This window comes from Ostrea edulis, chromosome 5 (assembly GCF_947568905.1).
Source record: "Ostrea edulis chromosome 5, xbOstEdul1.1, whole genome shotgun sequence".
NCBI lineage: Eukaryota > Metazoa > Mollusca > Bivalvia > Ostreida > Ostreidae > Ostrea > Ostrea edulis.
The window spans coordinates 82755491-82876762 of record NC_079168.1 but is presented as its reverse complement, the minus strand read 5'-3'; the positions used below and the strand labels follow the sequence as shown (position 1 = coordinate 82876762).

General features: G+C 35.3%; 4 protein-coding genes across 11 annotated transcripts; 1 reads left to right on the top strand and 3 right to left on the bottom strand.

The window, feature by feature from the left end:
- Positions 1-8624: 8624 nt before the first annotated feature.
- Positions 8625-10983, bottom strand: LOC125649605 (putative surface protein bspA-like). Its single transcript, XM_048877250.2, has 3 exons — positions 10933-10983; positions 9433-9888; positions 8625-8684 (listed from the first exon to the last, which is right to left on the bottom strand). Exons 1-3 carry the CDS (start codon positions 10981-10983, stop codon positions 8625-8627), a joined length of 567 nt encoding a protein of 188 aa, XP_048733207.2.
- Positions 10984-15807: 4824 nt separating this feature from the next.
- On the bottom strand, positions 15808-51003 carry LOC125649725 (neuronal acetylcholine receptor subunit alpha-10-like). 4 transcript variants are annotated; one of them, XM_048877439.2, is made up of 7 exons: positions 50523-51003; positions 41605-41691; positions 29710-29870; positions 25367-25411; positions 22524-22633; positions 17672-18207; positions 15808-16876 (listed from the first exon to the last, which is right to left on the bottom strand). In XM_048877439.2, the coding sequence occupies exons 2-7, from the start codon at positions 41666-41668 to the stop codon at positions 16290-16292; spliced, it is 1503 nt and encodes a 500-aa protein (XP_048733396.1). In that variant the 5' UTR covers positions 41669-41691; positions 50523-51003; the 3' UTR covers positions 15808-16289. The 4 variants fall into 4 exon arrangements, with proteins under 4 accessions (XP_048733396.1, XP_048733395.1, XP_048733397.1 ...); XM_048877438.2 differs by having other exon boundaries at positions 50645-50829; XM_048877440.2 differs by lacking the exon at positions 50523-51003 and adding an exon at positions 47915-48050.
- Positions 48211-90769, top strand: LOC125649727 (neuronal acetylcholine receptor subunit alpha-10-like). 5 transcript variants are annotated; one of them, XM_056166500.1, is made up of 9 exons: positions 48341-48466; positions 55074-55205; positions 70548-70624; positions 81605-81725; positions 82129-82283; positions 83860-83904; positions 84943-85052; positions 88487-89022; positions 90058-90769. In XM_056166500.1, the coding sequence occupies exons 4-9, from the start codon at positions 81662-81664 to the stop codon at positions 90624-90626; spliced, it is 1479 nt and encodes a 492-aa protein (XP_056022475.1). In that variant the 5' UTR covers positions 48341-48466; positions 55074-55205; positions 70548-70624; positions 81605-81661; the 3' UTR covers positions 90627-90769. The 5 variants fall into 5 exon arrangements, with proteins under 5 accessions (XP_056022472.1, XP_056022474.1, XP_056022475.1 ...); XM_056166497.1 differs by lacking the exon at positions 70548-70624 and having other exon boundaries at positions 48211-48466; XM_056166499.1 differs by lacking the exons at positions 55074-55205; positions 70548-70624 and having other exon boundaries at positions 48252-48466.
- On the bottom strand, positions 90756-102009 carry LOC125649728 (galactose mutarotase-like). The gene is made up of 8 exons (XM_048877443.2): positions 101861-102009; positions 96059-96189; positions 95668-95822; positions 95193-95402; positions 94990-95071; positions 92184-92331; positions 91743-91917; positions 90756-90904 (listed from the first exon to the last, which is right to left on the bottom strand). The coding sequence occupies exons 1-8, from the start codon at positions 101926-101928 to the stop codon at positions 90824-90826; spliced, it is 1050 nt and encodes a 349-aa protein (XP_048733400.2). The 5' UTR covers positions 101929-102009; the 3' UTR covers positions 90756-90823.
- Positions 102010-121272: the final 19263 nt, after the last annotated feature.

Sequence of the window (121272 nt, the reverse complement as noted above, 5' to 3'; positions counted from 1 at the left end):
GCCTTGCTTCGCGGACGGGCCTTCGGCCCGTCCGAGCTTCGCTCGGTATAATTAATCCTATCATTAATCATGTAAAAATATTTTGCCTGTTTCTGCCGCCAAATTTCACTCATGTACTGAATAATTGGCAAACAGATCTTGTTTATTAAATTGAATCTGGTTGAATGGTCAAGGCATGAACATTACAAAATATGTGTATATGTAGCTGCGCTCGCTCAAACGGTAGCACTGTCAACATATTATCATTAAAAGATCAGCTTGCACCACAAATCTTGCTCATAAGTAGAGCCTCTCGGTTTTTTGTTTTCAAAAAATGACGTGTTACGTGATCATAAGCTGACGTCAAGAGAAATGATCATGTGGGAAATGTATGGTAGCTCGGTTTCAATCAATATACGAGTAGTATTGTCCGTAACAAATGTAATTACTCTTCTGAATGTGAGGTGTAATTCCACACAGAAATTCTAGATCATATTGTTATGGAAGCCATTAACCTAACTGCGTGTTAAAGGACTTCACAATATGGAATATTGATGAGAGAAGTGAACAATGCATATAAAGCATCGTGAAAACACTCACTGCCCGGGGTTGAATACGCAAATTGTGGAACCAAAAGTCTCGTAGCAGCGTGCGACCAGCGCACTAGACCGCTCGACCATATACATATGCATAAATACATATACATATGCATACATACATATACATATGCATACACACATATACATATGCATACATACATATGGATCCGGGTTAGAATAGGTCCTCAGTACCCAGGCGTCTAGCTAGCCCTGTTTGGAAGTGCAAGCTCCTACAGGCGATGGATATGGGGGCCGCCTTAGGCCCCCAGCGGGTCCAGGACAGAGCCCTGGTGGGGTGGGGGGTTCAGGAGGGCGAAGCCCCCATTGAGGGAAAATAATTTTAGCAAATCAGGGACCCTTAAAATGCATTTATAGCTTACACACGTTATTTGAAGAAGCTATGGCTAGTCTATACTTTCAACACCTGAATATAGACTGAACTCTATGATTATGGATGTTGCCTACCACAGGCTCTATAAACCAGCACGGACCATGGATGATATTCCTTCCAAATCATGCCGCCAGTTCCTTAAGCTCAAATTTACAAACAAAGGAATAGATGCCGTCAACATAAGCAACATTCTTCGTCATAAAAGGGTTCAGTCGTGTATTCCAACTTATTTCAAGTTCAAGTCTACACCCTGTATTTCCTACAGCTGTACTTCTACTATTGCATCCAAACTTTCTAATTATAAACAAACTTTACAGTGCTTAGATATAGACCATCTTATACGTAATCCACCAACATGTTCTTGTTCTTCATCTTCATTCAACTATAGTCCAGCTGGACATGTCATTACTGGTGATGTTGATATAGTTGAAAATGAGGACCTGAAATCACTTATTCTTAAAGGTCCTAAATACAGAAAACCTTGGTCCTTTAATAGGCGACAGAACTTCATCTCTGTTATGAGTTCTGTCGAAGATTACTTAGTATGCCAGACGATGGGCTAAATATGAAAAAGAAGAACTTGATACATTGCCAGAATGGGTTAAAAGCATAAGAGGGATATTAAAATCCCGCATTAGACACATGAAAACAAAAGTACGTACCATCTATCCTTCTGTGTTTAGTAAACCAGAAGTGATAAAAGAATTAGATAGGTTACATGAGGAATATGTTTTGGTTCCAGCTGACAAAGCTAGTAACAACATTGTCTTTGTTTGTAAGGCTCATTATTACAACTGTATTTTAAACGAACTTGGCATTAATTCCACTTTTGGTAATCATACTTATACTCCAACTGCCCTTTCAAAAGATGAAATTCTTCAAAACCATGCTTCAGTTTTAGACACATTTAATATCCCAGTCAATGGGTCGAATGAATATGAGTTACCGTACCTATACTGGATTACTAAACTACATAAAAACCCTTACAAACAAAGATACATTGCTGGATCCAGTAAGTGCTCTACCAAGCCCCTATCTTTGCTCCTCACGAAAATGTTAACAGCTGTGAAGGAGAAACTTCAAACTTACTGTGCGACTACATATGCCAGAAGTGGTGTTAATCAAATGTGGATTCTAAAAAATTCTAAAGAACTTTTAGTAAACTTGAAATCGCAGAATTTTCCCCAAATCAATAACATTAAAACCTATGACTTTTCAACACTATACACGACCATTCCTCACGATAAATTAAAGACTAGACTTTTTGACATCATAGACAGTTGCTTCTTCAACAAAAACGGAAATATTCATATCTAGTGATCAGTCATTTAAAAACTTACATTGTTAAACACCACTCTGATTCCACGCACAAGTAATCTGAAGATGAAATAAAAAATATTTTAGAGTTCCTCATTGACAATATCTTCGTGGTCTTTGGTGATCAGGTCTTCCAACAGTCTGTTGGAATTCCCATGGGCACGAATTGTGCTCCTTTGTTAGCTGACCTGTTTTTATATTCATATGAAGCAGAATTTATTCAAAAACTTCTACGTGAGAAGAAAAAATCTCTCGCTGTGGCCTTCAATTCAACTTTTAGATATATCGATGACGTTTTGTCTATTAACAATGAAAGCTTTCAGTCATATGTCGATTTGATATATCCCTGTGAGCTCGAAATGAAGGACACCACAGAGTCCTCCACTTCTGCTTCATACATAGATATTTTATTGAAAGTAGACATTAACGGCAAATTGACAACTCAACTGTATGACAAACGGGATGATTTCAGCTTCTCCGTCGTCAACTTCCCATATTTATGTAGCAATATTCCATTATCACCTGCATATGGTGTTTATATATCTCAACTGATTCGATATGCAAGAGCTTGTTCTGCGTATAGTCAGTTTTTAAATCGAGGTAAGCTACTGACAAACAAGTTGATGGTACAGGGATTTCAACAGTTTCGATTGAAGTCAGCATTTCGCAAATTCTATGATCGTTATAAAGATCTACTTCGTCAATACAATCTATCATTGGGTCAAATGCTGTCTGACATGTTTCATACCGAATGTTAAGCCGTTCTTGGCACACTGATTTTGACTGCGGATAACTCCGTTTACCTGATCAGGACATAGGGCTCACGGCGGGTGTGACCGGTCAACAGGGGATGCTTCTTCCTCCTAGGCACCTGATCCCACCTCTGGTGTGTCCAGGGGTCCGTGTTTGCCCCCAACTATCTATTTTGTATTGCTTATGGGAGTTATGAGATTGATCACTGTGCGTATCTTCACCTTGCATTTAATAATTGACCACATTTTTTGTCTTTTAAGCATGATTTTAAGAATCCCTGAAGAGACATGATTTTCAAAAATGCATCCTGTGCCCAAACCAGTTGCCCAAACCTTTACACTTTTTCATGGCACCACAGGGGATGACAATATAAAGGAATCAGTAATTTTGTTTTTGTTCCCCGCAATGTCGATTTATTTGTGCAACCTCAACATGGCACGTCATGCGATGGCGTAATGTAAATGAAATTGCAGAATGTATCACAGACACTGACAAACGTGGGGATCCGGGTCAGAATAGCTCCTCAGTACCCCTTGCTTGTTGTAAGAGTTAACTAAATGGGGCGGTCCTTCGGACGAGGCCCTGTGTCACAGTAGGTGTGGCGCGATAAAGATCCCTCCCTGCTCAAAGGCCGAAAGCGCCGAACATAGGCCTAAATTTTGCCGCCCTTCACCGGCAATGGTGACGTCTCCCTATGAGTGAAATATTCTCGAGAGGGACGTTAAACGATATTTAATCAATCAATCAGACGCTGGCGATGACATCTGTAAGCTTATCTTGAATTTACATTTAGCCATCGTGTACGTTTTAATTTTATTATATGCTGATGACAGTTATTTTTAATTTTATTATATGCTGATGACACAGTTATTTTCAATTTTATTATATGCTGATGACTGATGACACAGTTATTTTTAATTTTATTATATGCTGATGACACAGTTATTTTGGCTGTATCTGCTGAAGATTTACAGCACGCGTTGAATGAATTTTTTGTGTACTGTACGCAGTGGAAATTGATTGTTAATGTGGAAAAAAAACTAAAATTTTGATTTTCTCAAAGGGCCCTATGTTGAAGAAATGTTTTTATTATAATGGAAATATTATTGAGAATGTGAGAGAATTCAAATATCTAGGCATTGTATTTTCCAGGTCAGGTTCTTTTTGCAAAGCTAAAAAACATCTATGCGAACAAGCCCAGAAAGCTATGTATGGATTTATAAGAAAAATCAGACAATTTAATTTACCAGTTAAGTGCCTACTTGACCTGTTTGACAAAGTCGTTTTACCTGTTTTAATATACGGGTGTGAGATTTGGGGATATGAAAACTTGCAAATTATAGAAGTTCTCCATCTAAAATTTTTGAAACATGTTTTTCGTTTAAAAAGTTCCACTCCGTCATTGATGGTATATGGCGAAACGGGACGTTTTTCTGTTTATATTAATTGTATACTAGAATGAATTCTTATGGGGCCAAATTAACATTTAGTCTTAAAAACAAGATAGTAAATATTCTTTACAAATATTCATATACACAGTATTATAATGGCACATTTAAAAATCCATGTATCCATAGAATTTTGAACATATGTGGACTCTCTAATATATGGTATGAACAAGGTACTGTGAATGAAAAATAGATAACAAACGTTGTAAAACAAAGTCTTATGGATCAATTTGTCCAGACTTGGTCAAGTGATGTTTTCAGCCCTTCCAAGGGTACAATGTACAGAATTTTTAAAACAAGTTTTGGTCTGGAAACTTATCTTGAAAATCTACCTAAGAAACTCAGTAACATCTTTTTGAAATTTCGTACCACGAACCATCGCCTCCCAGTAGAGACTTGCCGATGGTTTAGTATACCATATAACGAAAGATTATGTGTTTTATGTAATGAAACAAAAATTACAGATGAATATCATTTTGTATTAGAGTGCAGTGTTTTATCCAGTATAAGAAAAGAATACCTACACAGAAAATGTACGAGACCAAATATAATGAAATCATGTCAACGAATAATGTTAAAAACCTTAAAAACCTCTGCATGTTTATCTTAAAGATATACGAATTAGTCTGTTCTCCTAAAATATAATTTCAAATTGTTGTACATATTTATGTATATATTTCACTTTGTTTATTTGCATACCTATATACATTTCTCTGACGTTACTTGTATTGGTACATGAAATTTCTGTATTGTACCTCATGTACCATTTCCATCGTGGTTTGAGCGAATAAATGATGACTGAAAGAAAGATGGTTGATGTAATGGTTATCTTCTAGCATCCGGGTAATATTCACATTATCAAATAGATGGGCGGTCCTTCTGTCACGAGTGCGCGGAGCGTTTAGTAAAGAATATTTACTATCTTGTTTTCATGACTAATGAATGAATGAATAAAATAATTACTTTGTTGCAGTTTCACACACTCTCTTTTCTCTTGTTTTTCTCTCACTAACGCAATTTCTCTCTCTATTTTTTGGGGGGTCACCGATTAATGTGCAAACCCGGGCTTACGGGGCAGCTACGCGCCTAGACTACCCTTTGGTTGTCGTAAGAGGCGTCTAAATAGGCTGGTCCTTCGAAGGAGACGGTCCCGTGTCACAGCAGATGTGACACGATAGAGACCCCTCCCTGCTCAAAGACCCGTAAGTGCCGAGCATATGCGTAAATTTGCAGCCCTTCACCGGTAATGGTGACGTCTGCATATGAGTGAAAAATTATCAAGAGGGACGTTAAACAATATTCAATCAATCAATCAATCAGTACGTAATGACGTAAGGGTCACAACATCACCAAACCTGGATTCACACACATAAGAATGCCTCAATACCAATATGATTTTCACCTAATTTTGTTGTTTTGGAGAAGAGTGTTTAAAAAGGCCCTATAACTCACCATTCAAAAGTCGACAGGAAAGTTAAAGTTTTGGTTCAAGTTTGAAATTTGAGAGAAACTCCAGGATGAAGGTCACAATGTCAAAAATTATGGCACGGAATATAGGATTTTACCATAAAAATCTAAATAACACTTATGAAATGGTTCAGGAGGTTATCTTTTCTTTTAAAGTAGATCAAACTTCAAGGTCAATATCACATGGTAAAACTAAAAAATGCTTGCACATCAATGTGACTATTCATGGCCCTGTTGTTCTTGAGAAGATGTTTAAAGATGTTTTGTATATATTTAAAGGATATAAGCCAAAATCTGTCGATTCTGTGATAGAAAGAACTGGTCGAGGCCCGTAGGGCTGAGATCAGTTCTTTCTCTCACAGAATGGACAGTTTGAGGCTGATATCCTACTTAAAACATTACATCTTTTGTTCTTAGAATGGAAGACTCAGGTAAACCCATTGAATATGATAATTGTGAATAAAGCTATTTTTGAATAGTCTGACAATATAACCAGTCTTGCGAGAAGTCTGTTTCTTTTGTTCACTTATTGGACAGTGTCGGGTAAGTAGTCTTGTACTGCAGGTTTTATATTCTCTCAATCTTTTGTACTGAGACATATCAACATGTCTTCCTCTGATGGGGAGAGCATTTTCATTGCACAATCAAAATTTAAAGATTTTATTGAAAGTACTACAAATAGTATCTTAATGAGTGTTATATTCTGGATATGGAGGGTGAGAAAGATATGGAGCCTAATTTTGATCTGAAAAGCATTGTTTTCGAATATTTGGATGAGGAAATAATTATCGCCAGCCAAAAGAACTCAATACGCCCATCTCGTGAAATGAAATGAAATTATTCATGAAAGTGAAAACAATAATGCAGAATTAGGACATGCTAATAAAGAAAACATAAAAAGGCAGACGGTACACGTTTCTTCATACAATTGTCTCGAATCTCAACTTGTCATTACGCAAATGATAGATCCACAGTTTACAGTCTTTTCTTTTCAAATGACTTGGTTGCGACAGGAATTTCGAGAGAAAAACAAAAACTTTTTTCCACATCTCCCCTTCGCATTAGTGCGATTAACTGCTTGACAAGAAGGCATCAACTTATTTATTCGTAAAATCTACCACATGCACATCTTTGATTATCTTGGGCAATCTCTACCCAGAGTTATCGTTCCTTAAACTTGCGTCTGTCAACGTCTCAAGAGTTTTACAAGATTTTTGTAAAATGGCACGTATGCTCAAATAAAGTATGGTCTTGACTTCAGTTACAAAAATATACGTAAACAAATAAATACTGACCAGATGTCAAGTCTTTTTGTGACACAAGAAGCATTGATTTGGGTTGAAACGTGGACATTGGGTCGTTCTATTGCACCAGACCTATACAAAGGCACATGAAGAATATATAGTAATGGAAAAAAATCTACAAATAGTTGCTTGTCCTACATTTTCCCGATATTTTATGAAATAGTTCTTAGTTCGAAAACATAATGCACTATGTGAATAACAAACAGAAAAACTGCTATATTGTAAACAGTGGCCTGATTTCTTGGACGTTGTAAGGTAGTGTACAACCTACTTCGTGGTCGAGTGGTTAGAGCATCGCGCTCAAAATCACACGGCCTCTCACCTCTGGTCGACGCGGGCTCGAATCCCGCTCGCGCCGGTAAGTGATAAAGTTTCCCAGTTTACTTTCGGAAGGTCGGTGGTCTCTCCCCAGGTACATTGTATCTGTGTTCTCTCTTCTATGAATAAAAACTGGGCGCCACAAGATAACTGAAAAATTGTTGAGTGTGGCAGAAAACATCAGTCAATCAATCAATCCCAGAACAATCCTGGACCATTCGATATCTGACACAAAGGACAATTTTTGACTTATTATATACTTTCAAGATTTGTAACATATTCAAACAAAATACAAACTTTTGCGTTTATCCACGTGTTTGTACATATCAGTAACTGTAAATAAATGATTACAGTAACTTCTATAATCATGGGGGAAATTAAGAATATCAAATATATCAGATGAATATCATATTTAAAAATTATCGATGTGTCAGATCGTTAGTCTCGGGAAGGAGGGGGGGGTGTACTACGTTTAATGAGGTAGAGATATATAAGTAATATAATTTTAAATCTTCATAAATTGATAAATATGGACCTAAAACTATTATAAGTATAACTAACACTGAACACCTACACAATTTTATGCTGGTCATGTTGTAAACTAATCGCAACTTCTCAGCTTTCCCGAGAAGGACGTTAAACAATATATAATCAATCAATCTCGGCTTTCCGGAAAGGCCCGAGACCTACGCGTCTGTGATGTTGCCTCTTTCTTTTGGGCGCTTCGTTCTGGAAATTTCCATAGGGCTGATTCAAGACTAAAATCACGGATTGAAGAAATGAACAGGTATCTTCTTTTTATTCAACACTTATCAAAACTTATTTCTTCTGTAAGATCAAACTCAAGCATCGATAAACAGCAGTGATGGAATAGAAAGCCTTACCTTGAAGACCATGCGGTACTCTTTTCCAAATATGTTGACCAATGATATTGATGACTTCATTGTGAGTACTTTTGCTGGTAAAAGTGGCATTTTTGAGGATCTCTAGGTGCTGTGCCAGCTGGTCACGACTTGCCAAAAGATTAAGAAGGGCAAGAAAGTTGCCTTTACTGGATGCAGTGACCGTCGAATCGGCTCTGTGTCCACCCAAAGGAATAGTTTGTTTCCTACATAAGACAATCGCTTTCGTTATCATTCACAATAGTCTCATGTTTTGTCGTACATTTCCTGGGGTGTTTTTTTTGGACTAATTTTGTACGGTAGAATACTGTTCGGTTTTGCCAGACTTGTTTTAAAAGTCTGGTACTCTGTAATAATCGGAATTCTCGTGTTTTATCAGGATGCATCCTTGTCTGCTGTCCTTTTAACGCTGGTGAATGGTTTGGATACAAAATTGTTATAGGTTTTACTCGGACCACCTTGTAGTTTACGACTGTATAGTAGCCAACCATGATGCTTGAAAGTAAAGCTTTTCAATAAACACAGATCTGAACGGTATCATGTGATGATACTGTTTTAAGTGAAAGGTGAGGATAACGAACAGTGACCAATCTCATAACTCCTATAAGCAAAACAAAATAGAGAGTTGGGCAAACACGGACCCCTGGACATACCAGAGGTGGGATCAGGTACCTAGGAGGAGTAAGCATCCCATGTTGACCGGTCACACCCGCCGTGAGCCCTATATCTTGATCAGGTAAACGGAGTTATCCGTAGTCAAAATCAGTGGGCCAAGAACGGCCTAACAATCGGTATGAAAAGCGTCAGACAGCATTTGACCCAATGATAGTTTGTATTGGCAATTTTCTGCTAATTGCATCTTTTCTGATGATAATGATGATGATAAAGGGGAAAAAGATATTTTGCCTAAACAATTTCACTAAAATTCGAATCCCGAAAGTGGCTGTTTGTTACTAGTCGATTCCTCTGGCAAGTTTTGTCTTTCTCGTGCTCATCAGGGTCGTTACGTGGCACATCTGGGTCGTTACCTGGCACATCTGGGTCGTTACCTGACACATCTGGGTCGTTACCTGACACATCTGGGTCGTTACCTGGAACATTTGGGTCGTTACCTGGCACATCTGGGTCGTTACCTGACACATCTGGGTCGTTACCTGGCACATCTGGGTCGTTACCTGACACATCTGGGTCGTTACCTGACACATCTGGGTCGTTACCTGGCACATTTGGGTCGTTACCTGGCACATCTGGGTCGTTACCTGACACATCTGGGTCGTTACCTGGCACATCTGGGTCGTTACCTGACACATCTGGGTCGTTACCTGGCACATCTGGGTCGTTACCTGACACATCTGGGTCGTTACTTGGCACATCTTTGTTGAGATTGTTTGGGTCATTGGAATGATAATCCTTAACATGAGAATCATCCGAAATGTTCTAGCTTTTTCAAGAGTGGACTTTCTGAGGCGTACTCTTGAGAAGAATCGCCTTTCTCGTAACAAGATACGAAATGGTTTGATCTCCAGTTGATTAAAGTATTGGAAGATGAGTCTACATTATAAATAGAGGAGGACTTTGAAGTGAATGTGGAGAACGAGGACGTATTGTCTGATTGTGTATATATCCTTGTTTATTGTCACAGTTTGTAATGGTGGAAATAGTGTGACAACTGATCGATTCAAAGCATCTGCAGATGCATAGATATCAATGACGAAGAATATCCGTCTTTCATCGATCGTAATGTCGCATTTTGCAGTGATTTTGTAATGTCATCTGACTCCTTATTAGCTTCTTCAGAGACGGACTTTTCAAGAACATACTGCAAATCTGTCCAGTTGGACGATATGTAGGTATATAGCCATATTATGTAAACCTTTTAGTTTGTCCTGAGGAAGGGACAGGTCGTCCCGAAAATTTGACAATCTAATTGTGCGTGCCGTTTGTCATTTTAGTGTTTTGTATATACATGTATATGTATATATGTACAATTATATATAATCCAGAAATCAAAATAGAAAAATCTACACAAGTAATAGTATAATAAAAATATCACAAAGCCGGTTGAGTATACAAGACTAATTTCTTTAATACTCCAGGAGTAAGAAGAATTAAAGAAACTACATGTAGTCGAGTATAAAACTAAAACGGTTGTGTATGTGTCTTACATGTGCTGTGTATGTGTCTTACATGTGCTGCTTGTTTCTACGTTACATATCAAACAGCTACATGTATGTATTTTAATTATAAATATATGTCGGTCAAAAGCCCTGCAGAGCTTATGTTTTGCCATGTGCAATACTTGCTGATTAGAAACAAAGCTCCCCCTCTCTCTGTTTATCTGCCTATCAATTGACAAAGCAATCGACAATATTACCTTAAATTTCAGTCCAATTTTTACTTTATTAATTGACAGGATTTCGGTAAACAAAATCAATAAATATGGCGGATTGGGACCTCCTTGTCTACATCCTCTATTTGAGCTGAAATTACCTGACAAGTGGCCATCTATGTTGATACGAGAATTTATGTTATTCTAAAACGCAAGTACAAGTACCCACTTCTAAAAGGATTTCCTAATTTTAAAGAAATTAAATAATTTTTAATAAGGCTCCATGACACTGAGCCAATAAGTAATGAAAGACCGGGACTATTTTATCCTCTGTATGATTCCAGATATCATGAATTAGTTCAGTATTTTCGCCAATATAACGACCCACCATATCTAACATGTCTGGGGTTTTTCTTCTTCTGGAAATGGGTTTATCTTACTTTCTCTTTCACTGGTAGCCAGTTTTTCAACAGATGTTTAAGTTTATTTTCTTCAGGTTTGCGTGTTTGACAGTTTGCCTTGAATATATCCAAGCTCAAAGACATCAAGTAAAATTTTCCCTAAATATATTTACAAAAAAATCTTAAAACAATTCAACAGTAAATCCATCTGATTCGGGAGGTTTATAGATCATTACATTCAGTTGATACTTCAAAACCTTAACAACGGAGGGGACCTCCTGTCGCGACAGGCGTTAATACTTAAAGAACCGCCCATGGTCCCCCTCCCAGCTCGGTCAGTATTGTACTTCTCACATACATATATAACTTCCTTAAAGCTATTTTACTATTACAGGTAAATGTACATTTGACTGAGCACATAATTAATTCCTAGAACACAGCTATTGCAATAACCCTGAAATCATCATGGCTGCCCTGAATGCTGAATCAAGTTCGTCCCGGCTCGGAGTTGAACTCATATCTAGACCACTCGACTATTAGCAAAGTTAAAAATAAAATTCCGATGGCGATGAAATTCTCGTCACACTGTCAAACCCTATATGGTTATTGAGAACGGACGTGAGACACAACTAGTTTTTGCGTTAATTTGGGAATATTTTCATTTCCATGGTAGTCATTTCCTCATAAATGTGAGCGATATGCGTATGCATATAGTGAGGCTATTTTAACAGCCGCGAATACTCCTACAGAAATTAAAGTAAAATGTAAATCCAAAAAATGAATTTCAATTTTGGAAACAAATGACGGTATAAAAAGCATCACTTCACGCCAGCATAACGCGCTTCATGAAATATGCTAGCGTAAAGCTTCGCATAGCAGTATGCATTTTTTTTATTTCTTAGAATCAAAGAAGATATACATTGAAGTGATATACATTACCCGTTGCTCTCTCCTATTCATTTTGATGAATGATATATCGCTCTATTTAAACAATTTAAATTTTCTTCAATGTCCAGTGTTTTCCATTATCATTCCAAAGGGAGTGGCACGTCACGAGAGTTATGTTTCCTTGCACGATGGAATGTTTGCTTGTAGGGAGACATCAAGAGATATGTTTACAGTATTTTGAGGAAAGGGGAAAGGATTATTCTTTGTACTGGGTGTAAACAATTTAATAAAAGCGATTTCATACGCCGTTTACAAAAGTCGTTCAATCGTTAAAATTGACTTATTGATGATTAATGTTGATGTTCAGTGAACATGACGAGGCACTTATAACCGTTTCTGTGTTTAAAAAATTAAATTAAAAAAATCAAACTCAGCTACGAAAGCCTAGTGAGGTTAAAATGAAAGTGTTAAAAAATAAATTAGAGAGTCGTTATAACGAGATAAAAAGTCGTTATTACGACTTTCGTAATTACAACCTTCAAAACATTTTATCTTGTATCAACGACTTTTTATCTCGTTGATACTTTTTACCTCGTGAATTCGACTTTTCATCTCGTAACAACTTTTTATGTTGTAATAACGACATTTCTTATCTCGTGCTAACGACTATTTATCTTATAATAATTTAATTTTACTTGTAACACGCAATTTGATTGGCTGAACACACTGAAAAAAACTGTTTATATTGTATAATGTAACTTGGTATTACATTTTGACAACCCAAAACGGCACTACTTTTTAAAATTTCACAATGTAGCACCGTAAAGCTGTAGGCCTTCTATGAAATAGAAAATCAACACAACAAACCGTGCAGAATAAAATACATTTGTTTGACTTTTTTCCGATGTTAGACAAGGCGTACAATTTTTTTTTTTTTTTTACTTATAAGTGCACAAAACATTAACGGTAAAATCTCTTCGGATACTAATTCTGACACAACGATATCATTTGTAAAATAATGCTCTTATAAGTACTTGCAACTTTGCTGTTACATTATAAAATATATTTTCACTTGAGGGATTGCTTGATCCGCCTATCAAAGTATTTTTAAAATGCGTCATGTATTACAAAATGTAGATATACTAGATGACGTCACGTCAAATCGATGACTTGTGGATCGTATTCTGTGAATTGTTTACATTTTACTGTGTCGGATTTAATAGGCGACAATCTGGATATGTAATGGTAAGTTATAATTTAGTTTAAAACTTTTATAAAGTCAATGTCTGTTAAGAAACCGCAATTCATGTAGCTGTAGCATTTTGTCATGTCGGGTTTAGATTTATAAAAAAGAAATAATAAACATCTCTCTGGTACTTTCTGTTGGAGTGTCTCAAAAGTCGATCTTGAGCTGCGCAGTAAACATTAGACATACATATATAGCCTACACATATCCTCTGTATCATGATTCGTTGAAAACACCACCTTGCGTTTTCAAATTTGATTGATAAAGTACATGCTATGGGATTACGTTAACTGGTCTTGGGAGAAGCTATCATAATCGGGGATCAGTTAAAGGGAAAGGCAATCCAAAAAAAAATTTCATGATAAATGATAGGATTAATTATATGATAAAGATCTGTCATACTATTCTGTTGATACACGGTCTAGATAAGCCTCAGTACTAATTTTAAAACGTTAAAAATTGAAATTCCCGCCATCTATAGAGGCTGCCATGAAGCGAAACTCTTTTGTATTCAAAACCACAAAATCAATCATTTTGACGTCACGCCGTCTATTGCGGTTTTGGTGAGATTCTAAGATCATCAAAGATGTGCATGTGGTAGATTTTAAGAATACATGTACATTGTAAATAGGTGGATGCCTTAATTCTTGTAAAGCAGTTAATTACACTAATGCGAAGGAGAAATGTGAAAAAAGTTTTTTTTCGCCCGAAATTCCTGACCCAACAAAGTTATTTGAAAAGAAAATACTGTGTAGACTGTGGATCCATCATTTGCGTAATGACAAGTTGAGGTTTGAGACATGTACGTGTATGAAGAAACGAGTACTGTCTGCCTGGTCTGCGACTCGACTGAGTGTCTTTTCTTAAATTCCTCTTGCGAAAGAACGGGGTCAAATCTATACGACTCCAAACTTAACTGTCATGTTTACAGTGCTGCTGATGAAATAAACCGGAACCGACGGTGTGACGTAATAAATTAAACTTCAATGGCCGCTCTCTTAGCGGTGGGTAATTTGAAATATAAGATAGATTAATTGTTTAGCAAGGATTTTTGTTGTTAAAGACTCATTTACGATATCAGTAAGTAATACTTTATTCATAACGGCAACAATGTGGTTAGGGTTGCCTTTCCCTTTAAGAAATGGCAGACGTAATCAGAGTTGTGATTTAAACCCGGGACAGGGGGCATGTTGAAAATGGATTAAAAGCACGTAAGTGTTGATTTCCTTGTGACAATTTTGTGATTACTATTAAATGTTTGAAAACAACTTGTCTATTGCGTAAATCCAAGCACATCTGAGTCGAAAGGTCGGACGAAGCACAAACCGTCACCGACTCCGGTATTTACACGTTTTCCAGAATCAAAACATGAATGCTTGCGAAGAGAAGTCGATGAAGGCTCTAAAGAGAATAAGTGAATCCTTGCTCGGTGCGAGTGATTTCTATTTCTCAGTGATTGTTTACTTTTTTGTATAAATGAAGACTTGTACAGTGTAGTTTTGTCTTTTTACATTAAATTATAAGGAATGAAGCTAATTTTGACCTATGTTATACTATATAATGCAACAGTTTACGCTTCTTATAATCCGCTTCAAGTTACATTATATCGTATAACGTAGGTCAAAATTAGCTTCATTCCTTAAATAACGACTTTTTAAAGTCGTAATAACGATTTTTCATCTCGTTAATAGAACTTTTTAACTCGTAATAAGGACTTTTTATCTCGTAATAACGACTTTCCATCTGGTAATAACTTTTTATTTTCTTTTAATATTTTCAATTTGACCTCACTAGCCTTTCGTATTCTACAAATCCACCCAAAATAAAATATTGCCCCTACAAAAACATACGTTATAAATAGCAATGAGATTTTGAATTTGTACAGTAAACTTTACATATTCATCTATTGATAAATTCAAAACTTTCTTGATTTGTACATGAAAACCGAGGAGCCATGTGATTACTGTCTCATACTCTCAAACTGTAGATGAGTTTTACAGAATACATGTACACTAACAGTCTAACACTATATATATATATATATATATATATATATATATATATATATATATATATATATACATGTATATAATGTAAATGGACAAAGTACAATTGTAGCGTGGGACGTTAAAAAATAAAAACCAATCACTCATTTAAATCATCTAATATGCATCCAAGTAATAGACCAGACTAATTCTTCAAGATTCCGGGATTAGTCCCGTGTCCTTACAGTCCTATCCCCCTCGGTCATTGGCCTCGGGTAATAGAACACCGAGCTGTTTCCAGAACCTCTGAGAAAATACTTTAGTTTACTGGTCTGATACAAATTAAATAGATGTATACTAAATATTACAATCATCTCCACCAATATCAGTATGTCATGACAGAAATTCAAGTTCTTTCCGACTTTATTTCAATCATAATACTGTATAAAAATTTTATATTTAAAAGATTAACAATGGGGATTGTAATGTGTAAACTTCCATGTTTATTGTACATCAATATATCGTAATACACAGCTGTACAGTTATATATCATGCACCAGCTGCAAATAATGCAATCACTTCCATATTTTGGACACGGAAAGCAAAACACACTCACAATCTGTGTTTGTTTACTACAGGTTAAACCCACAACGTTTTGGCTGAATCATTGTGTACAGAAACAATAGCGTCATATTGATAAGGTACTAGTACATGTGATATAGATATCTCTTGGTGAAAATGATGAGTGGAATATATTTACTGTGTCCGTCAGGGAATGGCACCCGTTCGTCTTGAAAAAAAAAACACCCTAAATTTTTAAGACATTTTAGCTTAAGTCACATTTCAAGAACCATATCGAACACTTTTAGAGGTAGCTGTCTTCACTCGCTGAGCGCTGGTACAGACTAACTATACACATCAGATGGGCGTTGACTAGCCGTGGTACAGACTAACTATACACATTAGATGGGCGTTGACTGGCCATGGTTGTTATATGGTCGAACAGTAGGAATCACCACCAGCAGGATTATCGTTGATAGTAAAGTCCCAGAAATAAACAACCAAAACAAGCACCTGTCAATCACCTCCGCCGCCTCCATCCATCGCTTACACAATAGGTCAGATCTGTCTTTCTCCTCCTCCTTATCTACCAACATTTGCAAACGAGCGAGAATTTCCCTTGTGACCCACGAGTCACTGCCGAGATCGACTTCTCTCACGTGTTCAGTGGAGGGGCCGCGCATCTCGCACCTTTGCTTCGTGCTGTTGTTTTCGTAGTCAATTAAAGCACATCCTGAGTCATTCGAGAATGTCGTGTGCATCTGATAGTACTTTTCTTTTAAGCGTTCTCTACCATCGTTTGCTCCACATTCTGTGTGTGTTACGTATGCCAGCTTCATGCCGTTGACCTTAGCACAGAATATAATGAATTTTCGAAACCATTTAGGAAGGTCCACTTCTTTGAATCCCCGAACGTTTATGTTTGACGTCACTACAGCCATTATGACGGAGAAAGATGTCAAGGACATTACTGTGGTGAGATATATCCCTGATGAAGAAAACAAATATTTAAGTAATTTTCTATTTAAAAAAAGACGATATCAACAAACCTTTGAACTATCATGCTAAAGTGCATTTGATGTACTGAAGTCCATTCATTTAGCGATCAATCAATACAAACAGCTTTGTGGCTGTTGTCTTGTATAATAACACAATTTCTAAATATTTTTTTGAAAAATAAAAATTGACTTTGATCAATGATTACCAAGGGTAATTGGAAGTCTTGAGAAGCTGTATACAATCAGATATTGATGTATTAAGTTCATTTATACTAATTTGCTGAACAGGGAATGCATGCAGAAAGTAAGGAAATAGCCTGACAATTCTGTAGCAATCAAACAATTGCCCCGCAATTTCAAAAAATGAAGATGGATTGGCACGCCTCTCGTGTCTGTTGGTCCTTAGTTTGCAATAACAGCGGATAAAGCTGTATTCAATAAATAAGACAACCTAACTGGAATGTGAGATCTAAGATATCTGGGCTGCCACAGAATCGAAGGTACTGCGTAATTACTGTCTTGATAATATTGTCGTTGGAGTACGAATTACATTCCAAATTACTCTTCAGAGAATGGCCTCAAATGAACCTATGTCGACAGTTTCTACACTGAATATCCCTCTGTTATATATCTCAAAGCTTTAATCTGATATATGATAAAGAACAGGACCAAGTTGCAGGAAGTTTAGTTAACTATAACAGGCAGAGTCATTAGATTGAACATTTAACTGTTGTGAAACTGGTCTCTGATCATTAAATGATACCATTCTTTGAATTCATTCGTACCTATCAATGGGACAAAGTTAGAGGTAGCTGGCATGTTCTCTGCAATCAGTAGCATGAAGACAGAAAACGCCAGAAGAACGGTCAGTCCCAGAGACACCTTCTCCCCGCTTTCAGGGCGGATCCAAAACCCCAACATTGTCAAAACGGACAGCATCACACATGGAATGATGACATTATACGCGTAATATAGCGTGCGACGCTTGAGGTGAATCCAAAACGTCACATCCGGGAACATTTCCGAGCAGCATGGGTAACGGATGTTATGGCGAATAGACTTCACACCTAACAGTTCCCATTCACCATTACGAACAAAGTTTGTCAGATCTACTCCTTTTGTTGTGTTAAAAACATCAACTTGTGATCCATCGTAGGCCCAGCTTCCGAATTTCATTTTGCAGAGCTGGTCATCGAATGGATAATAGGTAATATCAACTTCACAGGTACTACGGAACTTCACGATAGGGGGCCAGAAGACTTGGCCATCATAGGAAACCATCGCCAGCGCCTCCATATAACCCTCCGTGTAATCTTCGGCGCTGAAATATTGCAAAGGATCGTTTTAAATGATATCCAATGGATTTGTAATAGTAACTTAACATACGTTATGCATAGTAAATAACACTGACTTCAAAGTAATGAAATAATAGTTATTATCTATATCATCTGATTCACGAATTTCTCCCCGCTGATGAACATGCATTAGGAATGGTCCATTAAATCATTAATTACAAAAGGAAAAAATCCTTTCAGATCCCAGGACCCCAGGGGATATAGAAGCTAACTAACCCCTTCTACACCTAATTTAGAGCAAAACTATTCTTCTGGTACTGAACTAACATAGTATCCATTTGTCTAAAACATCATGTGTTGTATCTATATGTGCGGCTTATAAAAACTTTGAAAATCACGTGTCGTAACTGCATATGCTAAGTTGTGTTGCTCAATTTTGTCGGGGAAAAGTGTATCAAAGCTGTACGACTCACAGATATATAATTTGTGTAAGAGCTGTGTTACTCACGTGAGTCAAAGTTCGCTGTACAATAGCAATATTGCTTACGTGTTGTAGTTTTAAAATGTATCAAAGTTACGTTTTATTCACGTGCTAAAGCTGTGTGTAATCTATCAAAACTGAATCAAAGCTGATGACTCACGTGTTGTAGCTGTGTATCGTGTATTAAAGCTGATGACTCACGTATTGTAGCTGTGTATCGTGTATTATAGCTGATGACTCACGTGTTGTAGCTGTGTATCGTGTATTATAGCTGATGACTCACGTATTGTAGCTGTGTATCGTGTATTATAGCTGATGACTCACGTGTTGTAGCTGTGTATTAAAGCTGATGACTCATGTGTTGTAGCTGTGTATTAAAGCTGATGACTCATGTGTTGTAGCTGTGTATTAAAGCTGATGACTCACGTGTTGTAGCTGTGTATTAAAGCTGATGACACACGTGTTATAGCTGTGTATTAAAGCTGATGACTCACGTGTTGTAGCTGTGTATTAAAGCTGATGACTTACGTGTTATAGCTGTGTATTAAAGCTGATGACTCACGTGTTGTAGCTGTGTATTAAAGCTGATGACTCACGTGTTGTAGCTGTGTATTAAAGCTGATGACTCACGTGTTGTAGCTGTGTATTAAAGCTGATGACTCACGTGTTGTAGCTGTGTATTAAAGCTCATGACTCACGTGTTGTAGCTGTGTATTAAAGCTGATGACTCACGTGTTGTAGCTGTGTATTAAAGCTGATGACTCATGTGTTGTAGCTGTGTATTAAAGCTGATGACACACGTGTTGTAGCTGAGTATTAAAGCTGATGACTCACGTGTTGTAGCTGTGTATTAAAGGTGATGACTCACGTGTTATAGCTATGTATTAAAGCTGATGACTCACGTGTTGTAGCTGTGTATTAAAGCTGATGACTCACGTGTTGTAGCTGTGTATTAAAGCTGATGACTCACGTATTGTAGCTGTGTATCGTGTATTAAAGCTGATGACTCACGTGTTGTAGCTGTGTATTAAAGCTGATGACTCACGTATTGTAGCTGTGTATTAAAGCTGATGACTCACGTGTTGTAGCTGTGTATTAAAGGTGATGACTCACGTGTTGTAGCTGTGTATTAAAGCTGATGTCTCATGTGTTGTAGCGGTGTATTAAAGCTGATGACTCATGTGTTGTAGCGGTGTATCGTGTATTAAAGCTGATGACTCACGTGTTGTAGCTGTGTATTAAAGCTGATGACTCACGTGTTGTAGCTGTGTATTAAAGCTGATGTCTCATGTGTTGTAGCGGTGTATTAAAGCTGATGACTCATGTGTTGTAGCGGTGTATCGTGTATTAAAGCTGATGACTCATGTGTTGTAGCTGTGTATTAAAGCTGATGACTCACGTGTTGTAGCTGTGTATTAAAGCTGATGACTCACGTGTTGTAGCTGTGTATTAAAGCTGATGACTCATGTGTTGTAGCTGTGTATCGTGTATTAAAGCTGATGACTCATGTGTTGTAGCTGTGTATTAAAGCTGATGACTCATGTGTTGTAGCTGTGTATTAAAGCTGATGACTCATGTGTTGTAGCTGTGTATTAAAGCTGATGACTCACGTGTTGTAGCGGTGTATTAAAGCTGATGACTCATGTGTTGTAGCTGTGTATTAAAGCTGATGACTCATGTGTTGTAGCGGTGTATTATAGCTGATGACTCACGTGTTGTAGCTGTGTATTAAAGCTGATGACTCACGTGTTGTAGCTGTGTATTAAAGCTGATGACTCACGTGTTGTAGCTGTGTATTAAAGCTGATGATTCACGTATTGTAGCTGTGTATCGTGTATTAAAGCTGATGACTCACGTGTTGTAGCTGTGTATTAAAGCTCATGACTCACGTGTTGTAGCTGTGTATTAAAGCTGATGACTCATGTGTTGTAGCTGTGTATCGTGTATTAAAGCTGATGACTCACGTGTTATAGCTGTGTATTAAAGCTGATGACTCATGTGTTGTAGCTGTGTATTAAAGCTGATGACTCATGTGTTGTAGCTGTGTATTAAAGCTGATGACTCATGTGTTGTAGCTGTGTATTAAAGCTGATGACTCACGTGTTGTAGCTGAGTATTAAAGCTTATGACTCACGTGTTGTAGCTGTGTATTAAAGCTGATGACTCATGTGTTGTAGCTGTGTATTAAAGCTGATGACTCATATGTTGTAGCTGTGTATTAAAGCTGATGACTCACGTGTTGTAGCTGAGTATTAAAGCTGATGACTCATGTGTTGTAGCTGTGTATCGTGTATTAAAGCTGATGACTCACGTGTTGTAGCTGTGTATTAAAGCTGATGATTCACGTGTTGTAGCTGTGTATCGTGTATTAAAGCTGATGACTCACGTGTTGTAGCTGTGTATTAAAGCTGATGACTCATGTGTTGTAGCTGTGTATTAAAGCTGATGACTCATGTGTTGTAGCTGTGTATTAAAGCTCATGACTCACGTGTTGTAGCTGAGTATTAAAGCTGATGAGTCATGTGTTGTAGCTGTGTATTGTGTATTAAAGCTGATGACTCACGTGTTGTAGCTGTGTATTAAAGCTGATGATTCACGTGTTGTAGCTGTGTATCGTGTATTAAAGCTGATGACTCACGTGTTGTAGCTGTGTATTAAAGCTGATGACACACGTGTTGTAGCTGAGTATTAAAGCTGATGACACATGTGTTGTAGCTGTGTATTAAAGCTGATGATTCACGTGTTGTAGCTGTGTATTAAAGCTGATGACTCATGTGTTGTAGCTGTGTATTAAAGCTGATAACTCATGTGCTGTAGCTGTGTATTAAAGCTGATGACACATGTGTTGTAGCTGAGTATTAAAGCTGATGACTCACGTGTTATAGCTGTGTATTAAATCTGATGACACACGTGTTATAGCTGTGTATTAAAGCTGATGATTCACGTGTTGTAGCTGTGTATCGTGTATTAAAGCTGATGACTCACGTGTTGTAGCTGTGTATTAAAGCTGATGATTCACGTGTTGTAGCTGTGTATCGTGTATTAAAGCTGATGACTCACGTGTTGTAGCTGTGTATTAAAGCTGATGACTCACGTGTTGTAGCTGTGTATTAAAGCTGATGACTCATGTGTTGTAGCTGTGTATTAAAGCTGATGATTCACGTGTTGTAGCTGTGTATTAAAGCTGATGACACATGTGTTATAGCTGTGTATTAAAGCTGATGACTCATGTGTTGTAGCTGTGTATTAAAGTTGATGACTCATGTGTTGTAGCTGTGTATTAAAGCTGATGACTCACGTGTTATAGCTGTGTATTAAAGCTGATGACACACGTGTTATAGCTGTGTATTAAAGCTGATGACTCACGTGTTGTAGCTGTGTATTAAAGGTGATGACTCACGTGTTGTAGCTGTGTATTAAAGCTGATGACTCACGTGTTGTAGCTGTGTATTAAAGCTGATGACTCACGTGTTGTAGCTGTGTATTAAAGCTGATGACTCACGTGTTATAGCTGTGTATTAAAGCTGATGACACACGTGTTGTAGCTCTGTATCGATGTCTCACGTGTTGTAGCTGTGTATCGATGACTCACGTGTTGTAGCTGTGTAGCGATAAATCACGTGTTGTAGCTGTGTAGCGATAAATCACGTGTTGTAGCTGTGTATCGATGACTCACGTGTTGTAGCTGTGTAGCGATAACTTACGTGTTGTAGCTGTGTAGCGATAACTCACGTGTAGTAGCTGTGTATCGATGACTCACGTGTAGTAGCTGTGTATCGATGAATCACGTGTTGTAGCTGTGTAACGATAACTCACGTGTTGTAGCTGTAGTGTATCGTGTATTAATGCTGGTTTACTCACCTGTTGTACAGGACGATGTCTGGTAACCAGATGTTGGTACATGGAATGCGGAGAACAGTCAGGTTGTTGTAATCTTCCGGATTCCAGATCAGTTTTTCGTCCATCCAGCTCTAAATATGGGTTATTTTGACAATTTAGGACACAATTTATAAGTACAGTTCAAGAAGTGCAATAAATTACTAGTAAATATGACGTGGTTTAAATGTTAGAAAGCTGCTGTTAATGTATACTCAAAAGGCGTAGGAATAAATCAGTAAATGGCATTTGAAGAACAGAGATATAATTTGGAATTTCAAATGCTTTTTTCTCTTTGTTTATATTTTTCGTGCATAGTTGCCATTAACATAAAATAGTAGAGTTTATACAAAAACGTATATAAAGCTAGAGCGTCAGAATAGACACAATCTCCTGAGACAGAATATCGTGACAAGGCTGTCACTGTTGACACATACACAAACGCTACTCACGAATCGCAGTCTACCGTAGGGTACACATATTTCACTGAATCGTGCACATGGTGATTCAATTGGTATGAATAGGATATCGTAATGTAAAGAAGGTATATCATCTTACAGTAAGCTGAATGGAATCTTTCAGTGATTACATGTTTCCAGCCTCCAAGAAAAGTATTTCAAGATCGAATCAATTACATCCAGAAAGTTACTTTTCTATAAACATATCTTTCTTTCTTTTTATATCTCTTTTGAATTACCATCTGTAATGGCAGTAGGTTTCCATTTATTAATTATTGTTCTATCGTGGGAACCGGATGGGACCACGTGTCTTCTCTGTCTGACCGTCAGTCAGTCTTTATGTGGTATTCATTTATCTATAAAATTGTTCATCTTATGTGAATGAGTTTGTTGTTGATCATGATCGGACCATCTTCTCTTGATATTGATAATGTATAAATATTTTAATAGAATTAGCATATTTCAAATACTTATTAAGATATCTATCAAAGAATAAATCCGAATGTAAAATTTTAAGATGGACATGCTCACGTGCCGTAACAGTAAAAAAAAAAATAGTACCTTGTATAGAGCCATTAATTAATCAGACTTTTGTATTCCTTGAAATATCTTCATCGTCAATAGTGTCAATATTAGCTCTCCGAGAACCAGAGAGCTACAGTTCCACTCGTTCTAAAAGCCCTTGATTTACAGCGCAACTTTTTTCTGTGCATGATTTAGGTTTCATATCACCACATCTTCACATCAATGCCACAAAAATTTCTATATAAAGGAATTTCTATCATAGTCCTCTGCTATACCTGTGTCGAAATATACATGTACATTGTACGTTCAAGCCCAATTCGAACTGAAAACTTGCAGCTTCATCAAAGTTTGCCATGTTAGGTTGCCAGTCAATTCGAACCCCGTCGATTATTGTATAATTCATGTTTCCAATACTATAGATATCGGTCTTCATATTATTTTAAACACAAATCATTGACATAATTTATATTTTTAAAAAATGATCCCTCTAAGCATAAAAATAATTTTTGAGTGTTCAAAATTAATTTTGGTATCTTACGAACAACTTTGTCTGATATTCAACCTCATTGTTACTGATCTGTGCTTATTTCATCCAAAATATTTCATTCAAATGAGAGAAATGATTGAGGGGGAAAATAACTACGGCGTTCGTATACATGTAGAGCAAGGGGACTGAAACACAGGGATTTGGAAATCAACAGGGAACCTAACATGGCTACATAAACAGGTATTTATTGAAGCTGTGAGTTCTCAATTTAAGTGGAGCTTTGAATGTTTTAACGTATGTTTTGAAGAGCAAGGAATGTGTTAGGAACTTTTCCAATTGAAATTTCCGAGGCGGCGATGTAAAAATACGAAGATATAAGACCTGAATGTTCACGGAAAAAAATGCGCCGTACATCGAAGGCTTTTCCAACGGATGGATCTGTAGCTCTCTGGTCTGCCCCCCTCCCCCCCCCCCCCCCCCCCCAACCCTCCAAGCCTCCGAGAGTTACACAGTTCTGCAGCTATGATAATAAGCGGGACGAGACCCTAATATACAAATAAGTATTATGTTAGCTATGAATTTCTGTTTTTGCTGGACAGAGCCAAAGAACACAACGTGTATTTATTAAACACAAATACTCTCAACCATGGTCGTGTTCTGATGTTTTGATAAAAGAGGAAAATGAATCATTCTCAAGTATTTCCTAAGAAACTAAATACATATATGTATGTATTTGTACTAACAGAGGTCGCACCTGTTGACCCCGTGACCCCAGAGAGAATTCCGGACATTCTTTTTATGAACATCCAAGTTCAAACCCTTTTCAAATTAATGCTTCGAAACCATATGCACGTATCTACAGTGAATATCTTACAGTTACCAAACTTTACAGTGAATATCTTACAGTTACCACACTTTACAGTGAATATCTTACAGTTACCAAACTTTACAGTGAATATCTTACAGTTACCACACTTTTTATCATATATAATCCATTTTAGTGCAAATAATAATAATTATTTCCTAGGTTTTCAACCGATCGTCGATATCATCAGAATAAAAGCTATCACAATGCAAACTACAAATTAAATGAGTTCTGGCGTATATTTTTACACTAAGGTGTTCGGATAATCGAATTCGTTTCATCACAGGAAGATCCCCCTTCCCCCATATATTGACACTGGAATGGGCATGAACACCACCTGTTTCAACCACAGAAAATTCACCTTGATCAGCTGATCGTTAGCTAATAAACCGCAAGTCGTCACGCTTATATCTAAATCACGGAACCCTACTCTCGCTGTTGTCAATGCCTAGTTACAAGATGTACATGTATTTGTTACAAGTGCTCTTATTACCTGATCCAGCCATATGTTTGTCGTTAGGAATTGGTTTTTCTCATCCTATAATGGAAAGCAAAAATATTAATCTTACATCACACTTATATTCAAGAAATAAATATCACTCCATATTGCTTTTATGTTCTCATAATACAATGCCACCAAACCCGGCAGTTATTCCGCTTATTTTGTTATTTAACTTGTTTCTCAGATTGAATACAGTTTTTTATTGCAAGTTGAAAAGTCAGTACTTTCATTTACAAATAAAACACGTGTAAACGTCATTCCTGTTAGTTTTTATTACAAATGATATTTACATGTTTTGCCAGCAATAAACATGATGTTTCGTTGTTTGTAATCCTCGAGAAAAACTCTGACACGCAAGTGACCTTTCAACCAATCATAAAAACTTGCATCTAAAATGTTCGATTATACAAATTATTCTGTTGTTTTTCTATCTCCATCATAAAAAACTGGACATTTATTCCATATAAACAATAGTGCATTGTGGAACCTTGGGGAATAGCGAGTACAACACTATATTGAATAAAGAATACAAAATTAAGAGTATGGCGAACATGGACCCCTGGACATACCAGTGGTGCCTAGGTGGAGTAAACATCCCCTGTTAACCGGTCACACCCGCCGTGAGCCCTATATCTTGATCAGGTAAACGGAGTAATCCGTAGTCAAAATCAGTGTACAAAGAGTATGAAACTTGTGAGACGGCATTTGGTTTCTCCAACATCGGCCCAAAAATAAATTGTGAAATTCAAAATTGATACGACTGATTATTATTTTTGGTCACTCAATAAAACTCGCGTTTCTACCCACTTTCAACTATCGTGCACTATAATCACGAAGAAAGTGTGGACACCATGTCATGAATTAGAGCAATAGTAATATCGAACCCGATTCAAAGATACTCGACCAAATATCGTTTAGTAAGTTCTACATGTTCTAGTAGCTGTTTTCGATGTTTTAAATTACATACATGTATTAGTTATATAACAAGAGGCCCACAGGCCTTAACGGTCACCTGAGTACTAGTGAAAAAGTATCACTATCCTAAGGGCTATGATATGCATTTCCTGTTCTGAATATACAGATGAGGTGGGGGTATTGCGATCGGTGGTTGGCCTCCCTTGTAGTTACTTGATATGTGTGTATACGAATGATAGAACAGAAAATTTCAGACTAAATTATTTTGTTTTTGTTTTAGGAATGGTTTCTCCTTCATTAAGAGTTTACGAGTCTCAATTATAGGAAGATTATAACTTAAATCCCCTGTCCATCATTCTGACATTGATATCAAAAAGCTGCTTTACTCTGCATCTCCTTAACCTCACTGTAACAGATAACACGTTCTGATAAAGGTCTCTTCGAGGGGTGGTGGACTTCACATTTCACCCGGAATTACGCAGTTTCTTTCTCTTATCAATCATTTTCAACTATGTGTATCTAATACTTTAAAGGACAACATTACTCAAACCATAATCATGAAATAATCTTTTCAATTATGATATAAAGAATTCAAATATATTCAGGCTTCCTCAGTTTTTATTTTGAATACTTGTAGTTGTTTTGCCTACATGTATGGTACAGTAATTTCAAAAACGTCTCACGCTTCATGAAAAGTATGCCTGTGTGAAACGTTGCGATTCATACCCTCATGTATTTTCAAAACTGTAGTCTATTTCTTATATTTACATTCTACTTTCATTTCTGTAGAAATTCCCTAACGTTATGACAGACATACTATATTTATCTGCATTCACTTCAACATTGTTTACAACATTAGGAAATAGATAGCAATACAATTCATAGAAATATCAAAAGCAAAGGCATTGGAAATGTAAATATTCAGATATAGCCACTAAAACCACATGGAACATATCCAACACATTAATCGTTATATACAGCAGATTATGACAAGAAAAAAAGGCAGATGCATCACTAAATGCAGCTTAATTAGGGTGATTAAATACCACAGCTTAATCATTAGCCATTATGCCATCTCATAGACGCAGACATCCGACACCACTATCCCGGACACTCAAAGACAAAGGCAGCCGGTACAAAAGAAACCAGAGGCAATATTCTGGAAAGAAATCTCTAGAAGTGGGCTGTACTTTGCCAACAATGCTTATCTCTAGTAATCTGCCTATAAAACCATGTCGAAAGAATATCTATAATTGTGTAATGTACAAAAAATGTACAGCTTTTAACGAACCTGTTAAAGGTGAAATAGCGTGAGTAGAGAGTAATTCGTGGTCCGTTGATTCAATTCAGTATATGGCACCAATATATAGTAATTGAATCTTACTTATTAAATCCTCTATGGATATATGCTTGCCACGCAATGATGGCACACTGAGGATTCGTCCTTGTTTCTAGAGACATTTTAAAAGTATTATATGCAGCTTTTGCTATTACACGTTCAATCAAACCAAGAAAGTGGGTGATACAGACACGGGTCATGGAGAATCTTGTCAGTTCAATTGTGTAAAATTTTTGCGATATCAATGAGAGTGCATACATGAAAAAGCGTTTACATAGATCGTGTATTTAAATAGACTTTTATGGCAGAATTGGTAGTGTATTTAAATAGACTTTTATGACATGGACCAAAGGTACCAAAAAACACTGACTCACACAACGATTTTGAGCCGTAAAAATCTCATAGCACAATTTCCTGTATGACCGCCGCTTGCTTGGCTTAATATAGTATAGGCCTGCATGCTTTTACAGCCTTAAAATTATAATATTAATATCTATAGGTTTATTAGGGAATGTTATCGATCTCTAATTAAAGCTTGTTTATCGCTGTAAACTTTCTGAAACTGACAGATAAAATAACACGATAGTCGAGTCAATGAGACAAACGTCTGCTGAACTTTCTATTTATGTCATTCTTCCAAGACAAAGAAGCGGGAAACCTTTTACAAGGGTTAATTTAATCGTAACTTAATCATAACTATCACAAAACGCTTCTTCATATAACTATCAACCTTCGTATAAATATACTGGTGTAGCATAACTCGGTTAAAAGTGGACCATATTTTGACTGTGATTGGCAGCATGTTTTATGCAGCTGTAAGCGACCACACCATATATATATATATATATATATATATATATATATAATTCAATAAAAAAGCAGGAAAATATACAGTTCCAAAATATATTTAAATCACTAGCGCTTTCCGGATTTTAACATCCATCCTCAGGTGAATGCAAATTAATAATTGCAATTATTAATTTGCATTCACCTGAGGATGGATGTTAAAATCTAGAAAGCGCTAATGATTTAAATATATTTTGGAACTGTATATTTTCCTGCTTTTTTATTGAATTATTTTGACTGTGTGATATCAACTCTTTCTATTTGGTTATACACACACACACACACACACACACACACACACACACACACACACACACACACACACATATATATATATAATAAATGATGGCCCTGAATTTGACCACATAGAAAAGCAAAGTGTTGGTATGAATGTGTTATTAAACATAAATATACATATATTATACATAAATAAATTAATTAAGATTTTAGCAACTGTTACAATTCGTTCGCTTCGTAATCGGGAGGTCGGGAGTTCGAGCCTCGCTAGTGTCTTGGCCGAGTCAAACTTAAGACGTTAACAAAGGTAGTGCTCGATCCTTTGTCAAATGCTCGCCATTGAGAAGTGAGAATCACGGATCTTTCGGACATGACCTCGAAGACGGTGGTCGCGGAAGGCGGTGGCACGTAAAATAACCTTCACTGCAAAAAGCCTTGAGCTTCGAAGCACAGGTCTATTTGTGGTACTTCACCTACAGCTGGTGATGTCTCGATATGAGTTAAAAATTCTCGACGGAACTTAAAAACAAATGACCACACAACAATCATGAATCTTATTTATCTCTAACGTCACAAACACAAGTCTTCCCAACATTTTCTATTACGACGCAAAACTAATTTCAAAGGTCAATCACGATCAAATTGAGATATATTAATAATCTTCATATTCTAATGTTGCAAATGTCGGCCGATACACGAGTCTATGATTTTCTGGTGTACAAATGATTAGTTGACCTTGTTTTTGTTGTTGTTTTTTTTTTTACCACTTTCCAGGAAAAGTGGAAAATGTGATGTCATATGCCAAATTTGGAACCATTTTCAGAGCAAATGAATCCTACTTTTTGTTTTTTCACTCTTTCAACGGGGAAATACTGAGTTTAAGGAATGTAAGAATATTCAAATTTCAGGACCGCCAATAACTGTTCTTGCACTTTGTCCTTTGATAAAGGTTAGAGCTACTGAATCAGAATATAGAAAATGCGTTGATGGTACTCACCACGTCAAAGATCTGTGTCAGCGATATGCTGATGTTGACGTTTACGGGATGGGAGGCGTTGTACACTGGTCGTGTGTTCCTATCGTAGTTATACATCAACTTTTTGTACAACCTCTGTTCGTCCGTTAGCTGAGAGCGGGAGGAATTCATACAAATCACATCTACAAAGAATCAAACAGTACTCACACACGAAATCTCTGACAGGTGCTTGCATTTTACAAGACATGTAACACCATTCTCTGACATTATGAACTGACATAAGACATAGAATATGTCAAAAAACAGAAGTTGTACAGTAAACCAATGTACACAATCAATAAAATGTATGGTAAAAGGAAGTTTTGGTTGGTTGCATATTGTTTAATGTCCCACCGAGAATTTTTCACTCATAGAAGGTGAAGATAACGAACAGTGATCAATCTAATTATTCCTATAAGCAATACAAAATAGATAGTTGAACAAACACTGATCCCTGGACACACCAGAGGTGGGATCAGGTGCCTAGGAGGAGTAAGCATGCCCTGTCGACCGGTCACATCCGCCATGAGCCCTATATCTTTATCAGGTAAATGGAGTTATCCGTAGTCAAAATCAGTGGGCCAAGAACGGCCTAACAATCGGTATGAAACACGTCAGACAGCATTTGACCCAATGATAGGTTGTATTGACGAACTAGATCGTTATAACGACCATATAATTTGCGAAATGCCGACTTTAATCGAAACTCTTGAAACCCCTCTACCATCAACTTGTTTGTCAGTAGCTTGCCTCGATTTAAAAACTGACCATACGCAGAACAAGCTCTTGCGTATTGAATCAGTTGAGAGATATCAACACCATGTGCAGGTGATAATGGAATATTGCTACATAAATATTGGAAGTTAACGATGGAGAAGCTAAAATCGTCCCCTTTGTCATACAAGTGAGTTGTCAGTTTGCCATTAATATCTGCTTTCAATAAAATATCTAAGTATGAAGCAGAAGTGGACGACTCTGTTGTGTCTTTTATTTCGAGCTCACAGGGATATATCGAATCGCCATATGAATGAAAATTATTATTGTTAATAGACAAAACGTCGTCGAAATGTCGAATTGAAGGCCACAGCAAGAATTTTTTTCTTTTCACGTAGAAGTTTTTGAATAAATTTTGCTTCATATGAATATAAAAACAGGTCAGCTAACAAAGGAGCACAATTCGTGCCCATGGGAATTCCAACAGACTGTTGGAAGACCTGACCACCAAAGACCACAAAGATATTGTCAATGAGGAACTCTAGCATATTTTTTATTTCAACTTCAGAGTATTTGTGCGTGGAATCAGAGTGGTGTTTAACAAAGTAATTTTTGGATGACTGATCACTAGATATGAATATTTCCGTTTTCCATTTTTGTTGAAGAAGCAACTATCTATGCTGTCAAAAAGTCTAGTTTTTAATTTATCGTGAGGAATAGTCGTGTAAAGTGTTGAAAAGTCATACGTTTTGATGTTTTTGATTTGGGGAAAGTTTTCCGATTTCAAGTTAACTAAAAGTTTTTTTTAGAATTTAGTTTCTCCTTCACAGCTGTTAATATTTTCGTGAGGAGCAAAGATAGGGGCTTGGTAGAGCACTTACCGGATCCAGCAATGTATCTTTGTTTGTAAGGGTTTTTATGTAGTTTAGGAATCCAGTATAGGTACGGTAACTCATATTCATTCGACCCAGTGACTGGGATATTAAATGTGTCTAAAACTGAAGCATGGTTTTGAAGAATTTCATCATTTGGAAGGATAGTTGGAGTATAAGTACGATTACCAAAAGTGGAATTAATGCCAAGTTCGTTTAAAATACAGTTGTAATAATGAGCCTTACAAACAAAGACAATGTTGTTAAAAGCTTTGTCAACTGGAACCAAAACATATTTCTCATGTAACCTATTTAATTCTTTTATCACTTCTGGTTTATTAAACACAGAAGGATAGATGGTACGTACTTTTGTTTTAATATGTCTAATGCGGGATTTTGATATTCCTCTGATGCTTTTAACCCATTCTGACAATGTATCAAATTCTTCTTTTTCATATTTAGCCCATCGTCTGGCATAATCTTCGACAGAATTCATAATAGAGATGAAGTATTTTTCCTGCAAGGACTGACATCATTTCTTCTGTATTTTGGTTTTGTTAACATTCCTCAGAGTCCATTAAAAAATCCAAAAATGTCCGGTTTATGTACGAAAATGATTCCAGTAGCAACAACATATACAAAATATTCTTGCAAAGATATTCGCAAGATTTGTATTGATTTAAAAAAGATACTACACATAACAACCAAACACTACAAAGGTCACAGTGAATCATTAATAACCAAGTATTGCTATATTCCTACTTTTATTTGTAAAAAAAAAAAAACATTCGATGACTTTTATACGGTGGTATATTTAGGACATGCAAATATTTTTTTCCTTCTTATGTTGGAAAATATTATGTCGTTCGAACGAGATATTATGTTAATAAGTCGTGTGAACGACATAATATCTCGTTCGAACGACATAATATCTCATGCGAACGACATAATATTTTCCAACATAAGAAAGTAAAAAAAAAATATATGTGCTTGTCATAAATATACCACCGTACTTTAAAAAAAGACCAGTGATTCGAAAATACGCTTCGTATGTATATTTTGATTGACAATGTGATACGTGTTTGTTATTGCAAATTTTTCCTTCACCAAATAACTCAACGATACATATTAGAACAATCTCTGATTTTATATCTGGAAAAAAAAAGATAAAATTTACGATTATATCATATCTGGTCCCACCGGAAGTGTGGATGGAAAACCGAAAGAAGTTGGTTTTAAGTCTCTTAATCATTCTTGCACCGTACTGACAAAAACAACACTATATAACATAAATACAGAACAAAGATAGACATTGGACAATTCACATAATTTTAAAGTTATGCCCGTTTTTTGTGTGTTCCAATATGGAAAATTAGATTATATGTGAATCTCCAAATTTTTTTTTTTTTTTAAAATATCTTACATACAGCTTCATCCTCGCTGTAAGATTCTTTAAATTCGCTAAACTGCACGCGATATGTCACGTGTGAACACATATCCTGCCCTTGAGCATGCTTTCATCATGAATGCAGCATTGGTTGCTTTAAAAGGACCAATTACAATGTACTAAGGGGATTGTTATAGTCTCCAGACAACACGTGAAGTTTTAAACGGTAATTCATCAATAATCTGTAATCATTTGAGAAAAGGATAAGGAATTGCACAGAAGTGTTCTTCGGGGCTTTATGGATTGAGAACGCCCACACGTGACCGTGATTGAGCATTTTCACGCTTTCTAATTTTACCATGCAGTCGGATATTTTAAGGGTCTGAAACTAGTCGTCGTCAGATGAAATTATCTACAACAGGGCACAATTCCTACATGCATTTAATTATACAGACCATGACTGAAGATTGTGTACCAAATACTTACATTTAACTCTTACTTTAAACTCTTAACTTTTCAAAAATAGTTAGTTGAAAAAATAAGTCGTCATTTACAAATTAGTTAGTCAGATTCAATCGAAATTCAGAGCACGTGCATAACTACATCATACATTGTTACGTACGTTTGATTTATAGGAAATCTGATAACACAAATCAAAAGACTGTCAATACAGAATTTTATACATTTATATAATTGGCACAGCGCACCTTTTCGTGCACAGATGTATGCATAACGTGCTGCATTCGTTGTTCAGATCGTTGTACAAAACATCGATATAAAGCCTGGCTCTTAGCTTTATGTTAGCCTAAGATTTAAACCAAAACGTGAGAGGAGAAATCATACTATGGGAAAAAAATCTTTTATATGGCCAGTTATCCAGAAGTGTGTGTGTGTTGGGGGGTGGGGGGGTGGGGGGGGGGGGCACACAACACTTGTCAACAGGGGATGCTGACCGGATCCCACCATTCGTGTATGGGTCGGTATTTGCCTTGCTCTCGATTTTCGCATTCTTTATAGGATTTATGAGATTGATCACTGTTCGTTATCTTCACATTTTTCGTATCAAGAAACGGATATCACGTACGAAATCTAAAATATCCTCTGAAATTAAATGGCGTGAATGTAATTAGTCCCTTTAGGTTCATTGTGGAATTCTTATTTCTTTCCGCTGCAAAATCAAAGTAATTTAGCAAATGTGGCAATTGCAGTGGGGGAAATATTCAATTATCTTGACAGAAAGTATTCTATTTGGACTTCTGAAAATATGATCAGCCTTTGTAGCGTTCTATATTAGATTGCGTAACATGAAGACCCCTATCGCACATCTCGTCCTGCTGAGCGAACCCTCATTTTACACGCAGTTCCCGTTCAGATTTCCCATTTATGTTTCATCTTATAGACTTTCTATATTCACTTTTCCTTAACAATTCGTGCACAAAACTGTCATTTTTATATATACAGCTAGACAGATAGGAGCCTATGTGATAAAAATGTGTAGGTAAATTAAAACAATAAATGCCTGGAGAAAACATAGACATAGAACTGTTAGCGCTTTGCACGAACAGAGTTTAGATATGATTTCTATTCACGTACTCTAAATACGATTGCTATTCATGTATTACTCGTAAAATGAACAAAGTATATCGCTAAAATTATAAATTCTTTGTATACCACAAGTACCATTTTATTTATGGTATGTGAGTACAACCTGCGATTCGACTTGTCCGTCTTTCGACGTTTCATTTATATTTCTATGAAAGGAGTGAAGACGTTTTCCTGTATATTTCTATGTTATGAATAGAAGGTGTTTTCCTGTCTATGAAAGGTGAAGATAACGAACAGTGATCAATCTCATAACTCCTATAAGCAATACAAAATGGATAGTTGGGCAAACACTGATCTCTGGACACACCAGAGGTGGGATCAGGTGCCTAGGAGGAGTAAGCATGCCCTGTCGACCGGTCACATCCATCGTGAGCTATATATCTTTATCAAGTAAATGGGGTTATTCGTAGTCAGAATCAGTGTGCCAAGAACGGTCTAACAATCGGTATGAAACACGTCAGACAGCGTTTGACCCAATGATAGGTTGTATTGGCAAACTAGATCGTTATAACGATCCGAAATGCTGACTTTAAACGAGGCTGTTGAAATCCCTGTACCATCAACTTCTTTGTCAGTAGCTTGCCTCGATTTAAAACTAACAAGCTCTTGCGTATCGATTCAGTTGAGAGATATAAACACCATATGCAGGTGATAATGGAATATTGCTACATAAATATGGGAAGTTGACGATGGAGAAGCTAAAATCATCCCGTTTGTCATAAAATTGAGTTGTTAGTTTGCCGTTAATATCTACTTTCAATAATATATCTAAGTATGAAGCAGAAGTGGACGACTCTGTTGTGTCTTTTATTTCGAGTTCACAGGGATATGTCGAATCGACATATGAATGAAAGTTATTATTAATAGATGAAATGTCTTCGATATACCTAAATGTAGAATTGAAGGCCACAACAAAAGATTTTTTTTCTTTTCACGTAAAAGTTTTTGAATAAATTCTGCTTCATATGGAGATAAAAACAGGTCAGCTAATAAAGGAGCACAATTCGTGCCCATGGGAATTCCAACAAACTGCTGGAAGACATGATCACCAAAGACCACGAAGATATTGTCAATGAGGAACTCTAGCATATTTTTCATTTCAACTTCAGAGTACTTGTACGGGGGAATCAGAGTGGTGTTTCACAAAATATATATATATATTTTTTTGGATGCCTGATCTTTCCATTTTCCATTTTAGTTGAAGAAGCAACTGTCTATGATGTCAAAAAGTCTAGTCTTTAATTCATCGTGAGGAATGGTCGTGTAAAGTGTTGAAAAGTCATGCGTTTTGGTGTTGTTGATTTGAGAAAAGTCTTGCGATATCAAGTTTACTAAAAGTTCTTTAGGATTTTTTTAGAATCCAATTTGATTTACACCACTTCTGACAGTAAGTTTGAAGTTTCTCTTTCACAAGTGTTAATATTTTCGTGAGGAGCAGAGAATTAAAGATTTTTTTTCTGTATATTTCTATAAAATGAATGATTTTCCCCCTGTATATTTCTATGTAAAAGCGTCAACCATGGATTAAGATTTTTAGCATTTCACCTAAAGCATGATGTCTCTACATGGATGAAAATTTCTCAACAATAACCTATCATCCCTTCCTATAGCTCCCCCTCCCCGAGCCATGATTTGAAAAACAAGCATACACCTAATCTAAATGCTTTTGATAATAATAATAATAATTCTTTATTTAGACAGGATAGCACAATTAGTACAAATGACTAGTTTACATTGTGGTCCTGTATAAAACATATTCACAGACAGATAAATGAGAGAATAGAAAAATAGATAACGTAATATAAAATATACACATAAAATATACACACGATATCACTGGGGGAAAAATAAACAAATACATATTTATATATCACTTATTTGAGTAATAATGCTGCAAATATGCTGATTTAAAAGATGTAATAGAACCACAGATTCTGACAGACTCGGGCAACTGATTCCATAAAATTGTGGAGTATACCTTAAAAGACCGTTTATAATATTCAGTTCGAACTTTTGGTAAATATAAAATGCCACTATCGCTACTTCTTGTTGTTCTGGAACTAACTTGGCTGTCAAAACTAAAAACGTTCATATATTCTGGTGTCATGTTATTAAGAACCCTAAAAGCAAGCACTAGTTTTCTATATACAAAATAATCATGAACAGGCATCCATTTAAGAACACTAAAAATATCAGTTGTAGAAGTCTGAGTTACTTTCACCTTCAATATAATTCTGGCTGCCCTTTTCTGTAATTTAAAAAGTCTGTCAATAAAAACCCTGTTTTTGGCTGAGCACCAAACTGTACAACAATAATTAAAATGAGGAAATATAACAGTGTTATAAATTTTCAATAATGCTGCATTTGACACAAAAGTTTGCAGACGACGTAAAATGCCTATTTTCTGTGAAAGTTTCCTGCATAAAGAATCAATGTGTACAGACCAGGTTAGACATTCATCTATTTGGACACCAAGAAGTTATAAAAACTTGTCGGTCAAGTAGTTCTGCAGACAATTGTTTTTACATAGTCATCCTAGTTTCACCATTTTGTTCATCAAGGAGATGCCATTTTAATAAATTTATTTTTCCATGTAATGGGGGTGCATTTTTTCAAATTTATTGAATTATTTTCAGTAGTTCCTGAAGAAATCCACGAGACGACTTCCGAGTACTGATCTTAAATGTAAAACTTATACGGTACCAATTTTGATGCACCAGATGCGCATTTCGACAAATAATGTCTCTTCAGTGATGCTCAACCGAAATGTTTGAAATCCAAAAATAACTATGAAGTGTTGGAGCTAAATATAGCCAAAAACAGCGTGCCAAAAAAGTGGAGCCAAATTCGTCCAAGGATAAGAGCTATGCACGAGGGAGATAATCCTTAATTTTGAAATGAATTTCTAAATTTTATAACAGCAATTAAATATACATCCGTATTTTCAAGCTAGTAACGAGTTGCTTGGGATACATTGTAAAGTCAGGAATGATGTGGCATATTTATAATTGTGAAGAACTAATTGTTGGATATAATGTAATAAATTCTTGTGAATACATTTTTAAAAGGAGTTTGGAGTTAAACATTTCGAGTTACTGTCCAGAAACCATATTTGTCTGAAGTTTTCAATCTATTTTCGGTCGCTGTGACCTTGACCTTTTACCTCCAAAATGAATAGGGGCCTTCCTTTGCTGGTATCCAACAATATATCTAAGTTTCATTTGATTCAAATTAAAAAATTTCGAGTTTAAAATATCCTCCTGAACCCAAAATTTTTTGGAATTTAAAATCTATTTTCGGTCACTGTGACCTTGACCTTTGACCTATTTTCTCCAAAATCAATAGGGGTCTTCCTTACTTGGTACATAACAATATCTGTAAGTATCATTTGATTCGGATTTAAACTTTTTGAGTTATCATCCGGAAACCACATTTTTCTGAAATTTTCATTCTATTTTCGGTCACTCTGATCTTGACCTTTGACTAATTTTCTCCAAAATTGATAGGGGTCTTCCTTACCTGGTACCCAACAATATATTAAAGTGTTATTGGATTAAATTGTAAACTTTTTGAGTTATCATCCGGAAACCAAATTTTTCTGAAATTTTCATTCTATTTTCGGTCACTGTGACCTTGAACTTTGACCAATTTTCTCCAAAATTAATAGGGATCTTCTTTAACTGGTACCCAACAATATATCAAAGTTTCATTTGATTAGATTGTAAACGTTTTGAGTTATCATCCGGAAACCAAATTTTTCTGAAATTTTCATTCTATTTTCGGTCACTGTGACCTTGACCTTTGACCATTTTCCTCCAAAATTAACAGGGGTCATCCTTACCTGGTACCCAACAATATATCAAAGTTTCATTTGATTAGATTGTAAATTTTTAGAGTTATCATCCGGAAACCAATTGTTGACGCCCTCCCGCCCGCATCACCAAACCAATATCCGAGTTCAACTTCGTTGCAACTCGGCTAAAAATCACCAGACGAGTTCCGAGTACTGATTGAGTATCTCAAATCTAATAAAACCACCAGACGAGTTCCGAGTACTGATTGAGGATCTCAAATCTAATCAAACCACCAGACGAGTTCCGAGTACTGATTGAGGATCTCAAATCTAATAAAACCACCAGACGAGTTCCGAGTACTGATTGAGGATCTCAAATCTGATCAAATCACCATCATAATACGAATCCCAAATGAATACATGTAAATGTTTATTCGGTATATACATACATACAAACATACATACTTATATAAATACCAATGATAACCCATGAAAGCTCGAAAGTTTATTTCCAATTGGATACTTTGATGCACGGATGTTTGCGCTAAGAGATCTGATTGAACTGATTGAGTATCTCAAATCTAATAAAATCATCAGAAAAACCATACTCCCAAATAATGCTTAAAAGATTCAATGTATTTAAAGATATACTGTCAAGGTCTTCAAAGACAATGAAATTCAATAATTGTCTTTTATAGAGATGTTTTATTTCACTAGGGTCTATGTTGTATGAATAGGCAATTCTACATAAATTGTAATTACTCCATAGCTATCATAATTATAAGGTAAGGGCTACAATATCCTTTATTGGGAGACACCTGACTGACTCAATATAAAACTAGATGCTGTCATGAGACAGTAATACCCGAACGTAAGTGTTTGCCTTTAAATGTACTCTCTGTCCAAATGGCGGATCCAGAGGGGAATCCGGGGATTGGCACCCCCCCCCCCCTTTTTCTGTGGGACATCTTTGTAGTGTTTTTTTTTTTTTTTTGGTTTTTTTTTTTTTAAATATGATACTGCTAATATTTGTAGGCAATTATTTTTAATGTACAAGTTGAATAAAATATTAACTAGCACTGGGTGATACACGTATATTTATTTTTATCGATTCATTTTTTTCCTTCTTTTTTTGGATTCCTGGACCCCCCCCCCTTTTTTTTTATATCGCTGAATCCTATAATGTTTAACTAGTAAAGAAGCCACAGTGTGATTTGGCTACGTCATTGCATTCTCAGTTCCAAAAGGGGATGAAGAAGTTGACTCAGTAATTTGACAACTAGGCCTAACGCTATTAAAACAAAGTACGTACTTAAAGCCAAACCTCGATATACCAAATCTTCAAAACATGACTGAATTCATCGTTTAAACTTACATTTTCACTACATACCGTTTCGACTGCCAACCAGAGAGAGAGAGAGAGAGAGAGAGAGAGAGAGAGAGAGAGAGGAGGCAATAACTCGAACTTCTTTCCCATTTCAAAAGAAAGAAATTGCGTTGTCAATAAAACCGACGGGGCTCATATTACTTCGAATTGGGATGGTTTTAAAGGGCAAGTGACTGTAATCGCAAATGAAAGTTCCTAGCAGAAACAACACATAAGACATGGGCGGATCCAGAAGGGGGGGGGGGGTCCAGGGCGTCTGGACCCCCCACCCCTTTGGAGAACCAAAAAGTTTAAGAAATACTCAATTTTAACGAGACTTTGAGTCCAAATGATATGAACGGTAGATACTTACATGTATATGTACTATTAATTGCTTCATTCAAATTTATCAACACTATTATAATTATCATTCAACTCTAGGATAAATAAGACAACACACTGATAATATATTTACGATATTTTCGTCAGATGCAAGTATCGCTTTTAAAAAGAATTCTTAAAAAGTACATTTGTATATATGTAATATGAAAAAAATTGTTTAAGAAGTAGACAATTTGAAAGTGAAAAGGAAGTGCCAGGAAATGTTCAGAATGCAGGACAGAATGCAGGAGTTGCACCATTTACCCAACAGCTTCTGGGGGCCTAGGCCGCCCCCAGCCTACTGGGAGTAACCTCTCTCTCTCTCTCTCTCTCTCTTTCTCTCTCTCTCTCTCTCTCTCTCTCTCTCTCTCTCTCTCTCTCTCTCTCTCTCATTTCTTTGCGATATCAGAAATAGATAGCGGATAGACGTTGTGAAAAGTATCTAAACGATCAAGTGCTGGACCCCCCCCCCCCCTTCCACTTCAAAAATTCCTACATCCGCTTCTGCACAAGATATACTTCACAAGAGATAGAATCCTGCAGGAACTCGAAAATCCAGGTTTTCTGCAACTCGTCGTAGTTACTTCAGTGTGTAATTTTTACGACAAGTTTAATTTTTAGTGAATTACATTCTCAAACAAATGTGATAAAAGTTGATGATCAGACATCGTCATATTCCACTTTCCCCCTCTCTAAATATAACTATGATCATTTGACCCAGCTGACGTTTTTGTGAGCAAAATATTTACGAAGGTAATGTGAACAGGGTTAAATACTAGATGATATAAAGAGAAGAAATAATGGAGTTTGAATGTTGCGTCGCTTGTGGAGACCCACATCTTGAAGAGTGACCTTGACTTTTGACCTTGACCCCATTTTTAAAGGTCAACCACCTAAGACTTTGTGGAGGAGAAAGTGATCTTGACCTTTGACCTTGACCCACTTTCAAGGTCATCAATCCTAGAATATCATGTGACTACTCCTAAAGATGTAGATGGAGCTTTATGATAGAAAACGTCATTTTTTGGCCCCTATTTGCCCCCTGGGGCCAATATGAAAATTCCGAAACCTTATTGCACATCTACAGGACATTACTATTCAGCTCCTTGAATATCATGTGACTATTCCTAAAGATGTAGATAGAGTTAAAGTGACAAGCTTTGTGAAAGAAAACGTCATTTTTCAGCCCCTATTTGCCTCCTAGGGCCAATATGAAAATTCCAAAACCTTATTGCACATCTACAGGACATTACTATTCAGCTCCCTAAATATCATGTGACTATTCCTAAAGATATAGATGGAGTTTAAGTGACAAGCTTTGTAATAGAAAACGTCATTTTTCGGCCCTTATTTGCCCCCTGGGGCCAATATGAAAATTCCGAAACCTTATTGCACATCTACAGGACATTACTATTCAGCTCCTAGAATATCATGTGACTGCTCCTACAGATGTAGATGGAGTTTAAGTGACAAGCTTTATGTTAGAAAATGTCATTTTTCAGGCCCTATTTGCCCCCTGGGGCCAATATGAACATTCTGAAACCTTATTGCACATCTACAGGACTTTGCTATTCAGCTCGTAGAATATCATTTGGATTGCGCTGTAAATGTGGACACAGTTTTAGTGACAACAACCGGGACAGACGGACGGACGGACCGAGATAAAAACAATATACCCGAACTTTCTTTAGAAAGTGCGGGTATAAATACCTGTATGATTTATGGAGGTTAGTACAAAATAAAAATTTACACACTATACCTGCGTCAGCACCAAGCAGGGCGGTGTAAACTACACAACAAAGCAAAATACAACGTGACGTCATCCTCCTCAGTTCGTCTGCAGCACCTGAAACAGAGGTAGAGGTTAAAACTCCGTGGCTCCGACTGATCGCCTCCGTCACACTGCGACACCGTGAAAGGTTTCATCACCTTGGTGATTACTTGCCATGACACTGGGTGACACTAGGAATTCATGTAACAGCAAAAGCCTTTAAGATTTGTTAGAAAGCATACAGTTGTTTAACGAAAGGAAAAAAAATCACAACCTGTGTATACAGTGTTTTTATAAGGCGATCGGCAGACAAAATAGCCAATGGCTGCTAAAACCATACTATTGTTTGGATTCAGAAAATTCCTCGCTTTGGGGTTGAAACTGGTCGTCAGTTTCAGTTCTTCACAAAAAGTGCCACGTAATGAATCAAAAACTGAGATCTTGGGGATTTCAGTAGGTCGTCTTTGGTGATCGTGTTTACCTGACATTTTCCACGCCTCGCGGTGTTTATAAAACAATTCTGTGGATTTGAAAACCGTTTCTACGTCTGGTGCTTATCTTAAAACACAAACATGAACGTATTGATGTGTTTGTGTCAGCAATGCTTACAATAAAATTACGCAACGCAGAGGAGGTATTAAACAACTAGAATTATTGTAATCAAATCTGTTCACCTCGCGCATCTAAAATATACTCTCCTCGTCTTCAGTGAAATGATTTGTTGAAATAATTACAGAGATTTAAGACTAATACACATACTAGCTTATGCGCATAATTTTTCTGTGTAATTCTGAACAGAAGGCCTCAAGATAAAATATATAATTGTTTGAATATTCAAAGACTTATAGACGGAATTTCATAAATTTTATCATATAATGGAAACTATTTTGAATACCAATTCAAAATCTTTGGATGACATCCCATAAGCTTTCTATGATAATTTTAGACTTCTGATACTATGTGTGAAATATACATGTAATGAGATGATTTAAGCTTATTAACTGATTGAAGCTTTATCAGATAAATCAAACATTTAACGTTCCCTAAATTTCCATTTGAATGTAACCTAGTTAGCTTATTCAGTAATTCAACAGCATAATATCACATCAAATCGTAATAAGTTCTCCATGATACTACATACTTCATATATACATGTATCTCGAAAATTTTCTCGATGTAATCTAGTTTTCATTTAATATTACTTATAAGTTAATGAGATTTACAAAATAATTTTAGATATAATCAGTTGCATTTGACAATTTTTATCATAAAGCTAATTCTTTTATTAAATAATCAGTTTTACTAGATAATTTTGGGTGTATCCAATTGAATTATACGGTTGTGAATGTATTCTAATTCAAAATGATATTGTATGCAATGTGGTCAATTTAGTTAGATATTTCTGAAATGCAAAACGTTTTGTTCTTGTTTTGAAAGTTTTCATCGTGGGGGTCATCATTAACACTATCTGTAAAACAAATACGATGAAGAGACAGTTTGTTTCTCTAGCAGGGCGTTTTGTTTGAGTATATCTAACCTTGCAGATAATAAGGCATGCTTTCCTATGTGCAAATGAACTATATACTCCCTCACCGATGTTTGCACATTCTTGTCCGGTTTTATATTACGGATGATCTGATTATAGCTCTAGAAAAGTCATTTTGATACCAGAATTTAAAGAGGCTCACACCTTAGTTTTGTAGTATTATCATTTTTAAAAACTTTTATATTGTAGGTACATTTTTTAAAACTACATGAAAGGGGGTTTATGAAAGTAAAAGGAAAAACTGGGGTCATAGTGCACGTTAGGGTTTTTTTGGGGGGGAGGGGGGGGTATCTAATTTTTTTTTTTTTGGCACTGAAATATTCACATACACTATATAGTTTTGTATGTTGGTGTCAACACAACACAAATCAATTACTACATGAAATAAATACCTGCTCAGGTTTTTTTTAACAACAAAGATGTCAAAATAAAATTTAATGATAGTGGATTAAAAATAGATATTGACGTTTTTGCACTAAAATACGGGAAAATAGCATATAGAATGTGAGAGTTCAAAAGAACATACTAGAATATTGCTAATTTTTCAAATTGAACAAAAGTTACAAAAACTTGCTTCAAAATTTTAGATGGAACTTTAAAAAGTAGGGGATATAGATTTTAAAAAAGATTGAATTATTAGCCAAAATACTCGATTTTCAAGCAAAATTTCAGGCAAGTCAATATATGAATCTTTATATAATATATTTACAACATCTTAATTAGTTCCAAGTGTCTACTATTTGTATAATGAATTACAGATTTGAAAACATCTAGGGGTATAAATATTGACAATACATGAGTATATTAGATAAACCAAGAAACGGTAAATTCGTACAGATTTAGAGCTTTGTGATTAAACAATCCTTTTGCCACAAAATGTAGTATTTCCAAAACCTTTCAATATTTGAAATGACATACATATTTTCAACTGGATATGTTTTAGTAATAAAAGTAGAATATGTTTGGACCAATTAAATATATAAGTATTGAACACCTACCTAGACAGGTATAGCATCCTGCGCGGTGGTGCTCAAAATCTGAGGATCTAACGTCCTTAATGAAAAGGAAATGTGCGTGCGTGTATATGTGTGTGTGCATGTGCGTGCACGTGTGTGTGTGTGTGTGTGTGTGATATTTCCGTTTGAGCTTTGTTATCGACATACCATGAGAGGGATCACGCTTTCAAACGTATGTTAGTTATGTAATTATGTCAGCCGATTTTATTGTTATTTATAAAATCAACAAAGTGGACACATTAGCGGATTGGGGCGACATGTGCAACGCTCAAAGTCGATATCACATTCAGTGAACAAACATAATGAAATGCTGCTACCAATATTAGCCTTCTAATATTTCAATTTGTTCTACTAATTGGAACATTGCACAAAACTGACCCCGTGCAATATTTACATATTCATACAATAATTTTGAGTACTATTATTTGAATCAAATAATGGATTGATATTAAGGGAAACAGGTTCTGCATTTTTTTTTCTTCTGCACAGTATTGGAGCTTATCTAGTTCTGTACTAGCGAGGAGGAGGTCATCTACCTCTCTTCGGAGAAAACTCCACAGCGTGATCAGAACGGTGTTGTTTTAAAGTACATGTTCAACATGCCTTCAACATTGAGAAATACATCACTGATGGCTCATTGAGATCTGTTCACAGTCAGCAGGTAGCTATAGATATCGAACAAAACCATTTCCCCCATTATCGGAAATAACTATAATATGTACAAACTGCATCAGAACTCGTAACGTGGGACCATGAGCTGAGACATTTTGAACTCCAGGGGGCAGTTGCACAAAGGTTAGTTAAGTTTAACTGACAGTAAACTTCAAATTAACACTATATGAACATGTTCAAGTTAATGGCAAGTTAACAGTCAGTTAAAGTTAACTAACCTTCGTGTAACTGGGTCCTGTGACTTTATATATTTATGTCAAAGTAAAACGGTTTACACAAAGAAGCTATAATATATACGTAATATTATAAGGATCTCATAATCTCTGTACATTGTTTTACACACGTATATTAACTATACCCAGGCTAGAGCACCTGCCACATTACACAAAACAATTTATACTGGATGAGTTTTAACATATAACACTATATCAACACATTACAGTATCTATCGATGGAATGGATAGATATTGTTTGGGCGTAAAGATCGGGATAATGGTAGCAGGTTTATAGATTGTCAGAGATTGCCGTATCTACAATCTTCTACAATCTAGACTGGTGTGTTTAGTAGTCCGAAACACAATAAACCACATCTACATACAATGCATTATAATCACTATCATTTCTATCGTTATTTAGGTAAGCATATAATAAAATGTTAGGTCTCACCTCTGTGTACTCTGATATTGAAATAATAACATAAATATTGACTTTTAACAAACAGCAGATGTACGAAGCTGATCAGACTGATGTAGCCCTAGATCAAACAGGAGGTCAGGGGTCATTTTACAGAGACCACGGCTCATTTACAAAGGCAGCATTAAAACAAAATTTTCTAACGCTGTTTGGTTGAAAGTACAGGATCAAAGTACTGATTGTCAATGTGTGGGGCGGTCTTCATTAAGTAAAACAAAGTACTAATTATCGGTGTGTGTGGTTGAAGGGGGGGGGGGGGGGGGGGGGGGGGCTTCATAACGTTAAACAAAGTACAAATTGTCGATGTGTGGGGCGGCCTTCATTAAATAAAACAGTACTAATTATCGGTGTGTGTGGGTGGGTGGGGGTCATAAAGTAAAACAAAGTACTTATTGTCGGTGCGGGGGGGGGAGGTTTCATGACGTAAAACAAAGTACTAATGTTGTTGTTGTTGTGTGTGCGTGTGTGTGTGTGTGTGTGTGTGTGTGTGTGTGTGTGTGTGTGTGTGTGTGCGTGTGCGGGGGGGGGGGGGGTGTAATAACATAAAACAAAGTACTTATTGTCGGTGTGGGTGCTTCCTCACAGAGACTCCCACGATATATACTATCTCATGAATTACAACAAATACCATCTCATAGGTTACATATACCTTGTCATATTTATACTATCTCATAGATTACATATACCATATCATATACTATCTCATATGATTGATTGTATCTTATTTAACGTCTCTCTCGAGAATTTTTCACTCATATGGAGACGTCACTAAGACCGGTGAAGGGCTTCAAATTTAGGTCTTTGCTCGGCGCTTACAGCCATTAAGCAGTGAGGGTTCTTTAGCGTGCCACACCTACTGTGACACGGGGCATCCGTTTTTAAGGTAATCTCCGAGGACCCGTGACATTCACACCTGATGTCGAGCGTTTGGCGATGGAACTGTCACTACCTGTTTTAACGACTTGGGTCTGTCGCGGCCGGGTCTTCCGCATGCGGGGCGAACCTCTAGACCACCGGGGCGGTCCCATAAGTTACAGATACTATCTCATAGATTACATATATAATTTCATAGATTACATGTACTATCTCATAGATTACATATACTATCTCATAGATTACATATTCTATCTCATAGATTACATATACTATCTCATAGATTACATATTCTATCTCATAGATTACATATACTATCTCATAGATTGCATGTACTATCTCATAGATTACATATACTATCTCATAGATTACATATTCTATCTCATAGATTACATATACTATCTCATAGATTACATATACTATCTCATAGATTGCATATACTATCTCATAGATTGCATGTACTATCTCATAGATTACATATTCTATCTCATAGATTACATGTACTATCTCATAGATTACATATACTATCTCATAGATTACATATTCTATCTCATAGATTACATATACTATCTCATAGATTACATATACTATCTCATAGATTACATATTCTATCTCATAGATTACATATACTATCTCATAGATTACATATACTATCTCATAGATTACATATACTTAAAAGGAATCACTGTCTACTCTGTGTAACTTTGAGAAATTAACACACTGAAAGGGTTTTTATCACAGGGAAAACGGTTGGAAATAGCATTTCATGAGTTACATATACCATATCACAGGTAAATATACAATGTATGATATTTAAGTTGCCAGAGGTTACTATCTTATATGTTACATTCACCACATAACATATATCACAGTGTGTCACACCAAGTTAAGGACGACCATTTCTATATTACATATAACATATATCACAGTGTATTACACCAGGTTAAGGACGACCATTTTTATATTACATATATCATATATCACAGTGTATTACACCAGGTTAAGGACGACCATTTCTATATTACATATAACATATATCACAGTGTATTACACCAGGTTAAGGACGACCATTTCTATATTACATATAACATATATCACAGTGTATTTCACGAGGGTAAAGGCGACAATTTCTATAACTCTGCGTGTTAAAACTTTACTTCATCAATACCAAAATATCACAATGTGATATCACAATGTAATGTTTAATCTACTGGATTTGTGAAATTACAATTCCGTCAACTCAAACAAAAGATCATTCTTCCATGCTTATAAGTGCATGTGTTTGGTTAAAAATCGTCGGATAATTCCTTCCAGTATACATACACATTGAGTAAATCTATTCAAAACAAGTCCAATTCATACTGAAATGTGTATATAAAACAAGTGAAAGAGAATACAAATTTACTTCAGAAATTCGTAGTTTTCGTATAAAAATAATGATAACGATAATAAAGATACAATTATTAATAAGCATATGGATTTTGCTAAGGTATCCTACCTTTAAATCGATGTCACGTCGGAGTTAATGAATCGTGAAAACTGGGGGTATATGTACCGTCTGGTAAAATCATGACCTTTGTAAAAGTCAATGCAGCGTGTCAAAATCAGATCTACATTGGGATCGGTAAAACAGATTTGATGATTATCCATAGTGAAGTTTGATCTCATATAACAAAAGCTATTTATCTGCTGAACAGTACACATCGCGTTCCTCTGTAATTAGGGAACAAAATTTAAATCTCCTCTGCATGGAAAAATAATATCTGTAATTGCTGAGCAAAGTTTGAATAAAATATATTTTTTAAGGTATAAGCCGCTGATCTTTCTCCTGTCGGAGATGAATTCATACAAAACAAGGTGTACAAAAAGTTCAGTAAATAAACAGGTATACGCGATATGCCACAAAACTGGTCTTTAGATAAGTAAAAAGGTGCAGTATCATATTGCAGACGGATATAAAGAGAAAAGTTTCTTTGTTATACAGCATAACAGGAAACACTAAAGATGTGATAGAACACGGGCTCTTATAGTAAGGATTACGTACGGAACGGTAAGTCCCGTTAAATATGACATTAGTATTACTAATAGTACTAATACAGAGTCCGTAGTTACCCTAATCCTTATGTAAGAACGTCTGTTTTCTAATATGTTCTGCACGCTGGTATGCGAAAATTGGCTGTTTGAATTTTTTTTCCTTCAGAATACGTATGTAGCATTGAAGAACGCATTAACAATGATGAAAAAATCTGTGATGTTTAAATAAGAAATAGATTTCACTGCGTGTTAAGTTTTCATAACAATTTACTTTTGTCTTAAGTCCATATTTAAAAATTAGTCATCTTAAGTCCACACTGATTAGGCAAAAAGTTTGTATGTGGACCTTACAAACATTTATCACAAATTATACTTGGAATTTGCTTACCAAAGTCTGTCAAAATAGTTCTTATCATTACTAAGTTTACTCTGGCACAGATTTCATATTTTGACATTACACAACAAACAAATCTGCTTACATTCAAACCTTATGAAAGCTTGGCAGACATACACATACATACACACACACACACCCTTTATATGACTTCAAAGTCGTAACTATGATTACAAAGTACAAATGTATATACTTAAGTTAAATTAGACATGAAATAATGTTTTGACGTTCGATGGAATTCAGAGGATTTTTTTCAGTATCAAGCAATTTGTCCTTTCAAAATTCATATCAACTTAAAATAAATGGAAGAAGCAGAGAGGTCATTTTCATCCCATGTATATATTCCCATTCACCCCCGATATATCACCACTCCCGATTTATTTTAAATCAGATGTTATTTGTTAATGCAGTCACATCATTTAATGATAGAATCATGACAGAAAACTAAGATAAAGAACTCCCCAAATTTCATTTTGGATGAAGATATTTTTTTCTCATGTGGAACAGACCGCAAATCAATGCTCAACGATAACGAATTAGGAGTAAATCTATATGTCATTAGAGACTAAAGTAGGTCCATTTTGTAAAAGTAATATTCAACTTCAACCATGCCCATAGGAGACATTTTTAAAAAAAAAAAATAATTTGTGTAAAATTGCTCTTACGGCCCTTCCTTCCATTTATCAAAGCAACTTCTTTGGTTTAAATACCAGTGATATATATGGAAGTTGATCTGCTTTAATAGAATGGACTATTTCACACTGTATACCCACGTAATTTGAGAAATAATTGATACTCCTCTCACCAGCCAAGGACACACAAAAACCCATCATTTTGACATATGTAAACCCCCTAGGGTTAAGACGTCTACAAATTCTGTACAGATGGAAGTTATTTAACCATATTGTTTAAGTTAAAAACATCCTATCAAAAATTGGCAACATCTTGAAAATCCTAAGTAATTATTTCTTAAACTTTTTATTAAACAAGCAATGCCCGCGGCCATCTTCTTGCAAATACGTTAAACAACGTATTTTCATTTCGGAATGCTATCTGACACAATATTGGTCATCATTTTATTCTGGGTGGAATCCTGGATAAGTCCTTCCGCTGAATTTAATAAAATCAACACCAGCTGTATTGCTTCATATTTGTCACAGCGCGGAGGTGCATAGCATTCCCACGATGGATTGAGCGAGTTCTTTCTGTTATGCACATTTTCAACCTTTAGTCAATCCCTTCATCTATTTATGAGGGGCCTTTGCAATGTTTATTGACGTTCCCATGCAAAGATAATCAGAAGAAAGTTTCTTTTTAATCAAATTTCCAATCCGACTTTTGATGAATGTGTATAATGGTTTCTTTCCATATGATGTTTCAACTTCTATACATGTGTGTGTGTATGCATGTGCAGGGACTATTTACCTCATTATATTTCTTACGACACAGCTCGTGTTTTCCGGAACGAATTGCATTTATACATAATAGAAAACTAAACACTGAATATTCACGCGACACGTGAAAAAATACTTTTAAGTACTCCCTTCACTAAAACAAAACTGTTTTCGAAATCAGAACTTCCCATGAATAAATACTAAGTCATAATGATACTTCGTTTGTTAATCTTTAGCAAGCAAAAAATTAAGCATGCATTGTATATAGTTTCATATAAACTTACCGATAATTTGCTCATTCAAAAATCATTCTATAAGTATTTCCTAACGTGGCGATAGTAGATATTCATTTCTCTTCTTCAAACTTTTTTTTCTCTCTCTCAGAAACTACACCATTTGTCATTACCGTTCATTATAATGGATCGTCGAAAAATCTCATCAAAGGCAATATACGACGATCTAAGCGGCCTTCCTGGTTCCGGAAGAAGCACCAAAGCAGTCACGTGTAAAAGCCGCCGCTTATGTCGTGATTAAGCAAGATCCTTGGAAAGAATTGACCGGCTGTGATTCAAACTGGTATTGAATGGTTATAAATCGCACGTCTCGTATACTCCCTGTTAAATGGGAACCCTTACCCTCATCACTGATCTAAGATCAATAAAAGTTTCTGTAAAGACAGAAGCTTGGATTTTTGTAATTAGTTATGCCTCTTCTACAAATAAAGATGGAAAATTTCTGACGAGAGAATATTAGCCAAGGTGTGAACGAAATGATTATTTATTAATTTTTCTAACGTTTACGAATTCCCTAATTGACCCAGCACAGCGTTAAACGATGACACGTGATCTTCACCAGGATGAATGAACAGTGGTTTGAGATGCAGACAATGTATAGAATGTAAGCTATTCTGTACAAAACATCACAAATACAATGTAGACAATATAGATACTTCTTTCATATAAATTAACACAACATGTAGAGCTCACGAACCGGTTGTTTATCTACACAGTTTCTTTATTTAACACCTCTTGAAAAATTCACACCTTGCGGTTCATGTTTTGTACTTACAGCGTATTGTGTTAATTAAATGCGTACTCACATAATACTCGCCAATTCTTGTTCTACTTTTTACAGTTTGTATTAAACATTGTAATAATTAATATTTCATCAGACTCCAGTCTAATTTAAACGCCCAATTGTACTTTAAACAAACTTTCACTAAACACTTACCTATTTATAGGGATACAATTTTCTGATTTACCATTAAAGATTGAGAAAACACGGACTTAATTCCGTTGAGTTCAGATAAAGTGATTGTGTCTATTAGAGTCTGTCAAAGATTTTTGAAATATTGCGCTGTGAAAAACAACGAGAACATTGTTATCGTTTACTCTTTCAAGTCATCATGCAGTGCATTAGTAATGAAGTTTGTCAGCTTCCATAAATCATCGCGAGAGAAATCCTAACCAGTTTCTTTTTATTCAGCTACTTTTAATCATTTTTTTTTCTGCCAGATGTGGCAAATTTCACACAATAAGAAAATTCCTGAAACCGGATACAGACATTCAGAGATTAAAGATGCGTAGATATCTTTATTGAATTCACATGCGCACCGATTGTGACGTTGACAAAATCTAATTATACGATATTAGTTCCCGCCAATCACTGTCCTCCATTTTTGTTATCCCCCGCCGAGTGTATTGTTTGCTAATGACGTTTACGTCATTATATGTTTATATACAGTTGAATATCTTTGAGATGATGAACCATAAATGACAAAAATTTAATTTGTAGATATTGAATATTTTAGAAGGATTGGACCACAAAAAACATCAGCAATGTAGACCATCTCCATACAATTCAAAACAGTACGACAAAAGACTGATTCTGAGATTGTCAGAATGCAGTTTGAGATACGTGACATTACACAAAAGGGTATAGAAATCTGTCTCAAAAGAAACAACCCACTTCAGTTTTCAAAAAGCAAAAAATCCTCTATGAATAATTTGCATCTGCTGGAGCAAAATTGAAGAAATATTACAGTACATCGACAACATAAGGTTGTATCGGAATTCGTATTATCACTGGTGAACAACCATAGAAAGTCTCATCCATATTGAGGCTTCTACCAAGTTCACAAAATGTAAAGATATCAATAGAAATTTACATTTTGATCACAGCTTTGGTCCTCCTTGGAGTGAATTCATTCTGTACTTCTTTCATTGCATGCATATTTGGTGAATTTCCTGACTCCCTCCCAAATTAATCCAGTGAGTCTCGTACAATAATACCCTTCTCAAGTTTATCCAGTGAGTCTCGTACAATAATACCCCCTCTCAAGTTAATCCAGTGAGTCTCATTCAATAATACCCCTCTCAAGTTAATCCAGTGAGTCTCATTCAATAATACCCCCTCTCAAGTTAATCCAGTGAGTCTCGTACAATAATACTCCCTCTCAAGTTAATCCAGTGAGTCTCATTCAATAATACCCCTCTCAAGTTAATCCAGTGAGTCTCATTCAATAATACCCCCTCTCAAGTTAATCCAGTGAGTCTCGTACAATAATACTCCCTCTCAAGTTAATCCAGTGAGTCTCATTCAATAATACCCCTCTCAAGTTAATCCAGTGAGTCTCATTCAATAATACCCCCTCTCAAGTTAATCCAGTGAGTCTCATTCAATGATACCCCCTCTCAAGTTAATCCAGTGAGTCTCGCACAATAATACCCCTTCTCAAGTTAATCCAGTGAGTCTCATTCAATAGTACCCCTCTCAAGTTAATCCAGTGAGTTTCGAACAATAATACTCCCTCTCAAGTTAATCCAGTGAGTCTCATTCAATAATACCCCCTCTCAAGTTAATCCAGTGAGTCTCATCCAATGATACCCCTCTCAAGTTAATCCAGTGAGTCTCATCCAATGATACCCCTCTCAAGTTAATCCAGTGAGTCTCATTCAATAATACCCCCTCTCAAGTTAATTCAGTGAGTCTCATTCAATGATACCCCCTCTCAAGTTAATCTAGTGAGTCTCATACAATAATACCCCCACTTTAGTTAATCCAGTGAGACTCGTACAATAATACCCCCTCTCAATATCCTCCAGTGAGTTTAAGAACTAAATATGCCTGAAAACTTTAGATGACATGAAATGAGCACTAATCAGCATTATCAACCAAACCTGAGCAATAACCATTCAGAGAAAATTCATTTCGTCACCTCTGTGCAGATATTTGAATTACCTAACTGATGGAAGGAATGTAATTTTGTTTTATATTTATACTAATCAATGTTACTGACAATTTTAAAGGGTTTTATCCTTGATTTGATTTAAAGAAACAGTCCTGCTGTGTATTGAGGAATGAATTAAGAAAACATGACAAAACCTTGCAGGGTCTACGGGCGGTAGAGTACCTGTATGCGCTGAAAAAGACACAGCGCGTTTAATTGAAAATCTGAATCTACAGTTAGTCAACTGATGGTTTCTTTAAATCGTGACTTTAAGAAAAGCCTCTAAGGTTTGTTCGTGAAACTCGGTGTGTTTGTTCACAACTGTGCAAAATTTATAAAGTATACGCTTGATTTAAAGTTTAATATCTGATGATTATGAAAATAAACACTGTACTAGTCTGGAGACTGGAAAATACAATCGCGGAGCCATTATTTGTGAAGGTTCGTCTGGGTATGTTTTTTTCTTGTCGAGTGTAGCACTGTGTGAACGCGTAGTCCTACACGCATCTGCTGTTCAAGGTTTGTAATTTAAGGAGGCTCGCATTTGCATCTATTTTCTGCGTAATTAATGTACACGTATTATTTCAATTGATATCTCGGAAGACTAATTTTTTTATTGCCTTAATCTATTTATCTATCAACGATGCTATTGATGTTACTATTGACGCTGTTGTTGATGTTGCTGTTGGTTTTTGTAAGAAACGTTTAAAGACAGAAAATCTCTGACATGATTATAATGCATATTTGCTATAACAAACATTCTTAAGAAACGCTTCATGAAGTATGCTTGCGTTAAACATCGCTAGTTCATACCCTCATGAATGTATTTTCAAGTACGAAAGTTTTTAAAAAAATATATATTTCTACATTCTACTTTTTTATATGTTGGAATTTCCTGTAGTTAAAATAGACGTACAATATTCATCATGCAGTTGTGTATTCATACGCGCATTGTTAACAACTGCAGCGCTTTCATGAGGAAATGTCTATCATAGTTAAGATTTGATGAGATATCAAAGGCAAAAAGATTGGAAATGTAAATATTTTTAATATACGTATTAAACTAAGACATTCGAAACACCCTTATTAACAAACAAATATTGATTTTGATGGTGGTACTCAATGTTTTCAGAATCTTGCTTTGTCGACCCTGAACCAGACAGTTGCCATGAACCATTTTGGGTCTGAAGCAAAGGATGCTATCCAATAACTTCTTTTTAAAATCGTGAACGTTCCATTTTCATTTATCCATATTATGTGTGAAACCCATGTCTAAACATTGACATTCACGGCTTCATTTGGATAGTGCAACACAGTGCAAAATATTTCCTCTGTATACCACTAAATTCCATCAAGAAATTCTTCACCACAACGACGCCTATTTACTAGTTATGAGAGAAAACTATTTAGATGGTCTTAATGACTATAGAGCAATTCACAACGTGTCACCACGCTTAGCCTACCCCTCTCGTGGACATACTTGTCGGTGTTTGGTTGATTGCACCATCTAGAGAATTAACCTTTATTTTCGATTAGTGATAAGCTCAAAACGGCCGATTATGATAATAATAAGTATATAAATGTGTTTTGTATGGACATTTTATAGGTTCATTGTTGCGTATTTGTCTGGTGACAGCAACATCTGGTGTGACGGTTCATCCCCGCAACATCTTCCTTGTGAAACTGATAATTATCTAGGTTATATGGGCCATATGACGCCAAACCGACACAAACACCAGTAAGTGCTTATTTTATACTTATCTAATTTAATAATTCTTATTGGGGGAAAAAAGGCGTCTGAAGATTGTTCCTGAGAGTATGAGAGGAGACTGCAATTATTCCGGTGTTGATTCGATAGGCTGTGTTTTGTTTCTGAAATTTTTTTTATATGTATTCTTTGATTCCCCCCCCTCTCTCTCTCTCTCTCTCTCTCTCTCTCTGTGTGTGTGTGTATGTGTGTGTCACTCTCTCTCTATCCATCCATCTATCTACATTGTATCTATCTATCTATCATATAACACCTATGAATTTATAATTGTATACAACATTCCTGTAGTTTTTTAGTCTGTCGTGTGACTTTCAGTCTTTTAGTCTGTCGTGTGACTTTCAGTTTGGGGATGTACCATAACACTCTGCAAAAGCCGGCACTCATAAATTTTTTTTATCAATTAAGAAGTAAATTTCATTTTTGAAAATACATGAGGGTATGAACTGGGACGCATAACACCAGCATACTTCATGAAGCGCAAAATAAAAAAAACTATGGTGTGAACCGTCACAGGCCATACCCTTACGTATTTCAAAATTACATCTATGTCTCATATTTACATTCTTACTTCATTTCTGTCGGAATTCCGAGCCATTGAAATAGAATACTATATCATTCAAGTAGATTCGTATTCATACGCGCATTGGTTACAACTTCAGCGCGTGCCTGTCATTACAATTTGGAAATATATCAATGGCAAATACAATAGAAATATAAATGTATTGGAATGAGCAAAGCCTGTTGACTGCAATAGGAAGTTTGAGTTTTCTTTCACTTTTAAATTGCGTACTTTCTCTTTGATAATCAGAGAGAACTACAAGTTACTGGAGCTAACTGTTTTGCAGATCTATATTGCTGATTTGCCAAAATAGTACCTGACAGCGTAAAAATTTCTTTTTTTATTCAGAGGATACTGGATACTCTATCAAACTACAAAAAATATTGGAAGGGAACTCTCACACCGACAACGTTTTTACGATCTAAGTGCATGTACATCGATTTTTATCCTTAAATTTTGATTTCCTCTCTGTCTCCGCTTATCAAATTACCGCTAGTCTGGGGACACCCTATCTTCGTTTATCAAGCAAGAAAAGGGATGTTTAACTTGAAACGTAATCATTTCTGCCATAAATGATGAATCCATGTTTTGTATCTGTTTTAAAATGACATCATGTGATTTTTGATTTGTCAAAAACACTTTTCTTTTCGAAAATAGACTCGCTTCAAGCAGAAAATCTACAAATTGATACTGTTTCTGCAAATTCTCAGTGACAATAGAGTTATTTGAATTGCCAGTGGATTGTCAAATTACATGTATCCACAGCGGCAACGATTCCTATCAGATAAACAGTAAATTCTCTCTCTCTCTTTCTCTCTCTATCTCTCTCTCTTTCACACACACACACACACACACACACACACACACACACACACACACACACACACACACACACACACACACACACACACACACACACCGGAGAACCCATTATAAAACTGTTTCTAGTTCAGATAAAGTGAACTTTCTCAAGGTATCAATTCTTGTTCGGCCTCTGTCTGTTTGTCCGACGAAAAGTTTTCACATCACAACTTATTTGGCCCTTAAACGTTTTGTTCGTTTTTTTATATAATCTAGCTACGAAATATAATGCACAAAGCCATATAGGTTTCTAGGTTTCCACAAAGTATGACTGCAAATCGATTTCTTTGTATTTTTATGTATCATTTGCATACATGTAGCCGCCATTGGTCAACCAACACGTGAAAATAACAATAATTAATTATCCAGTATGATGCAAATTGAATTGAAAACTTCATTGAGATTAAGTGCCTTAAAAGAAGACAATCTCTGCCTCGAACTACTTCTAAAACATATGCCAATTGGGGCGGGTCGGGTGGGTTGGGTTTGCAATTTTCTACCATCACTAAACTGCAGCTTGTCGTTGGATAAAAAAAAAAAATTCTCACCTTGAGATATTCTCTCTGCAGCTGCAGTCAATAGCTACTCCAGATGTAAATATCGATTCAACCACGTGCCTTGGAGAAAATTATATCAAAATAATTTACTTTATTAAAGCCAAAATCTATTCTCTGAGGAAATGAGAGACTTCATCTGAAGAAAAATTAGTATTCATCATAAATCAAAGAAACTAAAAGAGTCAGTTAAACAAAAGAAGGGTGTGTGTATAGCGGTATATTTACATTGTGTGTGTATAGAGGTATATTTACATTGTGTGTGTATAGCGGTATATTTACATTGTGTGTGTATAGCGGTATATTTACATTGTGTGTATATAGCGGTATATTTACATTGTGTGTGTATAGCGGTATATTTACATTGTGTGTGTATAGCGGTATATTTACATTGTGTGTGTATAGAGGTATATTTACATTGTGTGTATATAGCGGTATATTTACATTGTGTGTGTATAGATGTGTATTTACATTGTGTGTGTATAGCGGTATATTTACATTGTGTGTGTATAGAGGTATATTTACATTGTGTGTATATAGAGGTATATTTACATTGTGTGTATAGGTGTATATGTACAGTTCCAATGCGTTTGCCTTTGATGCCTCGACAAATTGTGATGATAGTCATTTTCTCATGAATACGCTGCAGTTGTAAACAATCCTCGTATGGATACAGATAAATATAGTACTTTTATTTCAACGGCTTGGTATTCTGGCAGAAATGAAAGTAGAATGTTAATATAAGAAATAAACTTCATTTTCGAAAATACATGAGGTTATGAACTGCAATGCTTCAAGCCGGCGTACTTTTTATCAAACGCTAACTACGCGCTTCAAGAAGTATGCCAGCATAAAGCGTCGCAGTTCATACCCACATGAATGTTCAAAAATGGAAAGACTTTCACAGTTTGTATTTGTCCGTTGGTCTTATCGAGCCTGTCCTAAAAATGTTGAGATATTTTTTTCTAGTGAATTCAATTCAGTCTACAAGGAATTGATTTGTTTTAACATGGAGACCGCCCGAGTGATTACTCCTTACTGAGAACGTTCTTACGAATAGTCGGGTTATTTTGCTGAATTATACATACTCACAGTCTGAATGTGGCATATATGTTCATGAAAATAATATTTGAAAAGGATATGAACCGCTGGGTACCTGTAAAGTGCGAAACGAAATGGAAACGAAACGAAACGAAATCTACCGAAACGAAACCCACCGAAATGAAACGAAACCTACCGAAACGAAACGAAACAGATTGTATAATCGAACTCTTTTAATTATAATAATTAAAAATGGTATCTTAGGCCCCTGTTAAAGTTACCACATATAAATAAAATTCGCCTCCCCTTTGATGTAGGATTTCGGCTTGACTGATACAAAGTTTTAAAAGTTGGAAAGGGGGTCTAAAGATAACTCTATACATTTAGATGTTGCTAAGAAGGGGAATTGAAAATGGGACGGAAAACGGAAATGTGTTATGCAATAATATCAGGAGAGAGGTCAGCATTTTGTAAAATCAAAAGGCTTATGAACAAAACAAAGGAAGCAGAAATTACAAAGAGAACGGGAGGATATACTTAGAATCCACCGTTTGTTATACGACAAACAAATACACAATATCCACATGTATACATATATTAGCTGCAGAACTGTAGCTCTCTGAAAAAATATTTTGACATAACAGAGAGCTACAGAGCCACCCCTTATAAAAACCTTCGATTTACGGCGCACAAAAAGCTGCGCACGGTTGAGGCCTTATATCGTTGTATTCTTGAGTTGCTGTCTCATAAATTTAATATCAAAAAATTCTTAACATATTTCCCTACTATACTTGTGTCTAAACATACCTTCAAATATTCATTAAAGCCCCATACGACCTGAAAACTCCCAGCTTCAAATGATTTCGTTTGTTGACGTAGCCATATTAGGTAGCCGGTCAAATCGAATCCTGGTTAATTTCCATACTAGCACATTATCGTCTAGATGTGAACTAATATCCCCACAAACATTTTAGCTAAATATTTTAAATAATATATCATCCCAGTGCCTTTAAATAATAATTATTCAAATAGCTAAACTCACGGCAATGCGGCTTTCATTAGTCTGGTCCGGTCTCCATCCCTGCCACACGAGTGTTAAGGACTTTAGTAGCATTTTCATGAATCAAGAGCTTATTTTACCTTTAGAAAAACTTTATTTTTTTTAATTTGTATAAATTATTCGTATTGATAATAAATGAAGAGTGAATACATAACATATAAAGAATTTTATGAATATATACCAACAACAACAGGGTACGAATTGACCGGCTACCTAACATGGCTACGTCAACAAACGAAATCATTTGAAGCTGGGAGTTTTCAGGTCGTATGGGGCTTTAATGAATATTTGAAGGTATGTTTAGACACAAGTATAGTAGGGAAATATGTTAAGAATTTTTTGATATTAAATTTATGAGACAGCAACTCAAGAATACAACGATATAAGGCCTCAACCGTGCGCAGCTTTTTGTGCGCCGTAAATCGAAGGTTTTTATAAGGGGTGGCTCTGTAGCTCTCTGTTATGTCAAAATATTTTTTCAGAGAGCTACAGTTCTGCAGCTATACATAGATTTGCCTTTAGAGCAAAAAATACTGAAACATGTATTATGCCCAAAGGTGGATCCAACACCGGCTACCCCACTCTTGTTTAGTATGTTTCCCCAGACCTCTGACTTTATAAGACTGTAACCCTCCGTTCTGAAATTTATGGACCAAAACTAATTATACATGGTATTTAATCAACTTCGGATACGTACTTTGTGCTTAATCAACCCCGGCCCCTTCCAACTTTTTAAACTTTGTATCAGTCAAGGCGAAAGCCAACATCAAAGGGGGAGGCGAATTTTATTTATATGTGGTAACGTTCACAGGGGCCTAAGATACCGTTTTTAATTATTATAATTAAAAGAGTTTGGTTATATAATCTGTTTCGTTTCGGTATGTTTCGTTTCGGTCGGTTCCGTTTCGTTTCGGTAGATTTCGTTTCGTTTCGCACTTTACAGGTACCTATGAACCGCTCGGTGTTGTATATTTGTTACACGTCATGATCAGAAAGGGACATCGCCATATACAGCTGTGTGTTCCGTCAGTGTTATTATCGCATTTTTTAAATTTACTAATAATTCAGTAGTATTTATTCTAAAACACCTGGTTTTCTCCATTTCTTCTTTCCTTCTTTTTTACGATTGTGTATACGAGAATAAAAACAAAAACAAACAAGTCTTTAAAAAAAAAAAAAGGAAACGCAGCAGAAATTCTGAAATGAAATTTATAAAAGAATTATCTTTGAGTGTTTCTTTTTTGGGTGGTGTAATATGTACATGCATGTTATGGAAAACGTCTTATCAGTCTATCAAAATTATCCTTGAATTGTAAACATAATGAAAAAAATTGTTTTTTTATTTGTTTATCTGTTCAGATAAACGTGCATATTGATATGAAATATCTAAAACAAAACTACAATAAGGTAGATGCCAACCGGAATAAAACAAACAATATATTTTTAAGAAGTGGTTGATTTTTAGAACAGTACAATGACCTTTCTAATCTATAAACGCTTTATTGATTGATAGAATTTGTGAAATAGCTTTAGGAAATCAAAATAAATGTGTTGCCGTGCTCTTGCGATGATACTTAACTGAATGTGCATGTATATAATATGAAATTACGTTTTGTATTGTTCATAGAATGTATGAAAATCATCACTGTTCGTTATCTTCACCTGTTCACTTTTCTCGTCATCGTTTTATTATCACCATCATATTTTTGTAACTATCTTATACTAGGTTCACAAGTTTAATTGAACTTTCCCGGGCGACGAAAAACACCTGTTTTGAAATTTACAAGATTCCAAATGATAAATATTGATGCCACTTCAATTCATTTATTCACTCAAACCGGTACGAGATACATATAGATATATAAGTTAACATTTTTAGATAATGTTGTCAAGTGTAAAGGTGGGGATTATAATGCATACAGAGATTCGGGAATTTGATACATATATATTTTAGGAAGGACATCGTGTTTTAATGTTTTTGATTTTTTTGTGTTTTTTGTTCTTGTCATTAATTCTGTAAATTCCAGTGTACTTGGTACATGACAATATCTAGGAGAAAACAATTCTTTTCGTAAAGTGGAGAGAGATTTACATTCTAGGATGAAGTGGTATTCGTCGGCTAATTTACCAGTATTACAGAATGTGCTATTCCCATCAATTACTCTACTTACTTCTATGGGCAAATGGTGGTTTGATGTTTCCAAAATGTTTTCCAAAGAATGCTTAAACGGGCATGAAGTGTAGTTAAGAAAATTCCTCTATATTATATATTTCAGTAATAACACCAGTATCTAATTATTTCAAACACTTTTTAACTTCGAAGAAGACACATAAATATGTAATTTTGGTGATTAAATAATTATCATTATTGGCTTGTAAACCAATACTTCTTCGTTATATATTTCATTCACTAAAAGCGGTTATCTAACGTAGTTTTAATAGTGTTTATTTTTTGTTATTGTTGTTTTTGTTAAACAATAAAATGCTTTCTTTGTTGTTTCATCGGGTGATGAAGGTAGCTAGCATTGCAGAAAAAATGCATAACCCACGTAATCGGGTTATGCAATTTTTTTCTGCAATGATTGCTACCTTCATCACTCGATGAAACAAAAAAGAAACATTCTATTGTTTATATTTATATTTTTATGTATTTCTTAAAAAAAAACTAAAATTAAGATCTAGAATATCATATGATTGACCCATTTGTTAAGTGAAATGGAACAGCCAATGCGCCCTTTGACCTTGATGACACTCCATATTTGGTAATGATTTTGCAGACAGGTGGTGCTAGAAAACATGCATTTATTGCATGATGAAAGTAATGTAAATTTCAAAAGAAATATAAGAGAAAAGATTCAGTGAAGGTAATCATTACAATATTTAAATGTTTTTGATAGTCATTGATATTTTGAGAGAGAAATGGTTACCATCACTTTCACAGCTAATGCCCTTTTAAATATTTTTCAAAGCCAATCTTTTGCTTAATTAAATTTTTAATACATTTAGCCCTTAGACGAATTATTCATATCATTTGCCCAGATCCGTATAAATTGACTTTTAGCCTTTGTTTAATTACAGTAGTAATGTATACTATCATGAAAAATAGAATAGACAGGTGGTCTCACTCCGGAATACCAGGCAGTGTACATATATTGCTAAAAACGGAGAATGACAATTATCATGATACACCAAATATTTTTGTGAGTTCAAAGAATTACCATGACTATGAATTTCTTTGACATTGTCAACACTTCACAATTGCGTAAATTCAAACATTAGGGGCTTTGTAACGATAAATTTTTTTTATCGGTTTTATTCAAGAGTGTTTAGACCCAAATGTTTGGAAAAAGCCACAATGCATATCATTTGGCATTTAGCAGGGATATGAGATTTTGTATAAATCATTTTCTACCAATGATATTATTACAGATTAGCAATTTGGCATCAACGATTGCGCGAAATTAAATGTTTGATTGTTTTGAAATAATCATCATGATGAAATTACCCCCACCCCCTCTCTTCAAAGAGTTCATTAGGTTTGATGGCGGTACATTCTGGTTGCTATATCCATTTGTCTTTGAATGAGCGATGCGTGATCTTTGACAAATGTCTGTCGATAGCCATCAACACTTCCATCTTTATCTGTTGATTTAATTGATTCTCTCGAGGGGGAAAACTCTGCATCAATCTTCAGGCTGATATACCTGTGGGGTTTATCCAAGTCCACTGAAGATTTCCATGTGTTCTCAAGAACCTGCTTTGATAAAAAAAATACTTTAAGAAAATTAAGTAACATAAACTTGCATTTTGTAATATCTCAAATATAAAAAATAGTCGTATTAATAGTTTGTCCCGTTGTTTCTGTTGTCATCGTTTTGTTGTTGTTGTTGTTGTTTTGTTGTTGTTTTGTGTTTGCTTCAAGAATATTTCACTTTATTTGTGTTAGTACGGATTGCAGGAGTTTGGATATATACAGCCGACCAACACTGTCTGAGGTGTCACAAGGGTTCTTTGAGGTGTAATAGGGACTCTTTGAGGTTTTAAATTTTACTTGGGACTCTTTGAAATTCAATCCTTTGGGTGCCAGGGTACGCTTTTGTAGGAGGTACAGCCTAACGACAGAGAATAAATGAGGACTGTATGAGGTGTAATGAGATCTGTTTGAGGTGCCAGAGGATGTATTTGTAGGAAGTGCAGCCTACCAACACAGGAACAATGGGGGTTTGGTTCAAGTGCCGATGTACGTGTAAACGGAAGCTCTTTTAGACGCCAATGGGAAAAGAGACATTATTATAAAAATTACCAACCATCAAATTGATGGCTATAACGACGATCTTGTTTTCACTCAGAATAATAAACCTCATGAAGGAAATTCTAGTTGTGGAAACTGGCAGCATTAAAGTAGTAGCGGTAACATGCACGTGTAGAATAGCGGCAATTCATCTACCGGAAGTGACATACCGTAGCAAACTCCGTACAGTGTCAATTCTCCGGGACTACTTTTCCCTACGAATAATGGAGTTGTAGCGTAACGGAATATACTGAGCTGACCGGAGTTTGGTAATATAGCTGAAAAGTAGTAGTAGAAAAATGCACGTGTAGAATAACGGCAATTCAACTACCAGAAGTGATACAGCTGAAGGTATCTCACCGGTAATTGTCCAATGAAAATGAACTTAAGTCAATTTTGATATTTAAAGGAATTTTTTTTTTTCATGCGTGATATTTCTCATTTGCTCTTCTTCTTTTATCTTAATTTTTGTACCCCTGATTTGGAAATTTTGTGTAATTTGTAGAAATAATCAAGTGTATACAAAGGAACTATTTGCTGTTGGTAGCTGAGGCTACTTCCTGAAGTGCACTCAGGCTATTTACACACATGTGAAAACACGTGGAGTTTGGGGTAGTCTTTTTTGCGAGTAATTTTTTTCGTAGGGTGTTGTTTTCCCGGTGTCGGCAGACGAAGCAGGTAACAGAATATTTCCGACTGCGTTATTTGACTGGTTTTTAATGATTTTTCTTTCCTCCTAGTAATATATTGTGAAAACAGTTACCGGTGTGATACCCGGAAAGTAGTAGTAAGAACATGCACGTGTGGTGATAGCGACAATTCGGCTACCGGAAGTGATACAGCTGACAAGTAGTGTTAGAAACGTGCACGTGTAGAATAGCGGCAACTCATCCACCGGAAAAAGTGCTTTAGCCAGCTGCTTAATGTGACCATTTGCATGTAGGAAAATGAATAGCAAAAAAATACGACTGGATATTCTATGTTTAGGAGTTTTCTTCTGACCTGCTCGTGACTTGAAGTTGATTAAACTTTTGATTATCCACTGTAACAACTTACCGTGCTAATGTGGTTATTTGGTACACTTAACAAACAGTCATAAATAAACTTGACCCAGACATATCTTTGGGAAAAGTGATATTTAAATGCAAAAATATCTGCTAAATCTATTAAAAGTGGTGGTATTTGTCACGTATTAATGTCTATATACCGAGGGTCACACTGTACCATGGACGGGGGGACCAAACTGTTATCTTTCTGCTTCATGTCTTTAATGATTTTGGCAGACTCTAGAACTCCCTCAGAGATTGATGAAATCAGCCCAAAGTCACCGTGTGTCGTATCCTGTTAAGTACAGTGATGGTCATCTAGGTTTTCTTCCCAGGATTTTGGAAAATGTTAATTCTCTCAAGCCATACCTATCTCGTTTACACTCTTACTGAAAGCCGAGAGGCTCATCGCTATCAAAGCCACTTTGATCTAATTGATAACAGGAATTTGAAACACATGAAATGGCAATCAGATTCACATTTTGATTATGCTGACCAGAAAAATACATACAAGACGTATTCGTTCCATTTATATTTCAATTATTTTCCCTCATATTGAAAAAATATATAATTTTGAAACAGGACATTTTTCTATAAAATTAATGCAATCAAAGCTAAATCGTGCTGTGATCCCCCCCCCCCCCCCCCCCCGAAAAGATTGCAACATTATTCTATATGTATTCGCCATTGTGTCGATGACAAGTACCTTAAGAAAAAAATCCAAAGTAAGTAATGTCACAGTTTTTCCTCCGGAATGGAAAAAATGTTTATTACGGGCTTTCAAACTTCATGCATTTTTGTGAGATTGATGTAAATCATTTTTTAAAATATTACCAAAATTGATATGATATTTTAAAAATTAGCCTCTGAGCACCACTGCGCAGAATGCTACAATTTAGTATTCACTGGTTCAATACTGATCTCATTGATGCAAACATATTACACATATTACACATCTATTACTGAACCCATCGTCGGATACCCACGGCTGATGTCGTCTTCTACACAGTAGAAGACGAAATCTGCCGTGGGTATCCGACGAAGTACTGAACCCTACCCAGTTGAAAATGTTTGTGTCAATTCAAATTTTGAAAGGGTTTGATAGGAACTATATTTTGTGGCGGAAGGATTGATTAGAGTTTCTGAATCATCTAATATATCTTCTATTTTTATACTTCTATACCATCTTCGCTTACTCTCATCAGACACTTGGCTTGCGAAGATGGCTCCTATACGTGTATTTCAGTTTTACAATTCATGATACAAGTAGTTGAGACTTGGAACTAATTCAAATGTTGTAATTTATTAATGTGGTTGATATATTGTTCCAAACAGAACTCGAAATTTTGTGTAAAAATTCAGTATTTTCGCCAATAATTTAAGAATTGATATCCATTTTTAGTTCGATTTTAAATTATAAGATAAGACCTTGAAAATTATGTTAAATTTTAGAAATTGACATTACTCATAATATGTACTTTTAAATCTTTGATATCATGAATTTTTTGGCATATTAAGTTTATCACTTTTTTATCTGTTTTGTTAGATACGGAAGCCTGTTGAGGCCAGTACATAGAAAGAAATTTCTTTTATTGCGTTTAATCGCAATGATTATTAAACGCAATAAAAGAAAGTTCTTTCTATGTACTGGCCTCAACAGGCTTCCGTATTTAGAAGACATGATTATGTATCTATTGTGTGTAATGATTGATTTATGTTGCTTATGTTGTGTTGACACCAACAGACAAATCAAATTTAATTGAATAAATCTTGAGTCAATTTTAAGGGCATGACAAGCATTGTGACCCCAGTTTCATTTCCTATTTCTCCTTCAATGTATAAATAAAATGTACATTTCCTAAAGAATTGACATTACTCCAAGTCTCAGGTGCGAACCCCTTTAATTGGGGAATTTAAGTTACTGTTAATATTAGCCTTCGAGCTAGAAATAAATTTAGTGCATCAACATAAAGAATATACACTAGATAAAATCTTAGATTTTGGTGATGAATATATATCTTGTCTGCTAAAAAATACTTTCAATCCAATTTGGAGTGATGTTTTTACTTCATGGTTGAGGGTAACACTTAACATTTAATTCTCGGACGAAAATGAAATTTGTAAATGTTCCAATATGGTACAATTCAAAAGTAATAGTTGGCAAATCATATGTGTTTGTGAGAAAGTAGTATGAAAAAAGGTGTCAAGACAGTCAATGATTTTGTAGACTCTAATGGTATTTTTCTTACATTGGATAGATTTGGAAAAAAAATTATATTGATCATATTTGTTTTAAACAATGCAACAGTATTATAAATTATATTTCAACTGTGGTAAAAAAAAAATTAAAAAATGTGCCTGTCAAAAAAAAAAAGCAAGCTGAAAAATCTGTTAATAGTCCAGTCGCACTTTTTCATTATGAAGATATACTATTGCATAAGAAATGTACAAATTATATATACAAAGATATTAATTCTAAAGAGGAAATTCCGACTTCAGTTGAAAAATGGAATTCCTGTCCTTTTTTGATGGGCCACAAAGATATCATTACCAAAGAAGTTTTTGAAACATATTTTTAAAATTAATGTCAGATTCAGTAGCACAATGGATGTAATACAAAATTCTACTTAGGACTATACCAGTTAAAAGTTGCCTGGAAAAAATCAAAAAAAGTTTTGGATAACGATATCTGCTCATTTTGTGAACACAGCTCTGAAAACATTGAACATACCTTGTGTTTGTTACAAGGTAGGAACTTTATAGATTCAACTAAGTATGCATATTTATAAGAAAATACCAAATACACTGTAGAATTGGTTTCAATGTGTTTAATATTATTTTTGGCGATTGTCCATTACAAAATTCAAACAAAGTAATAAATTTCATAATTTTAAAGACCAAACAATATATATATATTTTTTGTTGCTAACAAAACAGACTACAATCTTTTGAGGGTTTATAACAATATATTAGGATGAAATATGAAATTGACCATTGTATATTTTAAAGAACTGTATTATAAAAAAAAAATTCAGTACAATCTGGGCTGTATGGAAAAATATTTTTTGATTAATGTCTTATCCATCCTAACCAACTTTGAGTTCAATCTAGTTTATTTATTAATGAAATACAAAATAGGTGTGCAGTATTTTGTGGATTCAAGGGGGTTGAGTCCAGACAAGGGAAACAAACACGCGCGCGCGCATTTTTTAAAATCGTTATCCTTCTGCTTCGAGTTGATTTTACTCATTTTGTTACCATAACAATTAAGATATCTTAGTTAAAGTACGACTTCACAATTAATGCTTCGCCCCGAAGAGATGTACAAAATACAATTGTCGGTGTTATCTGATCTAAATTTAAGGAGAGAGAGAGAGAAAAAAAGAAAGAAAGAGAGAATGCTTCCATTCATCTGCGACCTGATAGATTTGATGCTTGCGTCAAGTTTTTTCTTATGCATGTCTGTAATTGGCGAGGCTTGGGCAGCTGTTGGCAATGTTTTGATCTGTCTGTGTATATATTAGCACCGCCATAGCCACTTAATATTGATGTCATATAATAATAATAATGATAATAATAATAAAAATTACCTTTATTTAAACAGGATAGCACAATTAGTTTAAAAACTAGTTTACATTGTGGTCCTGAAAACATATATACAAACAGCAGTATTATACAGATACAATATAAAATAGTATATGAAGGTATGTTGCATACATACATGTACGCTATCTACATATTCAAAACTGGGGAAAACAACTGAAAACAAATAGATTGATAAATAAAAATAAAACTGAAAATAATCAAAAACAAATCTATATGATTTTAATTTTCCGAATGAAGAAATTTTTAAAGATAAAAGATCTTCTAAAATAATGTGTCTTTGTCCTCTGGATATATAATGAATTACTTTGACTTAAAGTAATTCCACCCTCCTGTGATGTCATCAGATTTTGCAAAATCAATTATTTATATAGATTTATGCATGATAGGAACATAAATTTTGTTGGAGTATTTTCCGATACTTATTATAAAAAATCTTGTTAGAAATAAACTATTTCAAAAGTCTAAGTTATAGATGAATAATTAATGATACATGTCAAAATATTGAATCCAAGGGCAATAACTCTGTTTCTATTGATTTCTTTATCAAGTCTATTATGCGATAGATTTCCTTTATTTTTTACAGACATTTTGTATATTTTTGTGAAGATACTGTTTCATGAAATTGTTATGAATGTTACTATATCGTCATAACCAATTTTTATGAAAATTTGATAACATTGTTCAAGGAAAATAGCAATTTTCTGACAGTGATATATGATTCTGTTTATGTACGTCTCTCATCTTAAAAAGTGTGATGACCTATGTATTTTATTTGATAATTTTTTAGTTTTAACTCTAATGAATGGAAATAAATACACTTTTCAAACTTGTATCAGATAAAACTGCGAGTATGGAGTCACCTTAATCTGGTAGATCTACTGCTAATTTCCTGAACATACTGAAAAACATCTAAATAATCGGGGGTTAGACCATGTAAAACTTTGAAGACAAGAATGATACTTCTATATACAAAATAGTCTGACAGAGGCATCCATCTAAGTTGCTGCATCATTTCTGTTGTAGGTGTATAAAAATATTTCTATTCAAAATCACTCTAGCAGCTTTCTTTTGAAGTTTGCATAATTTATAAAGACCGTCCTTGTTTTTCATATTGCCCCAAACAGTACAACAGTAGTTAAAATGAGGAAAAACAATTGTATCAAAAATTTTCAGTAATAATTCAGTTGACAAGAATGAACGTAATCTAGATAACACACCTATTTTGCTTGCAAGTTTTTTGGTTAAAATTTCAACATGTTCAGACCACGTGAGACCTCTGTCAATATAAACACCAAATAGTTTTGCACATGATATTGTCACATGTGATGAGATGCATAAGAGTTATTAATTTGTACGATGGTTTTGGTCGATTGCTGAAATGTGTTTTCCAACAACTCACCAAAACTTGAGATATTGTACGAATGAAAATGTAATATTTAACAGCTGTGCAAAATCCAAAGATAGGTGCACAAATTAAGCATATTGAACCGATGTCCCAAATCTGAGATACTGAACAGATATCGTACAAATTAGGCTTATAGTACCTCACCAGTTGACAAAACCTGGGGAATTGTTTCATCTCCAACAGCTGTTTAAGCCACGCTGATTACAGTGACAAATTAGCGATTTATCCTTCTTTTCATTTTGTGGGAAAAGGAGGGAATTAAAGGTGAAGTTTTAGATGCTTGAACCATGCAATATACATTTCTATTTATTGAATACTTCATTTGTACACTATAATGATACAGGGTCATTGAATTTATATTAGTTACTATTGGCCAAATTGAGTTTCTAAAATTCGCGAACTTGTGAGCGAATTTTTACATCCAACGAGTGCCAAAGAATTTCAAAGCGGCTACCCTTCTCTTTCCAATTGGTATAACATCTCGGCTCTATTTTCTCATTACATGTACTTGTATATGCATTAGTTGGTATAACAGACTCTATTTTCTCAATACATGTATATGCTTTAGTTGGTATAACAGGCTCTATTTTCTCAATACATGTTTCTGTTTTAGTTGGTATAACAGACTCTATTTTCTCATTGCATGTACTTGTATAGGCTTTAGTTGGTATAACATCTCGGCTTTTGTTCAGTGTAGAATGACATCTTGTTTAAAGTCAACCTTGGGATCATGGCACTGAATGATATCAATGTCTCGATCAGGTTTGGATGAGCTGCAGGGTAGTGTATTCTATTAAGCGTTTGAATGATAAATTACCTGCGGGTTTGTGAAGTGCTTCATTGTACATTATCTCAGGTTTTGTCAAGTGTTTAATTGTTCTTATCTCAGGGTTGAGCTACTTGATCGTCGAAGAAAGATGAACAACTCTGGGGTCTCCAGTCGATGAAGCGTTAGCGCTCTTCAGCGTAAGATATTGATCAAGTCTTCAGAAACATTTAAACCTGTACACGATAAAAAAAAAAAGAGATTTTTCTAGTGATTTCAATGGCGTATGAAGAATAATACTTGCTTCTGACAAACATTTTCCAAGATTCTAAAGTAGATATAATTTTGATCTTCCAAGTTACATGGGAGTTCGCGACCGCTTTATATTGGTGTACATTTTGAAATAGCCTTCGTATAGCTGACACATTTTGTTTTAATTTGTTGAATAGCGCGATAGAATTCAGCTGTCACTGAATACTGAATTTTTTAAAACCTAAATTCAATTCCGAACTTCCATTATGTGACAAAAATATTTTGTTCAAAACAAACCCTGAAAATGTCTTTTATCTTATTTAATTTAAAAAAAAAAACAATTTTCGAAATGCATTATGAAACACCGAGTACACATATTCAAGCATGGATTTTGTAGTACTTTTCATAAAGATCAATAGGGGCACGCAATAGTACCATTAACTCTCTTGACAATTCATTTAGTCTTAGAGCTGAGAATATACATGTATGTTTGATCTCTGAAATTTTAAGAGTTAAAGATATATCATTTCAAAGATATGTCTGAATAATTATTTAACATGTTCATGTTCAACCTTTGACTACCCCAACAGTTAGACCGTTAATGAGGGAACATAATCTTATTTCCATCGTTCAGTTTTTGGGTTTCAGTCCAATCGTTTGCTTTGATGTGTATCTATTACGCGTACTTTAATTGACGTTTTTATTCTCCGTTTAACATGTTTTAACACTATATTGTTACAAAGGCTATTTTTAAAATTGATATGATAATGAAGTATATAAAGAAACTACAAGATAATAGACCGGAATTTATCATTTTATGTTCACGAAAACAGACATCGCGGCGTGCCTCGACCGGTGTGTTAAATGAAGAAACCTGAGCTTCCTCTCCGGTAATTATCCAGACCCAAGCCTCATTGTGAAGAGCCGTATTTATATTACTGTCCGTTGTATTTGCATATCAAGACAAAATCTGTATTGCTAAACATTTAGACAAAGTTCTGATAAGTTTCCACTAATCTTTTGATGATTTTAATGTCCATATGATCTTCGTTTTGTGTCTATCTCAACATCAATCTTAGTTAAAGAGCCACGTGTTACTTAAAAACTAACAATTACTTAAAATAATTTCCGCGGTGCCTCGCTGGTCTACGGTCGTGCCTTCCATTCGGTTTATAAAAAGACCAGTGATATTTATACTTAATTCACTTTATTAATTAGTATCCCAAGATGGTGTTCGAAAACATCACCTGGACTAGGTATTTTTATAACTATTTTTCTTCATTGAGAATTGAATAAAGATATACTTTGGATAGGGTTAAGTTTTTGTGTATATGGACATGTTTTAAGTTCACTTTTCTATGTAATATAATTTGCGTGGTGCTTTAAACCAATAGTCTGTAATATAGAGGAAATTCGGGGCGTACATAGCTACGTGTCATAGGCGTAGCTTGGGTTCGAATATTACCGAGGCAGGGGGTCTCGGGGTCTGCGCCCCCCAGAAGCTATCGACATTTTAACAACGTAAAAGGTGTTGTTTTTTTTTTTTTTTACCGAGGCAGCTGCCTCGGTTGCCTCAATGGAAGCTACGCCACTGCGTGTGAAATCAAGGTAGACAAGATAACATGTCAAATCGTAATTCCTGCAATGAAATACAATTTTAAAAATCTCTCCCTGAATCGCTTATAGTCCAATTTTTTAAAATTGTTCACCATTGAAATAAGAAATGTTTGAGCAGTTTCTTGGCATACTCTCTGATCAAGCATTGTAGATACTATTTGAACATCTTCCGTCTTGTACCACATGGATTAGACATTTATTTGAAATGTTTTGAATTTTGAAAATTCTTGCATCATTCAAATAAAAAAGGAAACAATTTCAGGGGAAATGTTTGGTAATTTAATTTTTGTTTTAGATATGCATGAATCATGGCGATTTTTATTCGTGGGAACTAAAATTTGGCAGTTAAATGGGAGTTTTATAATGCAAAATCCTAGTATTCAACTCATTTGTGGGTGGCATAGAAGACAAAGATGCTAAATTTATAATGATGCATGTGCAGCTGGATTGTAATTGTCTACTTTATCTTCAGAATTGAACTAATGTTGTATTCTGCGTAACAATTCAATTACCGGTCGGTGATTTGAACATAATAAGAGACTTACAGGCCTCATCGGTCACCTGAGTATCAGTTAAAAGTATCACTAGTGCAAGGGGTATGGAATTTTGTTCTGTATATCTAAGCTTGATTCTAATATATAGCAGCAGTATAAAACAAGATGTGTTCTTAAAACACAAATACCCTCGAAAGTGCTTATACTGATGAAAGGCTTTACATAATAAAGCAACCTGTCATAGAGTCTAAACCATAAGATTGCAAAATTCATAATTTTAGTACATGCTTTCCGCTTTTCCTAAATATGCAGTTAGTTTTTGTGTTTTTGTACCCTAACAGCAAACATAAAGAAGTCTTTCACATGATAAATATATAGTATATGTGTGTAAAACATTTAGATATATAATATCTTCTTTAATAATGCTATTGATACTAAATTGAAACGAAATAGATATTTAGAAAGAGTGGGTTGACCTTTACCAAATGTTCTACTGTGATTGTGAACACACTAACTGTTCTACTGTGATTGTGAACACACTAAATGTTCTACTGTGATTATGAACACACTACATATTCTACTGTGATTATGAACACACTAAATGTTCTACTGTGATTATGAACACACTACATGTTCTACTGTGATTGTGAACACACTAACTGTTCTACTGTGATTATGAACACACTAACTGTTCTACTGTGATTGTGAACACACTAAATGTTCTACTGTGATTGTGAACACACTAAATGTTCTACTGTGATTGTGAACACACTAAATGTTCTACTGTGATTGTGAACACACTACATGTTCTACTGTGATTGTGAACACACTATATGTTCTACTGTGATTGTGAACACACTAAATGTTCTACTGTGATTATGAACACACTAAATGTTCTACTGTGATTATGAACACACTACATGTTCTACTGTGATTGTGAACACACTAACTGTTCTACTGTGATTGTGAACACACTAAATGTTCTACTGTGATTGTGAACACACTAACTGTGATTGTGAACACACTAATTGTGATTGTGAACACACTAACTGTTTTACTGTGATTATGAACACACTAAATGTTCTACTATGATTGTGAACACACTAACTGTTCTACTGTGATTATGAACACACTAACTGTTCTACTGTGATTGTGAACACACTAAATGTTCTACTGTGATTATGAACACACTAAATGTTCTACTGTGATTGTGAACACACTAACTGTTCTACTGTGATTGTGAACACACTAAATGTTCTACTGTGATTGTGAACACACTAACTGTGATTGTGAACACACTAAATGTGATTGTGAACACACTAACTGTTTTACTGTGATTATGAACACACTAAATGTTCTACTGTGATTGTGAACACACTAACTGTGATTGTGAACACACTAAATGTGATTGTGAACACACTAATTCTACTGTGATTATGAACACACTAACTGTTCTACTGTGATTGTGAACACACTAAATGTTCTACTGTGATTGTGAACACACTAACTGTTCTACTGTGATTGTGAACACACTAAATGTTCTACTGTGATTGTGAACACACTAAATGTTCTACTGTGATTATGAACACCCTACATGTTCTACTGTGATTGTGAACACACTAAATGTGATTGTGAACACACTAAATGTGATTGTGAACACACTAACTGTTTTACTGTGATTATGAACACACTAAATGTTCTACTGTGATTGTGAACACACTACATATTCTACTGTGATTGTGAACACACTAAATGTTCTACTGTGATTATGAACACACTAAATGTTCTACTGTGATTGTGAACACACTAAATGTTCTACTGTGATTGTGAACACACTAACTGTTCTACTGTGATTATGAACACACTAAATGTTCTACTGTGATTATGAACACACTAAATGTTCTACTGTGATTATGAACACACTAAATGTTCTACTGTGATTGTGAACACACTACATGTTCTACTGTGATTGTGAACACACTAAATGTTCTACTGTGATTATGAACACACTACATGTTCTACTGTGATTGTGAACACACTACATGTTCTACTGTGATTGTGAACACACTAACTGTTCTACTGTGATTGTGAACACACTAACTGTTCTACTGTGATTATGAACACACTAACTGTTCTACTGTGATTGTGAACACACTAAATGTTCTACTGTGATTATGAACACACTAACTGTTCTACTGTGATTGTGAACACACTAACTGTTCTACTGTGATTGTGAACACACTAAATGTTCTACTGTGATTATGAACACACTAAATGTTCTACTGTGATTGTGAACACACTACATGTTCTACTGTGATTATGAACACACTAACTGTTCTACTGTGATTGTGAACACACTAACTGTTTTACTGTGATTGTGAACACACTAACTGTTCTACTGTGATTGTGAACACACTAACTGTTCTACTGTGATTATGAACACACTAAATGTTCTACTGTGATTATGAACACACTAAATGTTCTACTGTGATTGTGAACACACTACATGTTCTACTGTGATTGTGAACACACTAAATGTTCTACTGTGATTATGAACACACTAACTGTTCTACTGTGATTGTGAACACACTAAATGTTCTACTGTGATTATGAACACACTAACTGTTCTACTGTGATTGTGAACACACTAACTGTTCTACTGTGATTGTGAACACACTAAATGTTCTACTGTGATTATGAACACACTAAATGTTCTACTGTGATTGTGAACACACTACATGTTCTACTGTGATTATGAACACACTAACTGTTCTACTGTGATTGTGAACACACTAACTGTTCTACTGTGATTGTGAACACACTACATGTTCTACTGTGATTATGAACACACTAACTGTTTTACTGTGATTGTGAACACACTAACTGTTCTACTGTGATTGTGAACACACTAACTGTTCTACTGTGATTATGAACACACTAAATGTTCTACTGTGATTATGAACACACTAAATGTTCTACTGTGATTGTGAACACACTACATGTTCTACTGTGATTATGAACACACTACATATTCTACTGTGATTGTGAACACACTAACTGTTCTACTGTGATTATGAACACACTACATGTTCTACTGTGATTATGAACACACTAAATGTTCTACTGTGATTGTGAACACACTAACTGTTTTACTGTGATTGTGAACACACTAACTGTGATTGTGAACACACTAACTGTGATTGTGAACACACTACATGTTCTACTGTGATTGTGAACACACTATATGTTCTACTGTGATTGTGAACACACTAACTGTTTTACTGTGATTGTGAACACACTAACTGTGATTGTGAACACACTACATGTTCTACTGTGATTGTGAACACACTAACTGTGATTATGAACACACTACATATTCTACTGTGATTGTGAACACACTAACTGTTTTACTGTGATTGTGAACACACTACATATTCTACTGTGGGGTGAGCCTCATCTCAGTTGATGTGGAAAATGAATATATTTTCTCTTCTATTCACCCATGTATTAAACAAAGTGGGGGATTTAATTTTTGATCTAGCAATATTCATTAGTATACAGTGAATATATAAAATTACTGCTAGATGCCATTTCTAATATATATCATATATATTTCTTAGTATACTCATATTAGGATTTGATCTTATATAGTTACAGATTATGAAATACGTTATATTATTGCCATGTGCACAGCTAGAGGGCGGTCTACGTTTTCAGAACTCGCGCATGCCCGATCCGTTTGTAATTACATCCCAATAAAACACGTTCAGACCAAATCGAACCCATAGGCATCAAAATCAACTTCATCTGCATATCTATATGATTATCAAAATGGAGATCTGTGATTTACAATTGGAAACGGTAACTCAATATCATATATAGATATGAGGCGGCAACAAATAAATAATATAATCTTTTCAAGGTTGTGTTCTGCGGCATAGAGGGATGTCCAAAACCAATTATATAGTTAAGCAGCGAGATACTGTTCTCTGTTAATACTGAACGACTTGGCAGTGCTCGGTCACAATTACATGATGTTCACATAAATAAACATAGTACTACCCTGAGTGTGAAGGTAGCATTGGTACAGAATACCATTGTATACTGTGGTGTTTTTTTTAAATTTTTTTTTTTTTTACCATTGTAAATGGAAAAAAGGAGTGAAAAAGAATTATGTGAAGGATAAATCTAGCCTGTTATTTTTTTTTTATTTTTTTTTTTGCAAAATAACCGCTTATGATGGGGTGATAGTCATATTTTACTACAACAATGTGTTAGATTAAGAAATATCGTTTTTAATGCTTGAGGGTATGAACTGCGACACTTCTAGTAAGTATACTTTTGATAAAGCGCTAAATTTACTTTTGATATATACAATCTACTTCCATTTCTTTCGGAATTCACAGCTTTACAATTGGTAAATATTTCGAAGACAAAGACATCTAAAATGTAAATATTATCGTATGTAGGGTTATTTTGATGGGTTGCTATTTATATAGTAGATATAATTTAAATATCTAATTTTACAACCGTCAATATTTTTGACATACCCTTATCTCTTAAATTGGCAAAATTTTGTACCCGCCAAAACGTGTGGTGTTCCGAGAGGGCCATCTTTCTTAAAACGCGTTATCACGCTAACACACCACATGCTGTTGCGCCATCACACATCACACTGTTGCGCTAATACACAACACGCCGTCGCGCTAACACGCCAAATTTTGCACTCGCCAAAACGCCAACATGCAGGGGTGCGTAACATCCGTCCTCTGTCAACTTTCAGGCGCTGAGTCGTGTGTTCTACCACAAAGTCCTGTAAAAGTCTTATGCTAGGATTTGCAATTAGTGGTGACGAGATCTGCATACTTTTTGCTTTCTAGAATCGGAGGCTGATTAATCAGTAGGCGAGAGAAATATCCAAATAATGAATTTAAGAAATCATATTCTAGGGTAAATTTCGATTTTTTATTTTGTAAGTGAATATTCGCCATGTCAACACAATAACCATAGACAGCTGAAGTCGACAATGTTTCTATGCATGCAGTCAAATTCATTTGCATACTATACGCTACATTATTTGTAAGTCGACTGACACGGAGGGTGTCCCATGAGGACGATTTACGTCTAAGAATATCAACTTCCGACACACTCAAAGCGTGATCCAGTTTCATAATGACTGGCATAGTTAGGAATAATCGTATTACCGAAATCGAAGAAATCAAAGTTTGCTGTGGCCACTAACAAGACTTCGCACATTAAATCCCGGAAGAAAATGGAACGTTGACACCTGCAATATTTATTGCGCTTTCCAACCACATGGTGCAGATTCCATCAGCCATGTTGTGACGTCATGAACTATTTTGTTGTACCCGCCAGATGCGGCACCTGTCGGGTCTGATTTATGGGACATAAGTCTGTAAGCATGGGGATCGTTTACAAATAATTGCCCAATAAACTACACCTGTTTTATTTTAAATACGGATATGAAGAAATCAGACCACCTAAAATCCTTTTATACTTCAGACACTTCATCGATCATCCTCTTTTGTTCACCAATTATTCTGTATTGTTTTTTGCCTGTGATTTAATTAAGAGACGGAGGATACCGCGTTTGTGTTTTATTTGTTTGTTTGGATTTAATGTCACGGTGAACCACACGGCGTTCATTCTGGTGGTTCGGAGGCTCATTAAATGGTCTGATCAGATAGTGGTTTATCATATTATGTTCTCGTTGTCGAGCAAAACGGCCATGATTTCTAATGGAAAGGTAGGTAAAGATTTTATGTATGTAGTGTTAATAATTCTTAGATTTTACTCAATCATGTATAAGTAATAAATGTAGGTGTCATTTTTACTTTACACTGAGTTGCATGTTGAGAAAAGGGAAAAGGTTTTTTTCTTCCATTATACTTCATGCCTCTGGGAAAACAGTCATGGCATTTAAATTACTGTCTTGAAAAGTTTGTTGTTTTTATTATTATTATTATTATTAATTTTGCTGCTGTCGTCTTATAAACGAAGAAATCGTTAACGATATAACATATTATCTAACAATCATCAGATAAACGAAGAAATCGTTAACGATATAACAGATTATCTAATAATCATCAGATTGTTTTGAGAGTGTAATTTTCTTCGTTAATTGCAGCAGTCGGAATTTTTGTGTCATAAAATTTACCCCAGTTTACACTGTTTTTGAATCAATTGTTCCGATTTATTTAATATCAGAATTAATCATAATCAGGATCATATTTGCGAGTGAGGCTTAACAATCGTATCTTATTGTTTACACAGTTGTTCGACAAAAATGTCAGTTTATTAAGGAAAAAACCTAAACAAATTAACAAAGCAAGAACAAAATAAAAGAAAAACTCGAGAGGTCGATCTTGAGAGTCCCTATATTTTAATGGAGTTTATTCGAAGATGGCCATGAACTTTATTAATTGTATTTAAATGTGCATGCCTCGTGATACATCAATAGCCTTACTAACTGTAATTTTTTTTGTCTTTGTCGACAGCGGTGAGACAGACGGTTCATTTAAATTGGGTACCTGTATCATTTTCTTCTGTACTAGTTCTGGACACTGTGTTTTGTATTATATAATTGGACCATAGACAAGACCAGCTATAGTATTTCTTCAGGGACGGCATGCAATGAAATAATAAACCCATCTTAGGGCGCCCCTTAATAATAATACACCCAGCTTAGGGCGACCCTTAATATCAATGTACTTGTCCTCAACTTGTTTGACGGTCTGAAATATGTACCTTAAATCCGACATCAAAGCTGTTTGAAAGATGTAGCGTCAAAACTTTCCGGAAGCTGGCATTTATTAAGGTGGTTAAACACTAAAAGCCGCACATGGTGGCGTTTTACACATGGATGATTAAAGAATTATCTTATTAACGTGGCGCACTGGGCAATGATCACTTGTGCGTTAGATTCGTTTGGGTGGATCAAATGCTTAAAACATGTCTCTTTCATAAATGAAGTTTGATTTGCTTCCATTTTTTTTTCTTGGAAGGCTGCGTAGCTCGTTTCGCGTTAATACTGATACCCGTAAAAACGACGTGTTACCTTAATAAGCACAACAGCAAAACATGACAAGGATTTGATTAGTGGCAAAAAATCTTGTATATCTCAACAGGGAACTGTTCCAATAACAACTATTACTAATCGCTGGGGACAGGCATCCTCCCAAGGCACATTGCTCTGGAGAGTTTATGCTTAGTAAGACCAAATTGCTTTCCTTCTTTAATTTGTTTATTTATCTTAACGCTAGATAATTCGTGGCCATTATTCTGTATTATTTCAGAAATCATTTTTACGTGTCTGTTTAATCACAGTTTACTGTTACATGTTATGAATGCTGAACTTTAATTGTTACATTTCACATTTCATTTTAATATCATTCTAATTAACTGATTACGAAAAAGGTTTAAGTCTGAGATCTGAAAACACATTCCTATAGTCTAATATAAAAGAATATTTTAATAAAAATATGTACTAAATTAAAAACTTTGACAATGAACAAAACCAACCCAAAATGTTGATTTGACTTGTAATCATTCTTTTAAAATAAAAAGCATAAAAATCGTTGATTTACTATATCAAAAGCTTTCATATAGCAAAACTGTGCTACTTTTATTCACTTTTGTACAAACTTTGATACTAGTGTTAACTATAGTTTTCTGTATTTTTGTTTTTATTAGGGATAAGACTTCGATCTTTACGGGATCTGATACTTTAATAGATGTAAAATAAACCGTTTAAATCATACAAACTTTTTCGTAAGTCATTTTATCACTCACTGTGTCTAAATGTGATGAAGAAAATTAACGCCACTGCATTGATGGGAATAATAATGTGTGTAGCAATGTGTCGATATACTTAGTCGCGTCCATCAAGCTAACGTTTCTCAGTTCGCTCTAATCCTAGATACAATGGTTTCTGAGATACATGTACAAAGCATGTTCTACAGGTTTTCACAAATTTCACATACAGTGTGTGAATGTACTAACTGCCTGTGAAATTATTGGGTGGGGGTAAATTGAAAATTTACAACATGACGAAACTGCAATGACGAACTGATTGATATGTACTATGAGAAACTATAAGAAAAAATCGACATAGGCAAAGCCCTCCCTGAGTGGGTGACCAGACTCTCCCGTCCCAATACCCATGGGGATATTTAAAGTTGTAAATTTCATGAATATTTTTATAAGTGTCTAGGGAATTATACTCCGACAAAATGTACCATTAAACCAAATGATCTTTTATGCAATAAAAAAGTAAATTGAAATCATACGATTCGTCTTTGGATGGATGGAGGGCAATTTATTGAACAAAGGTGGTTATAAAAAAGAATATTATTTACAGTCAATAACACATATCCTTTAACGTTTTAATTCTTTTTTTCTATTAAAGAGAATCTCTGACAAGCATATTCCCGTTGATTTTACAAGAAGTTTCTACCGTCCCACGAAACTCCCAAAGGTTCTTCTAACAAACGCAACATTAAGTCATCAAATTTCACAACCAATTACAGACTGCACTACAATTATTACTAGAATTAACGGGGAAAAAAGAGAAGAAAATCCCACATCTATCAAGTTTATTTTTATATTCTCCAGGAAATCAATTAAGATATTTCAACAAAATCCCCCGTCGCCAATTTGTATTATTCTACTGATAAATGTGTAATCTTTCAGTAATGCCTCTGATGGAGCGTCCCTCGCCGTAGTAGTAATTTACCGGAGGGATGGTAAACAATGTACAGAATTTCAAATTTATTCATATCATGTTTTTGCTTTCAGGTCGTAATCGATCAAAACTGAAGTGACGAACCATGACTTTACGCACGCGCAGCAAGGATGTCACGTGACCTATTGCTCGTTGTTCTTCATGCTATTTTACTCTCGCTACTTGAGATCAAAGGTATTATGGCCAAATAGAGGTTTTGATTTCAGTGGTTACATGGGGTATTCTCTCCCACTTTTAATAAATGTCAATATCGTAACGTCAGTATTTTGTAAGATAAAGACACCAATCTTCCATGTATACAATCTGAGCTTGACAGGCATTAAAACTTTTGTCACCAACAGACCTTTCTAATGCTTTCAAAAAGGCATCATCTTTCATTCGGATGCTTTGAAAAGCTGACTATTGAATGAACAATTACTGAAGAATAAATGTACGTTCATTTACTGACTCAATTCCTTCCGTTGTTACTGAGAGCAATTGAGATGATTCTAAGCTTTCATTAAGAACAGTAAAATTTTGTGTCTTTCAAACCAAAAGCAATTATTTCTCATGATAGGTGCTTTGGGTTTATTTTCAGTAGGGTGTGTCGGCACCAATGTCACGAAAACGGACGAGCAGAGACTGTTGGACGCTCTGATGACCGGATATAGCAAAGATACTAGACCTGTATATAATGCGTCACATCCGGTTAAAGTCTCCTTGGGGATTACCCTTACACAAATCTTTGACGTGGTAAGTTGAGATCATGTAGTGTTTTCCACATTAAAGTGTAGTCCAAAAATGATCATCGTTTTGCAGGGGCATGAACACGATTTGAACTGAAAATTTTCAAATTTTATTTTTTCCTTTTTTAATGTTTGGAATGTTTAACTAAGGTATTCCTTATAGTCAGCAAAAAATTAAATGTCAGTTGTCGAGGTACACGGGGGATACAGAGCTCACAGTTCTTTGTTATGTAAACAAGGCTCGTGCCAAGCTTTTGTTTACATATAGGCTAAATATACTAGTAAAAGTTCGTTTAAAGCAGATTTTTTAATTTACAAGTCAATTCTAGGCATAATTAAGTAGTTTCTAGCATTTAACACATCTCATTTTGTTTTAAACATGATATTTTCTATCAAGCAATCTATAATTATGTAAGCAAAACGTGGCACGAGCCTTGTTTACATAACAAAGAATTGTGAATGCCGTATCTCACTTGTAACTCAAAAACTGATATTCAAATTTTGGTTGACCATTATAAATACTTTAGTTTAAAAACATTGTAAACAATAAAAATGGAAAAATAAAATTTTCAGCTCAGTCGTGTCCATGTCCCTTTAAGGTCTGCGAATCAAAAATGTTACAATGCTTGAGTTTCATTACAACTGATTGACTGTATTTATCAAAGTCTCCTCTTTGATTAGGAACATGAAAACACCATCACTACCTAGCCGATAATCTGCCATTATATCATTTCATCAAATCCTGTAAGATTCCAATAAATGTATCGAATTCACAAACTATGTAGTAAAATGGAAGGAAACGTGTCATTTCAGCATCAAAGAGGTTTACCTCCGTCCTTTTCTATATCAAAATTATTAAGCTGAAACAAACATGAGTGTTTTAAATGCAAACTCTATATCATAATAATGATTTAAAATCTTAAAAAGGTACCGGCTCCAATTCAACTTTCACTCCACACATGACAGGATGATACTTTAAACAAATTGTCATAAATTTCAATTCATATTATGACATTTAATTGTAGCCGGTGCCTTTTAAGATTTTAAACGATTAAATGTTAAAATCGTTAGTTCAATATGTTCTTTACATTGATTTAAAAAGCTTAATCATTCCTCCTTAACTTCAAAATAATCTTCAAAAATAAACTTTACTGTAACGATATTTAGATATTTAAAAAACTTAAGTCCTCCTTAATGTTATAAAATGGAACCAGAATATTCTAAATTTAACGTTAAAAGGAAAAAAATTGCAAATTCAAAATAAAATCCCTCAAATAAAGATGCTAGATTTCTTGAAGACGATATTTTTGTCATTTGAAAAAGACGATGATATCAGATCGTTTATTTGCATACCAAAGAAATCTGGTCAAAATAGAAACAGAAGTTATGAATTTCAACTAACGCGGAACATATATCTCAAAAAGTTAGGCTGATCTTAAACAATATAATTTAAAATATTTACCTAACGATTGTATTTGTAATTAGAAGATATTTGCATGTGCGCAATAATAAACACATTTACGACCATGGCATTCTAATTAGAGTAAATCTACTTGCATAAATGACCTATTGTTGTGTTTCAGGATGAGAAGAACCAGGTATTGACAACCAATGTGTGGTTGGATCAGGTAGGACTACATTTAAAACATAATGATGATCTCAGTCTGTATGAAGTTCTATTTCATTACTACGTGTAGTAACAAATTGATTTTTTTCCCCGTGAACAAAACATTAAATCCACATTATGACTCCACTTTGACCCCCATATGGTTTATAGGGTAGATAATCTTGAATTGTCATTACAAGAAAACATTTGTATATTAATTTGCCATGTGTCCATGAACAAATGGAGATAAAGAACAGTAATATCAATCTCATACGGAGGAATATAAACATGCCGTATTGATCGGTCACACCAGCCGTGATCAGGTAAACAGAGTAATCCGAAGTCAAAATCAGTATGTGGTTTAAAAAATTACATAATAAATCCGTCTTGTTATCCCAGCTTCGCTCGTGGGGAGATGAAATGTAAATTTTCACAACACGGATACTTGCATATTTATCCTTTGTCTTGTAAAGAACATTTTCAAAGATTGTTCCTTTGCAATTCACATGTAACTTTAACCCCCTCTTGTGCCTGGCCCCCGTAGATCACGAATTGATCTTGTGTGAATCTATACTACATGAGGATGTTTGCATAATCGCTTGACATGGCACCCTTGTAATTTTTGAGACGATACGAATATTTCCATAAAACTAATTCCTTTGAAAAATCTGAACTCCTTTTTTTTTTTTTATCGCGGCCAAGCTCTGGGGGTCATGATTTAAATATCAAAATAAAACTTTCATATTAGTTTGGTTTATCGGGTACAGAATTTCTTGGAAAGATTTTAAAACAGCCCACATTTCTTAATCATCTTCCCCTTTAAAGGACATGTCTCTTTATTTTTCCAAACTACAAACATTTGTACTAGTACCCAAGGATGCTATATGGCAAATTTGGTTGAAATAGATTAAGTTCTTAAGTATATACTGAAAATGTGAAAAGTTTAAGGACAGTTAACAGATAACGCACCAATGTTCACGTTCAGCTGAGAAGGTTAATGATCAGAAATTCTTGGATATACGCGATTACAATTGTAATAGGCGAGATTTTGTTTACTCAGGAATGGAAAGACGAGAAGTTGACATGGGACACAGGAGAATACAATGGTTTAGAAATGATGAGAATCCCATGCCGAAAATTATGGCTTCCCGACATTGTTTTGTATAACAGGTAATTACAAATATTATAGCTGTTCGTCTCCCACAGGCTTGACCGATTTACTGTATTGCAAAAAAAAATGTAACATTTGGTGCTGGTGCTTGACATATGTACCAACTAAATGGATTTAGCCGGAGAGTGCAATTGTTTTCACCATTAAAAGAGATTTTTGTAATTAGATATTGTAATTTATCACTGACCTTAAGACAAAATACAAGGAAAAGAACCTTAAGCTCTTTTTAGTACAGACATTCAAATCGATTTACACGAGATTGATTTATCAGACCATAAATATGAATATGCATGAAGACGCCGCCCAAGTCAAACAGCCTTGATTTCTTCTATATGTTCTAGTTCAGTAGACTCAGCAACCTGTTAGAAATACCGGTATAGGTTATCACATGTTAGAAATACCGGTATAGGTTATCACATGTTAGAAATACCGGTATAGGTTATCACATGTTAGAAATACCGGTATAGGTTATCACATGTTAGAAATACCGGTATAGGTTATCACATGTTAGAAATACCGGTATAGGTTATCACATGTTAGAAATACCGGTATAGGTTACATGTATCACATGAGATGTTTGTCTCCACATCAAGAACAACAACAGTCTATGTAACGGCTCGACTTTCATGTCGTGGTGTCAAATTGTTGAAATATGCAAATAATTTCGGATAAAACGCACGATTTTCCCACCGAAATAAAAGGTACATATACTGTACATATATACGCGATTTTTTTTAATGTTCAATTTTAATATAGATATCATGAAATTAATGAAGAAAATATGCACAGAGAAAAATACAGTTAGTTTCAAAATACGACCCGTGTTTTCTACCCGCTTTCCGGGGGGAAAAAAACAACACTAAGTATTGACCACGTGACTAACTTATTAGCATAAGTTCGCATTATTTACAAAAAATTGTTGGATCTGTTCATATCTAATTAGCATTTCATGTTGCAGAATGAATTTAGTCCTATATGAATATACGAAAGATAAACTCGATGTTAAAATTTTCTTTCTGACCACGTGTAAAGAAGACACGCGCGGTACATATATCAAACAAATAACCCCAACCAAAGATGTCCGAAAGTTAAAGTCAAGAATTAATTCAAATTCAGACCTATTCTTTTCATCTGGGATGACAATCAAATAGTTTTCATTTCCTAAGTTAGCATGTGGCGTTATTATAAATACATTAACTTTCTTAGACTAGAACTGAAAAAAAAAAAATACTAGTACTTTGTATGCACCCTCAATACTTCAAATGTTTTTAACATCAATAGTGGGCATATCATTTTTGTTTTTCTACATGAAGGGAGATGCTGGTTTATTTCGTTTAAAGGGACTGATTCACGATTTTCCCCAAAATATTCTTTTTCACTTTTAATGATCAAAATCTACTGTCTAGTGAGTTTAAAAGAGTTCACATTTATAAAGATTAAAGTTATATATTATCACAGAAGCTCATTTTAGAGAGTTTATTACTTGTTTTGTAAACAAAGATTGTGGTATGTTATTGTTTACAAAATTTTCAAAAGAAATGAATATCAATCTAAGTTTATTATATCTTTCACATTTCAAGCATTTTGGGGGTAAAATGGGTCATCTAAATGTTAAAATGTGACTATGCAAAATTAAGATGCTTTATATTACAAAATCAATATTTCACTTGTTTTGTTTGTATACATAAAAAGACTCGAGTCTTTGTTCACATAACAGATATTTAAGGCTAAAATATTGCTTTAATTCTTGCATTCAGAAGGTCAAATATTTGACTGCCAACATTAAATGAGTTATATTTTTAATGTTTACCATCAAAAATGAAAAATATTTTTATATAAAAATCGTGAATCAGTCCCTTTAAAATGCAAATTGAAGGTAGCTATAATTTACTTTCATTTCTAAATCATTATGTCCAGTTTGTTTAGAAAAAAACAATAGTCAGGCATATTCCGTCATGGAGAAAAACAATAATTAGACACATCCCTTCATGTAGAAAAACAATAATTAGGCTTTATGTAAAAAAAACAACAACACCAAAATGATTAGGCTTCATGTAGAAAAACAATAATTAAGCATATTCCGTCATGTAGAAAAACAATGATTAGACACATCCCTTCATGTAGAAAAACAATAATTAGGCTTTATGTAAAAAACAAAAAAGAAACACCAAATAATTAGGCTTCATGCAGAAAAACAATAATTAAGCGTATTCTGTCATGTAGAAAAACAAGAAGGGTATGCCGTCCATTGATGTCTATAACAAAATGCATCATTTGTAACACGTGACAGAGGTATGGAAACTGTGCTAGAACATACATAACGGCGATTTAGAACATACAGAACCACGATTTAGAATATACAGAACGGCGATTTAGAACATACAGAACCGCGATTTAGAACATACAGAACGACGATTTAGAACATACAGAACCACGATTTAGAACATACAGAACCGCGATTTAGAACATACAGAACCGCGATTTAGAATATACAGAACGGCGATTTAGAACATACAGAACCACGATTTAGAATATACAGAACCACGATTTAGAACATACAGAACCGCGATTTGGAACATACAGAACGACGATTTAGAACATACAGAACCACGATTTAGAATATACAGAACCGCGATTTAGAACATACAGAACGACGAATTAGAACATACAGAACGACGATTTAGAACATACAGAACCACGATTTAGAACATACAGAACCACGATTTAGAACATACAGAACCGCGATTTAGAACATACAGAACCGCGATTTAGAACATACAGAACCACGATTTAGAATATACAGAACCACGATTTAGAACATACAGAACCGCGATTTAGAATATACAGAACCACGATTTAGAATATACAGAACGGCGATTTAGAACATACAGAACCGCGATTTAGAACATACAGAACGACGATTTAGAACATACAGAACGGCGATTGGGTTGTGCATCCCAGGTTCGATCCTCGTTTTCGACATTGGTTGTACGGGAGGTGTGGTGATCGCCCATTCAGACACGTGGGATTTGCCCGAGAATTCTCGCCTCCTCCCACACTACTAACCCCATCCTACAAACATCTGTGCAAAACCATATAAAGGAGCCCAGTGGAAATTAATGTTCTTTCATTTTGGCCCAATAAAGATTTTTTATGACATGTATATAGAAGCCAGTTTAACCTTCCCGGTATCTTATTCTCCGAAATCTGGGTACATCAGCTATAATATTTTGATGACTTTTAAAATAAACAAGTTTTATGATAAGTTCCTTATCACTACGCGGTCTCAAAGTCGAACACTAATAAAAATCCTCTTAAATAAAATAAAAAACAGCATTCATTCAACACACATACACCCTAAATAGTAAAATAAAAAATGGTGATTTAGTGAATTTCCAATGTATAACACATTTATATTGAATTCTATTCATAGCGCCAGTGACCACAATGAGAAATACATGGATGCTTTAGCTATGGTCAGTCATGACGGGACTGTATTTTGGCCGCCAATCGTAAAATTTCGGAGCTCTTGCCTAATGGATATGACCTACTTTCCGTTTGATGACCAAATGTGTAAACTGAAACTTGGATCCTGGGCTTACACAGGGTATCAAGTGGACATCCTCAATCGCTCCAATACGGTAGACTTGTCGAGATTCGTAGAAAACGGCGAGTGGGAGTTAGTAAAGACAGCGGCAGTTCGGAATAATGTTTTCTACACGTGTTGCGTGGAACCATTCCCTGACGTGACAATAACTTTACACATACGTCGGAGAACGATTTACTACATGTACAACGTCATCATCCCCTCCATCATGTTGTCTAGCCTGGCCCTGCTGGGGTTCTGGATTAACCCCGACTCCGGGGAGAAGGTCACGCTGGGCCTCACGGTGTTGTTAGCGCTCTCCGTCTTCATGTTGCTGATCGCGGAAAATACGCCAGCCACGTCATTCTTCATACCTTTACTGGGTACGCTGTTCCTTCACTCTCATAACTGATTACGTTAACTGTTAATTAGTACGTACTGTTCATTATAATCAGCAATTGTTAAGGAGGAATAACACACCAGAGAAACCTGATATTGACTTAATGTGAAGGATATGTACAATAATATTTCTGAAATTGAAAATTTTCAAAATTTAGTTTAAAATGTAGTTTTAGTAGAAAGTGATCTGGAAAACATAAAAAAAAAACCTGCTAGACTCGAACCCATGATTTACAGACCAGCAGTCAACACGTTAACCTACTGAACTACCCATCTAGGCTCTATAAATGCAAACATTGCTGATTGATTGAATATTGTTTAACTAATTTGTGGGACCACGAGAATTTTTCACTCATACGGAGACGTCACCATTGCCGGTGAATGGCTGCAAAACTTAGACTTATACTCGGCGATTAAGGCCTTTGAGCAGGGATCTTTATCGTGCCATACCTGCTGTGACACAGGGCCTCGGGTTTTGCGGTCTCCTCCGAAGGGTATGGATTTAGTCGCCTCTTACGACAAGCAAGGTGTACCGAGGACCTATTCTAATCCGGATCACCACGGGATCCAATATTGCTGATATTTATATTTTCATTCATGTTTCAAAAAGAAATCGACCATTATGACGATGTGTTTTACCTCCTTAACTGTGTACCCTTATTTATCCGTAATCACCGAGACTGTGTAGGTGGATATCCGCTGTCATTGCTTTCATCACAGAGAAGCAAAAATAGCTTTTAATGTTTAGTGATATTTATGAAGTCGAAGTAAAGATATAAATCAATTAAGGGTGTTTTCCATTAATTGTATTCCAGTATTCTTTCGCCTTAGTCGCTGTTAACACCGCCTACTGGCGATCTTGTAACATATATGTAAGCGTTGCCTTCTAAAGATCTAGTAACGTAAATATGTCATATTTGCTGATTTCGTTGCTGTGACGCAATGATAACGGGGGAAAACTGTAATTTGTTTGTAGTTTAACAGAACTATTTACCGTCTTTTTCCTCCTTTCTTTGTAGGAGTTTACCTCATAACGACGATGTCTTTTACATCTCTGTCCGTCATTTGCTCCGTCGTTGTGACTAATCTTCACATCAGAGGCTACGCCCACCCTGTTCCAAACTGGCTGCGCAGCGTCCTGTTCGTAGTGTCCACAGCGTTATGTGTAAAACCTCACCATTTAAAGAAAAATATGTGGCTTAATAAAGCGTCGTATTGGAACCGAATTCCACAGTCTTCCACGTTTGGAAATCACTCCGCGACAAACGGTCGGGTTGTGCACGATCTGGGAGAGGAGACAGGCATTCCCCACGACGAAGTACATCAGGAAGGTGCTGCCCCTTGCGACAGGTTATTGAAGGACGACAACTCACAAGCAAATCACGCCTTACTAGAAACCCTTAAGTGCCTCATGAACAAACACGAAGATGACGAACGTGAGAAAAATATCCACGATGAATGGAAGGAAGTGGCAATGGTTATTGATCGCTTCCTGTTTGTGGTTTTTCTGTTGGGAATGATCGGCGCATCTCTGTACATTCTTGTTGCCTTGCCATTACAAAAGTTACGGAAGATAGAGAATCCTTGAAATATGCTGCTTTCTGCCATTATTCACAAATGATCACGACCTGTCTTTTCTGTCCTATATATAGTGTACATGTACGAGACAGTGATATTTTTATAACAATGTTGTGCTAATCACAAATAAAGTCGCACAATTGTTTAATATCATTTATTTCATTTTACATTTTATCCAAGTTTCATATTCAGAAATTCTAATAACCATTAAAGAGTCAGTCCGAATTTGTAGACACTTGTGTGACGGTATGTCTGGTCTGGGCGAAGGATCGTGTTTGGAAAGTTTGGCTGATAAAAAAATAATAATGCATGCATCAGTATTGGGTATGCATCAATTAAATGTTTCATTCATTTGATGTTTGTCTTAAAATTTTATGTGAAATATTAAAAATACTACGACAACAACATTCTCTCACCAGATGGCGCGTTACGCAAAATTCAGTTACACCTCTGTCAACCCTTGGAAAATCGTTCGTTCATCAAGTGACTATTCAATCACATAATATTAATAGTCATTATCTCTTTTCTCCCATTAAATGATCTGGCAAAAGGTAATAAAGGCAAATTCATAGGTACATCTTCACTATTTAATTGATAGAAAACAAAAAGCATCCAGCTGTTTGTCTCTTATGTTAAAAATTTATCATTTAGAGCCTCTTTTACTTTCTACTCCATGTTTACATAAAATTTCCACAATGCGTGAATGTTCTATATTCCACAATACGTGAATGTTCTATATTCCACAATATGTGAATGTTCTATATTATATTCCACAATATGTGAATGTTCTATATTCCACAATATGTGAATGTTCTATATTCCACAATACGTGAATGTTCTACATTCATAAGCGTATTACAACGATAGCGATTTAAAACAATTTACAGTAAACACTAATTTAATTGCACCAAAAGCATTTCATAACATGACGAAATATTTAGTCTAAGATATAAATGATGTATAGTAGAAACTTTCACAACATTTTTATAAAAATCCGTCAACAGAGGTGTAGTGATTGTAGCGCACGGGACTTTGGGTAGAGAATGCGATCACGTACGTCATTTCATTAACAACCTAAACAAACACTATCACAACAACGCCCATACGTTTTCACCTGTAGCTTTACCTGATTGACGCTGTTAGCGAAATGTTGGGTTTCTAAACAAACAGAGGCAAACTTCTGGTATTCCACGCCACCCTTCCCGAAAACGCCTGTAACCATATTACATCCGGTGTAGCACTGCAGTCCAGGTTCAGTCGTATAAACTTCCATTTTACGTCCCGAGGGCGGGTGTTCCAAACTAGGAAAATGTTACATATCAACTACAAGTACAATTTCACTCAAGCAATGACTCGTAGTTGTTAAAAAAGCCTTAAGGGAAATAGATCTAAATCAGAGATATGTACATGTAAATTGTGATTTATAAAAACGTGTTCGTGGCACTGAACGAGATCCATAGCATATTCACTGAAGATAAAATACTCAGACAGGCTCAATGATTTTGAGTATTTTGTGTTTAGTTTGCAATAAAAATCACATCATTAATAAAGGTGATAAAATAGTTACCTAGCAACACGTGTGAGTTTCCCCGGCTGTCCCCCGACACAGAAGTTGATGTCATATCCTTTGCCGTTGTTGACGTGTTTTAGACGATCGCCTAACCGCGTAGGCGTTCGCAGGTCGTAGGCCGTTCCTGCCACAGGCGCAATGACACCTTGATAGCAACAAAGAAGAATACGTTAATTCACTATGAAAATGAATGATAAAGCAGCTAATGGAAACGGTCATTCATTTTTTCCCTCTGATATCAACTTCTTGGTGTCAAATCATCTCATTCATATACAATGTAGCATTAAAAATTTTAAAGTTTATACACAACAACAGTTTCATGTGCAAATTTTAATTCATAAAGGATTTTATGGACAAATTATTTCATCATATAAAGAGAATGGAATGGTATGGAAGCAAACATGACCTGTATCGTGCTCATACCCCGGGTCTACATGTATGTCACGTGATTATATCGATTATTTGCTACACTGGCTATGCGGGTCTGCATTCTGCAACGTCGCGGTTTTCACACACACACACACACACACACACACACACACACACACACACACACATTTGCAGCTGTAGCATATTCCAATCAAAGTTGTTGTTTTTTTAAATAAATTTATTTAATCAAAACATCGCCCCATTTTTGCATTTTTTTATTGTCTCCTCCTTGTAGGAAGCATGACTCTTCGTTTCAACAAACTTGAATCCCCATTATCTAAGGATGATTTGTGCCATGTTTGATTGAAATTGGCCCAGTGGTTCTGGAGAAAAATAATTTTCTATATATCCGCATTTAAATCTTTGATCCCCTAATGTGGCCCCACCCTACCCTCGGGGGACATGATCTGAATAAATTTGAATCTACTCTATATCAGGAAGCTTTCACTTAAATCTCCACTCTTATGGCCTGGTGGTTCTTGGGAAGAAGACTTTTAAAGATTTTTCCTATATATTCCCATGTACATGTAAGACTTTGATCCCCTAATGTGGCCCCATCCTACCCTCGGGGGACATGATCTGAATAAATTTGAATCTACTCTATATCAGGAAGCTTTCACTTAAATCTCCACTCTTATGGCCTGGTGGTTCTTGAGAAGAAAACTTTTAAAGACTCCCCCTAAATATTCCCTTGTAAAACTTTGACTCCCTATTGTGGCCCTACCCTACCCCAAGGGGTTATGCTTTTATCAAGCTTAAATCTACATCATGTCAGAAAGCTTTCACGTAAATTTCAGCTTTACTAGTCCAGTGGTTCTAGAGAAGTTTTTAAATGTCCCACTCTATTTTTGCATTTTTGTGATTATCTCCCCTTTGAAGGGGGTATGACCCTTTATTTGAACAAACTTGAATCCCCTTCACCCAAGGATGCTTTGGGAAAGTTTGGTTGAAACTGGCTCAGTGGTTCTGGAGATTTTCTTATATATCTGGATGTAAAATTTTGATCCCCTATTTTGGCCCCACCCTACCCCCGGGGCCATGATCTGAACAAATCTTAATCTATTCTATATCAGAAAGCTTTCAGGTAAATCTCCATTGGTTCTTCAGAAGATTTTCAAGATTTTCTTTATATATTTGCATGTATGAATTTGATCCCCATTGTGGCCCCAACATACCCTCGGCGGTCATGATTTTAACAAATCTGAATATTTCCACTATGTCAGGAAGCTTTCATGTACATGTGAATTTCAGTTTTTCTAGTCCAGTGGTTCTTGAGAAGGGTTTTAAATTACCCCACCCTATCATTGCATTTTTGTGATTAGCTCCCCTTCAGTGAAGGGGACATGTCCCTTCATTTGAACAAACTTGAATCCTCTTCACCCAAGGATGCTTTTTGGGAAGTTTGGTTGAAATTGGCCCAGTGGTTCTGGAGAAGATGAAAATGTGAAAAGTTTACGGACAGACGGACGGACAAAAGGTAACCAGAATAACTCACTTGAGCTTTCAGTTCAGGTGAGATAAAAATGAAAAGTATTAATAACAGCAATCAAGACTTATATTTCGATGTTTAAAAAAATCTTTTATTCAGAACTTTTATACACGTTATCAATAAGGAATTATTCCACCGAAAGAATAAAAGATAAATTCTTATTTCCCCGTGTTATTTCTAACATTTATTTCATTTTTCGTGTATTTCTCTGCGTAAAGCAATTAGCATCCCAGAACTGAATAAAATCCGTTTTAATTAGGTTCCGCCTGTATTTTGCAAAATGGGTTTTTAAAAATCCCGTCCAGAATATTGTTACATGCTACGTAAATGATTCATTGATTGGCATTTCCAACTGTAAGCGGCTCTTCAAACAGTTTTAAAAGTAACAGCAAATTTCAATCATTTATGTATTCTTTGATGTGATCTTCTGAACGGATCTTTTTACGCGAAAGAGAGAGTAAGAGAGATAGAAAGAAGCAGATGAAGAGAGAAAGCATTCACAAACAATAACATCGTAGTAATTGTGATGCGGTACAATAAAATTGAGGTTTACTTCAGAGTGACGACCAGTCACATGTGGTCGAAGATCTGATCAGAAAATGATTGATTTAGGAAAGCTACCGCTTAATCCCAACATCTACATGACTGATTTAAAGCGGCAGACAAAAACAGCACTGGCATCTGGTGAGTTTTAAATTGTCCAGGAGAGGCAGTGAATATACATGAATTATACTGAAAACAATCGCTAAACATACATTCCAAGAAACCCAGGTTTATTGAATTACCAATAAATTACCAGTAGGTGTTTTATATTCTGATGGAGATGGACTTTTTGTGATTAGATGATGGGGGAAGTAATTAATTTGTGATTTATTGGGATAGCACCTGTTGGAATGATGTTTTCATCCAGGGGAGTGTATGTGTAAGCGTCAATCCAAAGCACGTGATCCTCAATGTTAGGAAAACCCTGCAATGAAAGTAACAATCTGTTTTCGGTGTACTAGAAACGCTGTATAAAATTTAACAGAATTGTGATAATTTGAATTGATGACGATATTCTAATTTCAACTGCTTGAGTTTATAGTGACCTGTCCCGCTAGGTTTAAGTAGGCGTGGTTTGTGAGGTTGATGGGTGTGGCTTTTGTCGTCGTTGCCGTGTAGTCGATGCTAAGCTGGTTGTCATTGGTCAGTCGGTATCTAACCTCCGTGGTTAGCGTCCCTGGGTACTGCTCTTCGCCATCAGGACTGACATACGTCAGAACGAGATTGTCATCGTCCACCCTGGCTTTCCAAACCACCTAGCCAAAAAGTTCACCCCAGAATTACAAAATATACAAAAGGTTCACTCCACATTATACAAGAGGTTCACTCCAGATTGAAGAAAATGTTCGTTCCAGATCCACTCCAGATTATAGAAATGGTTCATACGAGATTGCAGGTTTTATATATATAAAAAAAACAACAACAAAAAAACAAAAACAAAAAAACACCCATACCTTTGAAGAATTTTGCAAAGAAAAAACAGGTTTAGAGCGGCAGGATATATTTGTATTTGATAGATACCTTATCAAACCCCTTCACCCCGCCATGTAGATGGTTTGGGCCGTTGTTTACCGGAAGCTGATACTCTTTCCCGTCCAGCGTAAATTTCCCTCCACCTATTCTGTTAGCCACTCTTCCACATATCGCCCCAAAGTATGGGTGACGTTTTTCATACCCTATGTCATATATCAAAATATCATGCAATAATAAAATGCATTTATAATTATTAATTTATAATTAATAATCATTAATTAATATGTATTAAAAAAAATCTGAATTATAGGGTTTATTGTGAATTCAGTTAATATATATTGAATTTGTAGTGACTTTATTATTACAAGCTTTTGTTGTTGTTTCGAGGTTTTCTTGGGGGATGGGGTAATTTGGGTGGGGTTTTTTCCCCATGATCTACCTTTGATGTCATCAAATCCTAGGTTAATATCCGCAACTTTTCCGTTTTTATCAGGAACACAGATGTCCGTTATGATTCCTCCATAGTTTATTATTCGCACAGTAATATTATTTTTGTTCTTAAAAGTAAACCTGCAATATAAGTACAGATTATGATACATCTATAAGCTGCAATATAAGTACAGTTCACACAGATTATGTTACATCTATAAGCTGTAATATAAATACAGTTCACACAGATTATGCTACATCTATAAGCTGCAATATAAGTACAGTTCACTCAGATTACGATACATCTATAAGCTGCAATATAAGTACAGTTCACACAGATTATGTTATATCTATAAGCTGCATTATAAGTACAGTTCACTCAGATTATGTTACATCTATAAGCTGCATTATAAGTACAGTTTACACAGATTATGATACATCTATAAGCTGTAATATAAGTACAGTTCACACAGATTATGTTACATCTATAAGCTGTAATATAAATACAGTTCACACAGATTATGTCACATCTATAAGCTGCAATATAAGTACATGATACATCGATAACACTACTACTGACGTTTGACTGATTCCTCAATGACTATTCGATTTTTGTTTATATAATGCGTGTGTAAATAAATGTGCAATAAAGGTATACAATAAAATAATTCTATACATGAATAGGATCATTTAACTTGGCCAGTGGACGCTCTGTTTGACTGCCTTTTTGGTGTGTATATACTATAATACATGTATTCATTTAAAAAAGCATATGCATCAATCCGCTCTTCTGAATTTTAAGATAAAGTACTGTATTTAAGGAATTTAATTTTTCTTTAATTTATACGATATAAACTAGTTTGGGACAGTTTACGCTTTTTATAAGCGTAAACTGTCCCAAACCAATTTATATCCTATAAAATAAAAAAAAAACAACTTAAAGTAAATCCTTATAATTTAATTTCAACACTAAAATATGCAAACATTGTTATGCCCCTTCAGGGAAGAGGGGCATATTACTTTGCACCTGTCGGGCGGTATGTTGGTCGGTAGACCACATGTTGTCCGCTATATATCTTAAGAACCATTCACTTGATGATAATGATATTTCATATGTGGGTTTGTTATGAGTAGAAGAGGATCCCTATCAATTTTCAGGTCAAAAGGTCAAAGGTCAAGAGTAAATCCATTCTGGACATAGGAAGACACTGTCCACTCAATATCTTGAGAACCTTTCGCTTACTACATCCTAAGGAGTAGATTACCCCTATTGACATGGTCAAAGGTCAATGGTCAAACTGGACATAGGAATTACGAATATACTACCCATTCAATATCTTGAGAACCCTTTGCTTGACAGACATCCAACTTGGTACACTGGTACATTCTAAGGAGTAGATGACCCCTATTGATTTTGAGGTCACAAGGTCAAGGGTCAAACTGGACATAGAAATATACTGTCCGCTCAATATCTTGAGAACCCTTTGCTTGACAGACATTAAACTTGGTGCGCTGATACATCATAAGGAGTAGATCATCCTATAAAATTTAGTTTCACATGGTCAAAGGTCAAGGGTCAAACTGGACATAGTAATATATTGTCTTTTATATTTTAAGAATCATTTGCTTGATTGACACCAAACTTTGTACACTGGTACAGAATAAGGAGTAGATGACTCCTAATGAGTTTTAGGTCATGTAGTCAATCCACTTTGAACATAGGAAGATATTGTCTGCAATATCTTGCATTGGTTTGGCACTATTATCAATTAAATGATGCATATGTATAACCGTTTTCAATTTTGCACCAGGGGGCATATATGTTTTACAAACATTTATTGTTTAATTTCGTAAACGGTAAATACAAATTGATTGCACCGCGCAAGGATTCGCTTAGCAAGATACCGACGAAGTGTCAACCGTGAGGAAGCCATCTTGGTTCTTCACATATTGTATACGTAGCATGTATTCTTTATTCATCAAATTTGGAAACATGTAGGAGTTTGTAACTAATTTTGATAACAGAAGATATGCGTAGGTTACATATATGTGTAGGTTATGTAGGCCTGACGTGTACCCCATAGCGCGAGATCAACTTTGAAGTCGTTCCAACCAAAAGCGCGTGTTTCATAGACTAGACTTCATAAGCTACATGTACATGTTTGATATACGATTCACCATGCTTCTTGATTGATTAGAAGATTTAATTAAACTACAATATGACTTACCATAGCATGCAGCATTGTCGCCAATTAAATTCGACACAGTAAATTGTGTAAGCAATTTCACAGACACAAGGTGTACAAGCCGATGACCGTAGTATATATTACGGTCATCATAAAATGGCAGCTGACCTCATCGGTAAAAATTTATAATCACGATTAACAGATTGATTATTCATTTGCAGGGGTGGATCCTGGAAATGTGGTTAGGGAGGGGGGGGGCTGTGGGTCCAGGGCGAAGCCCTCGTGGGGGCCCAGGGGCGAAACCCCCGGATGCTCCTGGATTTTACAGATTTTATAGGGGTAGAAATATGTCTCCTATGCAGTCATTTTTACTATTTTCTGTCCCAATAAGAGTAATTCAATAAATAAAAAGATTTTGTCATTTATTTCTCCGAGAGTGGACGAAATTATTGCTTCTTCTATCGTTTACATTTTTCTAAAGAAGAGACCACGATTTACCTTTAATTTGAAAATTTTAGGGGGCGCACGCCGGCTGCGCCCCCCCCCCCCCTAAATCCGCCACTGATTTGCATCATTTGATGATAATTATCAGAATCCAGTGGAGTACACTTAATGTTAGTCACTGTAGATTTCTCCAAAGAAAGCTAATTTATCGATAAAACGATCTCCGAGATTTGTAGTATGATGATATTCCGATTTTGAATAAGGAAGTAACCTTCATAATAACTGTTAGTGGTTTACTTCCCGGGTAGTCATGATAACTCGTTAGTGGTTTACTTCCCGGGTAGTCATGATGCAAAAGCAAGGCTATTTTCACCTCTTCAAAATGTATTTAAATCGATTTTAACACCCAACAAATAAATTCTATATATAGTATACGGTCATCATATTCATAATTTACGGTCTTCGTTGTTTGACAAGAAAGGGGTACTGAGTACCTACTCTAACCCAGATCCTGGTTATGTGCGAGTTAATAATTGCTGTAAACATTAACAAATTTTGTTCACTTGATAAAAACATTGTTACCTTGTCACATTTATGAATTTATAAGGATATTACCAATGTTGTATATTATTACAGCCGTTTTAAGTCGAAGTCTCTGATTTTGAATCGGTCTTCACACTTTGTCATCTCTAATGCATATTCAAGAGACAGTCACATGATAAAGTCAGACGTCAACAAACACTGCACACTCTTGTGTAAAACGATTCACTTAGTGATAAATTATTTCATAACTTGGACGACCGCGTTTTTTGGGGGTCTTTTTTTTTTGTTTTGTTGTTGTTGTTTTTTTGTTTTTTTTCTCTTCCAATTTTGAATCCATGCTTCACTATTTACACCGAAGTGATGCACATGCGCAAGAGTTCCAACATCATCAACAAGTATATTTATAATGTTAGCTCACAAGATCTTTTCGTTATTTTCTTTCAAGTGAAAATGTTTGCTGATATATAACTTAGGGAAAGTTTAGAACATTTTAATCTAATTCAGGTTCTTTGAAATAATTATTTATGCTTTGCAAAAAACATAATACTAATAAGTCATACAGCTTAGAATATCTTATGCGTAGAAATCATCGATCTAGAATCCCTCAAACTTCAATAACTACGCCTCTTATGCGACAGTCAAGAATTGCAAAGACCCAATTCTGAGTTAAAGGAAAAATATGATCATAAAGGTAGCTCATTACACTCAATTTTTATTTAATGGCTCGTTAATTGGTTGTGATTTATCTCGGAATGATAAAAAGAGTACTTTGTTTGCAAATAAGATACTCTAGGGTCCAAAGTTCGCTGTTATTTGATGCATAATATAAATATCTAAGAAAACATATCTAATCGACTTAGAAAGACGTTTGAATTTTGTAAATAGAAAAATATTTATGAAAATTGAAAACGTTATTTGCTAATATTTTTTAATTCTACGGATAAAATCTTCAAAAAAAATGTCAGTTAGAAAAAAGATATATCAGAGAAATATATTTTAAAAAGAAATTGAAATGAAATGGTCAAAATTAAGAAATATTACGAATTTTCTTATTTAAATATTTATTCGGTATATACATACATACAAACATACATACATAAATACCAAGGATAACCCATGAAAGCTCGAAAGCTTATTTCCAATGGGGTCCTTTTGATGTGCAGATGTTTGCGCTAGGGAGTCATTTATTTGAACCAAGCCCAATCGGAATTATGAAAGAACATTGTAATCAGAAATCTAAATCCCCTTGATGTAAAATGGTTTACAGATTAAACGAATTTATAAAGGAAACTAATTTCTTGATGAACAGTGCATAACATTAGCAACAATAGGATTATTATAGTAATTTCTATCAATTTTGATCGGGATCGGTACTTATTTTCTAGTTTGAATATAGTGATTATATCTCAAATTTGGCCATTTCGTTTCATTTTCTCTTTATAATATATTTCTTTGATATATCTCTTTTCTAACTGACATGCTGTTTGAAAATTTTATCCGTATTTTAAAAAAATACTAACAAATAACGTTTTCAATTTTCATGAATATTTTTTTTCTAAAGAATTAGAACATTTATATCTGAATCTTTCAGGCATGCTTTCTTAAATATTCATATCATGCACCAAATCACAGCAAAATTTGGACTCGAGAATCTCTTATTTGCAAACAAAACACCTTTTTATCATTCCGGGGAAAAACATTTAAAAAATCATATAAAATAATTGAGTCTGTATCGCTCTTTCGATGATGAAATCATACTTCATAAGAGGTATTTTAACGAGCCATTAAATAAAATTTTAGTGTAATGAGCTACCTTAACAGCCCCAAATTTTATCTGTGAAGAAACCGTACGGTATTCAGTGGCGGATTTAAGGGGGCGCAGCCGGCACCCCCTCCCCCCTACAATTTTCAAATTTAAGGTAAATGTTCAGAAAATGTACTAAACGATAAAAGAAACAATAACTTCCACTCCCGGAGAAATAAATGACAAAATCTTTTGATTTCTTGAATTACTTTATCGGGAGAACTTAATTTTTTCCAAAACCCCTTAAAATTTGCGTCAATTTATTAATTTCACGTTATCAAAAATGATAGCAAATAGTACAAATTACTAATTAGGAGACATATATCAAGCCCTATAAAATCCAGGAGCTTCTGGGGGTTTGGCCCCCATGCCTCCCCCCCCCCCCCCCCCCACACACACACCAGGGCTTCATCCTGAACCCACTGGGGAGCCTCAAGGCGCCCCCAGACCCCCTGCCTCATAAAGTGGCGCCCCCGTAACCGCAATCCCTGGATCCGCTCCTGGTATTACTTTTGGGTCTTTAAACATTCTGAACTAATATTTAGCAGGAGGATTTATGATCCGCCGATGCGTTTTCATAATATTCCCTTTGAAATTATTTCTGCCATATACATGTCTGTCACAACATTGAAGAATTATTATTGAACCTTGAACCACTGTATCAGTGAAGTTTTCATTTCCCTTTTTACTAGTAGAGGTGTATTTTTAAGGTGCGTCTGGGCCGCCATATCATGATGCCCATGACTAAATCCGTAATGAGACAGCTAAGCTACCCCAGTTCCTTATGACCAGCAAAGGATGCACGCGCTAATAACCTGCTATTTCAATCCCTCACCTGTTGATCTCTGTGCCGTCCTGCAGTCGACCAAAACTGTCCTGGGTGGGGATAACTTGGTCCGCCATCGTCAATGCCGGTGAGCGCTCGAACACAATATAGGCCACGAATCTAGGTCGTCATATCTGTAAAGCGATAAATGACGAGTGGTCATTTGGCGATGAATTTAAACACTGTATAATTTCTAGAGCTGTTTGGAAATAAGATTATCTAAAAACAAGTAGACACGATAAACATAAAGATCAGCTCCTGATTGGAAAGTGAAGCAATGCGTTTTTTCATTGCAACTGTATCCGATTTATTGCATCGCGTTTGGATTTTATTACCCGATTAAGACCCAAAGCACAATATATTCTGAAACAAATTACTCGTCTTACGTAAGTATTTTTTCAAAACGCGTTTACTTTAGCGTGGATTTCTTAGGGGAAAATAGCAAAAATCCAAAGCAGAAACACTTGTCAGTGGCAGACAATCATTGTAATCAACACTTTCAGAATCAATACAAGCACATTAGTTTTGATGTACTTGGCAGTGTTTGAGCTGTTCTGAGATATACTACTCAAAATTTGATAAGGATCATAGATATTTTTCTGTTTAAAAAAATATATAACTGCATAACTGGCAATATTGTGTCCAAATGAAATCAAAAACGTCTTCAACAAACTTGCACGAGCATTTCATGCCATGGGAAATGCGTTTCTCATCACAGTTTATGCTTTTGCAACCATTGCACGATTTTCACTCAGGCATCGGTGTCTGATTCTTTCTAAAATTTCAAACTCACTTGAGTGTTTACACTACGTTTATCAACACAATGCCCCCTCAACGTGTAAGGCGTCGCCTGGCGACAGAACAACTGGGCAGATGTATTGGAATGCTTGACGCTGGCTATTCACAACGTGACGTTGCAAATGCACTAAACGTCAGCCAGAGCGGTGTAAACAGGGCCTGGAACCGACAGCAAACTTTTGGTACAGCAGCACACCGACATGGGAGTGGTCGTCAGAGGTCGACAACCCAACGCCAAGACCATTTTGTGGCTCTTCAGGCACGACGCCATCCCTTCTGGACAGCAACCAGCCTACGTAACGACCTCCTGAACGCCTCGGGGGTGAATGTGTCCACTCAGACGATACGGAATCAGCTTCACAATGCAGGTCTCAACTCGAGAAGGGACTGTTCGACACCGGCGGGAGCGATTGGACTGGACTGAAGATCATATCACTTGGACACAGAACGATTGGGTTCAAGTTCCGTTCACTGATGAGTCCAGGTATTGTTTGGACTTTACAGACAGGAGGCACCGAGTGTGGCGACGACAACGTGAACGTTTCCATGATGCCAACATCAGTGAACATGACCGTTATGGTGGTGGTCCCATCATGGTCTGGGGTGGAATCAACAGGGATGGAAGAACATATCTTCATGTCCTGGAGAGAGGAACAATGACGGGGGTGCGGTACCGGGATGAGATCCTCGATGTTTACGTCAGACCCTACGCTGGTGCTGTTGGCCCTGAGTTCATCCTGATGGATGATAACGCACGTCCTCATCGCGCCAGGGTGGTGGAGCAGTACCTTCAGCAGGAGACAATTGTCCGTATGGACTGGTCAGCGCGCTCGCCGGACTTGAACCCGATTGAGCATGTATGGAACATGCTGCAGGTTGCCCTTTCACGCCGTAGAGCACAAGCCACGACTTTGGCAGAGCTCGAAAACGCCCTCGTGGAAGAGTGGAACAACCTTCCCATTGGAAACATCCGGGTGCTTATTGACAGCATGGCTCGACGTTGTCAAGCCGTCATTGATGCAAGGGGAGGCCATACCCGGTATTGGCACTTCATCGACTAAGTGTAATGATGGACTATCCCCCAAAAACTGTGTAATTCTTTCTCTGGTTTGCTGTTAACTTTTTGTAATGAAATGCCTTTTGGTGTTGTTATCAGATTTCAAGCATTCCGTATTGATAAAAGTTCATGCCGTTCATGAATTTTCATTCATAACCTTAGTAAACAGGTTTCTGAGTCAAATTTATGTCTTTTGTTATGTTAGTGGTAAATTACACACATATAACCTAGTGATCTTTATCAAATTTTGAGTAGTATATATAATTACGCAGGTCTACGGTAATTCTTGTATGTAAGTACTTGTACGGTAATCCTTGTATGTAAGTACTTGTACGGTAATTCTTGTATGTAAGTACTTGTATGGTAATTCTTGTATGTAAGTAATTGTACGGTAGTTCTTGTAAGTACTTGCATGGTAATTCTTGTATGTAAGTACTTGTTCGGTAATTCTTGTATGTAAGTACTTGTATGGTAATTCTTGTATGTAAGTACTTGTACGGTAGTTCTTGTATGTAAGTACTTGCATGGTAATTCTTGTATGTAAGTACTTGTTCGGTAATTCTTGTATGTAAGGACTTGTACGGTAGTTCTTGTATGTAAGTACTTGCATGGTAATTCTTGTATGTAAGTACTTGTTCGGTAATTCTTGTATGTAAGTACTTGTACGGTAATTCTTGTATGTAAGTACTTGTACGGTAGTTCTTGTATGTAAGTACTTGTACGGTAATTCTTGTATGTAAATACTTGTATGGTAATTCTTGTATGTAAGTACTTGTACGGTAATTCTTGTATGTAAGTACTTGTACGGTAGTTCTTGTATGTAAGTACTTGTACGGTAATTCTTGTATGTAAATACTTGTATGGTAATTCTTGTATGTAAGTACTTGTACGGTAATTCTTGTATGTAAGTACTTGTACGGTAATTCTTGTATGTAAGTACTTGTACGTTTATGTGCATCCACCGTGATATTTATTAAAAAAAAGATGACATGAATTTAATTTATACATAAGATAATAGGGTGTCATGTGCTCGAAGCTGTTTATAGATTTTAAGTTTTCATGTACTCGAAAGCTGTTTATAAATCTTAGGTTTTCATGTGCTCGAAATATTTAAAGCTGTTTAGATAAGTTTATTCCAATTTTGGGTCCAGATAACAGCAAGACAGCTTGTATAAAGAGGGGAATTTTTAAAACGTTCACAACATTAACTACAGATTACATGAACTGCTAACTACATGTGGATATAGCATGTGGGGAAACGAGTACATGCATATTTATAAGATTTTAGGTTTTTATGTGCTCGATAGCTGTACACAAATCTCGCAACTTGTATTTGACCGTTCATGAACCTCGTTCTTTCCATGTTGTTTTGGTTAACAAATTACAGTTTTCTTACTACCCTTATGGAGAAACTAATATGAAATGACAAACTCCTATCAAACTTGTTTTGCGAGCCAAAGTTGATTTGTCAGTACCATTATTGAATCAAAGGAAGTTATCTTCGTTTAAAGTCTTTAGTTCCAAAGCTGAATTTCTTTGTTACTTCGCTTTATATTTTCTGCCAATCCCTGATACTTTGAAGAGACCCCAAACCCAATAAACAATAGATAAACAACAGATCGTATCTATTTATTTGTAGCTTATTGTGGGTTGTTTTTCTCTCACCTCATTTATCTATTTTCATTGAAAATTCTGTTTTATTAAGAGGGGTTTTTTTTTGGGGGGGGGGGTGGTATCAATCCTTTAAAATCACTACTTGTATCTCATTTGATATCTTTTTTCTAATTCATTCTGTTTTATTTCTATTTCTAAACTTTCCTGACTATCCACGTTGAGGATATGATAGAGTTTATTTTTCTGACTATCCACGTTGAGGATATGATAGAGTTTATTTTTCTGACTATCCACGTTGAGGATATGATAGAGTTTACTTTTCTGACTATCCACGTTGAGGATATGATAGAGTTTACTTTTCTGACTATCCACGTTGAGGATATGATAGAGTTTACTTTTCTGACTATCCACGTTGAGGTTATGATAGAGTTTACTTTTCTGACTATCCACGTTGAGGATATGATAGAGTTTACTTTATAACGAGGCTTCCTATTTTCTTTTTTAGTTAACGAATATTTTTAGGAATGAACAAACATCAAAATACTTTCGTCCCCAAATCACTAATATCTAGAAATAGCAAATAGGGGACCTTTTTAAATTTGGTAGAGATATAATATCGTTGTTTTATAATCACGAAATATAATAATGAGGTGGGGGTACGTTACGGCCTTTTATAAGAGATATATTCATTGTATCATTGATGCCTCAAATTTACTTGTCCGTTATTGAAAGCAATCCATCAGTCAAAGTGAGACAGCATTGAAAAGCCACGTTCTGATATATAGCATCCAGAAAGATGTTTTACCCTTAAAAAAATCCAAAATACAAATGTTTTCTGGTAATTATCTATTAATTAATTATCAATTTATAACTTTTTTACAACAGTTTACATTAGCTCTCTATTGCGGCAAAATGATTTCCGATTGCGGATGCAGCTTTCTTTTATCGTAAGGTCTGGTGAACGATTTCTCCATAGTAAAGATTAAAAGTAATATATATGCAGATTTGTTGTGTATAGATCACTATTCAGTTCCTAAGAACACTCCATTTATTTATTGAAATGATCCTACAAAAATCTACAACTTGTTATATCAAGTATCCGTTACCATAGTAATCTTGTATATTTAAATATCCAGTCAAATTTCGTCTTATAAAGAATGCCGTGTAACGATGTACACGTTCCTACGTCATTAGAATGGCACCTCATCGTACGAGACTGTCTCCATCAGAATTAAGTCTGTATACCTTAAATTTCTATTAACCATGTATTTGGTTTTGATTGGATAAATTTTCCTTATAAGAAAAGATAATCTAGTAGTTTTACGTGTATCAACCAACTGATTGTTAAAACAAACCAATTGATATACATTCGGGGCAAATTATATAAGCAGAGAGAGAGAGAGAGTCCATTTTGCTGTGATTTTGTCTTGTTTGTTTGGTTTCCAATTCTTTAGAATGTCACAATATTCAAACATTTGAAAATAAAACCATGATGCAAGGAAATTGGTAAACTCTCCAGACATCAGAAATAATTTACATTTATTTTGCTTTTTTTTTTATTATTATTATTATCATAATTATTCTTGTTGTACATGTACATTTATAAAGTGCCTTTTATAATAAAGAAAAATTACCCTAAAGCGCTTTACATGTAATACAAACTAAAACAAAGAACAATAGATGCATAAAAAGGACATGGAATGATACTAAACTGAGGTTAACATAGTAACTACGAGTAGGGAAAACTATAAAGATTATCTAAGATACGTCAAAAGGTATGAGAATGGGATTCTTCCACGTTTTACATGAGCTCTGTGAAAATGATACCAGGAGTTCTTTATTCAATTCTTAGAAGATATCTGATAGCTGAATGTAGTTTGTTTGTACTGTGTTAGAAGTTAAGCCCGGTCAATTGACTAGATTCTTACTGCTCGCTTTCATTATCACAGAGCGATACCAACCGCTATGTACTTTTATCTTATGTATTTTTATCCTTGTACCACCCGACGAATTGAATGCATGAAGATAAACAGTCATATCCTAACAGTTCTACTTTCTTGAAAGAAATTAGGGGAAATTCTTTTTAAATGCAATTGAAGATTATTCTCACCGGGTTTGTATCAAATATCACAACGTGAGTGTCCTGGGCTCATCTTCCACGTCACCCCTAACTTGTTCTTGGAATTTTATCTTTTAGTTGCACTTTTTTCCTATTTATTTTGGTACCAAAATATGAAGAAAAAAGTTCAAACGGTTAATCAGTACGATAGCACTTCTTCTAAGCTTTAGCCATGTATATGGTTTCCATAAATCTTAACAACGCAATGGATGCGATGACCGGTAGAAACACCGCAGAATGCCAAACGTGTGGTATCAATTCCTTACGAAACAGAAGGAAATTGCAGATAACAAAATTGATATTTTGCTTTTTACTTAAGTGATTTATTGCAATTGGTTGTCGTCCGTCGTCGTGCGTCACCCGTCGTGCATTAACAATTGAACATTTTTAACTTCTTGATAAAATGAAGAGCTTCATGAAAAATACGCTGTTATAAAGCGTTGCAGTCCATGCCCTCATGTAGTTTTCAAAAATGAAATATATCTTTTATAGTTACATTTACTTTCATTTCTGTTGTAATTCCCATCCGTAAAAATAGTCATACTATATCTATGGAAATTCATTCACACATTGTTCACATTCAGGAGGAAATGGCTCTCGTTTCAATTGTTAAAGATTCAAGGACAACAACATTGGAAATGTAAATATTTGTCGGTGTAAGCTTTATATATATTATACAATTGCAACCTTGATATGTTGCCTTTACTTGTTGAGGAATTGTAATACATGGCAGTGACTGAAGATTTACTTTTTTGTAGGATTTCGTTTGATTTAGTGGTTGTCCTTTCGGAGAAAGCGCGGATGAAGAAATAAAGAAGCGATAATGTGACAGAATGACTTGGCATCATTGTATCCACTGAGAGACTGCAGCCACATACAGATTGTGTACGAGGAACAAATGATGTTTTAATTCCCATAAAGCGCCCTATTTCGATAACTGAAAACATCGTCAAAGGGGAATTAATGGACTATGAGACTAAACACATAGAAAAATGACGTCACAGTAAAAATATCAGCCAATGGTCGTTCTTATACATAAGTATTAGGTATTGGATAAGTATAAGATAAGTATCATGTTTTCTAAAGACCAAGTACACACATAAACTTTAATGTCGTTTACATTATAAAACAGAATATAATATTACTCTCTCTATCTCTCTCAATGATAGTTTACTTTTTGCCACTGTTACAGAGTACAGAGGGCTCTTTCTATCGCAGTTAGTTACATTAACCAGTCACTTCTGATTTGTACATTTTAAAGTAAATTTCAATGAATGCTATCCTCTCTTTAAACCTGCCTGTTTAGTGTTCACCATTCCCTGTTCAACATCTTAGATTATTCTGATCCTAATTATAATCTATAATTTAACTAAAATCTAAGTACTATCTGATGTTCTATCGTCATTCGTCACCCCTCGGTCTAATGTTCTATCGTCATCCCTCGGTGAATTATGATTATCACTTGGGATACGCCAATGACCATTTCTTGCTTCCCTCGGTCTGATGTTCTATCGTCATTTGTCTATCATCATTCGTCAACCCTCGGTCTAATGTTCTATCGTCATTCGTCAACCCTCGGCCTATTCATTCAACGCGGGAAATGAAACGCAAGGCGACGTAAACCGTGCATTGAGACGTCACATTTAGCCTTGACTTTTTTCTCTTTCAAAGCAAACAATTATAAACAACAATATATCCCGTTGGCAATTAAAAAGGCCGTTAAAGCTAAACGAAATCAACCAATAAATTCAAAATGGTGAAAAAGTAACCGTAAGTATATCGTATATTCTTATTTAAAGAAACTCATGAACTCGTTCATCTATTTAGTCGTATTACTGTTTTTCTATTTCTTGATTTGCTAACAATTGTAACAATAATAATCATATAATTCATTTTTAACAAACTGGGTGTTTGAATTACAAATTACACGTCAGTCTTGTATTTTTGGCATTTAAAATCAAAACACGAATAACTCAAGAAGCAACTAATTAAGAAAGCAATATGGCGACGCCCATATGGATCACAAAATTTTCAGTGAACGTATGTAGAGATTATCTCTATTCATTTGCTGATTTTTTCTTATGCATACGTGTTACCTTTAGAGCCTTGCTTCGCGGACGGGCCTTCGACGGGCTTCGCTCGGTATTAGTGGTAAAATACCTTAGATATGTATGATATATTGGATGCATTGAAAGCTTACGTTTCATATCGTAACGTACGACTGTGATGTCATAGTTACGTTTGAATTTGTGTACACACAGCAACTTTAAAAAAAAAAAAAAAAAAAAAAAAAAGCTGCAAAGTCTTTATTAGCCAGCAAAGGAAGGGGTATAACCAGATAACATGCATGTCCAATTTTGTTTAATACTTACTAGTATTTTTTAAAATTAATTCTATGTCTGAAGCTTGTCATTTTTCAACGCATTGTGCAACTATTAATCAAAACCTGCCAAATTCTAATTGTTAGTCATGTAATGTTTATTCTTTTTATCTGTTGATCATATATATTATATAAATATAAGGACCCCATTGGAAATAAGCTAATTTAAGCTTTTATGGGTTATCCTTAGGTTGTTATATCATAATTTGTCATGTTATTCATACAGTTACTTATTCTTTAACTGTAATAACTGCATAGTGCTATATATTATGCCAGGTTTCAATTTGTTATTTTAAATTTGCAATCATGACATTCTGTGATATTTTATACCTGAATAAAATGAAAACTGACTCTGATGGCGTTGATCCACATACGAGGTTCATTTGCGGTTACGGAAATAGCCGAGTAGTTACGATTGTCACCATTTGTCTATCATCATTCGTCACCCCTCGGTCTGATGTTCTATCGTCATTCGTCACCATCATTTGTTTAAAGCAGTTCTATTGAATTGTATCGTATCAAAACAGATCAATTATCTCTAATATTTCCCAATTGGCCATTTTATGCTAGAAACGATTCGTTAGGGAGTAGGGACTGCAATTCTTGTATCGCGGACGATAAGGCACATTATCTTGTTATTTTTTTACCCGTTATGAATGAAAATGCTGTTGCTATCCCTCTTTCACAAATAATTGCATTCTATTTCAAATTACCTCGGGCTTAATTTGTATATACACTTACACAGATGATTCCTGAAATGACCATTACTCACTTAATCACACAGCGTGGGTCAAAAGTTTAGAGATAACAGTGGTCTTATATTTTACTGCTATATAGAAACGATCGAGACATGAGGATGACCAACTTATACCCACGCAGATGAACTGCATCTAAGATGGTTCCTAGTCTCTAAATTGCTTTGTCTCCCAATAGTCAAGGCATTTCAAAACGGAATAACACAGTCACACGCCCTTTTATAGCATGTTTCCTGTCTGATTGTGTAGTTGAACTGCCCGCGGATTAACAATTTCCAATAGCTTATTGAAGTTCAATGCAACAGTAAACGCACCGATAATGTGAACAAAACTGGCGTTCTGCGCCAGACGGAGTTTGCCTGCACTGAGAAAATGCCCCGGGAAAATATAAACGTGTATTGTTTAAAACATGCAATGTTTATTGCTCCTTTCATTTCAAAACTTTGAATGTTTAGCATGTGCCTAGGAATGCCACGTCTGATTTACACTACAAGCTAAGGTCTCTCATCGGACAAAGGCTTATGTTCCTCATTTCCATCGATTTCTCCTCCCGTTTTTTTCTTCAGTAAAAATCAATCAATTTTTCAGTTCACATCAATCCAAGATATCGCTCACTCTTTCATCTGGTGGGCACGTCCTCTTGGGATCTGCCGTTCACGTTCGTAACTGTCAATCATACATAAACAACATGCATTGTTACGTAAGGTGATACATGATTGATCGATGCCCCCCTGTCCGTAGACCCAGCTATGACCACGTGGTGAACCCGTCTCGTTGGTAGCAACTTGCCGATATTATTAATTCCACACTTACATCTAGTGTTCGGTTGTCGTAACAATTAATGAATGCCGATAGATTTATTATGCCCTATGTCATAACATTGTATGACTATAATTTATTTGGTGAAAAAATAATAATCGGGATGGAAATCAAATCCAATGGTGCTCATTAATCTCCGTACTGTGTGAATGGAAATGTGGCATTCATTTCCTCAAAATTATGTAAAGAAATAGTAGGTAAAGGTAACGTATGGCAAGCCCTTTTTCTATTTATTCGTAAAATAAGATATCTCTTTAAATAAGAGATATATCTCTTTACACGAGAGAGATATCTCTATTGGTTGTAGAGATATCTCTGTAAGTTAAAGATATATTTTTTACGCTAGTGAGATATCTCTTTAAAGAAAAGTGATATACATTTAAACGAAAGAGATATCTATTTAACTAAAAATAGATATTTCTTTAAACAAAAGAGATATCTGTGTACGCTAGGGAGATATCTTTTTCTCTTTGAAAGATATCTCTTAAAAATAGAGAGATATATCTCAAAGAGAAAGAGATATATCTCTAGCGTAAAGAGATATCTCTCTATCAATGTAAAAAGATATATCTCTTTAAGTTAGAGATATATCTCTTTAATTTTCAAAAAGAGATATCTCTTTAGCTTAAAAAGATATCTCTTTAGATTAACCAGATTTCCCCCCGGTGATCATAATGACTTCTCCCTGTTGCATCGTCATTGATATGTTATAACTCTATTTATCAACCAATCAAAATACTTCTAGTGTAAAAATGGCGGAAGAGGTTGTTGGGATAACATTATCACGTTGCCGAGAGGCTGATCAAGTCTAGCTCACATATCTTATCAATTTATTGTCTTTGTTTTTTTGTTACCTGTATACATGCGGTAAACGCAAAATCTTCGCCTGGGATTGCAGCCATCATGGTAAAATTTGCTTTGGCGGGCTCCCGGTTTAGGGAGAATTTCTTTGGTATTCAATCTAATAAAGAGATATTGGAAAATATATCTCTTTCTCTTTGAGAAATATCTCTTTTTCAACGATTAAAGAGCTATATCTTATTCTTTGAGATATATCTTAGAGAGATATCTCTTTAAGTGAAGGAGATATATCTCATGGTAAAAAAATATCTCTCAGAGTAAAAGAGATAACTCTCAGAGTAAAAGAGATATATCTTTAAGTGTAAGAGATATCTCATTTTAGAGAGAGATATCTTAAAATTAAGATATATCTGTCATTTAAAAGAGACATCTCTTTAAGATAAGAGATATCTCTTTAAAGAGATATCGTATTTTTCGAATAAACAGTAAAAGGGTTTGCCATAGTAACGCGAGGAACATAAACAAAGCAAGGCCGTGAATTGACCCTTAAAGAGGGAGAGGCAGTAAATCAGGCAGGAGTCTAGGGGCCGCCTAGACTCTGAACAATTTATTTTTTTGTGCAAAATCCTTGATTCTAGGGCATTGGGAGACGTTGGTGTTCTTGGTATTCACAATGCTTTTTAGGGTGGCTTCTTCTAAGAGACTGCATCAATTTGTAAATGTGTTACTATAGTGCTCTTGGTACAATTTCAGTGAAAACGTAACCTCTTGTTGTTTTTCATTTGATAAGGAAGACAGATGTATTATTCTAATACGATAGTATGAATATGAACTTCTATATATGTTTATTCGTTCTATCATTTTTCATTTATTGTTTTGCTAAATACAATCTTAAAATTCAATTAACCGTAAGTCCTTATGCGCACCTGGATTGAGTTGGCCGAGTACAGTTTTATTTTGTGATTTCATTGGCTGATTTCCATGGTGATTTCATATTTGTTTATCCAATAATAGTCTTTCATTATAAGTATAAATCTACCGCGTTTACCTATGCAGTCAGCGCAGTGATACGTTTTGATGATTTCCAACCACCTAACATCATCCGCATCTGATAACATGTTATTTCTATATATTTAATTATATGTTTCATTTCCATATAAAGAGCTGATATACGTAATTATTTTGATTGCAAATTCTCTACTTAATTGTAATTATGCAGTAAAAGTTGCAATGATTATATGAGTCTGCAAGATTTCATTATGAATTACTTACAGAACACGTTTTTTCCATAAAGTATGATATTCTGACAAAACTATGGGTAACTTATTACAATTGTCATTTTCTATATGTTTGACTTATATTTTGTCTGTTATTGATGGTCAATGTTTCTTATATATAATAAACTAAGAAACTCGACATCTGCTCGGTTAAACTGAAAAGCGAAAGTCCTTGGTTGACGGAATAAGCTCTACGTATAGAAAAAGGGTTCAAAAGAGAGTCTTGCCCTGAAAAGAACAAATATTTTGATATTTTTGGCTTTGGCTCTAGCATATCATGCAATCTCAAGTTAGGATATTATCAATTCACATGTTCTCTTATTTAGCCTAGGTTCATCAACATCAACAGGTAATTCCGATATGTCCCATGGTTTGAGTACCGAGTACTTCTCGATATTGTAACATGGATAGATCACTTCATGTAAGCACGATATGCCCCATGGTTTGAGTACCGAGTACTTCTCGATATTGTAACATGGATAGGTCACTTCACGTAAGCACGATATGCCCCATGGTTTGAGTACCGAGTACTTCTCGATATTGTAACATGGATAGGTCACTTCACGTAAGCACGATATGCCCCATGGTTTGAGTACCGAGTACTTCTCGATATTGTAGCATGGATAGGTCACGTAAGCACGAATCTGTCATCATGAATCTACATGTAATCTAAGTTTTCAGTCTCCTAGAAGCTAAAAAGGAACGCTCACAGCAACAGGAACCAACCGATAAACACAATAATAGCAGAATTATATGTTGAATGTATTGGCTAAAAAGTTGATAGAGGCAACTGCCTCCTCCTTCTCTAGAGATTTTACGGTCCTGCAAAAGGCCTCTATTGTCATTTGTCGTTCAGGATATACCCCTTGGTTAGCGTCACGTAGACAAGAAATACCAACTTCATAAAATTGGTCGCATTTGTCGAATACTGTAGTTACAGAAACATTCACCTCTGTTTTATTTTCGTTCCTTTCACCATCCTTTTCAGAAGGCGAATTTAAGACTGGGTGAGACCGTTTTCTCTCTAATCTCTCCTTTAATAAAACTGTGTCGATGCAAATTTAAAACAAGGCGAAACCGTCTGCAAGTGTAGGAAGGTGAAAATAACACGGCAAAAATAACCCTATATTGATGTACAGTATTCGAACTCAAATCATCATATTTTGGTATCAACCATTCTAACATTCCAGATGAGGATGTTTATCAGTTGCCTTCACTAATGTAGGCTTGTTTCCTCCCAATCCACATCTCCAACACGGACTCATGTCTCAATGACAATATTCATGCAGTCTTTAGCGAGTACGTCTTCTAACAGTATGTTGGAATTCTCAAGGGCACGAATTTTGTTCCTTTATTAACTTACCTGTTTTTACATTCTTAAGAGGCAGAATTTCTTCAATATCTTCTAAAAGAGAAAAGCAAAATTTCTTCCTGTTGCCCTCAACTTGACATTTAGGTGAAGAAACGTATAATGATCAATACCATATCTCCAATAAGGAATACCAAATAGAGAGATGGGTAAACACGGATAGAGAGCTCACGACACGTATGACCGGTCGACAGGAGATGCTTACTCCTCTTAGGCACCTGATACACCCCTGGTATATCCAGGGGTCTGTGTTTGCCCAACTCTCTGTTTGTACTATTATAGGAGTTATGATATTGGTCATTGTTTGTTATTTTCATCTTTCATCTATGAGTTACAATATTTAATGGAGTATTCAGAACACGTAATAAAGTAAGCTATTCAGAATTGTATCAAAGGTGTATTCTAGTGGTGTTAGGCAAATATGAACAAGTTTGAGAACTTGTATAATTCACAAATAAAATCAATAATATCGAAACGTATAACTTTTCATCACTTTACACAACATTCCCCACGATGACATCATGGACAGCTGCTTTTCCAATAAGGATAGAACACGGAAATATTCATATCTAGTGACCAGTCATTCAAAAAAGAAACTAATTATGCTAACACCACTCTGATTCTACATACAAGTATTTTGAAGTTGATATTATAAAGATGCTGCAGTTCCTCATTGACAATATCTTCGTAGTCTTTGTTGATCAGGTCTTCCAACAATCTGATGGAATTCCCATGGGTACGAATTGTGCTCCTTTATTAGTTGACCTATTTTCATATTCTTACGAGGCAGATTTTATTCAAAAGCTTCTACAAAAGAAGAAAAAATATCGTACTGTGGCCTTTAACTCGAGATTTGAATATATCGACGACGTTTTATCTATCAATGTTCACTTTCAGTCATATATAGTTTCGATATATCCCTGTAAATTCGAAATAAAAGACACCACAGAGTTTTCTATATCAGTTTTAAATTTGGATATTCTTTTGAAAATAGATGGTAACTAAGACAAAAATGTTGATTTCAGCTTCTCCGTCGTCACCTTCTCATGTTTATGTAGCAATATACAGTTATTGACTGGGTTCGAGGACAACAGCTGTTTTTGTATGACCCGAGAACGGGTCTGTTGCCTGAAGCCGTAGGGTGAGGGCAACATATCCGTTGGAGGGTCAAATAAAACAGTTGTTATCCGAGGACACAGTCTATAATTGTTTTGTTTTACACTTTCAATTTTAGGATGTTTTACTAGATGCGCATGATTTGTTGACTTCGAAATTTTAACATGACAAAGGAATTGTATACATTTATCAACGCATCCACTAGTTTAAAAGAAAACCTACGTAATATCCTAATTAATAATCGATAATTACATTGTTTTGTGTTTCTGTTCTGCGTTCCATCTAATAAATTCTGTATCTTAATCAGTCAAATCAGTGAACCTCGCCATTACGTAAACAAAGCAGCAGACCGAGAACCACATAGCTTACATAGCCAATAGAAATAAAGCAGACTATTGCACGGTCAACAGTTCGTAAACTGTTGTCAGGTCAATAGACCACGAATGTGAGAATTGGTTTAACAGTAAAAATTGTTATTTCTAAATCGTATTACTGGGTAGTTTTATATAAGAAATCATTTTAGGTGTATAACAATATTCGATTATCACCTGCATATTGTATTTTTGTTTCTTAAGGTAGCTCCATCCTCATGTGACTTATTAATATTAATGGTTAAAATGGGAAAAACTTTATTAATTTCCACTCAATATAGTTTGATTTGATTAATAACCAAAGAAAATGTATATGTTGCCACCTTTTAAAAGATGTCAGACATACAAAAAAGGAAGCATACATCAACATCAGAAAATCACACATTTTCGTCAAACAGAATAATAAAAATAGACAAAAACTTGTTGAAATGACAAAATTTAAATATCAACAGTTTAAAAAAAAAACCCTGCTAATTCATAAATATGTATAGATTAATTGTGGCTATTAGGGAAACCAATGTATAATAGATATCCTGTAGAGGAAATTCAAGCATAGGAGTTATTACCCTTGACTACATTTTTAAAATCATAAATAATTGTTTATCTATGGAAAATATAAACTTTTTCAGTATTAATGGTCTACCAGATTTTTTATTATATCCAGTGAATAAAATTCCTCAGAAAGATATATTTCTATCATGTGAAAAGTTTAACCTATTAAGATTTTTGAAAAAAAAACCTATGACATCACATGAGGATCGATCAAACTTAACTGCTTCAATACGCAAAACCTTGTTGTGCATATGGTATGCTCAATTTATAATTCGTCGTAGACTACTGATAAATAAGTTCGTGTTACAAGGATTCCAACTGTTTCGTTTGAAGTCAGCATTTAACAAATCCGATGGTCTTTAAAATGATCTCTATGCAAGTATAACCTGCCGTTAGGTCGAATGCTCTCTGACGTGTTTCATACTAATTGTTAGGCCGTTCTTTACGTACTGATTTGGACCATAGATTACTCCGTTTACCTGATCACGATAAAGGGTTCACTGTGAGTGTGACCGGTCAACACGGAATGCTTACTCCTCCTAGGTACCTGACCCCACCTTTGGTGTGTTCAGGGGTCCGCGTTTGTCATATTCTTTTTGGGATTTATAAATTTATTACAGTTTGTTATGTTCACTTTTCATGGATTACAAAATGAGAACACGATACTCAGTTATATTTACATTTCCAATGTTTTTGCCATTCTATATCTCTACAAATTGTTATCATAACTAGTTGCTCATGAATGAGTAGCAGTTGTTAACAATGAATGTATGATGTTAACAAATTACCACCCAAAGGAAAGTAAAACTTTAAAAACATTAGAAGTAAACTTCAGTTTTGTAACGCTATGTGATGTGTAGAAGTAAACTTCAGTTTTGTAACGCTATGTGATGTGTAGAAGTAAACTTCAGTTTTGTAACGCTATGTGATGTGTAGAAGTAAACTTCAGTTTTGTAACGCTATGTGATGTGCTGAAGTAAACTACAGTTTTGTAACGCTATGTGATGTGTAGAAGTAAACTTCAGTTTTGTAACGCTATGTGATGTGCAGAAGTAAACTTCAGTTTTGTAACGCTATGTGATGTGCAGAAGTAAACTTCAGTTTTGTAACGCTATGTGATGTGTAGAAGTAAACTTCAGTTTTGTAACGCTATGTGATGTGCAGAAGTAAACTTCAGTATTGTAACGCTATGTGAAGCGTCGCAGTTCCAATCCTCGTGTATTTTCAAAAATGTACTTTGACTTTTGTCAATATTTTAGAGATTTTGTGGGATATGTCACAAAAACAATTGTAAACTATGACTGTAATCGATACCTACACTTGATTTCATTTTGTCTTCAGGTTACCATGAGTTATACTGAACACTTCAATCATCTTGAATTTTTAAATGAAATGTATTAATTTAAAGCGATTTTTATAATGGAAGTTGATTTTTTCCCCCTAACATCTAGTGTATAATATATTACATAAATGAAAACGTCTACCTGTATATGAATGGACCTTTGTTTACCAGGTATATGTCAGACCGATAAATTACATATAGCCGGTATAGTGCAGGACAGACAGTTTTAGATATTTCAGCCCTAGCATGTACGTGTTGAAAAGAAAAAGTCAATTAAGCAACTGATGAACGAGTATAAATATTTATCAGATCGGCATTTAGTGAAAACCAATTTCCGCGTGAATGTCGGCGGCTTTTTGGACGACCTTGTGATCTGCAAATGCGAGGTAGCAGCCAGTGTGATTCTTAATTCAGTAACAACAGAGTTAAGACATCGATTTGAATTAGTGTTTGATAATCGCCAACACTAAAAATACAATATCATATCGTGCATTCATTATTCTACAGTCTAGATATACCATGGTTACGACCAACTGTACTATTTCACTTTAATTGAAGAAAGAAGGCATTACAATTGTATGCCATTACTGGAGAGTAAAACTGTGAACAATAAATGGAATATTTGATATCCACCACGTGACTCGGATAAGATATTCTAATTAGCAAATGTTTTGCAATGGATTTTTAGCTGATTACTTTATCAGTTATCCCAATGTCATAGACGCGCTTGATTCTTTTAGAAAAAAAACGTCATTTAATTACCGATCTCTGATCTGTAGAAAATTAACTCTACCCTGTTTATTTTTATTGTGTAGCTAGAGTTACAGGATTTTCCAATGTTAACAAATTGAACTATATAAAGAAAGGACTCTTGCGGATTTCAACTCGGTGTGCGTTTGTTCAAATTGTTTATGTGGTGAAGAAGCCTAATTTAACCACTGCTTTGTCAATTTTCTAATCTAATTCCATTCAGAAACGCCCAATATTTACTTGTTTCAATATCTGATTACTTATCTCAAACTACAGTTCAATATATGTGTCGAATATTCTCGGCGATTTTAGAAAACATCATATTGTATAGATAAATCAGTTCGTACGAACATAGCCCTTTTTTAAGTAGGTGTGTATCCACTACATAGAAATATTCAATCCATGGTAAAGTAATGGAGGAGAGAATTTCAATCTGAAAATAAACTTATACGTTGCTATGGAGAGAACCATTAACATTTACCAATATACACGGAAGGGAGTCTAGCAGGGGTTTTAATTTTTTTCCAGACCACTTTCTACCAAAACTGCATTTTAACTAAATAAGGTAATTTGAAACTTTTCATTTTCAAAATATCATTGTTCATATCTCCACTTTCCTTGTATATTAGATTAACTTTCAAATTTCTTTCGCAGATCTCGAGTCAATACCACCCGCAATAGGATAAACCGTTGTCTGGCGCGTTAGACCGTTCTTTACTCACTGGTCTGATCAAGATATACGGCTCACGGTGTCTGTCAGCGATCAACAGGGTATGATTACCCATTCCAGGCACCTGATCACACCTCTGGTGTCTAGGGGTCTGTGTTTGCCCTACTTTTAATTTGCATTCTTTAAAAAAATATTAGATTGATCACTGTTCGTTATCTTCTCCTTTTCATACAATAAAACGATGATAATTTTATTGTCACTGTTTATTACATACACCGAAACATGACCTACTAGTCTTACTTGGAGACTGGAACGCCAAGATAGGAGCCATGCAGGATGGTGAGGAAGGAACAGTAGGGGGCATGGGGCAACATGTGAGAGAAACGACAATGGTGATAGATTCGTAGACATCTGCGGCATCAACAACATGGCCATCACTATCACAATGTTCCCACATAAGGAGATACACAAGCTGACTTGGACATCTCCAGATGGAAGTTATCAAAACCAGATAGATCATGTAGCCATCAACTCCAAGTTTAATAGATCATTGCAAGAAGTTAGAGTATGTCGAGGGGCGGATGTTGGAAGTGACCACCAACTTGCCATTGCAGACATTAAGTTAAAACTACACAAAACATGAAAGCAGGAAACAAAGCCAAGAAAGTCCGAAACATGCAAACTTAATACCAGACATTAAACGCAGATTTACTATCCAGTTGAAAAACAAATTCAGTGCACTACAAGATCTAGATGTGTACGATGGAATTGGGGAAAAATGGGACAAGATTAAGAAAGCATATACCGCATCAGCTAGTAAAGTTCTGGGATACAGAACAGGGAAAAGTAAGAGCTGGATAAGTGGTGAGAGCTGGATAAAAGTGGAGGAAAGAAGGAAGTTAAAGTGCAAAGTTGAAGGCGCCAGGTCAGGTTAAGGCAAGAGTTAGAGAGGAACACCGACAGAAAGACAGGGAGGTGAAAAGGAGTATAATGAATGATAGGCGTCAATTCATCAATGAACTAGCGGAAGAAGCAGAAAGAGCTGCCAACAGTGGACAGATGAAGCAGGTGTATGATATCACTAAACAGATGTGCAACAACCCTCTCGCAGCATAGAAATTGTGAAAAGTAAAAATGGAGAGTTACTCAGCAATGAACATGACATCAATTTATAGATGATGGAAAGAACATGAAGAGCTTGACATCAACAAAGACACCATCAGCAGGGAAGAGGTAAAGATCATATTGAAAGAAATGAAGAAAAGAAAGGCACCGGAAATTGACAACATTCCAGCAGAACTACTTAAAGCTGACACCAACATTACCGCAAGCATGCTGTGTGATATATTCATATCAACATGGTGTAAAGAGTAAGTTCCCAATGACTGGAAGAAGGGAATCATTATAAAGCTGCCTAAGAAAGGAGATCTAACATCGTGTGGAAACTGGAGAGGAATCGCACTTTTAACAACAGCATCCAAAGTGTTGGGTAGCATCATCATCAAGAGGGGAGCACAGGAAGTAGACACTGCAATGTGAAGAACAGGCTGGATTCCGGACTAGAAGAAGTACAACGGAACAGATTTTTATTCTCCGTAACATTGTCGAATAAGCAATAGATTGGAACAGCA

Bases quoted from the DNA above. Each gene is read 5' to 3' on its own strand.
- LOC125649728 (XM_048877443.2), bottom strand. From the start codon at position 101,928: ATGGCGGACCAAGTTATCCCCACCCAGGACAGTTTTGGTCGACTGCAG. The intron at 96,190-101,860 runs GTGAGGGATTGA...CTTATATTGCAG, and splicing joins GACGGCACAGAGATCAACAG to GTTTACTTTTAAGAACAAAA. The intron at 91,918-92,183 runs GTAACTATTTTA...ACATTTTCCTAG, and splicing joins AAACTCACACGTGTTGCTAG to TTTGGAACACCCGCCCTCGG.
- LOC125649605 (XM_048877250.2), bottom strand. From the start codon at position 10,983: ATGGCCACTTGTCAGGTAATTTCAGCTCAAATAGAGGATGTAGACAAG. The intron at 9,889-10,932 runs GTCCCAATCCGC...TCTCATGTTAAG, and splicing joins TAGAGGATGTAGACAAGGAG to GATTATCATTCCAATGACCC. The intron at 8,685-9,432 runs GTAACAAACAGC...TGTCTTATGTAG, and splicing joins CTTGCCAGAGGAATCGACTA to GAAACAAACTATTCCTTTGG.
- LOC125649725 (XM_048877438.2), bottom strand. The intron at 25,412-29,709 runs GTGAGTACCATC...TTTCCATTATAG, and splicing joins TGACACAGATCTTTGACGTG to GATGAGAAAAACCAATTCCT. The intron at 18,208-22,523 runs GTGAGTAAACCA...GCAATATTTCAG, and splicing joins GACATCGTCCTGTACAACAG to CGCCGAAGATTACACGGAGG.
- LOC125649727 (XM_056166497.1), top strand. From the start codon at position 81,662: ATGTCACGTGACCTATTGCTCGTTGTTCTTCATGCTATTTTACTCTCG. The intron at 82,284-83,859 runs GTAAGTTGAGAT...GTTGTGTTTCAG, and splicing joins TTACACAAATCTTTGACGTG to GATGAGAAGAACCAGGTATT. The intron at 89,023-90,057 runs GTACGCTGTTCC...CTTTCTTTGTAG, and splicing joins ATTCTTCATACCTTTACTGG to GAGTTTACCTCATAACGACG.